This window comes from Electrona antarctica (assembly GCF_951216825.1).
Source record: "Electrona antarctica genome assembly, chromosome: 22".
NCBI lineage: Eukaryota > Metazoa > Chordata > Actinopteri > Myctophiformes > Myctophidae > Electrona > Electrona antarctica.
This window is the reverse complement of record NC_136805.1, coordinates 1,133,670-1,246,169: the sequence shown is the minus strand read 5'-3', so window position 1 is coordinate 1,246,169 and position 112,500 is coordinate 1,133,670. Positions and strand designations below refer to the sequence as shown.

Here is a 112,500-nt window from a genome sequence, read left to right as displayed (position 1 = left end):
GTGTGTGTGTGTGTGTGTGTGTGTGTGTGTGTGTGTGTGTGTGTGTGTTGTGTTTTAAACTTCTGAAGAAATGTGAACTGAACCCCTCCTAATTTGGTTACTCCAGATGGCTGAATGGTTATATAAGGTCACTTGTAATTTATCACATGCTAATGTATAACTAGCAGTAGCCATATCATCATCGTTGTTGGGGGGGGGGGGGGGGTCAATATTGCTTTGCTATTCAGATGTAATTCAGTCAGTATAAGTAGGCCTATTAGAACTGTGATTGATTGATCATGCGTCAGTTGGGAGTGCAGTCTAATTAGCAACTTTGTACAGCCGTGAGACTCTGACTTTGAAGCGCAAACATTATCCACAAACGACCCCCCACCCCTCAATGCTGCATAGAGAGTGAGAGAGAGAGAGACACTCTACTCTACTTACAAGTGTTTCACCGGATTTTACTGTTAAATAAATAAATAATTAGCCGTGACTGCGCACGTCTGTAGGAACCGATAGTTAGATCCGAAATGGCATTATGCCTACTGTAATGGGTGCCACGGAAAGTACAGACAACTCACCCCGCAATGTCAGAAAGTGAAGACAACTCACCGGGGTGAGTTGTCTGGACTTTCGGGGTGAGCTGTCCGTACTTTCTCGCCCAACTCGCCCCAGCGGAAAGTACAGACAACTCACCCCGACATGTCAGAAAGTGAAGACAACTCACCGGGGTGAGTTGTCCAGTATTCCTTCACACAGCAGGTAGGATATAGATGTTTAGTGATCATAGTCAGTAACTAATAACTATAGTTTTGGGTGACTGTAATTCTCTCTCTCTCTCTCTCTCTCTCTCTCCCTATTTTCCACGAATGTTGTAATGTAAAGTAAGTGGGATCAGTCATTGTGTGCAGATTTAAAAAAAATAGAAATATAAGTTAAACAACCACTCGGTCTTCCCGCCCAGGCTGGCCCAGATCATCACTTTATCTAACCAGGTCAATAATTAACCCTTTTATTGCCAGGTGCAAACTTGTGACTGCACCTTGTGTAAGTGTAACTACAGTTCAATCCAAGGCATTGAGTTAATAATTTATTTGATGTGAACGTCCAAAGAGTTCCACTTTAGTCTTTATACCTTATGGTAAAAAGGAGCACAACTTTAGCATTAGGGAACTATTGCTGCTCCTCCACTGCTACAGTAAGCCACTGTTTTGGTGGAATTCACATGTTTCAGTTTTCACTTGTATAGGACCATATTGATACGCTAGTGAAATCCAGGTGAATTATGACCGGGGGTCGTTTTACTTCCACAACCGGCTGACCTCATAGGCCTATAACTTCTGGATTAGATTAGATGGTTTATTGTCAGTGTATAATAAAACAATAAAACTCCACTCCACTCCTTTTACCCTAGAACACTAAACATATTGTTGTCACACCGTCACTAAACATGGACCATAGATTTACCCAATGTAAAATATTACATGAAAAGTACAGCAATACGTGGCAACTGTACTCTTCTTTAATATTTAATGATGACTTTTCACAAGAAAAGAATAATAGATATCATGGGGGTGGGCAAAATGATGAAAACATGCATATTATTTTTAAAATATGACGAATATAAACGAAATGGAGCTGGGAACTTCTCCTTTGCTTCACCCATTCCTGGGACATGTGAGAATGGTCCAGTAAAGAAACAAGAAAGAAAAAAGTCCATTGTGGGTCACACTATCACTAAACATGGGGGAAATTCACCCGAAAACAACAGGGATGTGAGCAGGGAAACAAACCTACCTTCTATGATGTCACTGAGCATCATGAAGGCACTGAAAGACCCGCCCACCTCAGACATCAGCAACATTATGATGTCACTGAGCATCATGAAGGCACTGAAAGACCCGCCCACCTCAGACATCAGCAACATTATGATGTCACTGAGCATCATGAAGGCACTGAAAGACCCGCCCACCTCAGACATCAGCAACATTATGATGTCACTGAGCATCATGAAGGCACTGAAAGACCCGCCCACCTCAGACATCAGCAACATTATGATGTCACTGAGCATCATGAAGGTACTGAAAGACCCGCCCACCTCAGACATCAGCAACATTATGATGTCACTGAGCATCATGAAGGCACTGAAAGACCCGCCCACCTCAGACATCAGCAACATTATGATGTCACTGAGCATCATGAAGGCACTGAAAGACCCACCCACCTCAGACATCAACAACATTATGAAAATTACAAAAATATAATATAAGTGTTCTAGGTTTTAGCAGCATAAAACATAAAATAATTAATACAAAGAGGGAAATTAGTTCACAATGTGACCAATCGTGACGAGGGACAGATTATTGTGCACATGTGTTGTATAGGAAAAAAAATACTCTGTGAAAAACGTATTTGCTCAAAAATGAGTTAATCACACCTATCTATGTCCATCAAGACTATCATTCAACTAAACGTCAAAACCAAAATTCCTGTATGAATATTTTCAGACGGTAGTGTTAGTCCCCCATAAAAATGCCTTGCAGAAACCTGCCAGGGCCCTGATTTAATTCATTAATTGATTCAGTTCAATATGTGGCTTCCCCAGAGTTAGTGAGCAACACGCTGCACCCCTAATTGCATGGTTTCCTCCACCATCAGTGTGTGACGTGTGCGTGCGTGCGTGCGTGCGAAATTTAACATGGACTCACCACCATGTGCTGCTTCAGCCATGACGTCACTCTGCTGGTCAGACACCCAGGAAAGATGAACTCAGACTGTTAGACTGAAAAGAGACAAAAGAAGGCAATTAACGAGGTCCAATCAGCAAAAGGTGAATTGCTCCAAGGTGAAAAAACATGTTCCAAGTCATTATAATTGGTCCTTATTAATGAGATGCACCATCGCCGGTACCTCTCTATAATCACACTTCCATCCTCTTGTCACGATCATCTGAGCCTCACTACGCGCTCGCTGACCTTAGATCAGAGCTGGGAATTACACAGCCTGGGGGCCACATACAGCCCTGTAGCTGACTGACCACAGCCTGGGGGCCACATACAGCCCTGTGGCTGACTGACCGTGGCCTGGGGGCCACATACAGCCCTGTAGCTGACTGACCGTGGCCTGGGGGCCACATACAGCCCTGTAGCTGACTGACCACAGCCTGGGGGCCACATACAGCCCTGTGGCTGACTGACCACAGCCTGGGGGCCACATACAGCCCTGTGGCTGACTGACCATGGCCTGGGGGCCACATACAGCCCTGTAGCTGACTCTGACCATGGCCTGGGGGCCACATACAGCCCTGTGGCTGACTGACCACAACCTGGGGGCCACATACAGCCCTGTGGCTGACTGACCGTGGCCTGGGGGCCACATACAGCCCTGTGGCTGACTGACCGTGGCCTGGGGGCCACATACAGCCCTGTGGCTGACTGACCACAGCCTGGGGGCCACATACAGCCCTGTGGCTGACTGACCGTGGCCTGGGGGCCACATACAGCCCTGAGGCTGACTGACCACGGCCTGGGGGCCACATACAGCCCTGTGGCTGACTGACCATGGCCTGGGGGCCACATACAGCCCTGTGGCTGACTGACCACAGCCTGGGGGCCACATACAGCCCTGTGGCTGACTGACCACAGCCTGGGGGCCACATACAGCCCTGTAGCTGACTCTGACCATGGCCTGGGGGCCACATACAGCCCTGTGGCTGACTGACCACAGCCTGGGGGCCACATACAGCCCTGTGGCTGACTGACCACAACCTGGGGGCCACATACAGCCCTGTGGCTGACTGACCACGGCCTGGGGGCCACATACAGCCCTGTGGCTGACTGACCACGGCCTGGGGGCCACATACAGCCCTGTGGCTGACTGACCACAGCCTGGGGGCCACATACAGCCCTGTGGCTGACTGACCGTGGCCTGGAGGCCACATACAGCCCTGTGGCTGACTGACCACGGCCTGGGGGCCACATACAGCCCTGTGGCTGACTGACCACGGCCTGGGGGCCACATACAGCCCTGTGGCTGACTGACCACAGCCTGGGGGCCACATACAGCCCTGTGTCTGACTGACCACGGCCTGGGGGCCACATACAGCCCTGTGGCTGACTGACCACAGCCTGGGGGCCACATACAGCCCTGTAGCTGACTCTGACCACGGCCCATCAAAGGTTACTTGGAAATTACAAAATAAAATGTACTTTGAAATGTTATACTTATGCGTGGACTAAAACTGCATTGCTTTTATTTTGAAGAATGTTTATTCACGTACACACATACAGCCCTGTAGCTGACTCTGACCATGGCCTGGGGGCCACATACAGCCCTGTGGCTGACTGACCACAGCCTGGGGGCCACATACAGCCCTGTGGCTGACTGACCACAACCTGGGGGCCACATACAGCCCTGTGGCTGACTGACCACGGCCTGGGGGCCACATACAGCCCTGTGGCTGACTGACCACGGCCTGGGGGCCACATACAGCCCTGTGGCTGACTGACCACAGCCTGGGGGCCACATACAGCCCTGTGGCTGACTGACCGTGGCCTGGAGGCCACATACAGCCCTGTGGCTGACTGACCACGGCCTGGGGGCCACATACAGCCCTGTGGCTGACTGACCACGGCCTGGGGGCCACATACAGCCCTGTGGCTGACTGACCACAGCCTGGGGGCCACATACAGCCCTGTGTCTGACTGACCACGGCCTGGGGGCCACATACAGCCCTGTGGCTGACTGACCACAGCCTGGGGGCCACATACAGCCCTGTAGCTGACTCTGACCACGGCCCATCAAAGGTTACTTGGAAATTACAAAATAAAATGTACTTTGAAATGTTATACTTATGCGTGGACTAAAACTGCATTGCTTTTATTTTGAAGAATGTTTATTCACGTATACTCTGGTGAATTGTGTGTGATTGACAACCTGTTACCTTCCTCGTCAACCCTCAATAATATCTGATCATGCCAAAAAAACAGAAAGTTGGATGCCGAATGCAGAGGTTTCAACACAATATGGACTACTGTATACTGTATACTGAAGTCAGAATAATAACAACATACAGTATACTCTTACCAGACAATGCCATTTACTGCTTTTTAAATTGAAATACATTTTATATTATGCAGAATTGAGTTCAGCCTTTTGGCCCGGCCCTACACAATATGTTCTGTTGCTCGTCTGGCCCCTTCGGAAAAATAATTATATATTATATTATATTATATTATATTATATTATATTATATTATATTATATTATATTATATTATATTATATTATATTATATTATATTAAAATTACATTAAAATTAAAATTAAAAAGTAAAATAATAATAATAAAAATTAATAATATTATATTATATTATTAGATAAGTACCTAAACCCTTCCTTAGATGATCACGCCGGCACCCCCAATGTCATTCGTGCACCTGACCTATCTGACCATTTCGCACTCTGCATCGTTTATGCTGTGCGTCGCATGCTACACATGTGTCGTGCCCAGGGGTCACCATCATGCTGGCTTGTGGACGACATTTTTGTCAAAATTGCATTTTTGCCATACAAATGAGCGGACAGTAATATCACCATAAACACATAACGAGCTATAGCTCTGAATGACCATAACAGGTCGGGGGTCCTTGCAAATAAAATAACCCTAACCCAAGAACCACTAGTACTAGACTTGGACTCCTAAAAATGTATGCCATATAGTGTCGTAGAAAATAAGAGTCATACATATTCTTGACATTCAGTAATTGGTCCTTATGATCAAAATAAGAACATTATAATGGTGTGTAAAACATAAAATACCGTCCGTGTACGGACATGTTGATGACCCCTGAACATGTTGATGACCCCTGGACATGTTGATGACCCCTGAACATGTTGATGACCCCTGGACCCCTGGACGTGCCCATAAACGACCATAAACAACAACCCTGAACCTAGTTCTGTCTAATGCTTGGTCTTTCCTAGTGAAAGCACATACAAAAACATCCAAAGGCTGATTCAAGTGCTGTACATCAAAGTTAAAAGAATTGAATAAAGAACAAACAACTCCAAAACCAAAGAAGCATCAAATATACTAAACCAACAAGAAGACAAATAGCTGAGGAAAAAACATAAATATATATATGAAATTGTGGGAGCACATCAAAAAGTGTCCCCAATCTTTTTCTTTTTTTTTGCGTTTTGAGTCTGCTTTTAAAAATATCCAAGGAGGGTGCAAATATCAATATCAAGCAGAAATGGTATAATCTTATGAGCATAGTGAAGACCAATTACATTTACATTAACTTACTTATGTTTAAAATAGCCAATTTAACCTTTAATGCGCTCAGATTGATTCCAGTCAGGATATAATTCAATCTAATTTATACATCGCTTTTTCCTATAGGCTAGCGCCCCAAATATTATTTGCCACTTCTCTTGGCCAGTTCACACTTCAGAGTCAAATCTCAATGTGGCTTTTACTGGATAAATAAAGAATAAATAAAACATTGATTATTTATGAGGTTCTGATGAGGCCCTGGTGAGCCGTAGCAGGTTCTGATGAGGCCCAGGTGAGCCGTAGCAGGTTCTGATGAGGCCCAGGTGAGCCGTAGCAGGTTCTGATGAGGCCCAGGTGAGCCGTAGCAGGTTCTGATGAGGCCCAGGTGAGCCGTAGCAGAGCCCGGCGTGCTCACAGCTCACAGCGACACCCTTTAGCTCAGGGTGACCAAAACAAGGTAGAACTACCACAAAGGCTGTGCAGTTTCACATGCCATGTTCCTGAACAATATTTAATTTCAATATTTTAAAATAAATCAGCCAGTCAGCTCAAACCTACAATGCAATATTTTGTTTTCAAGAGTTGCTGTGCAGTGTGCACAAACGTCGGTAGCATTATTACAAATTAAATACCAAAAACAAAAAATCCCCCTCTCAGGTACATATTTTAACTATTTTCAGCAATGGTATAATAATGAATTGGGTGATTTATTGGTAATACTTTTTTGGGTGGGTAGTAAAAAAAAAAGTGTGGGCACCCCTGCTTTAGCTACGACCCCTGGTAGCTCTGCTACTGCTCATTACCATCATCTTACAATAATAGTACAATTCACACTCATACAGTTTATGGTAAAATGTAACGCCATCAAATGTGTACAGCCTTACTAAATATATATTAAAGATAATGTAATACTAAATAAAACTAATGAAATAGTCAATGAATTTAACAACTTCTTTGTAAATGTTGGACCAAACTTAGCAAAAGAGATTGTGGAGCCGAGAGATACTACCAACTTAACTGAAAGAAATATCAGACAAAATCCATACTCTATATTTATTAGGCGTGTACATGAAAAAGAAATCATAGAAATAGTGAAAAAATTCCAAAATAAAAAATCAACAGACAACACAGATATTGATATGATGCTTGTCAAGGATATTATAAACACCATAGTAACACCACTCACATACATATGTAACCAATCCTTCCTAACCGGCATCTTCCCTAACAAAATGAAAACGGCAAAAGTCATTCCAATATTCAAAACCGGCGAAAAATCTCAATTCACAAATTATAGACCAATCTCTCTGCTCTCACAATTTTCCAAGATCCTAGAAAAGCTTTTTGTGGCCAGACTTGATAATTTTATAGATAAACATAACTTAATAAGTAACCATCAATATGGGTTCAGGGCAAACAGATCCACTTCAATGGCAGTCATAGATCTAGTCGAACAGATATCAAAAGCAGTAGATGACAAACAATATACAGTAGGGGTATTCATTGACCTCAGAAAGGCATTTGACACTATTCATCATGAACTACTATTAAAAAAATTGGAAAGATACGGTGTAAGAGGAACTGCAAACTCATGGTTAAAGAGCTACCTTGGCGACAGAACACAATTTGTACACATGAATGGAGTAGATTCTGAAGAGCAAAAAATCACATATGGAGTCCCACAGGGCTCTGTATTGGGTCCAAAGCTATTTATTATGTACATAAATGACGTCTGCGATGTATTGAAACAAATGAGCTGCGTCTTGTTTGCTGACGACACTAGTCTGTGCTGCTCAGGAAAACACCTGGATCAGCTCTTGGATACAGTACAAAATGAGCTTACAATATTGAAGAAATGGTTCGACATAAATAAATTGTCACTAAATCTAAATAAAACCAAATTCATGATTTTCAGTAATAGATCAATTAACAGAGAGGCTAAAATTATGATAAACAATGTGGAAATTGAACGAGTGTTTGAGAATAAATTCCTAGGTTTAATTATTGACAGTAAACTTAATTGGAAATCGCATATAAATAATGTAAGGACAAAATTATCTAAAACCATTGCTATAATGTATAAAGCTAAACCTATTCTAAACCAGAACTCGCTATATATGCTGTATTGCTCCCTCGTACTTCCATACATTAACTACTGTGTGGAGGTATGGGGGAACAACTACAAAACGACTATCCAGCCAATCTTTCTACTTAAAAAAAAAGCCATAAGAATTGTCACCCAATCTGATTATTTTGCACCAACCAACCCATTATTTATTCAATTAAACACCTTAAAACTCCAAGATATAGTAGATTTAAATACCGCAATAACAATGTACAAGGCACACAATCATCTGCTCCCGAGCTGTATCCAAGAGCTGTTCTGGCCTAGAGAGAGCCGCTACAACCTAAGGGGCACTGCCATATTCAAACAAACAAATGCAAGAATAAACACCAAAGAGAGGTGCATATCGGTCAGAGGGGTCAAGTTGTGGAATGGACTGGATGACGAACTAAAAAATTGTACTACAATAAATAAATTTAAAAAATTGTATAGATCAAAAACAATAGATATATATAGAACATTGATATGATGTCTTGTTTTGTTTTCTTGTTTTGTTTCGTTTTTGTTGTTTTTTTGTTGTTTTTGTTTTTTTTGTCTTGTTCCTGTTAACTGTTTTTTTCCTGTATGTCTTTGTTCTTGTTTTTGCTTTGTTTTTTTTGTTTTCTTGTTTTTTTTCTCCCTTCTGTTTGCTTTGTTGTATTATTTTACATATGAAAGTTAATTATTTGTTAGAAGGGTAGGCACAATAAGCTTAGGCTTCAGCCTACACCTTTTTGGTCAATATTTCTTTTTGCAAAAAAACACAAAGCAGGCACTGTATTGTTTTTAATGACCAAAATAAATAAATAAAAAATAAACCTTACTAGTGCGGCGGTTAAGCTCATCTATGGAAGGTATTGTGCATTTTATGACTAAAGCATGAAACTTTCTACAGTGTTTCTATATACTATGAAGTTTGTTTTCAGACGTGGAACCACTTCTGAGTTGATGTCTGTAACTTGTCAGAGGGCGTACACATATCGGGTTGTCAAAAACATGCATTTTTCCCTTTTTTGCAGGCACAAAGACAGTATATCAATAAGAAGAGTTCTGGAACCCACTAGTCATCATAACATTGCTTTAATAGGTTAAATCAACAGTAGAAGATATGTCAATTGGGTTTCATGGGTCATTAGGTCACACAAACACCTCACATAAACACAGACACAAAAATCGGATTTTCAACCATTTGTGTTCAATTGGATAGAGCATTTGACATCTCTTCTTAACATATCCTATTTGCAGTAAAGAGTGTCTACCATGCAATGGCATTATTAGAGAGGCCTAACAGTCTCCTGAGCATGAACAAAGGGCAGTACACTTGAGGGCAGACTTTTTGCACTTGCATCGCTTCGTGCACCCTTTCTTGCAACCACAATGTATCAGTTCATAACAGCTCTGTGAGGCTTCTGGAAGGGTGGTCCACAGTGGCTGCCATCCCAATTCTTCTTTCACCCAGCCCCAATCAGAAGGGCTTGGCAGCTGAGGGTCAGGTTCCAAGGCTTTGTACCAAACATTGGCCTGATAGGTGGCCCGTTTGATGTGTTGCTCTAGTGCAGCCTTCGTTGGTGGCATGTTCTCCGGAGCTCTGGTTTTCTGAGTGAAGAGCTGTTTCCTAGCTTCATTTACCTCTGTGGTTTCACTTGTCCTGTCATACATCAGTACGACAAAGCGCTCTAATCGTGACTTAGACAGCTCACTCAAATTACTCTGCATCTGCATGAGCTCATCGAAAGCATCAGTAACTTCAGGGAAAGCCTTCCAAGTCTGCCATGCTGTTTTCTTTCCTCTTCCAGCAAACGCTGAGACTGTGTCACATCCCGTGAGTGCGTGGAACAATGGTAGAGCAGCACAGGTACTTGGACCCAACTTGTTGGCTATTTGATGAACACCAATATACCTGAGGTTGGTTCCACTACCAAGAGCAATCCACATTTCCTCTGGCTTGATCGTCCTGAACCTTCTTGCAACCCTTCTGAACAGCATCTGACACATGCAGAAGCAAGCGTGTGTCTGCTTCCTCATGAGAACATGGGGTGAGATTTGTTATGTCACACTGGGCAGGAGTACAGAGCACCATTTTGCCATGGGTTGCGTAAACTTCTTTTCTCTCAGCCACTGCGATGGAAATGACTTGCTGAGAGAGGAATCCAAACAATTCTGTTTTGTTCTCATCAACACGCAGGAAGTCTTTCCAATGCTTTGGCAGTGCAGTGGTAGGCATCACCCGTCTCCTGATTCCCTTCCCTCTCTTCTGTCGGGTGGTTCCTTTCAGACTATCTGGGATATAGATATCCCAGACAATATCAAGACGCTTTGTTTTCTCAAGCTGGGATTTTACATATGGCACAAAGACACTATCTGCATAGTCCTGGAAGGTCTTTGCTGTACCAGGATTCAGCATCTGGACCACAGCTGCACCATCAAGGAACACAGCATCAACCACAGGAGCAGGTTGTGAGTCAGTGTCATCAATAATTATGCAGTGCAAGAGGTCTGCTTTTGTACCAAGCCGCATCTTCCCTCCTTGAGATAAAGATGGTGGTGCTTCCTGGTTTTCGTGGCTGAAGAACTGATCCAGATCGCCATCACGAGTTTGGCAAGCCACATACAGCCGTGAGTAGAGATGGCAGTCACGCTTCAGTGCTTCAAGTTGTATCTTCTGCTTTGACTGTGTTTTCACTGGTGGGCAGCTGAATAGAGGCAATTTGTTCTTGGGCAGGGGATCTGTGACTGACTTTGTTTGCTGCTCCAGGCGTTCTTGCACCAAGGGACTCCACTTTCCTTACTGTGTCTGCAACTAGTGAACTCATGATGTCTTTAGAGTCAAGCACAAGGAGATCCTGACTCTCTTCAAGAAATGGGTTCCCCATCTCTTCGATCACGGCTGTGAGGCATCGAACATGCTTTTTAAAGGTTTCTTGCACTGCTGGTTTCTGCTCGTGGTGACGATATTCACTTTCTGGGGTGCTTTTATTCTCAAAATCTGTAGTCATTCTGGCAATTTCTGGACCTGCCACCATCCAGCGATGCAGTGCCCCAGGATTCTCTGTCAGGCCAACTGCTCCACCAGATCCTTTGATGAGTGCGTTGTTCTGTTCGTGGCAGTGGTCAATTGCCATAGCGGAAAACTTGTGACTTGTTTTATGCACAACAAACTTTCCGGTACGGAACTCATCCAGGATGGCTGGATGTTTATCAGAGAGGACCATCATGTCACGGACATGCACTGATAGCCACCTGGAGTAGTGAGTGTGGTCCAGAGCAAACATCCAGGGTAGAAGCTGTGTGAGGGTTTCCACATAGAGCTCGAAGTTGCCCTCCCGCAGTGATCTGACGTACATGAGCATGAGAACCTCAAGTGATAGGGTTTTCAACCAGTAGTCAAAATGCACACTTTCCCTGACTCGCTGTATGCACCATTCCTCAAATGTCGGAGGGGCCGCTTCAGGTATGCAGTGCTGATTGTAGGCCTGGTGAAGTAGCATGTACAGGCTAGCAGCAGTAACTTGGTGTGCATGGCGAGTCTTGGTAATGTGCCTGGCATGGATGAAAGATTCTGCAGTGCCAGGGGTCGCAATATCAGCCTTTGTCCATCCACTTTCTTCAAGCCAGTCCCCTAAGACCTGCAATCACACACACATATGTACACATATGAGTAACTCAGTGTCTTCCGTTTCCAAAGCAGCTTGTCTAACATTGAAGTCCAACTGTTTTGTTGATGCCTCATGTAGCACTTTTCTGAGTTTTTCTTTTTTTTGAGAGCCTGCTAGCTTGTTGCAGAAGAAGCACACCCCGTCCTTAGTACAGACATGGCTGTCAGTAGACCGAGTCGGAAGTTTGGGTACTACAGACTGTTCCACCTCTTCTGACGACTTCCGCCGTCGCTGCAGTTTGGTTTGACTGTATCTTACTCGACAGGACTTGTGCCACTGTGCCCTGTTGGTCATCAATGTGGCTTCTATGCCATTCCCATCATCCAGCCTATCCAGGTCCAGCTCAGCGGGTATCTGTCCAAATTCTTGGAATTCAAGAAGATCCCTGGCCAATGACACATAACCAATACCTACTGGTGACTTGCTTGAGCGGGCAGGGCATTGCAAAGCTTCCTTTGTTTCCACTTGGCAGATAGCACAGAGTTCCCAGTTAGTGGGGCAATGCAGCTTCTTAGATGTAGAAGGCTGTGTTGGATCAATCAGGATATGGCGTTTTGACATGATGCAGACACAGTGTTGTAATTGTCTGAAGAGTGTAGTCCGCCTTGTCAGTAGCTAGCTGACACACATCCTGTAGTGCACATGGACATAATATATTGTAGATGTAAGTATATATTGATATTATTTTACACATGTATTTATGTTTTTAACATATTTAGGCCTAGTGAGAAAAATGTCATTGACACCTTATTTGGATGAATTAATGGTGAAGGCTAAACATTACACAATGGCTAGCTAGTTGTTAGCTATAGCTAGCTAGCTGTATTTCACTCATCATCAACAACATTCCATTAATCAACAGCTAGAAATAGTATTTGATCAATAAGAACATGACTCACATTCTCACCTGTCCATACATCAAAATGTCTCTTCTTCTCATGTGCACTCTTTTCAGGCTACTGTAAGTATATATTGGTATTATTGTACATATTTAGTGAGGGAAATGTCATTAACACCCTCTTTGGAGGAATTAATGGTGAAGATGTTGGAGGTTGATTTGCTAAACATTACACAATGGCTAGCTAGCTAGTTGTTAGCTAGATAGCTAGCTAGCTGTATTTCATTTAATAAATCATCAGCAACATTACACTCATCATCAACAACATTCCATTAATCAACAGCTAGAAATAGTATTTGATCAATAAGAACATAATTCTTACCTGTCCATACATCAAAATGTCTCTTCTTCTCATGTGCACTCCTTTCAGGCTACTGCCTTCTGCTGGTCTACTGCAGTAAAATCATGTTCCAAATGACAGCCATGACACACAAGGCCATGGCTGAGCAACTGGATGTGTTTATTAGAAGAAAACTGCCATTTTAACAAATATATATATTATTATAGTGGAGAATAATGGGACGAAAAGTGGAAATCTGCTATGCTGAGGTCAATGACCCCTCAAGGTCACCAGAGGTCAGTCAGAAAGTGGTTCCACGTCTGAAATCAAACCTTTAGGTGTGTAGATGATATTCTGAAAGTTTCATGCTTTAGTCATAAAATGCACAATAGGTTTGGTTAACTGCCGCACTATACCTGTCATGACTCCACGGTCCTTGTCTGTGTAGAGAATGTGTTGGAGTTGAACTGTAATCCGACCGACAGTATGCCTATGCTGCTACAATGTCTGCATGAATCTTGAACATAAAAGTTTTTTATACACGATAATAAAAGGATGAAGAGGTGAGTTTTAGCCTGGCAGGGTTGTCAAAACCACTCACAACGATAGCTGATCGTGCACGGAACATGCACTTGACATCATCAGTGGAAAATAGTAAGAAAATAATAGGGCCCAAACTACCCAACTCCTCCTCTCTCCCGCTCCTCCCCCTCCCTCCCCCATCCCCTCCCCTCTTCCCATTCCATCCAATCCAATCCACTTTATGTATAGAGCACATTTCAAACAACAGTGTTGAACAGGTTGGGTTGGGTGGGTTCATATGATCATATCTCATGGGTGTGATAGTAATGAACACTGTATGGACTGTGGACTCACCCACGCTCCAGTAAGGCCTGCACGTCATTAACTCCACATCCAGAGACAGACACGCTCCAGTAAGGCCTGCATGTCATTAACTCCACATCCAGAGACAGACACGCTCCAGTAAGGCCTGCACGTCATTAACTCCACATCCAGAGACAGACACGCTCCAGTAAGGCCTGCACGTCATTAACTCCACATCCAGAGACAGACACGCTCCAGTAAGGCCTGCATGTCATAAACTCCACATCCAGAGACAGACACGCTCCAGTAAGGCCTGCATATCATTAACTCCACATCCAGAGACAGACACGCTCCAGTAAGGCCTGCATGTCATTAACTCCACATCCAGAGACAGACACGCTCCAGTAAGGCCTGCATGTCATTAACTCCACATCCAGAGACAGACACGCTCCAGTAAGGCCTGCATGTCATTAACTCCACATCCAGAGACAGACACGCTCCAGTAAGGCCTGCACGTCATTAACTCCACATCCAGAGACAGACACGCTCCAGTAAGGCCTGCATGTCATTAACTCCACATCCAGAGACAGACACGCTCCAGTAAGGCCTGCATGTCATTAACTCCACATCCAGAGACAGACACGCTCCAGTAAGGCCTGCATGTCATTAACTCCACATCCAGAGACAGACACGCTCCAGTAAGGCCTGCATGTCATTAACTCCACATCCAGAGACAGACACGCTCCAGTAAGGCCTGCACGTCATTAACTCCACATCCAGAGACAGACACGCTCCAGTAAGGCCTGCATGTCATTAACTCCACATCCAGAGACAGACACGCTCCAGTAAGGCCTGCATGTCATTAACTCCACATCCAGAGACAGACACGCTCCAGTAAGGCCTGCACGTCATTAACTCCACATCCAGAGACAGACACGCTCCAGTAAGGCCTGCATGTCATTAACTCCACATCCAGAGACAGACACGCTCCAGTAAGGCCTGCATGTCATTAACTCCACATCCAGAGACAGACACGCTCCAGTAAGGCCTGCACGTCATTAACTCCACATCCAGAGACAGACACGCTCCAGTAAGGCCTGCATGTCATTAACTCCACATCCAGAGACAGACACGCTCCAGTAAGGCCTGCATGTCATTAACTCCACATCCAGAGACAGACACGCTCCAGTAAGGCCTGCATGTCATTAACTCCACATCCAGAGACAGACACGCTCCAGTAAGGCCTGCATGTCATTAACTCCACATCCAGAGACAGACACGCTCCAGTAAGGCCTGCATGTCATTAACTCCACATCCAGAGACAGACACGCTCCAGTAAGGCCTGCATGTCATTAACTCCACATCCAGAGACAGACACGCTCCAGTAAGGCCTGCATGTCATTAACTCCACATCCAGAGACAGACACGCTCCAGTAAGGCCTGCATGTCATTAACTCTACATCCAGAGACAGACACGCTCCAGTAAGGCCTGCACGTCATTAACTCCACATCCAGAGACAGACACGCTCCAGTAAGGCCTGCACGTCATTAACTCCACATCCAGAGACAGACACACTCCAGTAAGGCCTGCATGTCATTAACTCCACATCCAGAGACTGTCTCCCGTTTCACAGGTTAACTTCCTCCAGCTGAAAATAAAAATGAAAATAAAAATAAAAACCCCTGCATACAGGGGTGGACTGGCCACAGGGCGTACCGGGCATATTCCCGGTGGGCCACGACCGTAGGGGGCCGCTCAACTTATATGATATGATAAAAACAAAATAAAAAAATTGACAGGCAGGCAGGCCAATAGGCATGAGGCCACCGGGAAAGGTCCCGGTGGTCCCGGTGGTCCCGTTGGACCAGTCCGGGCCCGCTGCCATTCTGCCATCATGATAATTTCACTGCACCTGTATATCAGTGAGTGACAAATAAACACTCTTCTATCTTGAATCCTTTTGCCAGCATCATTCTTGTGAGAGCAACAAAGGGTTGTGTAGTTGTCTGTTGGTTGCGGTAGAGTTTCTGCTATCTGCGCGCTGGTTGTGGTGGGCCGGTCTGGGCCAAATTTGTGCGAAAATGACCTGGCTGAAGTTTTGGTCATATTTGGTCTTGAAACGGGCCTCCAGATCCCCAAGGCCGCCCCAGTGTGACAGGAAAGGGACACCCATACAACCCATACAACCTGCACTATGTGCACCCTATATTGATCTCAGTACCTACACAAATTAGATTTAATATCCCCAATCCCCCATTATTTATCTTCTGACAGCAAAAGCACAATTGTTGTTTGTACATTAGAAGTACATTTCAACTACTATATTTGATCGCAATGTTGCAATAAAAAAATCTAATATAGTGGAAACTGCATGGACAGTACACTGCCTACACCCCCCTTACATCATGGACTGCTTGTGTGTGTGTGTGTGTGTGTGTGTGTGTGTGTGTGTGTGTGTGTGTGTGTGTGTGTGTGTGTGTGTGTGTGTGTGTGTGTGTGTGTGTGTGTGTGTGTGTGTGTGTGTTCAAGGTTCAAGGTTCAAGGTTCAACTTTATTGTCAACAATACCAGTTACAGGGTAAAAGGCACGTGAAATTCATTGTGCGTTAAAAGACCATACAACAGCTACAGTCTAATAAAATAATAAAATAATCTGTATAAAGAACTAAGTGCAGGTTAAAACTAACATCTCTAAAGTACACAACTACTGAAAGTGCAAGATCACAGTTGCAAAAATGCAGAAGGCCTTAGACATATTGTCATATAGTCCGGGCCTTGTAGTGTTCAGTGTCTGTTCATGAGTCTGATGGCGGAGAAGAAGAACGTGTTCCATAGTCTCTGTGTGCGGCTGGCGAGGCTGAGGAACCGGTTGCCTGGCCGTGGCCGCCTAGATGGCTCAAACAGGCTGTTGCTGGGATGATGCACATCTTTAACGATCCGTTTCGCCTTGGCCACGCATCGGCTTTCGTATATTCCCTGGAGGGAGGGAAGCTCACCTCCAATGATACGCTGGGCTGCTTTCACTACCCAGTGTGGAGTGTGTGTGTGTGTGTGTGTGTGTGTGTGTGTGTGTGTGTGTGTGTGTGTGTGTGTGTGTGTACTTGTGAGAACAGGTATGTATTTATGTTATCAAAGGTTATCAACAGAGAGGATTGTGTTCACATCTCAATGCCTATATGCAGGCCAGGTGCTGGATGTCAAACATCAAGGAGGAGGAAGAACATCCACGAGAATTACTTTATTTTAAGGCAACACATTGCAACGTTTCGACCGACTAGGTCATATTTGCCTGATGAAGACCTAGTCGGTCGAAACGTTGCAATTTGTTGCCTTAAAATAAAGGAAGTCTCGGATATCTACAAACTGGTGTGCGGATGTTATTCCTCCTCGTTGATATCAAAATATCATGCAATTCAAATAACATTCAGAAACAATTAATCAATACCATAAATCACAGCAATAATATCACTAAAAAAACATGCCCAACCCATGGAAAATACAACACAAACTGTACACATTGCAAGTAAGAACAATAGAGCAATAGAGTCCAACATGATTAGAAATCTGAGTAGATATACGATGTGATTCTACCCTGAGAAAAACACATACAGCTCCTTCTCAAAAAGTTCATGTTCTCCCGTAATATAATTCAAAAAGTTAAACTTTTATATATTCTCAATTAATTGCGCGTAAAGTAAAGTATTTAAAACCTTTTTTCTTTTCATCTTGATGATTATGGCATACAGCTCGTGAAAATCTAAAAATCCTATCTCAAAATATTAGAATATTTTACGAGACCACTATAAAAAAGATTTGTTTTAATCCAGAAATGTCGACCATCTGAAAAGTTTAATGTATGCAGTCAATACTTGATCTGGGCTACTTTTGAACAAATTATTGGCATGGGGGTGATAAGCCTGTGGCACTGTTGAGGTGTTATGGAAGCCCAGGTTTTCTTTGATAACAGCTGTAAATTAATTTGTATTGTTGAGTCTCATGTCTCACACCTTCCTCTTGCCAATACAACCTAGATTCTCTGTGGGGTTCAGGTCAGGCCAGTTGGCTGGTCAGTTAAGCACAGTAATAACATGGTCAATACTATGAATATTTGAAATGGTCTGTATTTTTCTATAGATTCAATCCATCCTCTTGACACTTGGTACAGCAGAGCAATCTCTCTTGGATGCTGGACAAACAACCTGCAGCTTTTTCACCCAGGACAACACTCACACACACACGCGCGTGCATGTGTGTGTGTTGCTGTTGACTCTTGTTTTGTGCTACCTGTCGCCAAGTGTACCTGGGGGAATATGGGGGGGCTCTGTGTCTGCATGTCTACCTGCTGGGGGGGGCTCAATGTCTGTGTACCCCATGGGGGTCTCTGTAGGATCATGTATCCTACCTCTAGGGTACCTGGGGGTCTCTGTAGGATCAGTGTCTACCTCTAGGGTACCTGGGGGTCTCTGTAGGATCAGTGTCTACCTCTAGGGTACCTGGGGGTCTCTGTAGGATCAGTGTCTACCTCTAGGGTACCTGGGGGTCTCTGTAGGATCAGTGTCTACCTCTAGGGTACCTGGGGGTCTCTGTAGGATCAGTGTCTACCTCTAGGGTACCTTGGGGTCTCTGTAGGATCAGTGTCTACCTCTAGGGTACCTGGGGGTCTCTGTAGGATCAGTGTCTACCTCTAGGGTACCTTGGGGTCTCTGTAGGATCAGTGTCTACCTCTAGGGTACCTGGGGGTCTCTGTAGGATCAGTGTCTACCTCTAGGGTACCTGGGGGTCTCTGTAGGATCAGTGTCTACCTCTAGGGTACCTGGGGGTCTCTGTAGGATCAGTGTCTACCTCTAGGGTACCTGGGGGTCTCTGTAGGATCAGTGTCTACCTCTAGGGTACCTGGGGGTCTCTGTAGGATCAGTGTCTACCTCTAGGGTACCTGGGGGTCTCTGTAGGATCAGTGTCTACCTCTAGGGTACCTGGGGGTCTCTGTAGGATCAGTGTCTACCTCTAGGGTACCTGGGGGTCTCTGTAGGATCAGTGTCTACCTCTAGGGTACCTGGGGGTCTCTGTAGGATCATGTATCCTACCTCTAGGGTACCTGGGGGTCTCTGTAGGATCCTCTGTATAGGATAGAGGTAGGGACCTCTAGCAGAGCTCTGTAAAAGTGCATCCTAGGACGTGTAGCAACAGCAGAATCAGCTGTCGTTTGGTACTGGCAGAGACAAGCTAATAATACCCTGAGATAACGTTCTGTCAATGATTCACTGTACAGACCATAAGGCTGTGACAGGACTGGAGGAGAGAGGCTTTATCTGTTTACTTCTAATGAAAGCTACAAACGATGGAGCACACGCACACACGCGCACGCACCGCACTGCACGCACATGCACGCACGCACACTCGCACACACAATGAAAATGCTTTACATGCAGATGTAGAACAAGCAATACAAGTGGAAGGATGCGGTGGGGAAAGGAAAGGAATAGAGAAGGAAAAGTATATATTTAATGTACTCTTCTTGGACCTTCCACATCTTTTTTTTTTTTTGTTTCTTTTCTTTTCTTTTGTCTGCAGTAGGATCTGCTCTCATCAGGGAGAAAGTGACCGTCTGAAGAAGAGACTTCACCAAAACAACAAACGCAGAGATCTGAGTCTCTCTGCTGGCGTCTAGAACGTGAGATCACATTAACCTTTAACCTTAACGTGTTCATTGTTAGAATAGTTTTGTAGTTTTAACCTTAACGTGTTCATTGTTAGAATAGTTTTGTAGTTTTAACCTTAACGTGTTCATTGTTACAATAGTTTTGTAGTTTTAACCTTATCGTGTTCATTGTTAGAATAGTCTTGTTTATAAAAAAAAAGAAACGTAGTTGTGTCATTGTTATATTCAGTCAACTGTACACAAATCCATCTTCTGTTCCGTTCACAGGACACACCCAGAGCCTTATGATGAACGACACCAACTCCTCCACCCCCTTCACATCGTCAGCAGACCTACCGATTACTGCCCCCTCCATCAACTCCTCCACCCCCTTCACATCCTCAGCAGACCACACCGCTCTGGCCCTGCTGATCACTACCCACTCCATCAACCTCATCCTGGGTCTCCCGGTCAACAGCTACGTTCTGTGGCTGATACTGAGTGGCGCTGGTGGGACGATCGCCTCCGAGTTCTTCTACCTCAACCTGATCACCTCTGTGATCCTCTCTTCCCTGGCCTCCGCCTTCCACGCATGGGTCTTCACGCACAACTTTGTTTTCCAAAGGGTCAGCTACTTTACGTTTGTCGCTTTCTTCGCCCTCTCTCTCCCGTCGTTCCAGTGCTGCATCTGCGTGGAGCGCTACGTGGCGGTGGTGCGTCCGCTGGTGTTCCGAAGGTACCGACGTCTCCGGTACAAGGCGGCCTGCTGCTGCGCCGTCTGGCTGGCGGTGCTCGCGCTCAGCTCGCTCGTCTTCTGGTCGCAGGCGGTGGCGTGTTGCGTCTTCCTGGGCTTCTGCGTGGCGTGCCTTTCCGTGGTGTGTTTCTGCTGCCTCTCGGTCCTCAGGGCCCTGAAACGGCCTGGACCGGGAGAGGGACAGAGGGACAGGAGAAGTCAGCCTGGAGCGGGAGAGGGACAAAGGGACAGGAGAAGTCAGCCTGGACCGGGAGAGGGACAGGGGAACAGGAGACAGCCTGGACCGGGAGAGGGACAGAGGGACGGGGGACAGCCTGGAGCGGGAGAGGGACAGAGGGACGGGGGACAGCCGGGAGAGGGACAGAGGGACGGGGGACAGCCTGGACCGGGAGAGGGACAGAGGGACGGGGGACAGCCTGGACCAGGAGAGGGACAGAGGGACGGGGGACAGCCTGGACCGGGAGAAGGACAGAGGGACGGGGGACAGCCTGGACCGGGAAAGGGACAGAGGGACGGCGGGGAGGGAAACGACCTGAAGAGAAGAGCTTTCAGGATCATCGTGGTCAGCCTGGTGGTGATGTCGGTGACCATCGTGAGCTACGTTCCCAACGCTCTGTCTCAGCTGCTGAACGGCTCCATGCCGGCTCCCACGTACATCACGTACGCCATAGCCTTGCTGTTGGCGTTCGTCCATCCGTTGCTCTACATGCACAAAGCTGGGAAGCTGCCGCGCTGCTTCCAGATCCCATCTAAGTCTCCCATTCTGTCGGAGACGCGGATTTGAATAGCAGCCACCCCTGGCCTGACAGCGTGTTGCGTGTTCGAGTCCCGTTCATGACGACCTTTGCTGCGTGTCTCTCCCCTTCTCTCTCTTCCTCTTTCATGTCAGTCTTCTAACCCTAACCCTAACCCTAACCCACTGTAAATATCAATAAAGGCACAAAAGCCAAAAACATATAAAAAAATAAATAATAATAATAATTATTATTATTCTTCATTTTATTTAAAACAAAAAACAAATCTAAGAAATTACATGAAAAAATAATAATTAAGTTGTGAAAATAGCAGATCTACAAGCACACAACGCGTCGCTTCACACTGCGTTGTGTGCTTGTAGATCTGCTATTTTCACTAGTTCCAAAACGTATAATCTCCCTTCTTTGCAACCTGTAATGTTTGGGAGCCGCTGCATTAGACCAAATCAAACGCATATTAGACCATGTACAGTATAGCAACTGTTTATTAGACCCTAGCAACCACCGTTTATCCCTGCAACCACCTGTTTCACCCTAGCAAAGACAAATATATTATGAATGACCTGGCAAATAGGGAGTGGCACAGGACACAGAAATATATCTTGGGGTTTTTTATTTCCCAGGAAGTTGGTGGTCTGTATTTTCTTTTTGAGCTATATACAGGTTTAATGTTTGTTTAATAAACGCCATTGACAATGAAGGGAAAACGTACATAATTTTGTAACTCATTATGTCATATTGTCTCTTTATTGTTAATGGCATTTAATGTTTGTTTGCGCACCGTTTGTTTTACATCACCATATCAACATGAGTTAGACTTTAATATATTAGCGCCCCTCACTTCACACGGGTGTGATATTTTGTAAAAGTGAATGCAAAGGCCACACAGTTTGGCACATATGGCATGCATGTATAAAATATGTGGCCAGATTTGACTGAGGGACCTCCAGCTTTTCACCAGAGATTTATTCATTTTTTTATCCAAATGTCAGAGCTGAAATTGACATGTAAATATGAAATAAATGCTTAGCTAGGTGTAATGTTAGAGTCCACAGAAGACATGTAAATATGAAATAAATGCTTAGCTAGGTGTAATGTTAGAGTCCACAGAAGACATGTAAATATGAAATAAATGCTTAGCTAGGTGTAATGTTAGAGTCCACAGAAGTGAACCTTTCAAGCCTGTTTTCTCAACTCGCTGTTTCTCTGCAGACATTACTCTATAAGCCATATCTCCAAAACTGGTGGGTCAAACTGAACAACCAATATGAAAATTCACTGCAACAACAATGTGCTTTTTGATTGATTGATTGATTGATTGATTGAAGTATTTATTAACAGTTTTCAGAATTACAGTACATTTCAAGCACAACTCAATACAAAAACTGTTAACTGTGAGTGGACGACACCATAGCATTGTTCACAAGAGGGTCCACCGTTTTCAATTCATCATAACTTGCTTGCATGTGTATCTGAAATTAATTCAAATTATACAATTAAAGTAAAGCTTTTTTACCATCAAGATCTCTTCAAAGAATCTCCACAAACACAGGTTACTTCTTTCAGTGTAACCCTTGACCCCCAGAAAATGGCACTCTTAAAATGACAAGGCCACCTGGTGGATTTACATAGAACTGCAGGCATATTTGCCACTGGGCTACATGAATAGTGTCACTAGATATTGCACATCCATCCATCCATCTTCAACCGCTTATCCGTAGTAGGGTCACGGGGGAAACAGCTCCACCAGAGAGCTCCAGACTTCCCTCTCCAGAGCAACATTATAGTTCTTAAGCCTATATCGACTGGCCGTGGCGTTAAAGAGCCTGATTGATGTTGGTACAAAAGTGTTCTTGAATCATTTGGCTGGTTGCAAAAAGAGTGAAGTAAGTGGCCCTTTAAAGATGGAGTGCCATGATTCTTTGTATTTGTTTGTGTCTATCTGTGGAGTTAACATTACTCTAATAGGCCCCCAGGTAGTGGTTATAATATTCAAATGTCTTCCTTTGTATTTTTGGTTTCTTCCTGAAAGCTGAAAGCCTTTTCAAAAATAATGATTTGGCGATCACAGTTATCTGAAATTGACGGAACACAAAGCCTGTGTTTATGCATATATTAAGGCAACTTTAGTGAAATGTGGAGTCGTGATCTCTCTCTCTCTCTCTCTCTCTCTCTCTCTCTCTCTCTCTCTCTATCTCTCTCTCTCTCTCATACAGTAGATAGTTAATACATCACTCAATTACACAAACTATTAGTTAACCAACGTATTAACTGTATGCTATTGCATGAGGAATAGTTGCAAAGAGGAAATGTTGAGTCGACTAAACGAGACAGGGTTTGATATGACATCACTACTATGACACCAGTCATCTCCATATTTGGACAAACTTTCAACTGAAGGCGACCTCTAATGGCTTCCAGTATAGAATAAAGATATAATATTTAAAAAAATGTGGGGGGAAGAATGCGCTGCAAGCTTCTCGTGTCTTCATTTCTTTTTTTGAGTGGTGCAAACCACTCCAATAACCAGCTTTGTCTGTATCTGTGTATGTGTGTACCTGTACATGAGGCCACGTACAGGTTGAGCATGGTTGCTATGGTTAGTGTGTGACGTCACTGCACCACTCAGTTCACACGGGTGTGATTTTTTTAGGTTGCTCTGGCTCCACAATCACAATAGTTTGGGTGTGAAAGGAACATTAGCGGCATTATTATTACTTTTTAACCAGAAGTGAACATTTCGTTGTATATTTATCTCAGACTCTTTTACCACATTGAAACAAACTAAAGAACCGATGATTGCGATAAAATAAAATAAAATAAAATAAAATAAAATAAAATAAAATAAAATAAAATAAAATAAAATAAAATAAAATAAAATAAAATAAAATAAAATAAAATAAAATAAAATAAAATAAAATAAAATAAAATAAAATAAAATGAAATGAAATGAAATGAAATGAAATGAAATGAAATATAGCAAAAATAGCGACGCGTTTTGAGCTTGTAGATCGGCTATTTTTGCTGAGACAGCAATACCTCTGGAGTCAGGGACAAATTAGCCATTGGGCCAGTGGGGCCGTGGCCCAGGGGCCCTTGGCTCTCAGGGGCCCTTCATTGGCTGTTGATTTTGTTAAATTTAGGTTAAAAAGATGATAAAAACACAGAAAAACACGAAAATGTCGCGCGCATGCGTGCTATGGGGGCCCTTCAAATATTACCGGCCCAGGGGCCCTCATGGGGGTTAATCCGTCCCTGTCTGGAGTGTGTGTGGAACTACTGTATAGTGGCCCTTTGGAGTGGGTGTAGAACTATAGTGGCCCTTTGGAGTGGGTGTAGAACTATAGTGGCCCTTTGGAGTGGGTGTAGAACTATAGTGGCCCTTTGGAGTGGGTGTAGAACTATAGTGGCCCTTTGGAGTGGGTGTAGAACTATAGTGGCCCTTTGGAGTGGGTGTAGAACTATAGTGGCCCTCTCCATCGTCAAAGTTGCCCACCCCTGAACTAATACAACAAAATGTACTCTAGTATGGATGGATGCATTGTGGACCAGCCATAGTAAATATACTCTAGTATGGATGGATGCATTGTGGGCCAGCCATAGCAAATATACTCTAGTATGGATGGATGCATTGTGGACCAGCCATAGTAAATATACTCTAGTATGGATGGATGCATTGTGGACCAGCCATAGTAAATATACTCTAGTATGGATGGATGCATTGTGGACCAGCCAGAGTAAATATACTCTAGTATGGATGGATGCATTGTGGACCAGCCAGAGTAAATATACTCTAGTATGGATGGATGCATTGTGGGCCAGCCATAGTAAATATACTCTAGTATGGATGGATGCATTGTGGACCAGCCAGAGTAAATATACTCTAGTATGGATGGATGCATTGTGGACCAGCCAGAGTAAATATACTCTAGTATGGATGGATGCATTGTGGACCAGCCATAGTAAATATACTCTAGTATGGATGGATGCATTGTGGACCAAAAAGATTTGTTTTAATCCAGAAATGTCGACCATCTGAAAAGTTTAATGTATGCAGTCAATACTTGGTCTGGGCTACTTTTGAACAAATTATTGGCATGGGGGTGATAAGCCTGTGGCACTGTTGAGGTGTTATGGAAGCCCAGGTTTTCTTTGATAACAGCTGTAAATTAATTTGTATTGTTGAGTCTCATGTCTCACACCTTCCTCTTGCCAATACAACCTAGATTCTCTGTGGGGTTCAGGTCAGGCCAGTTGGCTGGTCAGTTAAGCACAGTAATAACATGGTCAATACTATGAATATTTGAAATGGTCTGTATTTTTCTATAGATTCAATCCATCCTCTTGACACTTGGTACAGCAGAGCAATCTCTCTTGGATGCTGGACAAACAACCTGCAGCTTTTTCACCCAGGACAACACTCACACACACACGCGCGTGCATGTGTGTGTGTTGCTGTTGACTCTTGTTTTGTGCTACCTGTCGCCAAGTGTACCTGGGGGAATATGGGGGGGCTCTGTGTCTGCATGTCTACCTGCTGGGGGGGGCTCAATGTCTGTGTACCCCATGGGGGTCTCTGTAGGATCATGTATCCTACCTCTAGGGTACCTGGGGGTCTCTGTAGGATCAGTGTCTACCTCTAGGGTACCTGGGGGTCTCTGTAGGATCAGTGTCTACCTCTAGGGTACCTGGGGGTCTCTGTAGGATCAGTGTCTACCTCTAGGGTACCTGGGGGTCTCTGTAGGATCAGTGTCTACCTCTAGGGTACCTGGGGGTCTCTGTAGGATCAGTGTCTACCTCTAGGGTACCTGGGGGTCTCTGTAGGATCAGTGTCTACCTCTAGGGTACCTTGGGGTCTCTGTAGGATCAGTGTCTACCTCTAGGGTACCTGGGGGTCTCTGTAGGATCAGTGTCTACCTCTAGGGTACCTTGGGGTCTCTGTAGGATCAGTGTCTACCTCTAGGGTACCTGGGGGTCTCTGTAGGATCAGTGTCTACCTCTAGGGTACCTGGGGGTCTCTGTAGGATCAGTGTCTACCTCTAGGGTACCTGGGGGTCTCTGTAGGATCAGTGTCTACCTCTAGGGTACCTGGGGGTCTCTGTAGGATCAGTGTCTACCTCTAGGGTACCTGGGGGTCTCTGTAGGATCAGTGTCTACCTCTAGGGTACCTGGGGGTCTCTGTAGGATCAGTGTCTACCTCTAGGGTACCTGGGGGTCTCTGTAGGATCAGTGTCTACCTCTAGGGTACCTGGGGGTCTCTGTAGGATCAGTGTCTACCTCTAGGGTACCTGGGGGTCTCTGTAGGATCATGTATCCTACCTCTAGGGTACCTGGGGGTCTCTGTAGGATCCTCTGTATAGGATAGAGGTAGGGACCTCTAGCAGAGCTCTGTAAAAGTGCATCCTAGGACGTGTAGCAACAGCAGAATCAGCTGTCGTTTGGTACTGGCAGAGACAAGCTAATAATACCCTGAGATAACGTTCTGTCAATGATTCACTGTACAGACCATAAGGCTGTGACAGGACTGGAGGAGAGAGGCTTTATCTGTTTACTTCTAATGAAAGCTACAAACGATGGAGCACACGCACACACGCGCACGCACCGCACTGCACGCACATGCACGCACGCACACTCGCACACACAATGAAAATGCTTTACATGCAGATGTAGAACAAGCAATACAAGTGGAAGGATGCGGTGGGGAAAGGAAAGGAATAGAGAAGGAAAAGTATATATTTAATGTACTCTTCTTGGACCTTCAAGTATATATTTAATGTACTCTTCTTGGACCTTCCACATCTTTTTTTTTTTTTGTTTCTTTTCTTTTCTTTTGTCTGCAGTAGGATCTGCTCTCATCAGGGAGAAAGTGACCGTCTGAAGAAGAGACTTCACCAAAACAACAAACGCAGAGATCTGAGTCTCTCTGCTGGCGTCTAGAACGTGAGATCACATTAACCTTTAACCTTAACGTGTTCATTGTTAGAATAGTTTTGTAGTTTTAACCTTAACGTGTTCATTGTTAGAATAGTTTTGTAGTTTTAACCTTAACGTGTTCATTGTTACAATAGTTTTGTAGTTTTAACCTTATCGTGTTCATTGTTAGAATAGTCTTGTTTATAAAAAAAAAGAAACGTAGTTGTGTCATTGTTATATTCAGTCAACTGTACACAAATCCATCTTCTGTTCCGTTCACAGGACACACCCAGAGCCTTATGATGAACGACACCAACTCCTCCACCCCCTTCACATCGTCAGCAGACCTACCGATTACTGCCCCCTCCATCAACTCCTCCACCCCCTTCACATCCTCAGCAGACCACACCGCTCTGGCCCTGCTGATCACTACCCACTCCATCAACCTCATCCTGGGTCTCCCGGTCAACAGCTACGTTCTGTGGCTGATACTGAGTGGCGCTGGTGGGACGATCGCCTCCGAGTTCTTCTACCTCAACCTGATCACCTCTGTGATCCTCTCTTCCCTGGCCTCCGCCTTCCACGCATGGGTCTTCACGCACAACTTTGTTTTCCAAAGGGTCAGCTACTTTACGTTTGTCGCTTTCTTCGCCCTCTCTCTCCCGTCGTTCCAGTGCTGCATCTGCGTGGAGCGCTACGTGGCGGTGGTGCGTCCGCTGGTGTTCCGAAGGTACCGACGTCTCCGGTACAAGGCGGCCTGCTGCTGCGCCGTCTGGCTGGCGGTGCTCGCGCTCAGCTCGCTCGTCTTCTGGTCGCAGGCGGTGGCGTGTTGCGTCTTCCTGGGCTTCTGCGTGGCGTGCCTTTCCGTGGTGTGTTTCTGCTGCCTCTCGGTCCTCAGGGCCCTGAAACGGCCTGGACCGGGAGAGGGACAGAGGGACAGGAGAAGTCAGCCTGGAGCGGGAGAGGGACAAAGGGACAGGAGAAGTCAGCCTGGACCGGGAGAGGGACAGGGGAACAGGAGACAGCCTGGACCGGGAGAGGGACAGAGGGACGGGGGACAGCCTGGAGCGGGAGAGGGACAGAGGGACGGGGGACAGCCGGGAGAGGGACAGAGGGACGGGGGACAGCCTGGACCGGGAGAGGGACAGAGGGACGGGGGACAGCCTGGACCAGGAGAGGGACAGAGGGACGGGGGACAGCCTGGACCGGGAGAAGGACAGAGGGACGGGGGACAGCCTGGACCGGGAAAGGGACAGAGGGACGGCGGGGAGGGAAACGACCTGAAGAGAAGAGCTTTCAGGATCATCGTGGTCAGCCTGGTGGTGATGTCGGTGACCATCGTGAGCTACGTTCCCAACGCTCTGTCTCAGCTGCTGAACGGCTCCATGCCGGCTCCCACGTACATCACGTACGCCATAGCCTTGCTGTTGGCGTTCGTCCATCCGTTGCTCTACATGCACAAAGCTGGGAAGCTGCCGCGCTGCTTCCAGATCCCATCTAAGTCTCCCATTCTGTCGGAGACGCGGATTTGAATAGCAGCCACCCCTGGCCTGACAGCGTGTTGCGTGTTCGAGTCCCGTTCATGACGACCTTTGCTGCGTGTCTCTCCCCTTCTCTCTCTTCCTCTTTCATGTCAGTCTTCTAACCCTAACCCTAACCCTAACCCACTGTAAATATCAATAAAGGCACAAAAGCCAAAAACATATAAAAAAATAAATAATAATAATAATTATTATTATTCTTCATTTTATTTAAAACAAAAAACAAATCTAAGAAATTACATGAAAAAATAATAATTAAGTTGTGAAAATAGCAGATCTACAAGCACACAACGCGTCGCTTCACACTGCGTTGTGTGCTTGTAGATCTGCTATTTTCACTAGTTCCAAAACGTATAATCTCCCTTCTTTGCAACCTGTAATGTTTGGGAGCCGCTGCATTAGACCAAATCAAACGCATATTAGACCATGTACAGTATAGCAACTGTTTATTAGACCCTAGCAACCACCGTTTATCCCTGCAACCACCTGTTTCACCCTAGCAAAGACAAATATATTATGAATGACCTGGCAAATAGGGAGTGGCACAGGACACAGAAATATATCTTGGGGTTTTTTATTTCCCAGGAAGTTGGTGGTCTGTATTTTCTTTTTGAGCTATATACAGGTTTAATGTTTGTTTAATAAACGCCATTGACAATGAAGGGAAAACGTACATAATTTTGTAACTCATTATGTCATATTGTCTCTTTATTGTTAATGGCATTTAATGTTTGTTTGCGCACCGTTTGTTTTACATCACCATATCAACATGAGTTAGACTTTAATATATTAGCGCCCCTCACTTCACACGGGTGTGATATTTTGTAAAAGTGAATGCAAAGGCCACACAGTTTGGCACATATGGCATGCATGTATAAAATATGTGGCCAGATTTGACTGAGGGACCTCCAGCTTTTCACCAGAGATTTATTCATTTTTTTATCCAAATGTCAGAGCTGAAATTGACATGTAAATATGAAATAAATGCTTAGCTAGGTGTAATGTTAGAGTCCACAGAAGACATGTAAATATGAAATAAATGCTTAGCTAGGTGTAATGTTAGAGTCCACAGAAGACATGTAAATATGAAATAAATGCTTAGCTAGGTGTAATGTTAGAGTCCACAGAAGTGAACCTTTCAAGCCTGTTTTCTCAACTCGCTGTTTCTCTGCAGACATTACTCTATAAGCCATATCTCCAAAACTGGTGGGTCAAACTGAACAACCAATATGAAAATTCACTGCAACAACAATGTGCTTTTTGATTGATTGATTGATTGATTGATTGAAGTATTTATTAACAGTTTTCAGAATTACAGTACATTTCAAGCACAACTCAATACAAAAACTGTTAACTGTGAGTGGACGACACCATAGCATTGTTCACAAGAGGGTCCACCGTTTTCAATTCATCATAACTTGCTTGCATGTGTATCTGAAATTAATTCAAATTATACAATTAAAGTAAAGCTTTTTTACCATCAAGATCTCTTCAAAGAATCTCCACAAACACAGGTTACTTCTTTCAGTGTAACCCTTGACCCCCAGAAAATGGCACTCTTAAAATGACAAGGCCACCTGGTGGATTTACATAGAACTGCAGGCATATTTGCCACTGGGCTACATGAATAGTGTCACTAGATATTGCACATCCATCCATCCATCTTCAACCGCTTATCCGTAGTAGGGTCACGGGGGAAACAGCTCCACCAGAGAGCTCCAGACTTCCCTCTCCAGAGCAACATTATAGTTCTTAAGCCTATATCGACTGGCCGTGGCGTTAAAGAGCCTGATTGATGTTGGTACAAAAGTGTTCTTGAATCATTTGGCTGGTTGCAAAAAGAGTGAAGTAAGTGGCCCTTTAAAGATGGAGTGCCATGATTCTTTGTATTTGTTTGTGTCTATCTGTGGAGTTAACATTACTCTAATAGGCCCCCAGGTAGTGGTTATAATATTCAAATGTCTTCCTTTGTATTTTTGGTTTCTTCCTGAAAGCTGAAAGCCTTTTCAAAAATAATGATTTGGCGATCACAGTTATCTGAAATTGACGGAACACAAAGCCTGTGTTTATGCATATATTAAGGCAACTTTAGTGAAATGTGGAGTCGTGATCTCTCTCTCTCTCTCTCTCTCTCTCTCTCTCTCTCTCTCTCTCTCTATCTCTCTCTCTCTCTCATACAGTAGATAGTTAATACATCACTCAATTACACAAACTATTAGTTAACCAACGTATTAACTGTATGCTATTGCATGAGGAATAGTTGCAAAGAGGAAATGTTGAGTCGACTAAACGAGACAGGGTTTGATATGACATCACTACTATGACACCAGTCATCTCCATATTTGGACAAACTTTCAACTGAAGGCGACCTCTAATGGCTTCCAGTATAGAATAAAGATATAATATTTAAAAAAATGTGGGGGGAAGAATGCGCTGCAAGCTTCTCGTGTCTTCATTTCTTTTTTTGAGTGGTGCAAACCACTCCAATAACCAGCTTTGTCTGTATCTGTGTATGTGTGTACCTGTACATGAGGCCACGTACAGGTTGAGCATGGTTGCTATGGTTAGTGTGTGACGTCACTGCACCACTCAGTTCACACGGGTGTGATTTTTTTAGGTTGCTCTGGCTCCACAATCACAATAGTTTGGGTGTGAAAGGAACATTAGCGGCATTATTATTACTTTTTAACCAGAAGTGAACATTTCGTTGTATATTTATCTCAGACTCTTTTACCACATTGAAACAAACTAAAGAACCGATGATTGCGTTAAAATAAAATAAAATAAAATAAAATAAAATAAAATAAAATAAAATAAAATAAAATAAAATAAAATAAAATAAAATAAAATAAAATAAAATAAAATAAAATAAAATAAAATAAAATAAAATAAAATAAAATAAAATAAAATAAAATAAAATAAAATAAAATAAAATAAAATAAAATAAAATAAAATAAAATAAAATAAAATGAAATGAAATGAAATGAAATGAAATGAAATGAAATGAAATATAGCAAAAATAGCGACGCGTTTTGAGCTTGTAGATCGGCTATTTTTGCTGAGACAGCAATACCTCTGGAGTCAGGGACAAATTAGCCATTGGGCCAGTGGGGCCGTGGCCCAGGGGCCCTTGGCTCTCAGGGGCCCTTCATTGGCTGTTGATTTTGTTAAATTTAGGTTAAAAAGATGATAAAAACACAGAAAAACACGAAAATGTCGCGCGCATGCGTGCTATGGGGGCCCTTCAAATATTACCGGCCCAGGGGCCCTCATGGGGGTTAATCCGTCCCTGTCTGGAGTGTGTGTGGAACTACTGTATAGTGGCCCTTTGGAGTGGGTGTAGAACTATAGTGGCCCTTTGGAGTGGGTGTAGAACTATAGTGGCCCTTTGGAGTGGGTGTAGAACTATAGTGGCCCTTTGGAGTGGGTGTAGAACTATAGTGGCCCTTTGGAGTGGGTGTAGAACTATAGTGGCCCTTTGGAGTGGGTGTAGAACTATAGTGGCCCTCTCCATCGTCAAAGTTGCCCACCCCTGAACTAATACAACAAAATGTACTCTAGTATGGATGGATGCATTGTGGACCAGCCATAGTAAATATACTCTAGTATGGATGGATGCATTGTGGGCCAGCCATAGTAAATATACTCTAGTATGGATGGATGCATTGTGGACCAGCCATAGTAAATATACTCTAGTATGGATGGATGCATTGTGGACCAGCCATAGTAAATATACTCTAGTATGGATGGATGCATTGTGGACCAGCCAGAGTAAATATACTCTAGTATGGATGGATGCATTGTGGACCAGCCAGAGTAAATATACTCTAGTATGGATGGATGCATTGTGGGCCAGCCATAGTAAATATACTCTAGTATGGATGGATGCATTGTGGACCAGCCAGAGTAAATATACTCTAGTATGGATGGATGCATTGTGGACCAGCCAGAGTAAATATACTCTAGTATGGATGGATGCATTGTGGACCAGCCATAGTAAATATACTCTAGTATGGATGGATGCATTGTGGACCAGCCAGAGTAAATATACTCTAGTATGGATGGATGCATTGTGGACCAGCCAGAGTAAATATACTCTAGTATGGATGGATGTATTGTGGGCCAGCCATAGTAAATATACTCTAGTATGGATGGATGTATTGTGGGCAAGCCAGAGTAGACTAGCCCTAATCAGCAGGAATGACTGACACCTGTCCATATCCAACCGCCTCACTTATATGCTCCAAAAAGAACAGATCTACAAGCTATCAACAGGTCGCATCGCCGTGCGTTGATAGCTTGTAGAGCTGTTGTTTTGAGCAGGCGACGCCCACGGGGGGTGGGGTATTTAGATGGCTCTTCAAAGCCCAGTAGAACACAGTGCTCTGCAGATGAAACAACATGACACGGAAACACAGCCAGAAGACGGACCGGAGCTCTGTTGCTGTTGCCCTCAGCCAGGACCACAGGATTCTGATGGAGACCAAATTTGCTCTTTTTATCCAGCAGGTTGAGAAAGAAGGTTTGAATTCAGTTTGTCTGTCCTCATAATGAGATGGTGGTCTGTACTATGCTTGTAGTTTTCTGAAAACTTAAAGGTTGCTACATCAGTGGTTCTCAAGCATCTTCACATCAAGGAAAGGATCCCAGAGCCAAATTAACCTGCAGTGGCCCTTGGCTCTGGGTTTTAGGCCTTGACAAGCTTGGGGCCCTTCAGCCCCCCAGGCTGGAGGGCCTTACAAGCTAGGGCTCCTGGGGCCCTTCAGCCCCCCAGGCTGGAGGGCCTTACAAGCTAGGGCTCCTGGGGCCCTTCAGCCCCCCAGGCTGGAGGGCCTTACAAGCTAGGGCTCCTGGGGCCCTTCAGCTCCCCAGGCTGGAGGGCCTTACAAGCTAGGGCTCCTGGGGCCCTTCAGCCCCCCAGGCTGGAGGGCCTTACAAGCTAGGGCTCCTGGGGCCCTTCAGCCCCCCAGGCTGGAGGGCCTTACAAGCTAGGGCTCCTGGGGCCCTTCAGCCCCCCAGGCTGGAGGGCCTTACAAGCTAGGGCTCCTGGGGCCCTTCAGCCCCCCAGGCTGGAGGGCCTTACAAGCTAGGGCTCCTGGGGCCCTTCAGCCCCCCAGGCTGGAGGGCCTTACAAGCTAGGGCTCCTGGGGCCCTTCAGCCCCCCAGGCTGGAGGGCCTTACAAGCTAGGGCTCCTGGGGCCCTTCAGCCCCCCAGGCTGGAGGGCCTTACAAGCTAGGGCTCCTGGGGCCCTTCAGCCCCCCAGGCTGGAGGGCCTTACAAGCTAGGGCTCCTGGGGCCCTTCAGCTCCCCAGGCTGGAGGGCCTTACAAGCTAGGGCTCCTGGGGCCCTTCAGCTCCCCAGGCTGGAGGTTCCTGCTTAAATTTAGGTGAAAAAGATCATGAACACAAACACCCTAAAAATGATTGTCTGACTCAGGGGCCCTCGTGCACGTTTCAGCTGTCCCTGAACCACTCCCAAAATGATGTATTTGAGATGGGGTTTTTTTTCACGACTTATCTGCCATTTATTGTAATAGCCAAGCATAGAATATAGGCCTATGGTTTAAATTACATTACGCTTTCCCGGGCTAAATGTAAGCTAGCTGTTTTGTGTCTTCTGTTTTCCCGCTCAGCACAACAGCGCATGGACGAGTTGGAGAGCCGGATGGAGACCAGCTTGGCCATGGTGGATAAATACTACCACATAGAGCTGATGAAGACGCCTCCTCCACTACAGAAGATGCAGCTCAGGGATTTAATGAATGGTGATTGATTACTACCTGCTGGAAGACTAATCAATATTTGATAGCCAATCAGCATGCTATGTCTTAACTCATTTATTTATTTTTCCTTGATTCACTTCAGGCCTGAGCGTGAAAGAGTTCTTCGACAGAGTTGAAACTGGTTGTTCATTTTCCAACCCAAGTGACGTCTCCATTGCGGTGAAGGTGAGTTGTACCTTTCAAACTATTCTAAAGGCACATTCCACTCATATTAGTTCCAAAATATTCTAACTTCGACTCAAACCTTCGCCTATTCTAACTTCTCATATTGCCTAGGCTACTGGACGCTAACTACGGTAATTCATGCTTTTATCTCGTTTCGATGTATTGTAACCGTTTACTCTGGCCTGTGTGTAACAGGGAGACCTGTCTCCACACAGAGTTCTGTGTCCACTCCCCAATTCCTCAAGTGGTCATTGATTATCCCCTCCCCCTATGAAGCCGGGTACTGGCTTTATAGTGGGGAGGGGATAATCAGTGACCACTTGAGTAATTGGGCGTGGACACAGAACTCTGTGGAGACAGGTCTCCCTGTTAAAAAAGCTATATCCGTCTCCAACTCGTTCAGAATTCAGCTGCCAGACTGCTAACCAACCCAAAAAGACCCCCCTTTTAGCCACGCTTCACTGGTTACCTGTTAGTTACAGAATTGATTTTACTTTTAAATCTGTGAATGGTCCCCAGTATGTCTCTGACATGCTGGCTCCCTATACGCCTACTCTCACTCAGGTCCTCAGACAAAGCCCAAAGGGTGGCTGCAGCTGGCTCCCTATACGCCTACTCTCACTCAGGTCCTCAGACAAAGCCCAAAGGGTGGCTCCCTATACGCCTACTCTCACTCAGGTCCTCAGACAAAGCCCAAAGGGTGGCTCCCTATACGCCTACTCTCACTCAGGTCCTCAGACAAAGCCCAAAGGGTGGCTCCCTATACGCCTACTCTCACTCAGGTCCTCAGACAAAGCCCAAAGGGTGGCTCCCTATACGCCTACTCTCACTCAGGTCCTCAGACAAAGCCCAAAGGGTGGCTCCCTATACGCCTACTCTCACTCAGGTCCTCAGACAAAGCCCAAAGGGTGGCTCCCTATACGCCTACTCTCACTCAGGTCCTCAGACAAAGCCCAAAGGGGCTGCAGGGCTGTTACAATCCGGGCTCCCAAGCTGTGGAACGCCCTACTTATTAATTTAAGACTTGCAAAATGTGTGTGATGTAATGTTTTAAATCCCTTCTGAAAACCCACCTTTACATAAAGGCCTTCTCTTAAATTCCTTTTGCATACTTTATTTTATTGCTTCAATGCCTTCATTTTATGCTTTTTTAAATTTACTGATATCTTGTTGTAGCTTTATGTTTGTTACCCTGTAGTTTTTATGATTTTTACCCTGTTCTGTAAGGCACTTTGTGACGATTTCTTGAAATGTGCTATAAAAATAAATTAAACGCTAGTTCTACTTTACAACTACACGAGCAAGCCCAGTTTTTCTGCGAAATCACTTTAGTTTGTAATATTCCTTGCTTTATAAAATGGTTTAAGTGACCCAAATAAAAGATGCTCACTACAAAATCCTAAGAAGGCAATATAGATTATTTTTTTTCTTTTCCATTTTCTTCAGAGCGATGCCGACTCATCCTTCGCCACGCCACCTCTGACCAGCTCTTCCCTTAGAAGAGGTGACATCATTTATTTTTTTCATCAAGTTCTTAGTTAACGTCAGTTTAGTATCTGAAACCATGACACCAGTTTAGTGTCTGAAACCATGTGCACCAGTTTAGTGTCTGAAACCATGTACACCAGTTTAGTGTCTGAAACCATGTGCACCAGTTTAGTGTCTGAAGCCATGTGCACCAGTTTAGTGTCTGAAACCATGACACCAGTTTAGTGTCTGAAACCATGTGCACCAGTTTAGTGTCTGAAACCATGTGTGACACAGAGGCGGTCACGGACACACAGCCAACTCAAGGTACGGCCACGGAGCCGTCTTGGGGACCCAACGCAGCTCCTCTAAGGAAAACAAACAAATTAACGGAGCTGAACGTGAATCCCCCCCACCGCCCACCCCTTTTTTTTTTTTTTTTTTTTTTTTTTTTTTTTTTCCTCACTGTATATGTTTCTTTTCCCTTTTTACCTCCTTTATGATGAATTCCTGTTCTGTCTATATAGAAGTGTCTATTTGTACGTCTCTAAATGTTTTTGATGATTTGAACATGGTGGACCCTATTGGAAACAAGTGTAATGCTTAATTGGGTCGTCCACTCACAGTTAACAGCCTTTGTATTGAGTTTGTGCTTGAAATGTACTGTAATTCTGCAAACTGTTAATAAATTATTCAATCAATCAAAAAAACACCAGTTTAGTGTCTGAAACCATGTGTGACACCAGTGGGATATAGCTTGTTCTAATCCAAACCGATGGTCTTTTGTTTGTTGCAGTCAAGAGCGCCGTGTCACGCCAGAAAGCAGAAGCTCCGACGACGACTAAGGCCTCCAAGGTAACGTGACGACTGCTGGTCAACTCCATAAATGTAGCTTATATAATGTATTCAAATAATTTCACTTAAACTATACGTTTTTTTTTTTAGTTCATAAGATTTTAAGGTTGAAATGCTAAGGCACTAGAGTTCACAGTTCGGCTTGTTGGCTGTTAATGTCAAATTAAATAAACGTACTGCCAATAATCTGTGTGTCCATAACATCTTAGGGTGGGAGACTGAGAGCCCTGGTCAACAGTCAGAGCACAGGCAGTCTGAGGTCATTGTATGTTTTATTTAACCAGTAAAAAAACCACATTGAGACTAAAGTCTCTCCTCTATAAACTACAACGTGGTGGCACTGAGTTCCTACTTTGCTTTCTGCAGGACTAAAACTCGCTCCTGTGTGGCCAAGCAGAGTGACCAGACACAACCCCATCTCAGGTTGGTTGGCGCCTCGCAGATCCAACGGCTGTGATTTCTACGTGAAACATCTTGTATGTCCATGACGTGTGTTGTTAACAGAACATTTGTAATGTCAGGTCCAGGTCTGTGTCTGCTGCCGGCGATCTGCAGCTGACCATGTGCTCTTCTCAGGGAAAGGTACGCCCTGGATATTCTGAACTCTGCTGTAGCCATTGATTGAAATATTAACAGTTTCCAGAATTGCAGTACACGACCCAATAAAGCATTACACTTGTTTACAAGAGGGTCCACCTTGTTCAATTCATCAAAACATTTAGAGACGTACAAATATAGACACTTCTATATAGCCAGAGAACAGGAATTCAATATAAAAAGGGAAAAGAAACATACAGTGAGGGGGATGTGTGTGTCTTTCAAGAATGAAGACACACTGGTAGAAAATGGACCTTGAGTGATCCCTGCTTCTATCTGAAACTTGTGTTGCAACACATTCTCTACTCTATTGTACATAATCTGTATACTGACGAGAACACATCAGACAGGCTGTTTGCCAATGAATACTTCTATGAATGGTATCGTGTGTGTGTAGTGTGGTTGATTTTATTTGTAATTGCTGTACCGTCTGCTCTGAACACAGAAGATCTTTCTGACGGAAGAGACTGTGGAGGACATGGACCTGAGTGAGCTGGATGCTGGAGCAGTGGAACAGATCCATAAAATGAAGGTAATATTAGTGAGCTGGATGCTGGGGCAGTGGAACAGATCCATAAAATGAAGGTAATATTAGTGAGCTGGATGCTGGGGCAGTGGAACAGATCCATAAAATGAAGGTAATATTAGTGAGCTGGATGCTGGGGCAGTGGAACAGATCCATAAAATGAAGGTAATATTGGTGTGCTGGAGCAGTGGAACAGATCCATAAAATGAAGGTACTATTCTAGCGATGCGTCATATTGAAGTATCTGCATTGTCTAATCGACCGACCGCAGCTATTAAACCCAAACCTTTTCATGTCAGAGACCCCCAAATTTACACTAGATTAGCCTGTGGACCCCCAACTGAAAAGATATGCCAGGGACCCCCATGAGAGAAGATATTTACGGCTCTAGCAGTGATTCTCAACCCGTTTAATTGCAAGGACCCCCGTTTGGCATGCATTAGTCCAGTGGGGTCCGGGGACCCCCAAGGGTCCTTGAGGGAGTTCTAGGGTACCCAGCTAAATGATAGTTTGGACCCTAATGGGTCTATTTGGTTCCAATTGCACACTCTCAGAGTTCCATTGCTTTTACAATATAAATTGAGTACCAGAGATAGAAATTACATTAAATGGGGGGTCTGTAATACGCATGTCAAACTGGGGGTCCTTGAAATGAAACGGTGTGTGTGTGTGAAATTAATCTGTTTGAACCGCTTCGCTCTGAATTTGACTTGGGGCAAAATTAGCTAAAAGGAAGGGTTACAAAACTTTGTTTGCCAGCTGCTGTGGACATTTTAAATAAGAAAATGGTTCACCTAATCCCCACTGTTCATGATCACTGTTGCTGCGTTTATGTGACTGCATTTTATACAGTAGTTTAATGCATCTGTGATTTATGTAATGTTTTATTGTTGTGTGTGCCAAAGACAATTTTTTTTTTTTGTAAATTGAATGGACAAAGTTCTCTTTATCGTTTCCTACAGCGTGTGATGGATTTCTTGGCATGGAAGATCAATCTGCCTAAGAAGTGACCTGCCCAGTATTCACTGACCTGCCCAGTATTCACTGACCTGCCCAGTATTCCAGCCACACGGATCACTTTCTTTTTTTTTAAGTATTAATTGATGAAAATAAATGTGTCATTTAAAACACGTCATTGTGTTTCTTTCTTTCAAGCTCATTTTGTGCATAATAGTCTTTATGTAATGGTTAAAGGAAGGAGGTTCAATAGAGCGTTGCAGTCCCGCCCCCTACCAGGGCCCAGGAAATGATTCTCCGTTCATTTTCCTCAGACATTTCAAAAAGTATTTATTTAAAGACCTTTTAAGCGTCGTACAAAGCCAACTCTTGTCGTGATAAATCATAACAAACACAAAATTTCGGGCTGAACAAATAATTAGAAGAAAACGGCAGGTTACAACACTTTGTGGTTTTTCTTCTTTGTAATTATTTGTTTGGCTCTATTGTGTTTGATTACTTGGGGTATTTATTGGCTGAGTGACTTGTCCATTCCAGGGTATTGATAGGCTCAGTGATTTGTCCATTCCAGGGTATTGATTGGCTGAGTGATTTGTCCATTCCTGGTATTTTAGCTGTTCTCAGAATCAGTGTCTACTAAATCTACAGTTATGTCGACTAATGTATTTTGTCGGGCCTTGATGCCGGCTGTTTTTACACTTGCTGAAAATAGCAGATCTCAACGTGTCGCGCTGTAGATCGGCTATTTTCAGCATGCAACCAAGAGTAAAATTACTTATACTGGATCCCTTGTCCACTAGTCCCTGACAGTCTAGTTTTGATTTGAATAAATTGTCCATATATTTAGAGGGTAGAAAAAGGGTAGTCTAACATTTTTCGTCAGTTTTAGTCGACAAAATCAACACTGTTCAGAATGAAATGTGAGCCAGTTGCCCACAATTACAAATGTAGAGTATTACCATTTAATAGACTAATCCATGGAGCGGTCGGTGCCCTGTGGGCCAGGTGTAGGCAATCAATACTGAGGTGTCAAGCTGCGCTTATAATGGTAATAAACCTGACCTCAGCTATGGCTGCGCCCAGCCCAGGACCGACCCCTCTGTGGATGTGAACTGGTGTGCATGCAGCGGACATTTTGGCAACACCGCCACTAGATGGAGACAACCACCAACACCTGAGAAGGCACTAGGCTAAAAGGAATTGTTTTCTCTGTACAAGACACTGATATCTAGATGATTAGATCTGCTGCAAATTGTGTCTCCATGCCAGTGGTTCTCCACCTGTGGGTTTTAGGGGGTCCCCAGATGGGTTTTAGGGGGTCCCCAGATGACAGTGAAGTGACAATTGAGGACTTTTAATTTAAAAGAGACCATTACTGCATCAAAAGAATCTATATTATTAAACTGGTCAAACATTGGCCAAATTTATATAAGAGGAAAAAACGTATGAAAATAGCGTTTCGCAACTCAAGGCGTTGTGCGCTTGTAGATCGGCTATTTTCACTATCTGTGGAATCAAGTAAACTAATGCCTCAACTCCTAAATTCCAACTCCTTGATTCTTTCTACACCTGTGAACTTGTGATGTGACACAAAGGTTGAAGACGAGTTGTAATAACTTTCATTTTAATTCGGTAAAATGTTTACAGTAAATATTAAAAAATGGACAGTAATGAAATGTAACTCAAATGGATCTAGTTGACAATTTTGTTTTGCCCACTTGAACATGAATTAATGAAAACACTGAGCCAGTCACACACATTGTGCTGACCAGTAGCTGGCCTAGTCACACACATTGTGCTGACCAGTAGCTGGCCTAGTCACACACATTGTGCTGACCAGTAGCTGGCAGAGTCACACACATTGTGCTGACCAGTAGCTGGCAGAGTCACACACATTGTGCTGACCAGTAGCTGGCCTAGTCACACACTTTGTGCTGACCAGTAGCTGGCCTAGTCACACACGTTGTGCTGACCAGTAGCTGGCCTAGTCACACACGTTGTGCTGACCAGTAGCTGGCCTAGTCACACACGTTGTGCTGACCAGTAGCTGGCCTAGTCACACACATTGTGCTGACCAGTAGCTGGCCTAGTCACACACGTTGTGCTGACCAGTAGCTGACCTAGTCTCACACATTGTGCTGACCAGTAGCTGGCCTAGTCACACACACATTGTGCTGACCAGTAGCTGGCCTAGTCACACACATTGTGCTGACCAGTAGCTGGTCTAGTCACACACATTGTGCTAACCAGTAGCTGGCCTAGTCACACACACATTGTGCTGACCAGTAGCTGGCCTAGTCACACACATTGTGCTGACCAGTAGCTGGTCTAGTCACACACATTGTGCTGACCAGTAGCTGGCCTAGTCACACACATTGTGCTGACCAGTAGCTGACCTAGTCACCCACATTGTGCTGACCAGTAGCTGGCCTAGTCACACACATTGTGCTGACCAGTAGCTGGCCTAGTCACACACATTGTGCTGACCAGTAGCTGGCCTAGTCACACACATTGTGCTGACCAGTAGCTGGCCTAGTCACACACATTGTGCTGACCAGTAGCTGGCCTAGTCTCACGTAGCCAGACAACTAATCCACAATCTACGAATGTTACAGTCTCTGGAACTACAGCTCCCCAAGTCAGAGTAAGGAAGCTGCCATTTCCGTTCAAATATATTTTAACATATCTTTTCATTTTTTTTCTATTTCTGTTAAGCAACATTATAATGCTTAGATGATTTAGATTCATATTAGGATAACTGTATGACGGAAGCATTTATATTTTACTCATGATCAGAGCTTCAGTTGCTCCAGACTGTATGACGGAAGCATTTATATTTTACTCGTGATCAGAGCTTCCGTTGCTCCAGACTGTATGACGGAAGCGTTTATATTTTACTCGTGATCAGAGCTTCCGTTGCTCCAGACTTTACTCATGATCAGAACTTCCGTTGCTCCAGACTGTATGACGGAAGCATTTATATTTTACTCATGATCAGAGCTTCCGTTGCTCCAGACCGTATGACGGAAGCATTTATATTTTAAAAAAGTGGTTCTTCGTATTTTGCGAAGAAAGCTATTGGGAAGCTTTTATTTTGCAGATTGGTCTCAGATTTGGCGGACTTTCCCCAACTAGTATAGAGCGCCGAAGTCCTGACGTCACTCGCTCGTCCCCTCGATTCCCCTGGTTCACGGAAGTAATTTCTCTATGGAGAATAACATGGGCTCATCTTAAAATCGTTTCATATAAGCGTTGTGGTCCAAAAATAAACAAGCTGTCTCAGTGTTATTGTCGGGGAGGTGTCTCTGTATCGTTATATTGTCGGGGAGGTGTCTCTGTATCGTTATATTGTCGGGGGGGTGTGTCTGTATCGTTATATTGTCGGGGGGGTGTGTCTGTATCGTTTGCGACAGTCAGTCACTCATATATGATAGTCTGTTTCTAGCGAAAATGTAACTAATTCAGTAGCAGTAACAATAGCGTTTTCTCTCAGTCAGTTGATTCTTCATATCCATATGAGTGAAACGGCCGGGATGACATGTTTATTTTTTTTTCCAGTTCTTATATGAGGCGATCTAAAACCCCCCCTATGGGGATTACAATGCAAATAAAAAGTACATGAACCGGTGGATTTGCGCCCTCTACCGATATTGTCATCAGACTTCGGTGCTCTATTACAGTGTTACGGTGAGTTCATGTGCTGCCCCCCAGTGGTCATGTGCTGCCCCCCAGTGGTCATGTGCTGCGCCCCGGTGGTCATGTGTTGCGCCCCGGCGGTCATGTGCTGCCCCCCGGCGGTCATGTGCTGCCCCCCGGCGGTCATGTGCTGCCCCCCGGCGGTCATGTGCTGCCCCCCGGCGGTCATGTGCTGCCCAGCGGAGCAGCAGCTCTCCCTGTGTTGTCTCTCCTTCATGTAGAGCGTGTCGTGATGCAGCGTGGCCTTCAGCGCCTCGTCCACCGTCAGGCCCAGGGTGACCTCCTTGAACACCCGACACTTGGACAGCTGGAGGACGTCACACAGGACAACAGTTAGTTAGTTCACATGCAGGAGACACTTGGACAGCTGGAGGACGTCACACAGGACAACAGTTAGTTAGTTCACATACAGGAGACACTTGGACAGCTGGAGGACGTCACACAGGACAACAGTTAGTTAGTTCACATGCAGGAGACACTTGGACAGCTGGAGGACGTCACACAGGACAACAGTTAGTTAGTTCACATGCAGGAGACACTTGGACAGCTGGAGGACGTCACACAGGACAACAGTTAGTTAGTTCACATACAGGAGACACTTGGACAGCTGGAGGACGTCACACAGGACAACAGTTAGTTAGTTCACATGCAGGAGACACTTGGACAGCTGGAGGACGTCACAGAGGACCACAGTTAGTTAGTTCACATGCAGGAGACACTTGGACAGCTGGAGGACGTCACAGAGGACAACAGTTAGTTAGTTCACATGCAGGAGACACTTGGACAGCTGGAGGACGTCACAGAGGACAACAGTTAGTTAGTTCACATGCAGGAGACACTTGGACAGCTGGAGGACGTCACACAGGACAACAGTTAGTTAGTTCACATGCAGGAGACACTTGGACAGCTGGAGGACGTCACAGAGGACAACAGTTAGTTAGTTCACATACAGGAGACACTTGGACAGCTGGAGGACGTCACACAGGACAACAGTTAGTTAGTTCACATACAGGAGACACTTGGACAGCTGGAGGACGTCACACAGGACAACAGTTAGTTAGTTCACATGCAGGAGACACTTGGACAGCTGGAGGACGTCACACAGGACAACAGTTAGTTAGTTCACATACAGGAGACACTTGGACAGCTGGAGGACGTCACACAGGACAACAGTTAGTTAGTTCACATACAGGAGACACTTGGACAGCTGGAGGACGTCACAGAGGACAACAGTTAGTTAGTTCACATACAGGAGACACTTGGACAGCTGGAGGACGTCACAGAGGACAACAGTTAGTTAGTTCACATACAGGAGACACTTGGACAGCTGGAGGACGTCACAGAGGACAACAGTTAGTTAGTTCACATACAGGAGACACTTGGACAGCTGGAGGACGTCACACAGGACAACAGTTAGTTAGTTCACATACAGGAGACACTTGGACAGCTGGAGGACGTCACACAGGACAACAGTTAGTTAGTTCACATGCAGGAGACACTTGGACAGCTGGAGGACGTCACACAGGACAACAGTTAGTTAGTTCACATGCAGGAGACACTTGGACAGCTGGAGGACGTCACAGAGGACAACAGTTAGTTAGTTCACATGCAGGAGACACTTGGACAGCTGGAGGACGTCACACAGGACCACAGTTAGTTAGTTCACATGCAGGAGACACTTGGACAGCTGGGGTACGATTTGAGAGTATGATTTCAATGTATGAGACCCGGGTACTCAGGAAGGGGAAAGCTATTACTAGGGACAATACACACCCGTTACACAGCCAATACCATCTTTGACCATCAGGGCGACATGGTACCTTCCCTACAGGCTAGGGCCTCAAGATCGTTTGTTCCCATAAGTATATGACTTATGAACAAGCAGGCCCGTCTCAGTTCTGTGCATAAAGTGTGATGTGATGCCTCTTGGAACTATGACTGATGGCCTTCTGTTGGCATTGTTTCTTTATTGTCAATGTACTGTGTGATCTGTTTGTTTGTATGTGTTTTCTGTATCCTGATGACTGCTGTGCACAAAACACATTTCCGAAAGGACAAATAAAGTGTATATATATATATATATATATAAGACATGGAGAACTGTTGGGCAGGGTCGTGCACACACAGACATCAAAGGGGGCTTCAGCTAGCCTGGCTAATAAGCCAGACTAATATCACACAACACTGTCGCGGTATATCAGTCTGGGCTGGCTCCACTTGGATTTCATTTCCCGGGGGGCGGGTTCCTCTTTGACGCAATTGGTCAGAGCTACTGTCAGTCAAAGGTCTCAAGCATTGAATGTCACTGTACCAAAGCCCGCCCATATTGCATACCGTGTCCCGATTGGTCCGACCTGTTCTCGGTTGTAGGAAAGAGGCGTGCTACTGAGCCTCGCCAGACCGTAATCCGCTGGTAGGCAACTTTTTTTTGCCAACGGCTGATTCGGTCTGGTTTATTAACCAGGCTAGGCTTCAGCACCTGCCCTTTTACCCGTCTGTAAAACAACTGCCCCTTTACCCGTCTGTAAAACAACTGCCCCTTTACCCGTCTGTAAAACAACTGCCCCTTTACCCGTCTGTAAAACAACTGCCCCTTTACCCGTCTGTAAAACAACTGCCCCTTTACCCGTCTGTAAAACAACTGCCCCTTTACCCGTCTGTAAAACAACTGCCCCTTTACCCGTCTGTAAAACAACTGCCCCTTTACCCGTCTGTAAAACAACTGCCCTCTCCAGACCACGGATGCAGCGTTTAACTACATGGTGAAAGAGATGTAAAATGCCCTCCTCTCCTTTCATGCCATGCTGGAAGGCAGCGTTCAGGAGAATTGCTTTTTTCCCCGAAGTCTCCTGAACTTGAACACGGTATTTTGTGAAATCCATGTCGTTACACCTGCATCTCCACTAGTTGAAGAGTGCTGGGTTGCGCCCTAAAAATAGCTGATTTGAATTAAATGGCTGAGCTTGTAGAGCTGCTATTTTTCAACAGCTAAAGTATAACATGATAATGTTTAAAACACCAAAAGGGAATGGGTTAACCTTCATAGCAGGACAGACAATGAATGGGTTAACCTTCACAGCAGGACAGACAATGTCGTCCTGTGTGTTTTATAATAATAATGAAGTGTTCATCCTTCTCATCGTTACCTCATGGAAGTGGAGCTTCTTAAACATGGCGATGCTCACTGGGTTGTCCAGACCGATCTTAGCCTCGAACTTCTGTATGCCCAGCCTGGTTATCCCTGAAGAATATACAGTACACATACCATTATGTACACTTATGATCCTAGATGATACATATTTCTATGTATTTGATGCATTGCCTTGTGTTTTCCTTGCTTACTGTAAATCACTCTGGATTAAGAGCGTTTAAATGTCTGCTTACCGTAACGCAGTGTGCTTACCGTAACGCAGTCTGCTTACCGTAACGCAGTGTGCTTACCGTAACGCAGTGTGCTTACCGTAACGCAGTGTGCTTACCGTAACGCAGTGTGCTTACCGTAACGCAGTGTGCTTACCGTAACGCAGTCTGCTTACCGTAACGCAGTGTGCTTACCGTAACGCAGTGTGCTTACCGTAACGCAGTGTGCTTACCGTAACGCATCATCATCAGTGTCACCTCCTTCCCCAGGCCTTGACCTCTGTAGCTGGGCTCTGTTAGAACAATAAAACAATACATTGACCTCTGTAGCTGGGCTCTGTTAGAACAAATACATTTACCTCTGTTAGAACAATAAAACAATACATTAACCTCTGTTAACATATTACCACCCAGGGGTATTAAGGACTATTAAATCTGAGCGCCCAGCGATGTACAGCAACAGAGCACATTTAGCGACGCACCAGCCAGGCGCTATCCCGTATGTAGCTGAAGTAGCTAGATGTAGCCAAAACACTCCCGAGGCGATCGACAACAACGCGAGGTAGTCAGGGGTAGTCGGAGGTCAAGCTCACCTGCGATCATGACCTCCAGCTCGGCCAGCGAGGGGTCAGCGGGGTCAGTCAGGAAGATGTTCACATCTCCCACCATGCACTGCTCTTCCTGTAGCGTCGGCTCCGCCCACCGCTGCTTGTCCAGGATGATGAAGGTCAACTCTGATTGGTGCACAGAAAAACAACAAGATGATGGTCAATTCTGATTGGTGCACAGACTAAACAAGATGATGAAAGTGCATTCTGATTGGTACACTGATGTGATGTGAAAACATAAAAATTCAATAAAGAATGCCTTAGATATAGACAGAGTTACGCAAACTGCGTTCACTTCATGGGGCTTCAGTCCAATGAAGGCTCTCCTACATAGACTTCTATTGAGAATGAGAACAACCAACTGGGACAAGTCCTGGACCGGAAGTAGGCGGGAATGCATTGGACTCAGGCAACAGCCCAGCTTCTATTGGGAATGGGGACAACGTCCACGTGCTACATCCGGCCGGGGAAACTCTCCCCTGTCAGGTGAAAAGAAGCAGCTTGGACTACTCATGCATATAAGGAAGCATGAGGTCAGTCCGCTGCACCACCACAGCACTGAGGGACGTTGATCTGGGCCTGCTCTGTGCGTGCGTGCGTGTGCGACGTGCGTGTGTGTGTGTGGGTGTGTGTGTGTCCTACTGTCATCGTCCTCTCTCCAGTCTCTCTGCATGTCATACTCCTGCTCCAGAGTCAGAGGTTCTGACGCCGTCAGCTTCTGCAGCTCTGCAGACTTCATCCATTCATGATACCTGCAGAGACACGCACTAAACTTTAGGGCCATGTCGCTAATGGAAATGACAACATGCAGATGTATGGACAAGTGAACTCTCACATGGCAAGTGTCTGGAAACAGCATGAAGTAAAGTAGAGAGATGTTTTGAGCTGAGCCTATTCTGTTTTCCGATTATTTCCCCCCCCTTTTTAAATTGATTATGCATGCGTGAAGCAGAGTGTTTTTATTGACATTTTCTGAATATTTCTTTATTCTGTGAAATTCAATAAAAAGACTAAACTGAGTTAATTGTCTGAGTTTGATTGCTGAAAGTAGGTCTGCATAATGTTGTGTAGTAATTACAGCTGCAGATATAGCAAATTTGCAGATAGAAATGTTTGCTTATATTTAGACAGGTATTTACTAGACAGGTAATATCCTCACTCAACAATTGAATTGTTCTTTCAAATGTTTTATTGGGGCTCCTTATTGCATATATATATATATATATATATATATATATATATATATATACATATATATATATATATATATATATATATATATATATATATATATATATATATATATACATGTCTTCTGTGGTCTCTAACATTACACCTAGCTACATGTTTAAGCATTTATTTCGTATTTACATGTCAATTTCAGCTCTGACATTTATTTCAGACATGCTTTAGTAGCCTATGTGAAGAGTCTGCCTGTGCTATTAACTCATTTTGGATAAAAAAATAAATTCAGTTTTTCTCCTTTGGTGAAAAGCTGGAGGCTACACGATGACAGGCTCTCAGTCAAATATGGTCACATACACATTATGATGTATACATGATGACACACACACACACAGCTGGGAATAATATTAATACTACTAATATTGATTCAAGAGACAACAGAGCAATCATATACTACACAAGCTGCAGACGCAATAAAAGGTATACAAAAAAAGCTATCAACGCGTCGCGGTGTTGTGTGGCCAAAGCGCGCACACACACGGAGAGCTAACGGTTTTATTCATTGTGTTTTAACGGTTATTATATGAATCCAACCTGGGCACGTGGTCTGCATTGTAAGGCACCAACACCACCTTCTCTCCCTCCAGCAGCGTGTTCTCATTGATCCTCATGGTGGAACTATTAGGACAGTACTTATTATTATAACGGTTAAAGGTTTAAAATATACAAACACATCGATATGTATTATTGCGTCTCCATTTCTGTTCGGCTCTGTTTTGGGGGCTACAGCAGGCAGTGTTGCCAGATATTGCGCGAGAGGAGTAAGAAATAAGCATCGAGGTCTATGAAAACAAATGTAAAATATAAATAGCAGCTATTTTCAACAAAACCAATATTGAGTGACAAAAATGTGGATTTAAAAAAAAAATATAGGCCTACCGGTATTTTGACGACACAACACTGGTATGGGGGGAACCCTGGCACAAACTACTATTAGATTTAGCCAGGGTCCATGGACAAATACATTAATGTGGGGGTGACAGGGGGTCCTTGATAAGATATGGACACGTGTGAGAATCACTGGTTTAAACGATATTAGGAAACAAGCCTAAATCAGCAACTATACTTTCGAAACAAGCCCCTCAACTACCAATATTTACAAGCGCCTTATCAGATAAAACAAGCCCAAAGTCGCTTATAATTAGCGGACATGGCAACACTGCTCCAGTTCACTTCCTGCTGCTCTATAGCCGCGACACACAGCGGGGAGAGGTCCCCATCTACTGGACGGGAGCAGAAAGGACATAATTATAATGCAGTCAGTGGTTTTCAACTCTTTTCATATCAAGGTGACAGCTAGGTGACAGGTCCATTATTTATTCAGCATTTGAGCCACGAACCACCACTTGATGACATTTAGCCTCTCAGACCCCGAACTTAACTACCAAAAACATTTTGTTGTCGGTGATAAGATTTTGTCCACAATTCAATTTACAATTTAGGCATTTAGCAGACGCTCTTAATCCAGAGCGACTTACATTAGGCAAGAACAAAAGCATGGGAATACATCACATATATAAAATGCATTTATCATGAAACATGCGTAAGCTAAGAACGTAACTAGAACATATCTATATAATGAAACTATACATATAAACTATACATATACTAACTATACTATGCTATACATATAAGTGCTATGACTACATACAATGCAATTATTGTGCTGTCTACATGACATGCTATAAGTCTGTTTCAAATGCTATCTAAGTCTAAATTCGAAGAGATAACAGGCAAACGTTGATCAAAATAACAATTGAGAGCGTAAAATGAAACCAAATGGAGCTATGGGTTAAAGATCTAGGGTCCATTTGGTTACCAACTCTCCATCATTTAGCTGGGGACCAGCTGGAACCCCCTCAAGGACCACTGGTATAATAAGTTATTTTATTATATGAAAGACGCATTTGATGAATAAATTAAATGATTCAAATACGTTTCTGATAATACTGTATTAAGGCCATTGAAAATTAGGCCTATATACACAAGTCAATTCATTTCAGATCAAGGTACCAAAAGTTAACTCTGAACTTGGTAGATCTGCTTTTAGCTTCTGTGGCCCTAATACTACATGGAATGACCTGCAAACGACATTAAAATTGACCACATTGGTACCCTGAGTCGTTTTAAAACCTTGGTGAGCACACAGACCCCCACGATATGTAACTGTTTTAAACCTTGGTGAGCACACAGACCCCCACAATATGTAACTGTTTTAAACCTTGGTGAGCACACAGACCCCCACGATATGTAACTGTTTTAAACCTTGGTGAGCACACAGACCCCCACGATATGTAACTGTTTTAAACCTTGGTGAGCAACACAGACCCCCACAATATGTAACTGTTTTAAACCTTGGTGAGCACACAGACCCCCACGATATGTAACTGTTTTAAACCTTGGTGAGCAACACAGACCCCCACAATATGTAACTGTTTTAAACCTTGGTGAGCACACAGACCCCCACAATATGTAACTGTTTTAAACCTTGGTGAGCAACACAGACCCCCACAATATGTAACTGTTTTAAACCTTGGTGAGCAACACAGACCCCCACAATATGTAACTGTTTTAAACCCTGGTGAGCAACACAGACCCCCACAATATGTAACTGTTTTAAACCTTGGTGAGCAACACAGACCCCCACGATATGTAACTGTTTTAAACCTTGGTGAGCAACACAGACCCCCACAATATGTAACTGTTTTAAACCTTGGTGAGCACACAGACCCCCACAATATGTAACTGTTTTAAACCTTGGTGAGCACACAGACCCCCACAATATGGAACTGTTTTAAACCTTGGTGAGCATACAGACCCCCACAATATGTAACTGTTTTAAACCTTGGTGAGCACACAGACCCCCACGATATGTAACTGTTTTAAACCTTGGTGAGCATACAGACCCCCACAATATGTAACTGTTTTAAACCTTGGTGAGCAACACAGACCCCCACAATATGGAACTGTTTTAAACCCCTGGTGAGCAACACAGACCCCCACAATATGTAACTGTTTTAAACCTTGGTGAGCAACACAGACCCCCACAATATGGAACTGTTTTAAACCCCTGGTGAGCAACACAGACCCCCACAATATGTAACTGTTTTAAACCTTGGTGAGCACACAGACCCCCACAATATGTAACTGTTTTAAACCTTGGTGAGCAACACAGACCCCCACAATATGTAACTGTTTTAAACCCTGGTGAGCAACACAGACCCCCACAATATGTAACTGTTTTAAACCCTGGTGAGCAACACAGACCCCCACAATATGTAACTGTTTTTAGATCGTTTTTAAATGTCTTTTTAATTGTAAACCTCTGTAATTCACATTGTATACCTTTTGTTTTTTCCTTTTCCTGATCTTCTTTTCTATATGATGTTGTATTACTCGACGAGAAATTAACAAAATAAACAAAACTTGAATGAATTAATGAATTATATTGACATTGTTTATTTCACCATACATGTATACAAATGATGAATTTGAATGTTGTCTCATTGCATTATTAAATATCTTTACTAAACGATTGATTATTTTTTGTGAGTGCTCTCCCATCTGTCTATGCATGCAGTTACTGTAAAAATAATGAACATACTTGCTTTCCGTTGTTATTTTATTGCTTGCACATGTAAGTCTTAAGTGACTGTAGACTCAACGTTATCCCTGTGTGGTACCGGCGGTACCCTAATATATAATATAATATGTTTCCTCCTCATTGTCTGCACCATGACCACAGTCCAGTTACCAAAACTCTGTCACAAACTCTGTCACATTTATTTATGATGAATTCCTGTTCTGTTCTTTGTCTATATAGAAGTGTCTATTTGTACGTCTCTAAATGTTTTGATGAATTGAACATGGTGGACCCTGTTGTAAACAAGTGTAATGCTTAATTGGGTCGTCCACTCACAGTTAACAGCCTTTGTATTGAGTTTGTGCTCGAAATGTACTGTAATTCTGCAAACTGTTAATAAATATTTCAATCAATCAATCAATCAAACATTATTCTGAAAGGCTGATATGTATATACTATATAGGATATAACTATCAGAGTAATGTAGTAAGAGAGTGGTGACACGCTTTGATCTCGCCACAAAGCGGATGCCTATGGGCGATAGTTCCAAACATTGCTCCTATGGCTGGAACTATCCCATTGAGACAAAGCGGGTGCCTATGGGCGATAGTTCCAAACATTGCTCCTATGGCTGGAACTATCCCATTGAGACAAAGCGGGTGCCTATGGGCGATAGTTCCAAACATTGCTCCTATGGCTGGAACTATCCCATTGAGACAAAGCGGGTGCCTATGGGCGATAGTTCCAAACATTGCTCCTATGGCTGGAACTATCCCATTGAGACAAAGCGGGTGCCTGTGGGCGATAGTTCCAAACATTGCTCCTATGGCTGGAACTATCCCATTGAGATAGAATGAGCACTTCCGCATTCCGTTGTTACAATGGGAGTCAACGGGAGTGTCATTACTCTCTTACTAGATTACTCTGATAATATACTGTATAGAGCGTCGCAGTCCCGCCCCCTTGCATGACGACGAGCGGCCCGGAAGATAATTTCCCATTCATTTTCCCCATAGACGTTATAGAAAGTCTTTATTTAAAGACCTGTAAGTCATTTTCCCCATAGACGTTATAGAAAGTCTTTATTTAAAGACCTGTAAGTCATTAGTCATAGACGTTATAGAAAGTCTTTATTTAAAGACCTGTAAGTCTTTAGTCATAGACGTTATAGAAAGTCTTTATTTAAAGACCTGTAAGTCTTTAGTCATAGACGTTATAGAAAGTCTTTATTTAAAGACCTGTAAGTCTTTAGTCATAGACGTTATAGAAAGTCTTTATTTAAAGACCTGTAAGTCATTTTCCCCATAGACGTTATAGAAAGTCTTTATTTAAAGACCTGTAAGTCATTTTCCCCATAGACGTTATAGAAAGTCTTTATTTAAAGACCTGTAAGTCTTTAGTCATAGACGTTATAGAAAGTCTTTATTTAAAGACCTGTAAGTCTTTAGTCATAGACGTTATAGAAAGTCTTTATTTAAAGACCTGTAAGTCTCGGTCGGACAAAGACAACTTGGATGCCTTTTCTCTTCTTTGTAAGGGCCGATTCATACTCCTATTTTAGAGCCGAATAAAAGTCGGTTCGGCTCTGTAGAGCCTACAATAGGCACGTTTACATGTCACGTTCTAATCGGGTTAAAACAAGGTTTTAAATACACCCGATTTAAAATATCCATGTATACACCTAAATAAACCCGATCAAGTCCGACCCGATTTAAATTCTAATCGGGTGCAGAGGGGTGGTCTAGACTTTTTTTAGACCCGATCAAGAGGACATTTCTTCCATGTATACACCTTAACCCGATTAGAATCTGATATGTTCTTTCTGCACATCAAATCGTCGGCAATTTCTGTTGCTTAACCTCCTTGTTTTTGGCAGTGCGATGAGGCGGTATTCCTCTCTCGTTCCCTCCCCCCTCTCTCTCTGCAAGCGCACGTGCGCGCACACACACGGAACTATTGCCGAAAATCTCCCATGCAAATAAAAAGTATAAATAAATAAAAGTGTTGCAGCCACTGAGATAATGGATGATGAGAATCACTCGTAGGCTACCTGAAGCTGCATGCGCTGCCCCCCCTGCCTCTGTGATCGCAGATCTGTTTCTGTTTGGCTGAAGAAAGTTGATATCCAATACTATGCCTACATGCCATTATGGTTTAAACTTGAAGCTGGTCAGTTTAGTGTGCTTCAAGTGAGTCAGAGTCGGACCAGCTCCGCTGCTTCAAGTCAGAGTTGGAACAGCTCCGCTGCAGCTACAGTAATTGATTTGACCTAGTTTCACGTCTTTTGCTAGTGATGTAATCAATTCATCATTTGGAACCACCTGCGTAAAATTCCACATTAGCCTATTTTACATTTTAAATGGCTTGCATGCCATGTAGCCTACTCTTAATATTTTTCATTGTATATAGATATTTAATATAATATTCTTTCCATTGCAACTATAGGGTAGGGTAAAATGTGAAAGCTGAATTAATAATAAATAGTATAAAGACGAGACGACTCAGACCATAAGGGTTATTAATTACTAGCCACAAAATAAACTGGAAATCAATCAACTCCGACGTCTGAAGGCTCTACCATTCAGTAGCCTACCATTGCTAAACAGACACAGTCCAAGTAGGCTAGTTGCATTCTCGACAGAGATGAGAGAGGAGAGATGGAACCCAGCCAGCACGCCCACTTGGGTCCCATGTGGTTTCAATGCGGGATACATGGGTACAAGTGGGAATGGGCTTGAACTGGGAACATGTAGTTCCAACATGGTCTACATGTGGGCTAACTTGCATGGGTTGGAAGTGGGCAAGCCTATATAGGTCCCACGTGGTCTACACAAGGGCTAACTGGCATGGGTTGGAAGTAGGCAAGCCCATATTGGTCCAACATGGTCTACATGTGGGCTAACTTGCATGGGTTGGAAGTGGGCAAGCCCATGTAGTTCCAACATGGTCTACATGTGGGCTAACTGGCATGGGTTGGAAGTGGGCAAGCCCATCTACAAGTAGGGCTGTAGCCTGTAGGCCTACACAAACAGCAGCGTTGTAACAGTAGGCCTATAGAGCGTCGCAGTCCCGCCCCCTACATGGCCCAGGAAATGATTCTCCGTTCATTTTCCTCATAGACATTTCAGAAAGTATTTATTTTATTTATTTACTTTTTGAAATGTCTATGGGAAAAATGCATTGGGATTCATTTCCTGGGCCATGGTAGGGGGCGGGACTGTGGCGCTCTATAGCCTATATAGGTATTAGGTAGGCCTACCATTACAATCCCTTTGTTCTTCTGCTCATCTTCTCCACTCATTTCCCCCATCAGAAAAGTTGAAGTCAAACTGTTCTGCTGCTTCATTAACGAAACAAATCCAAATACATCCAGTGGCGGCCTTATATATGTTTCAATCGTTTCAATTGAAACGGGCCTCGAGCATTGGGGGCCTCCCGATTAAAAAAACCCAAACAAAAAACAGTTCAGTGTGTGTAAAGGCGGGAGGGAAGAATGGGTAAAAGTGGGAAAACACATGTGGTGACCCATTTTATAGTAATAATAGGCCTATTAATAATAATATGGTTAGCTGTGTGTATAATAATAATAATGTATTATTGAGTGGTGCAGCCACTTAAGGAACGGCAATGTGTGTCCCTATGTCTGTCTGTCCGTTTAGGGTACCAACAGGTGACAAAGTGGCGCTGTCGAGCTTCACACCGTGCACAGGTGCATGATGGGAAGTTGAGATTTTTTTAGTGGAGTGTACTCTCAGCCTACTGTACTGTACTGTACTATACTTTTACATAATAGGTAGTTAAAACACCTTAGAAGCCCGGAACTATTTAATCCATTTCATCCAGGGTGCCCATCATTTGTAGCGCACGGACCACTTTTACCGGCGCACCGGAAGTTGGTGTGCATGTCTGTGTAGCAGCTAACAATAGCCACACCACTCTAGAGTCGTTCGACAACAACGGGAGGTCATAATAAATCTATCGCGACTAGCGACTGGACCGCGGAAGGCCGTCAAACACAGGATCTTTTTTCAGAATTAGACGGGATGATTATAGATCGGGAGTTATGATCGTTTTAAGATTTTCGTTTTCGTCAGCTAAACAGGCAGGGGAGATTTTCGATGACGTGGCACTTTTTGACACGTCATCGGATCGGGCAACAAGCGCTCCAAGGCTCTAGAGTGATGCGAACGGTTTTGTTTTCATTAATCTCCGTCCTGTTTATCAATCTCCGTGTTGGGCACTTGACCATGACCTTGAACTTGGACGGAGAACTCTGACTTGGACATCCAAGGTGTTAATCAACTAGTCGACTAGTAAACTAGGCAACTAGTAAAACTGACTAGAAGTGAATGCCCTACAGTACAATGTAGTACAGTATGAGTACAGTATAGTACAAGTAAGTACAGTACGACTACAGTACAAGTGCATTACAGTACGAGTACAGTACAGTACAATGTAGTAGGCTACAGTACAAGTACGGTATCAGTACAGTACAATGTAGTAGGCTACAGTACAAGTACAGTATTAGTACAGTACGAGTACAGAACGAGTACAGTACATCCAGTGGCGGCCTTATATATGTCTCAATCATTTCAATTGAATTTAAAAATTATGTAATTATTATTATTATTATTATTATTATTTGTAGTAGTAGTAGTATTGCATTGCATCACATCCTTCCAATCAGCCTAGTCAATTATTCATCCTCCTCCTGTACGTCCACTTACCACTAGTTGGCATCAGCTAATAATTGCTGCAGGTTTTTTTGTTTTTTTGATAATAATTATTCATTATTAAAATTATGACGTCATGAACGGGGCCTCCCGCGTGCACTCACTGCACTAGCAGCGCTGAGACACTGACAAAAAAAGAGGAAAAAAAACATTATTTTTTTTGGATAATAATTATTAATTATTAAAATTATGACGTCATGAACGGGGCCTCCCGATCTCTAAGGCCGCCCCTGAGTACATCACCACTCTGTTCAGATGGGTCTGATTTCATTATACAAACAGCAGCTAATCTGATTAAAAGTGGGCACATGTAAACACCTGATCGGATTGAACTTGCCCCATGTAAACACTTGATCCAAAACCTTCAATCGGGTTTATTTTAATCAGATTGGAAGAAAGGTGTCCATGTAAACGCACCTACTGTGTCATTTGAGGTTCGGGGGGGGGCGGGTACCGTCCTAAAGTTGGCTCTTCGGTGCTACTGAAAATTTCTGACGAGCCGAAATCATTTCGGCTCTACAGCGCCGAAACAGAGGTAAATCATTTCGGCTCTACAGCGCCGAAACAGAGGTAAATCATTTCGGCTCTACAGCGCCGAAACAGAACTACAGCGCCGAAACAGAACTACAGCGCCGAAACAGAACTACAGCGTCGAAACAGAGGTAAATCATTTCGGCTCTACAGCGTCGAAACAGAGGTAAATCATTTCGGCACTACAGCGTCGAAACAGAGGTAAATCATTTCGGCACTACAGCGTCGAAACAGAGGTAAATCATTTCGGCACTACAGCGCCGAAACAGAGGTAAATCATTTCGGCACTACAGCGTCGAAACAGAGGTAAATCATTTCGGCACTACAGCGTCGAAACAGAGGTAAATCATTTCGGCACTACAGCGTCGAAACAGAGGTAAATCATTTCGGCACTACAGTGCCGAAACAGAGGTAAAATAGGAGTATGAATCGGCCCTAATTATTTGTTCGGCCCCAAAAAATGGTGTTTATTCTCATGAGTTACTATCTGAGTTGTCTTTGTTGTTACTATCTGAGTTGTCTTTGTTGTTACTATCTGAGTTGTCTTTGTTGTTACTATCTGAGTTGTCTTTGTTGTTACTATCGGAGTTGTCTTTGTTGTTACTATCTGAGTTGTCTTTGTTGTTACTATCTGAGTTGTCTTTGTTGTTACTATCTGAGTTGTCTTTGTTGTTACTATCTGAGTTGTCTTTGTTGTTACTATCTGAGTTGTCTTTGTTGTTACTTTCTGAGTTGTCTTTGTTGTTACTATCTGAGTTGTCTTTGTTGTTACTATCTGAGTTGTCTTTGTTGTTACTATCTGAGTTGTCTTTGTCCGACGCTTAAAGGTCTTTAAATAAATACTTTCTGAAACGTCTATGGGGGGAAAAAAATGGGAAATTGTCTTCCGGTCCGCTCGTCGGGGGCGGGAATGTACTGTAATTGCTAGGCACAACAGGATTGTTGATCTATTAGTTATTAAGGAGATGAGTTCATGGGCTCCATCTTGCGCCACCATTATCCCTTATCCCTAAACTAATTGCCATTATTTACTATTTTAAAAAACCCTTTAAAATAGTTCAACTAGCCGATCTACATCGAGACTTGATTGTGAGCTTGTAGATCGGCTATTTGAACTATTTTAAAAGGTTTTTTAAAAGGTTTTTTAAAATAGTAAAAAAAAAAGTAAAATAGGGATATAGCCCCATGTGTTTCAGAATCTGTCAAAATGTATTAAGCACTCTGGTGTTTCAACTGCCATGTTCAAACTGCGCAACAATGAAAAGTATGCCTTTTCAGATGTCACAGCTACTGTATATACACCGTCCATATGTTGTTGTTGTTGTTGTTGTTGATGATGAGGACAGGAGAAGTGAGAATTAGGTTAGGTCAGGGTGGCTCAGGGGTAGAGTGGCCCAGAGTTAGTGTCGAAGTGTCCTTGAGCAAGACACTGAGCCTTGCATGGTTTCCTCCGCCATCGGTGTATGAATGTGTGTGTGAATGGGTGAATGTAATGCACTGTGTAAAGCGCCTTGGATAAAGGCGCTATATGAATGCACCATTTACCATTTAGGACCACAGTCTGGAAGGGTCAATCCTTATCAAGGTGTCTATGGAGTGACGTCACGTCATCACCACTAGGTCTGGAAAGGGGGCGTGGAAAGGGGGCGGGGAATGGCTGTGAGACAGGCCTATTGGTCGACTGGCCACATATGATGTGATGATTGGCTGTCGACTGGCCACATATGGAGACAATGCTTCCAGAATCGTGAAGCACTTCTTTTGAGTTTCCCATGTTTTAGAATCTAGTATTGTTCGTGTTCAAGAATTTCTTGTTAAATGTGAACGCAAATAAAGATTGTTATATATACACATGTGTTTCTTTGTTTGTTTGTGCGCGTGCAAACGTGTGTGTGTGTGTGTGTGTGTGTGTGTGTGTGTGTGTGTGTGTGTGTGTGTGTGTGTGCGTGCGTGCGTGCGTGCGTGCGAGCGTGTGTGTGTGCTAGGTGCTCCTCCTCAGCCTGTGCCAGTGGGTGAACAGCTGCTGGGGTGTGTTCATGGTGTCCATCCAGTGCTGTAACTGCTGACCTCTGGAGTACATGAAGGGACCCAGGACTACAACTCCCAGCATCCCTGGAGGCTCTGGAAGAAGAAGAAGAATTAGAACACCGTCACCTTCCTGTTGTAGGACTACAACTCCCAGCATCCCTGGAGGCTCTGGAAGAAGAAGAAGAATTAGAACACCGTCACCTTCCTGTTGTAGGACTACAACTCCCAGCATCCCTGGAGGCTCTGGAAGAAGAAGAATAATTAGAACACCGTCACCTTCCTGTTGTAGGACTACAACTCCCAGCATCCCTGGAGGCTCTGGAAGAAGAAGAAGAATTAGAACACCGTCACATTCCTGTTGTAGGACTACAACTCCCAGCATCCCTGGAGGCTCTGGAAGAAGAAGAAGAATTAGAACACCGTCACCTTCCTGTTGTAGGAATGACCAGGCGTGACCACAGAGCAATACTGTATTTTCCACGACAGAGCAAAGCCGGACGGTGCTGTCCTGAGTGTCCTCCTGGACGGTGTCCTCCTGGACGGTGCTGTCCTGAGTGTCCTCCTGGAATAGAGGCACAAAAGGGAGGCGCACCGCCTTGCGCGCGGCGGGGCGGTCCAAGTGTCCCTACGCGTGTTTCAGCCAATCGTGAGCCGTGTCTCGTGTCTCGCCTCCTACGCAAACAATTATGGCTCACAGTTGACCAGTATGACCTGTTGTTGACCTCTGACCTGTGTGCACGGGGTCAGGCTGCTGCAGCTCCACCCTCAGACAGGCGTCGTCCAGCTGCTGGGGGCGGAGTTTAAAGGTCACCTTGAGGTCGAAGGAGGGGTCAGTGGTAGTAGCCCCGCCCTCCACCACCGCGGAGCTCTGCTTGCTCTTCACCACCTGAGTGTGTATCTGCAGACACACGCGCACGCACACACCTGGGAGCAACGTGCACGCACACACGCACGCATTCACAATTCACACACACACACACAGAACCATAACTGTTAAACTAATTTACTAATTGTCCTATCCTTTCTTCAGAGGTGCAGAAGCACAAAGAAACACATTCACACCCACTTTCTCCTCAATATGTACATTTCATCTTCTGAATATAGTTATTATATTAGTCTTGCGTAGACACTAGGCAGACAACTATTACACAATCTCTGAATGTTATATACCACCTACAAAGCACTAAATAACCTGGCTCCCCCATACCTCTGTGACCTCCTCAAACGTCATGTCCCCTCCCGCTCCCTCAGGTCTGGTGATGCAAACCTCCTCGACGTCCCCAAAACCAAACTCCGTACGTGGGGGGACAGAGCTTTTGCCTTTGCTGCCCCAACCCTGTGGAATGCCCTCCCTAAGGCACTCAGAGATGCTCCCACCCTCCAAACTTTCAAAAGCGCCCTCCAGACCCACCTCTTCAACATTGCCTTCCCTAGCTAACCCTTTTCACTGCCTTTTTAATGTTCTTAGCTTTTAGTGTTTTTCCTTTTTTTTCTAATAAAGTTGTTTTTTATTTTGTCGTTACCTCTGTAAAGCCCCCCCCATGTAAAGCGTCTTTGGGTACTCAGAAAAGCGCTATATAAGTTTGAGATATTATTATATTATTATTATTATATAGAGTCTGGAACTACACCTCCCCAAATCCGAGCAAGGAAGCTGCCATTTCTGCTCACGAAAATATATTTTAGAATATCTTTACATTTTTATTTATGTCTTTTTTTCCATTTCTGCTAAACAGCAAGCTATATATGCTTAGATTATCTCGATATTATATTAGGATAAAGATGAAACGGAAGCGGGGGGGTAGGAGGCCTCACTTCCGCTTTATCACTTACTCGTGATCAGAGCTTCCGTTGCTCCAGACTGTATGACGGAAGCATTTATATTTTACTCGTGATCAGAGCTTCCGTTGCTCCAGACTGTATGACGGAAGCATTTATATTTTACTCATGATCAGAGCTTCCGTTGCTCCAGACTGTATGACGGAAGCATTTATATTTTACTCATGATCAGAGCTTCCGTTGCTCCAGACTGTATGACGGAAGCATTTATATTTTACTCATGATCAGAGCTTCTGTTGCTCCAGACTGTATGACGGAAGCATTTATATTTTACTCATGATCAGAGCTTCCGTTGCTCCAGACTGTATGACGGAAGCATTTATATTTTACTCATGATCAGAGCTTCCGTTGCTCCAGACTGTATGATGGAAGCATTTATATTTTACTCGTGATCAGAGCTTCCGTTGCTCCAGACTGTACGACGGAAGCATTTATATTTTACTCGTGATCAGAGCTTCCGTTGCTCCAGACTGTACGACGGAAGCATTTATATTTTACTCGTGATCAGAGCTTCCGTTGCTCCAGACTGTACGACGGAAGCATTTATATTTTACTCGTGATCAGAGCTTCCGTTGCTCCAGACTGTACGACGGAAGCATTTATATTTTACTCGTGATCAGAGCTTCCGTTGCTCCAGACTGTACGACGGAAGCATTTATATTTTACTCGTGATCAGAGCTTCCGTTGCTCCAGACTGTATGACGGAAGCATTTATATTTTACTCGTGATCAGAGCTTCCGTTGCTCCAGACTGTATGACGGAAGCATTTATATTTTACTCATGATCAGAGCTTCCGTTGCTCCAGACTGTATGACGGAAGCGTTTATATTTTACTCATGATCAGAGCTTCCGTCGCTCCAGACTGTATGACGGAAGCGTTTATATTTTACTCGTGATCAGAGCTTCCGTCGCTCCAGACTGTATGACGGAAGCATTTATATTTTACTCGTGATCAGAGCTTCCGTTGCTCCAGACTATATGACGGAAGCGTTTATATTTTACTCGTGATCAGAGCTTCCGTTGCTCCAGACTGTATGACGGAAGCATTTATATTTTACTCGTGATCAGAGCTTCCGTTGCTCCAGACTGTATGACGGAAGCATTTATATTTTACTCATGATCAGAGCTTCCGTTGCTCCAGACTGTATGACGGAAGCGTTTATATTTAACTCATGATCAGAGCTTCCGTTGCTCCAGACTGTATGACGGAAGCATTTATATTTTACTCGTGATCAGAGCTTCCGTTGCTCCAGACTGTATGACGGAAGCATTTATATTTTACTCGTGATCAGAGCTTCCGTTGCTCCAGACTGTATGACGGAAGCGTTTATATTTTAAATGTTTTTTTTTTTTGCGGCTTCCGCCTTTATTTTATATTCTTTAAAGAGGGACAGACAGTAGGCTGACAGGAAATGGGGAGAGAGATGGGGGAGTGACATGCAGTAAAGGCTGTCGGGATCGGGAGTCGAACCCACGGCACACTGCCAGACTGGATTACCAGCCAAGGTGCCTGGACCGCTGAGCCACGGCCCAGGCCGCGTTTATATTTTACTCATGATCAGAGCTTCCGTTTTTAAGGTTTTTAAGCCCGTTTTGAAAGACTCCATGGTCTGCGGTACTGTCAGGTCCATATAAGGACGGCTGGTCTGCGGTACTGTCAGGTCCATATAAGGACGGCTGGTCTGTGGTACTGTCAGGTCCATATAAGGACGGCTGGTCTGCGGTACTGTCAGGTCCATATAAGGACAGCTGGTCTGCGGTACTGTCAGGTCCATATAAGGACGGCTGGTCTGCGGTACTGTCAGGTCCATATAAGGACGGCTGGTCTGCGGTACTGTCAGGTCCATATAAGGACGGCTGGTCTGCGGTACTGTCAGGTCCATATAAGGACGGCTGGTCTGTGGTACTGTCAGGTCCATATAAGGACGGCTGGTCTGCGGTACTGTCAGGTCCATATAAGGACGGCTGGTCTGCGGTACTGTCAGGTCCATATAAGGACGGCTGGTCTGCGGTACTGTCAGGTCCATATAAGGACGGCTGGTCTGCGGTACTGTCAAGTCCATATAAGGACGGCTGGTCCACAGGCGCGCTGCTGCCCAGCAGAAGGAAGGCCTGGTCGGTGCCCCATGGAGTACATGGTTGGTATTTGGAACCTCCAGTAGGAATATATTTTCAGATCCGAGGGTGTGGGTGTTTTTTTGGAGGGTTGACGTAGGGTAGGTAGGGAGGGGCAGTTGTGAGTGATAGCGGGTGCCCCAGACCAACAAGTCAAAGGCACCGCTCACTTTATTTTTGCCGTTTCATGAATTTGTCAGATTTTTGAGGGGGCCCTCCTATACACAGGTTTAATGTTTGTCTTTAGTTTAAAGTTTGTTTAGTAAACGCATTGAAAATGAAGGGAAAATTGACGTCATAATGTGTCGTTTACTTCATATTGTCTCTTTATCGTTAATGGCGTTTAATGTTTGTGTTGGCATCGTTTGTTTTACATCACCATTACATCACCTAATCAACAGAGTTAGACTTTAATATATTAGCGCCCCTCACTTCACACGGGTGTGATTTTTATTATTTATATTTCCTTCTTTATCGTAGGCACGCTTTTATTATGCCGTCGTCTGTCGTGATGGCTGCCAGTTCCCACCTGATGTCGTGTGTGAAGTCCGACTGCTCCAGACGGTACTGAATAACTGCTAGCTTACATAATGTCTTGAGGCTAGGATTGAAGTCTAAGACATACAGGTCATCAGGGGTGTGGTCTCCTCCAAAGAGGAAGAAATCTCCTCCAAAGAGGGAGATACGATCTCCCACCATGCCGCAGCGCATCTTATACATTGGACCCGGTCCTTTCCCCTTGGGCTCAACCTTCTTCCAGGAGAAGGTCTCTGGACTGAATTTCCACACATCATTGAGGGTCTTATTGTTGAAGCCACCAAATATGTACAGCTCTCCATTGTAGGTAAAAGCTGAATGACACCAGCGTCCTCCTGGAAGAGGCTGTGCAGAAGGTGTGCTCAACCAGAGGTTGGTCTGTGTGTCAAACACTCTGATAGTGTCCCCAAATACAAACATATTTGTCCCGATGATGGTGGCAGAGTGAAGGTATGAAGCAGGAGGTGGAGTTCCTCTGGTGTTAATGAAAGACCAGACCATTGTGCTGGTGTCCAACTTGTACATGTCATTAGTGTATATATTCAGCTTGGTGAGTCCTCCATGGATAAATATGGCCTTCTCCAACACACAGGCTGAGTGGTCGTACCTCTCCTCTGGAACAGTGCCAGAAACCCTGGGTTTGAACCATCTGTAGGCGTCAACATCAAATGCATAAAGCACATTGCAGTAAGGCTTCCCTCCCCAGATGTAGACTGTAACTTCAACCAACACAGCTGTGTGGCCATAGCGCCTCACAGCTCCTCTTCCCCATGGCGGCGTCCCTGGGGTCAGCTTCCTCCAGCATAAAGACACTGTGTTGAAGACGTGAACATCACTGTCTCCTCCAAAGCAGTACAGCTTGTCCTGCAGCACCACAGCTGCATGGAGATGACCCTTTGCTCCTCTTTTCAGATGGAGGGTCCAGCGGATCATTCTAACGTCAGGTTGTTCTTGCTTCTCTGTCCCACAATGCAGTTCTGTCAACCACACGCTACCTCTTATATCTCTACAGTGGTACAAACGTCATGTGACGCCTCTGGCCAATCTGTGAAGCCGGTGTGTTGCGTCAGCCAGACATACAGTAGTCTATCTGTGTCCGTCACTCAGGGAAAAGGCTCCAGTGTTCAGTGTGACTCTGTGTGTCTATCATAGAGTAATAAAAGGATAGAGACCGAACCGGAGCGTTAGCCCCGCCTGCATTTGAAAGTTGCGAGAGGCAACAGTCTGGTCACGCGAGACTATTACTGTGTCTTAAAGCAGAAATAGCATGCATTTTAAAACTGTTTTTAATATTTAATATCATATTGTCCATGTCCCTCAAACTTATTTCTAATGGTTTCACCACTCTGATATAACCAGCCTTGTCATTTCTTTCTGGACTTTGAAAGCAGTTTTAGCTGCAATACCACAATGTCCTGAGGTGGTGGGGGTGCTGATATGCAGATTATTTAATATTTGAGTCATTATAATACTGATGCTAGATAAACCCAGGCTTGTTTCCATTCCATGCCAGCTTGGAAAATCAACAATGGCGGACATTGTAAACACAGTGGAAATGCAAATTTGGAACTGAAGACTGAAAAAGAGGTGGAATTATACAAAGTAGGGTGACATTGATGACATCATGATGAGGACAAAATCAGTTGAGCTGTTCTTGAGAGCAATTTCCATTAAAGCACCCATATTATAAGCCTGATTGTTCAAAATTGGTTATTTGTGGGGATAGAAAACACATATGGGAGCCCCAAAAACACAAAAGAAATTGAAAAAGTTGAATTTTATGTTATAGGTCCTTTAATTCAGGGGGTTCCCCCTACAAGGTGCAGGACTATAGGTAGGGTGGGTGAGGGCACCACCCTGCGGAGGGGAGGTGTAGGGTGGGTGAGGGAACCACCCTGTGGTGGGGAGGTGTAGGGTGGGTGAGGGGACCACCCTGTGGAGGTGTAGGGAGGGTGAGGGCACCACCCTGCGGAGGGGAGGTGTAGGGTGGGTGAGGGAACCACCCTGTGGTGGGGAGGTGTAGGGTGGGTGAGGGGACCACCCTGTGGAGGTGTAGGGAGGGTGAGGGCGCCACCCTGTGGAGGGGAGGTGTAGGGTGGGTGAGGGAACCACCCTGTGGAGGGGAGGTGTAGGGTGGGTGAGGGCGCCACCCTGTGGAGGGAGGTGTAGGGTGGGTGAGGGGACCACCCTGTGGAGGGGAGGTGTAGGGTGGGTGAGGGGACCACCCTGTGGAGGTGTAGGGTGGGTGAGGGGACCACCCTGTGGAGGGGAGGTGTAGGGTGGGTGAGGGAACCACCCTGTGGAGGGGAGGTGTAGGGTGGGTGAGGGGACCACCCTGTGGTGGGGAGGTGTAGGGTGGGTGAGGGGACCACCCTGTGGTGGGGAGGTGTAGGGTGGGTGAGGGGACCACCCTGTGGAGGGGAGGTGTAGGGTGGGTGAGGGAACCACCCTGTGGAGGGGAGGTGTAGGGTGGGTGAGGGCGCCACCCTGTGGAGGGAGGTGTAGGGTGGGTGAGGGGACCACCCTGTGGAGGGGAGGTGTAGGGTGGGTGAGGGGACCACCCTGTGGAGGGGAGGTGTAGGGTGGGTGAGGGCGCCACCCTGTGGAGGGAGGTGTAGGGTGGGTGAGGGGACCACCCTGTGGAGGGGAGGTGTAGGGTGGGTGAGGGGACCACCCTGTGGAGGGGAGGTGTAGGGTGGGTGAGGGAACCACCCTGTGGAGGGGAGGTGTAGGGTGGGTGAGGGGACCACCCTGTGGAGGGGAGGTGTAGGGTGGGTGAGGGCGCCACCCTGTGGAGGGGAGGTATAGGGTGGGTGAGGGCACCACCCTGCGGAGGGGAGGTATATGTTTACATGGATTGGTCTCTCACCTGCCTCTGTAAGCAGCTGCAGGCCGCGGGCCCTCAGTATGACCACCGTGAGGCGCTGCAGAGCTGGACTGTAGCTCAGGGATATCTGAACATCACCCAGCTCAGAGCACTGGGAGAGAGAGAGAGAGAGAGAGAGAGAGAGAGAGAGAGAGAGAGAGAGAGAGAGAGAGAGAGAGAGAGAGAAGGATCATGACTCTAAAACTGTACACTTTAAAAAGTTGTAGACATTTAGCAGACATTCTTTTCCAGATTGAATTACAAAGTAACACAACACAGTAGTCCCTATATTCAATAAACGACAGAGTAAGTAAAGGTAACTTCTGTAGCCTACCAGGTAAACATCTGACTGAATCTAAATATAATTCTTAGCATTTGTGTTCAAGTAAATCTCTCAAGACGGACCGTTTTAATTCCCCTGGATGTGTCCCACTGAGCAAAAGACGGCGTCTAAAAATGCGATAAAAAACGGCTAAAAGTGAAAGTTTTTTAGACGTTGATTAGCGGTTGTTTAACCGTCTATATATAGACCGTCTATATATAGACGTTTAAACAACCGCTAATCAACGTCTAATCTAAGAATAGACGTCTAAAAAACTTTCACTTTTAGCCGTTTTTTTAGACGAATATTAGACCAAAAAATGCTCAGTGGGGTGTTTTCAGACTATGGTGGAACATGGAGTGTGATTTGTATGTCCTGTTCATGATCCAGTTTTAGGTGATAAGGTGACCACCGAAAACTACAAGATGACGTCAAGCAGCGCAGCGATGGTATATCGCTTCACCGCTCACCCAAACACATCTCTCTGTTTTTACTAGAACTACAACATGACATCACTGAGCCTCGTGGTAAGAGACTCACCACTCACCCAAACACATCTCTCTGTTTTTACCAGAACTACAACATGACATCACTGAGCCGCGGTGGTAAGAGACTCACCGCTCGCCCAAACACATCTCTCTGTTTTTACTAGAACTACAACATGACATCACTGAGCCGCGGTGGTAAGAGACTCACCGCTCACCCAAACACATCTCTCTGTTTTTACTAGAACTACAACATGACATCACTGAGCCGCGGTGGTAAGAGACTCACCGCTCGCCCAAACACATCTCTCTGTTTTTACTAGAACTACAACATGACATCACTGAGCCGCGGTGGTAAGAGACTCACCGCTCGCCCAAACACATCTCTCTGTTTTTACTAGAACTACAACATGACATCACTGAGCCGCGGTGGTAAGAGACTCACCGCTCACCCCAAACACATCTCTCTGTTTTTACTAGAACTACAACATGACGTCACTGAGCCGCGGTGGTAAGAGACTCACCGCTCGCCCAAACACATCTCTCTGTTTTTACTAAAACTACAACATGACGTCACTGACCCGCGGTGGTAAGAGACTCACCGCTCACCCCAAACACATGTCTCTGTTTTTACTAAAACTACAACATGACGTCACTGAGCCGCGGTGGTAAGAGACTCACCGCTCGCCCAAACACATCTCTCTGTTTTTACTAGAACTACAACATGACATCACTGAGCCGCGGTGGTAAGAGACTCACCGCTCGCACAAACACATCTCTCTGTTTTTACTAGAACTACAACATGACATCACTGAGCCGCAGTGGTAAGAGACTCACCGCTCGCCCAAACACACCTCTCTGTTTTTACTAGAACTACAACATGACATCACTGAGCCGCGGTGGTAAGAGACTCACCGCTCGCCCAAACACACCTCTCTGTTTTTACTAGAACTACAACATGACATCACTGAGCCGCGGTGGTAAGAGACTCACCGCTCGCCCAAACACACCTCTCTGTTTTTACTAGAACTACAACATGACATCACTGAGCCGCGGTGGTAAGAGACTCACCGCTCACCCAAACACATCTCTCTGTTTTTACTAAGCAACGTTTTGGTGGTCACCTTATCGCATAAAACTGCAGTATGAAGGCCTTTGCTTTTTAGGTTTCATATTAAAAAATCACACCCGTGTGAACTGAGTGGTGCAAATCCCCCCCCCCCCCCCCCCTCTCTCATTAGCAGGCAACAGTGCAGCACTATTTCTCTCTCTCTGTTTCTGGCACAGCGCCACTTGTGGTACTCATTGGTACTGGTGCTCATTAACGTCACACACAAACATAGTCACACACAAACATAGGTGAAGACGGACATTGCTGTTCCTTGGAGTGGTTGCACCTCAAAAATGGCAAAAGTACAATAGTACATCTATGAAGCTGGAAACACGACGTGAGAGCTCGTGCGTGCGTGCGTGTGTGCGCGTACCTCCGGCTGCGTGTGCGTCTCCAGGTCCCTCCAGAGCACCCTGCCGGCGGGACACAGCGCCCCCTCCAGGGAGAAGCTGACCCTGCCCACCGCGTGGCGCTGACCCCCCCGATCCACGCTCTGCACACACACACTGAGGGTGCTGTGACACACCGACACACCCGACAACTGCACGCGCGCGCGCGCACACACACACACACACACACACACACACACACACACACACACACACACACACACACACACACACACACACACACACACACACACACACACACACACACACACACACACACACACACACACACACACACACACACGGTGCTGTGACCATGAGTGGCCTAAGATTAGCCGGCATGACAAAGAGCAAAGCCAAACAACTTGCCAAATACTGCTCTGTTTGGGCTGTTCTAGGCAGTTTGTCTGTGTGGAGGAGGAGGTGCCACGTGTATCCTTAAAGGGACACTTCACCCTTTTTGTAAAAAAAATGTTAATGACGTTTAGAAGATTTAGAACACTTTCCTGGGGGTCTTTATGTGTGTAATATGTGGCTTTAGATATTTTAGATTTTAGCAGTGAGCTAAAATATGGGAATTGTAGTCCAGAAAGGAAGTGAAGCTCACTGCTAAAATCTAAAATATCTAAAACCACATATTACACACATAAAGACCCCCAGAAACATATATTATTTTGCAAAAAGGGTGAAGTTTCCCTTTAAGTGAACATGAACTGTCAACCCCGTTATATTTGTTTCCTTGTCAAATGAATTTTTTTGTGGATTAAAATAAAGAACTAAAATGTGCGTGCGTGCGTGCGTGCGTGCGTGCGTGCGTGCGTGCGTGCGTGCGTGCGTGCGTGCGTGCGTGCGTGCTCACCTGGAAGAGGCAGCAGTGGTTGAACTCGGGGTCGGGCCCTGCGCCTCTGGCTCTGACCTGACGGGGGCGCCGCTGCTCGTCGTCGGGCAGCAGCCGCAGCTCGGCCGCCGTGGCGTTGCCGTGGAAACGCGGCGGCAGGTTGGCCAGGCGGAGCAGAGACACCAGCAGCTGGCCGGGGGCGTGGCGGTACTCCACCGCCAAGCAGAGCCGCGGCGTGGCCACGCCCCCCCCAGGGGGCGGGGCCGCCGCCGCCACCTCGTTAACACAGTACAGGCCCGACAGCACCGTGCCTATCGGGTACCAGCCTGGAGGGGGAGGGGGAGGGGGGGAGGGGGGATGGGTATCGTTTAGGCATGTAACGATTCACTCAACTCACCATACGATTCATATCACGATATGAGGTTCACGATACGATTTTTCACGATATTTAAAAGAAAAAGAAATTTCCCAGAAAAATTATCGATTTTTTTATTTTAATAAAATCGATTCATATCGTCGGGATTAATATATATATATATATATATATATATATATATATATATATATATATATAACGATATATATCGATATACGATATATCGTTACATAGTATCGTTAGGATGTTGATTCTGGTTCCGATTCTGCTTATACTTATCAATTCCCCATTTCGGTTCCATAAAAGGTAAAAAATAACTAAAATAGTTTAGATAACAAAAATATCTGAATGATATAAGCGTTAAATGAGACACTTTGTCGTGACAATAGATCACTATTGTCCCTGTAATGAATTCAACGTAAATAATTACAATGTATGAATGAATGAACCATTATAAAGCTTCACCTCCCAATGTATGAATGAATGAACCATTGTAAAGCTTCACCTCCCAATGTATGAATGAATGAACCATTATAAAGCTTCACCTCCCAATGAATGAATGAATGAACCATTATAAAGCTTCACCTCCCAATGTATGAATGAATGAACCATTATAAAGCTTCACCTCCCAATGTATGAATGAATGAACCATTATAAAGCTTCACCTCCCAATGTATGAATGAATGAACCATTATAAAGCTTCACCTCCCAATGTATGAATGAATGAACCATTATAAAGCTTCACCTCCCAATGTATGAATGAATGAACCATTATAAAGCTTCACCTCCCAATGTATGAATGAATGAACCATTGTAAAGCTTCACCTCCCAATGTATGAATGAATGAACCATTATAAAGCTTCACCTCCCAATGTATGAATGAATGAACCATTATAAAGCTTCACCTCCCAATGTATGAATGAATGAACCATTATAAAGCTTCACCTCCCAATGTATGAATGAATGAACCATTATAAAGCTTCACCTCCCAATGTATGAATGAATGAACCATTATAAAGCTTCACCTCCCAATGTATGAATGAATGAACCATTATAAAGCTTCACCTCCCAATGTATGAATGAATGAACCATTATAAAGCTTCACCTCCCAATGTATGAATGAATGAACCATTGTAAAGCTTCACCTCCCAATGTATGAATGAATGAACCATTATAAAGCTTCACCTCCCAATGTATGAATGAATGAACCATTATAAAGCTTCACCTCCCAATGTATGAATGAATGAACCATTATAAAGCTTCACCTCCCAATGTATGAATGAATGAACCATTATAAAGCTTCACCTCCCAATGTATGAATGAATGAACCATTATAAAGCTTCACCTCCCAATGTATGAATGAATGAACCATTATAAAGCTTCACCTCCCAATGTATGAATGAATGAACCATTATAAAGCTTCACCTCCCAATGTATGAATGAATGAACCATTATAAAGCTTCACCTCCCAATGTATGAATGAATGAACCATTGTAAAGCTTCACCTCCCAATGTATGAATGAATGAACCATTATAAAGCTTCACCTCCCAATGTATGAATGAATGAACCATTGTAAAGCTTCACCTCCCAATGTATGAATGAATGAACCATTATAAAGCTTCACCTCCCAATGTATGAATGAATGAACCATTGTAAAGCTTCACCTCCCAATGTATGAATGAATGAACCATTGTAAAGCTTCACCTCCCAATGTATGAATGAATGAACCATTTTAAGCTTCACCTCCCAATGTATGAATGAATGAACCATTGTAAAGCTTCACCTCCCAATGTATGAATGAATGAACCATTGTAAAGCTTCACCTCCCAATGTATGAATGAATGAACCATTATAAAACTTCACCTCCCAATGTATGAATGAATGAACCATTATAAAGCTTCACCTCCCAATGTATGAATGAATGAACCATTATAAAGCTTCACCTCCCAATGTATGAATGAATGAACCATTATAAAGCTTCACCTCCCAATGTATGAATGAATGAACCATTATAAAGCTTCACCTCCCAATGTATGAATGAATGAACCATTATAAAGCTTCACCTCCCAATGTATGAATGAATGAACCATTATAAAGCTTCACCTCCCAATGTATGAATGAATGAATAATTATAAAGCTTCACCTCCCAATGTATGAATGAATGAATCATTGTAAAGCTTCACCTCCCAATGTATGAATGAATGAACCATTATAAAGCTTCACCTCCCAATGTATGAATGAATGAACCATTATAAAGCTTCACCTCCCAATGTATGAATGAATGAACCATTATAAAGCTTCACCTCCCAATGTATGAATGAATGAACCATTATAAAGCTTCACCTCCCAATGTATGAATGAATGAACCATTATAAAGCTTCACCTCCCAATGTATGAATGAATGAATTATTATAAAGCTTCACCTCCCAATGTATGAATGAATGAATTATTATAAAGCTTCACCTCCCAATGTATGAATGAATGAATTATTATAAAGCTTCACCTCCCAATGTATGAATGAATGAACCATTATAAAGCTTCACCTCCCAATGTATGAATGAATGAATTATTATAAAGCTTCACCTCCCAATGTATGAATGAATGAACCATTATAAAGCTTCACCTCCCAATGTATGAATGAATGAACCATTATAAAGCTTCACCTCCCAATGTATGAATGAATGAACCATTATAAAGCTTCACCTCCCAATGTATGAATGAATGAACCATTATAAAGCTTCACCTCCCAATGTATGAATGAATGAACCATTATAAAGCTTCACCTCCCAATGTATGAATGAATGAATCATTGTAAAGCTTCACCTCCCAATGTATGAATGAATGAACCATTATAAAGCTTCACCTCCCAATGTATGAATGAATGAACCATTATAAAGCTTCACCTCCCAATGTATGAATGAATGAATCATTGTAAAGCTTCACCTCCCAATGTATGAATGAATGAACCATTATAAAGCTTCACCTCCCAATGTATGAATGAATGAACCATTATAAAGCTTCACCTCCCAATGTATGAATGAATGAACCATTATAAAGCTTCACCTCCCAATGTATGAATGAATGAACCATTATAAAGCTTCACCTCCCAATGTATGAATGAATGAACCATTGTAAAGCTTCACCTCCCAATGTATGAATGAATGAACCATTATAAAGCTTCACCTCCCAATGTATGAATGAATGAACCATTATAAAGCTTCACCTCCCAATGTATGAATGAATGAATTATTATAAAGCTTCACCTCCCAATGTATGAATGAATGAACCATTATAAAGCTTCACCTCCCAATGTATGAATGAATGAATTATTATAAAGCTTCACCTCCCAATGTATGAATGAATGAACCATTATAAAGCTTCACCTCCCAATGTATGAATGAATGAACCATTTGTAAAGCCCTTTGAGCACTTGGAAAAGCGCTATAAAAATGCAATTCATAATTTTAAACTAAACGCAATTGGCCCGTATAGTTTGGGGTGGGGAGGATATTGGTCAATGGAATTAGGAGTGTCACAGTCCCGCCCCCTTTCATGACGACGCTAGGCCCAGGAAATAATTCCCAATGCATTTTTCCTCATAGACATTTCAAAAAGTATTTATTTAAATACCTTTTAAGCGTCGTACAAAGCCAACTGGAGTCGTGACAAATCATGACAATAAACACAATATTTTGGACCAAACAAATAATTACAAAGAAGAAAAACTAGAAACAAAGTGTTGTAACCTGCCGTTTTCTTCTTCTTTCTAATTATTTGTTCGTCCCGAAAAATTGTGTTTGTTGTCATGATTTCTCACAACTCGAGTTGGCTTTGTACGAGGCTTAAAAGGTCTTTAAATAAATACTTTCTGAAATGTCTATGAGGAAAATGAAATGAACGGAGAATAATTTCCTGGGCCCTGGTGGTAGGGGGCGGGACTGCGACGCTCTATTGCATGTACTCCTACAGGCCAGGACAGGACAGGCATAAAAGTAAAAGAGTTGCAACATTCCCAGGTTATTCCACTCACTCCTCACAGACAGCGACCCCCGGTGGGCCAGGATGTCTCTGTAGCCTTCATCCTCCATCCCCTCCTCCGTCCCCTCCTCCGTCCCCTCCTCCTCCTCCTCCTCCTTCGGACCATCTTTTGGGCTGCCATGGTTACGTGGTTTAAAGCGTGGAGGCAGTGTGAACGGGACCTCGGTTGGCCTTTCATTACAGACACACACAGACAGACAGACAGTAAGACGCAGCACTCGCCCTAGCCTCCACGACCTTATACAGGCATAAATACAGACAGTAAGACGCAGCACTCGCCCTAGCCTCGACGACCTTATACAGACAGACAGACAGTAAGACGCAGCACTCGCCCTAGTAGCCTCGACGACCTTATACAGGCATAAATACAACAGACAGACAGTAAGACGCAGCACTCGCCCTAGCCTCCACGACCTTATACAGGCATAAATACAACACAGACAGACAGACAGTAAGACGCAGCACTCGCCCTAGCCTCGACGACCTTATACAGACAGTAAGACGCAGCACTCGCCCTAGCCTCAGGACGCAGCACTCGCCCTAGCCTCGACGACCTTATACAGGCATAACAGACAGTAAGACGCAGCACTCGCCCTAGCCTCGACGACCTTATACAGGCATAACAGACAGTAAGACGCAGCACTCGCCCTAGCCTCGACGACCTTATACAGACAGACAGACAGTAAGACGCAGCACTCGCCCTAGCCTCAGGACGCAGCACTCGCCCTAGCCTCGACGACCTTATACAGGCATAAATACAACAAAGGCTACAGTATGTCATTTAGATCAGTGGTTCCCAAAGTGGGGTCCGGGGACCCCCAGGGGTCCTTGAGGGAGTTCCAGGGGGTCCGGGGACCCCCAGGGGTCCCTGAGGGAGTTCCAGGGGGTCCGGGGACCCCCAGGGGTCCTTGAGGGAGTTCCAGGGGGACCGGGGACCCCCAGGGGTCCTTGAGGGAGTTCCAGGGGGTATGGGGACCCCCAGGGGTCCTTGAGGGAGTTCCAGGGGGTCCCCAGCTAAATGAGAGTTTGGAACCAGATGGACCCTTATGGGTTTGTAACTCTGAGAGTGTACAAATGACAGTTAGTACACACTCAGAGTTAAAATTAACATTGATTTTACAATAATAATAAATTGGGGGTCCCAAAGATAGAAAAGCCATTAAATGGGGGACCGTAGTCTAATGCATGTCAAACTGGGGGTCCTTGAAATTAAAATGGTTGAAAATCACTGCTAGAGCCGTTAAAATCTTCTCTTATGGGGGTCCTTGGCATATATTATTTTCTAATGGGAGTCCGCGGGCTAATTAGTGTCAATTTGGGGGTCCTTGACATGAAAAGGTTTGGGAACCAGCTGATTTAGATAGCATATATTATCTAGACGTAGCACTCTATTGTGTATACTCAATAGTTTCATAATTCATTGTACAGATATTCTATTGTTAGACGGATGGATCTGGTTCTTAGCCTATAGTTATGATTCATGATGACTATTTCTGTGTATTTGATGTATTACCATGTGTTGTTGTTCTTGATTACTGTAAATCGCTGACTGTCTGATAAATGCCTAAATTGTGAATTGTAAAAAAAAGTCCCCCATTCGGACCCTCAGGGGGTCCCCGGACCAGTGAATGATGGATGGTTGCTGCTCACCTGTTGCACGGCACTGGAGAAACCAGGAGCACCGGAGCAGTGCATTCTGGGAATGCAGGGGCCACTGTGTAGGTAGAGGTCAGCTCCTGGTACCACAAATATCATTTACAAGTTAGTAATTAGCAGACTGTTGAAGTCTAGTCAACAAGTTAGTAATTAGCAGACTGTTGAAGTCTAGTCAACAAGTTAGTAATTAGCAGACTGTTGAAGTCTAGTCAACAAGTTAGTAATTAGCAGACTGTTGAAGTCTAGTCAACAAGTTCGTAATTAGCAGACTGTTGAAGTCTAGTCAACAAGTTAGTAATTAGCAGACTGTTGAAGTCTAGTCAACAAGTTAGTAATTAGCAGACTGTTGAAGTCTAGTCAACAAGTTAGTAATTAGCAGACTGTTGAAGTCTAGTCAACAAGTTCGTAATTAGCAGACTGTTGAAGTCTAGTCAACAAGTTAGTAATTAGCAGACTGTTGAAGTCTAGTCAACAAGTTCGTAATTAGCAGACTGTTGAAGTCTAGTCAACAAGTTAGTAATTAGCAGACTGTTGAAGTCTAGTCAACAAACGCGTTAATAATCCCTAGAAGTGGTTGTGGTTCTTGAATGTTTTTGGCTTAGGTACCCATTATTGTCCATGACCTCTGCATCCAAGCACCCCTTTAGCCCAACTAACTACAATGGAAAATATTGACATCTGCAACGCACTACTCTACTCATCGGGATCCCCAGCAAGAGCCTCCAGAGGCTCCAGTACATTCAAAACAGCGCAGCTAGGATCCTGATGAGAGTGTGAAAATATGATCATATTACACCCACCCTCCTCCGTTCTCTCCACTGGCTCCCCGTCGCCTTCAGGACTGACTACAAGATCTCAAAGGCTCATACATACACACCAGTGCATCTACGGAAATGCAGCAGTTGCAGGTTGGTGCCTTGCATTGTTTCTTCCGCCATCGGTGTATGAATTAAGGTGTGTGTGCGTGTGTGCGACGTGCGTGCGTGCGGACAAGGATACAAGGCATACCTGGTAGTGTGAGCGCTCTCTCCTCCTCCTCCTCGTACACAGACAGTAGGACAGAATCCCCAAGAACAGCACCAAGATGACACCCACTGACACGCCCACGGCCAGCAGTACCGTCTGGTCTGGAAACAACATTAATTAAAGAAAAGTGTCAAAGAGAACAAAGAGCAAAACATGGATGAATGAGTCAGCCTTTTCCTGCCTACCTGCCATGGAGAGAAACGTCTTTTAGTTTAGTCAGCAGGTTCACAAGAAACCAGATAAGAGAGAACAAACAAAGTGTAACAGAACCGTTAACAGCCTCTGTTAAGCTTTCCTCTCTCTCAGCATTGGTGCAGCAGACATGCTATAGTAGAGGTCCTTCCTTACAGAGAGAGACAAACGCTGTTCTGTGACCAAGTTGTACACGCATTAAAACCCTGTACGCTGGTCTCCTAAGACATTAAAACCCTGTACTCATGGTCTCCTAAGACATTAAAACCCTGTACGCTGGTCTCCTAAGACATTAAAACCCTGTACTCATGGTCTCCTAAGACATTAAAACCCTGTACTCATGGTCTCCTGTGACATTAAAACCCTGTACTCATGGTCTCCTAAGACATTAAAACCCTGTACTCATGGTCTCCAGGCTGACACAAAGCAGTAGAACTCCTGTACTGTGATGTTGTGCCAGCGTTGTTCTGCTTCAGACTGAGCTATACAGCTCGGACGGACGGACGGACGGACGGCAGGTCACAGCTGCACCATTCTCACCACTTTAGTTCACAGTTTCACACACACTGATATCAGGTCTTGTTTTGGTGGCTGCTGCTGCTGCATGCGCTCATTCATTCATTATCATCATCATCACACAACCCTGTTCTGAGTCCTGACACATTTCTTTGACCTTCCCCAACCTGTGGGGGCCGACCGGGGGTCAGGCCCACTGGTGGGTTAGTTTCGAATTGCAGCCGTCCATATAGGTGCCCTTTGAGAGCGGTTTTGAAGGAGTCAAGGGATTCACATGTCTTAATGACTGTTGGTAGGGCGTTCCACATTTTGGGTATAGGGCCATGACAAATTTAAGTTGTTGATTAATTTGTCAAACTAATAATTGCGATTCACGATGGAATTGTGTTTCTGCTATTTCAATTTCTGCTATTTCTGAAAATAAAAATCCACATGGAAACGATTGACGATCGGTTGCATTAGTTAGTTAGTTCCCACACGTCGTACGGTCTAAATGGGTGTGAGATTTATAGATTTTGGGGCATAAATAATATATATACTTTATATGACATGAGCAGCTTTTAATCCAGAATTGGTCAATGTCACCATGGGCCACATTATACTGTACACTGTACTAAACAAATGAACAAACTTTACAAAAACGGACTTTCAGTAAAGGGCACATTGCTGTCCAGAGGGCCAAAGGGAAGGTGCTCTAGCCCCACTTAGTGTCTTATCTGTGCACGGCCCTGAATCAAAGCAACCGTATTTTAACTGCAGTGACCACTACATTTTGTAGTGAATGATTGAAAACCAGGACATTTTAGTGTTGATATGATGATATCTCCTGTCCTGAATTAGTACTTTATTGTCAGTTCGCACTGAAATGTGTCTTGCGGCCTAGCGGCCTTGTATGCAACACATAAACACACATTTGACACGACACAAAAACAGAAATAAAAATACAGTAGAGACATAAGGGCACAGAGCAATGCTTGAGATATTTATCGGGACACTCGGCATGAGCTCAATGCAGAGTCAAAGTGAATGTGGCGTTCACTGTAGCTGCTAATCCTCCCCCCCCCCACACACACACACACACCTCACATACACGCTGTGCACGCGCGCCACGCAAAAGCGGCCACACACACACATTGCTCAGAGAGTGGATAACAGCTAATGAGATCATCACTAATCCTTCAAGCTAAAGGTAGAGTAAAAGGAACACACACGCGCACACACACACACACACACACACACACACACACACACACACACACACACACACACACACACACACACACACACACGTAGGCTACACTGTACACTTTTGAGGTATTTTATTTTATTTTACTTGAGTATTCCCACTACAATTATTTGACAGCGTGTAGTTAGTAGTTACTTCATAGATTTAGATTAGTATTTCAAAACCTACACGTTGACCACTTAAACCCCATGTTATTAGTAGACTACTTGGGGGGGGGGGGGGGGGGGGGGACTAGGTTCTAAGCTCACAGCATGTCACGTTGTGATGCATTGAGAGCTTGTAAATCTGCTATCTTTGGAAAAACCATTGACACGTTTTGAACAAACTGAGTACTTTTACTTTGGCACTGTGAGTATATTTTGAGGCTAATACTTTTGTTCTTTTACACAAAGTTAAATAGTGAATACAGGTCTTTTACTCGGAGTATTGTTATAATATCGTGGTATATTTTTTTACTTTAAAAAAACATAAATCAGTTCTTCCACCACTGCACACAGATATATGTGACCGTTTCTGACCGAGGATAAAATATATAATATTTTTTATTTTCATTTGTTTTGTCCATGTCATATGAAAGCAGGAAATCATAGCTTCAAATTGACATATTGTTTGTTCAGTTTGGCCCACCAGTTTTGGACTATGTGTGCAATTAACTCATTTTGGATTTAAAAATAAAATAAAAAATAGTCTTGCCGCCATGACTGTCTCTGTATCAAATGTCTAGGCTACACACAAGTCACTGTCTGGGGCACCGTTTGCACGTCAACGTCAAAGATGAGGTGATCACGCTCAACGTCCGAGAGAGAGCAGAGCTCTCGGAAACAAGCTGATCTTCTTAAGACGCGAGGGATTGAAGAGGGGAGAGCGAGACAGAGAGAGAGAGAGAGAGAGAGAGAGAGAGAGAGAGAGAGAGAGAGAGAGACGTAATTTAGTTCCAACTGGTTTCTGGAACATGAATCAGGATTCAGGACAAGACGAGGAACAAAGCACAGACAGGTAAGGCTTTACAGAGAGTTCATGTTCAGTCTATGATTCCTGTACCGACTACAGACCTGAACACAGGCTAGTGTTGGGCTTCAGTCACCACGACAGACGGTGCTCTGATCCCAGGTCAGTTTGGGTTAGAGGTAGAGAAAGGGACGTGGCAGAGGTTTGACACACAGTGGTCTGATCCCAGGTCAGTTTGGGTTAGAGGTAGAGAAAGGGACGTGGCTGTAGAGTTTGACACACAGTGGTCTGATCCCAGGTCAGTTTGGGACTAGAGAAAGGGACGTGGTAGAGGTTTGACACACAGTGGTCTGATCCCAGGTCAGTTTGGGTTAGAGGTAGAGAAAGGGACGTGGCTGTAGAGTTTGACACACAGTGGTCTGATCCCAGGTCAGTTTGGGTTAGAGGTAGAGAAAGGGACGTGGTAGAGGTTTGACACACAGTGGTCTGATCCCAGGTCAGTTTGGGACTAGAGAAAGGGACGTGGTAGAGGTTTGACACACAGTGGTCTGATCCCAGGTCAGTTTGGGTTAGAGGTAGAGAAAGGGACGTGGCAGAGGTTTGACACACAGTGGTCTGATCCCAGGTCAGTTTGGGTTAGAGGTAGAGAAAGGGACATGGTAGAGGTTTGACACACAGTAGTCTGATCCCAGGTCAGTTTGGGTTAGAGGTAGAGAAAGGGACGTGGTAGAGGTTTGACACACAGTGGTCTGATCCCAGGTCAGTTTGGGTTAGAGGTAGAGAAAGGGACATGGTAGAGGTTTGACACACAGTGGTCTGATCCCAGGTCAGTTTTGGTTAGAGGTAGAGAAAGGGACGTGGCAGAGGTTTGACACACAGTGGTCTGATCCCAGGTCAGTTTGGGTTAGAGGTAGAGAAAGGGACGTGGCTGTAGAGGTTTGAGCTTAATGACGGCGGGACATTGTGTGACCTCAGTGTCTGCCACAGCAAAGTCCTGACTGTTAATCTCACTCAGACAGAGAGAGAGAGAGAGAGAGAGAGAGGGAGAGAGACAGAGAGAGAGAGAGAGAGAGAGAGAGAGGGAGAGAGACAGAGAGAGAGAGAGAGAGAGAGAGAGGAGAGAGAGAGAGAGAGAGAGAGAGAGAACAATGTTGCCCTCAGTATAATTAAACAGCACACATGTCATGTGTTAAAGTGATTTGTGGCTTCTGATCGATTGACTGATTGATTGACTATACGTTATGTGTAAACAGCAAAGAGATATCTATTTTAAATGACCAAAAAAATAAACTTGACCTCGAGGTACAGTATGACATCCAGGCTAAAAAGGATAATAAAAAAGTCCATTGTGGTCCTATAAATATATTCAGATCATCAACGGAGCATAGATTATGGCAACCTTTGAAAATTCACTCAAATTCATTTAACTTTGTGTAATCTGACCTAACTGAAATTCATAGGCTGAAGGGAGTTATAGAAAAATAGAAGTAAAGAAACTTTCTCTTTGAGTTATACAAAAATCACACCCATGTGAACTGAGTGGTGCAACTCCGTGTGGGGGTCCCCGGAACTTCCAGACCCACAGGAATGCGCCCAGGGTGCCAGCCCCGTCCAAAACGGTCGAGAAATGACAGAGTTACTACATGTGTGGGGGAATTAGCAGACATATCTCTATCTATCTCTCTCTCTCTCTCTCTCTCTCTGTAATTAGCAGGCAACAGTGCAACACTATCTCTCTCTCTCTGTTTCTAGCACAACAGCGCCACTTTTGCCCCTACTGGTACTCTAAACATAGGGACACGTGGACACGTGCATGGACATAGGGACATTGCTGTTCCTTGGAGTGGTTGCACCACTCAAAAAAAGGTAAACATTTCCCTTTTACTTTCCTTTGCAGGTGATCAGGTGTGGTTACCATGGCGACGCCCTGGCGCCCTGCCTCATCCTCCAGGCACGGCCGGAGCGGAGGCCGCATCACTTCCTCCCTGGAAGGCGGGACGCACCACATCACTTCCTCCTCCCTTGAAGGCGGAACGCAGAGCATCACTTCCTCCCTGGAAGGCGGGACGCACCGCATCACTTCCTCCCTGGAAGGCGGGGTGCAGCGCATCACTTCCTCCCTGGAAGGCGGGACGCACCGCATCACTTCCTCCCTGGAAGGCGGGGTGCAGCGCATCACTTCCTCCTCCCTGGAAGGCGGGATGGAGTGCGAGGAGGGGGAGAGGTTGGACGACGGCGATCGGTCACCCATCTTCTCGCCCATCTTCTCGCTGTCCAAGAGCTCCATGGCCGTGGAGCTGGCGGGCACGCAGCCGCCGCACGTGAAGCGCGACCCGGCGTGGGCGACGGCTCTGGACCTGAGGCGAAGCAGCAGCGACAGCACGCACTGCCAAAACCGCCCTCCACCCAGCCCCGCCCCCTCGCCACCCAGCGCCACACTCCACTCCCAAAACACCCCTCCACCCCGCCCCGCCCCCTCGCCACCCAGCGCCACGCTGCACTCCCAAAACACCCCCTCGCCCAGCACACGGTTTCCCTTCCCGGCCGGGTCCCCCACAACCCCACTGAGGACTGCCAGAAACCCACTGTGGTCCCGCAAAACCCCACACCCACTGTGGTCCCCCACAAACCCACTGTGGTCCCCAAAAACCCCACCCAGGTCCCCCACAACCTCAAACCCCCTGTGGTCACCCAAAACCCCAAACCCACTGTGGTCTCCCACAAACCCACCGTGGTCCCCCAGAACCCCACCCAGGTCCCCCACAACCTCAAACCCCCTGTGGTCCCCCTCAAACCCACCGTGGTCCCCCAGAACCCCACCCAGGTCCCCCACAACCTCAAACCCCCTGTGGTCCCCCTCAAACCCACCGTGGTCCCCCAGAACCCCACCCAGGTCCCCCACAACCTCAAACCCCCTGTGGTCCCCCTCAAACCCACCGTGGTCCCCCAGAACCCCACCCAGGTCCCCCACAACCTCAAACCCCCTGTGGTCACCCAAAACCCCAAACCCACTGTGGTCCCCCACAAACCCACCGTGGTCCCCCAGAACCCCACCCAGGTCCCCCACAACCCCACCGGGGTCTCCCAAAACCCCACCCAGGTCTCCCACAACCCCACTAACCTCAAAGCCCCTGTGGTCACCCAAAACCAGATTTTTACATTTCGTTTTCAGGTCGCCGCCCCCGTTCTTACCCTCGCCCCTGGCGTCACCGGCGCACCGCCGGGCCCGCCACCAGGAGGACGCACGTGAGCCCTCCTCGTGCTGCACACCCCCACCTCCAGAGGGCGACGCCACCTCACCCTGGGCCCTGCCACCCCCTCCCTCACCCTGCCAGACTCCCCCAGCCTCACTCCTGATGATGCTGCTCCCAGCACCACCACCCTCGGACCCAAACACCCCTGGACGTCCACAGCTCCCAAACACCCCTGGACGTCCACAGCTCCCGAGTCCAGGAAGCGACCAAACACACATCCTTCGCTCTCCCCTGCCTTCCGTCAGCCCCACCACCCCCATCTCTCCCTCTGACACCACCCCCATCTCTTCCTCCATTACACTGGAGGAGGGAGGTGCATTTGAGCGGGTTTTACCAGAGTCTCAATGCCTTGCTCAAGGGCTGCAGGACCTGGCTGGAAGACCTGGAAGCACGGTGTCCACGGGTGGCGAGGGTGAGAACGCTGCAGGCGTTCAGAGGTCGACGTCACCCGACCCCTCAGCGGAGAAAGGGGCCTCAGTCTCCCCATACCGCGCTCACATCAGGTCGCCCATGGTCACGTTCCTGAGCGACTCGCGCTTGGACGGCTACTGCCGGGGAAACGCCACCAACCACCAATCGGGGACAGGGGTTCTTCCGAGCCCGAAGGAGTCGTCGCCGGGACCTGGACCTCAGAGGAGTCTTTTGGCGGCGAGACACGAGTGGGGCGGGATGTCGGAGGGAGGGAAGATGACGTCGCAGCCGCAGCTGGCAGACGGGGCTGCGCAGACGGACTACACGGCGGGCGCCTGGTGCATCGCCGGTTCCTTCTACTCCGAGGCCAGCCTGGGATCACCGCCCGGATCCAGGCTGAGCCTTCACTGCCCCGTGCTAGACTCCACCTACAACCTGGTGTCTCCGTCCTCCAGCATGTTCCCCGTCAACGGCCAGGACCAGGAGGACGAGGACGATGGGAGCGAGGAGTCGCTATGGGAGGTCAGCTCTCCCCGGGTCAGGGGGAGGAGGAGGTCCTGCCTGAGGGGAGAGGAGCGGAGCAGGAGGGGCAGCATGAAGCAGGTTAGTTAGTGAGTTATTTAGTTAAACAGTTAGATGTTAGCCCATCAACTTAAACGGGAAGCAGCCAAGAATTACATTTCTGAAATAAACACCGGTCCAGACTCCACATCCTGCAACCCAAAGACTATAAATGACCAGTTCAAACTATTCTACTCTAACTTATACTGTTCTGAATCAGAGGTTGACTCAACTTAGATAATTAGAAAAAACTCCCTCGACAGGCCTATTTCGGTGTCTGACATAATTGAGGCAATCAATACAATGCAAAGCGGGAAGGCTCCTGGAGCAGATGGTCTCCCAACTGACTTTTACAAAACATTTGGTGTTAAACTAGCCCCGGCTAAAGTCAATGTATGAGGAAGCATTTGAAGAAGGCTAAAAATGACCTCGCTCTCTCTCCGAGGCTACCATTTTGGTTATACTGAAAAAGGACAAGAACCCCCTGGACTGTGGGTCCTATAGACCAATCAGCCTTCTTTGTTCAGATTATAAAATAGTCACAAAAATATTAGCGCACCGGCTGGAAAAAATAATACCCACTATCATCGATCAGGACCAAACAGGTTTTATAGTGGGGCGCCAATCCTTCTTTAACTTGAGGCGACTATTGAACATCATGTATGCACCCAACCCAGACCTGGAACCGGAAGTTATTGCCGAAAAAGCGTTTGACACAATTGAATGGAGACACTTTTAGCCTTGGAAAGGTTCGGGTTTGGACAAACCTTCCTTAAATGGATTAAAATTATTTATACAGATCCGATGGCCTCTGTACGTACAGATGGCATTACCTCTGATTACTTTCCCCTCCATAGGGAAAACCGGCAGGGATGCTGTTTGTCCCCATACTTGTTTGATCTTGTGGTTGAAATTCTAGCTATAGCTGTCAGAGCCCACCAGGGAATTAACAGGCTTGGAACTAACCACAAAATCTGGCTCTATGCGGACGATGTGCTTCTGCCTAACCTTCTGGACCTCTTAGAGAGGTTCGGTAAATTATCCGGCTATAAACTAAACCTCTCCAAAAGCCTACTATTCCCAGTCAATAACCTAGCAAAACTTGATAGCTATAACCAGTTTCCATTTAAATTAGAACGTGAATCCTTTAGGCATAAAGGTTACTAGCTCATTCAAAGCACTTTACAGCCAGAACTTCAAACCCCTTCTGGATACCACAAAGAGCGACTTGGAACGCTGGTCAAAACTCCCATTCTCTCTAGCAGGCCGTATAAATTCAATAAAAATGTATATACTACCCAGATTCTCATATTTATTCCAAATGATCCCCATGTATCTTCCAAAATCATTCTTTATCCAGCTTGATCGTATAATATCCACCTTCATCTGGAATAAATCCTCTTCTCGGATAAAAAAAAAGCCAGCCTTGAAAGATCCAAGGCAGAGGGTGGATTAGGCCTTCCTAATTTCATGTTTTATGAACACCTTTCATACAAAAACAGAGGACCACTCTGGTCAAACATGGAACTGAAATCTAGTCTTCCTGCATAGATGCTCTACATCCATCCCTTGTCTCGTATGTTTTAGGTGCAGTGGGACGAGGACGGGATGACGTGGGACGTGTACGGAGCCGGCCTGGACCCCGGGGAGCTGAGCACGGCCATCCAGAGACACCTGGACCTCCAGAACAGCAAGGACACCCACAGCCCCGGGGAGCTGAGACACCTGGACCTCCAGAACAGCAAGGACACCCACAGCCCCATGGAGCTGAGACACCTGGACCTCCAGAACAGCAAGGACACGGACACCCACAGCCCCGTGGAGCTGAGACACCTGGACATCCAGAACAGCAAGGACACGGACACCCACAGCCCCGTGGAGCTGAGACACCTGGACATCCAGAACAGCAAGGACACGGACACCCACAGCCCCATGGAGCTGAGACACCTGGACATCCAGAACAGCAAGGACACGGACACCCACAGCCCCATGGAGCTGAGACACCTGGACCTCCAGAACAGCAAGGACAACCACAGCCCCGGGGAGCAGAGGAGGAAGAAGAAGGCCCACAGGAAGCCCGGCGTGGTCAAGCAGATCGTCGCCAAGGTGGCCAGAATCCCGGCGGTGATGGTCGACGCTGGAACCTCCACGGTGGAGGAAGCTACCGCGGGGAAGACGGAGCGCGAGACGGAGGGACGGCCACAGGGGGAGAAGGAGGGACAGCCACAGGGGGAGAAGGAGGAGGGAAAGGCAGAGAGGCAGCCCGTGAGAGAGGGAGGTAAAGGGGCCGAAGGAGGAGCAGGAAGAGAGACGTGTGGACGCCACGATGGCGAGGGGGACGCGGCAGACTCGGCAGGGAAAGAACGCGGCGGCGAAGGAGAGAACCAGGAAGCGTACGGACTCGACGAGGGGGTCGTTGAGACGCAGCGGAAGACGTCTTTCCGCCGCGGGAGCGGACGCAGCGGCAGGACGAAGAGCGTCATGAAGTCGTTAACGAAACCCGGGTGGTGTGGGATGTCCCGAAAACAACACGACTGAACCTAGATAGAAGGCCCTGCATGGGTGCTGTGGGACCCTAGAAGGCCCTGTATGGGTGCTGTGGGACCCTAGAAGGCCCTGTATGGGTGCTGTGGGACCCTAGAAGGCCCTGTATGGGTGCTGTGGGACCCTATAAGCCCCTGTATGGGTGGTGGGATCTACAGGTGATCCGATCAGGTTGTTTGGGACCCGATCACCGATTGTTTTTAAAAAAAAATATATATTTCCATCCCTTTTTTTTGACTAAATGTTTGACTGTAAATCATCATTAGGCAGATTTTCTTTTTTTTAAATATTTAGATTTGTATTATCATGAGAACGACGGTTTCCATTTTCACACTGGTGGACGGGTTTCTGAACTGCCCCACAGCCCTCCTATGAGACACAGACAGGTTTCTGAACTGCCCACAGCCCTCCTATGAGACACAGACAGGTTTCTGAACTGCCCCACAGCCCTCCTATGAGACACAGACAGGTATCTGAACTGCCCACAGCCCTCCTATGAGACACAGACTGGTTTCTGAACTGCCCACAGGCCTCATATGAGACACAGACAGGTTTCTGAACTGCCCACAGCCCTCCTATGAGACACAGACAGCTTTCAGAACTGCCCACAGCCCTCCTATGAGACACAGACTGGTTTCTGACACAGCCCTCCTATGAGACACAGACAGGTTTCTGAACTGCCCACAGCCCTCCTATGAGACAGACAGGTTCCTGAACTGCCCACAGCCCTCCTATGAGACACAGACAGGTTTCTGAACTACCCACAGCCCTCCTATGAGACACAGACTGGTTTCTGAACTGCCCACTGCCCTCCTATGAGACACAGACAGGTTTCTGAACTGCCCACAGCCGAGACACAGACAGGTTTCTGAACTGCCCACAGCCCTCCTACGAGACACAGACTGGTTTCTGAACTGCCCACTGCCCTCCTATGAGACAGACAGGTTTCTGAACTGCCCACAGCCCTCCTATGAGACACAGACAGGTTTCTGAACTGCCCACAGCCCTCCTATGAGACACAGACAGGTTTCTGAACTGCCCACAGCCCTCCTATGAGACAGACAGGTTTCTGAACTGCCCACAGCCCTCCTATGAGACACAGACAGGTTTATGAACCTTGAAAATCCTGAATATATCCTAATCTTTCTGCATCTCTCTGAAGCAGTTCCTCATCTTGTTACGTGTGCAAGCAGAGCGCGCAAGTGTTGTGGTCGTGCTGGTACGAATGCACGTGTATGCTTGGTAGGTATTGATGGTGACGTAAAAAATGGTCACATAAAAGATGGTCACATAAAAAAGACCACAGTATAGTACTTTCAACTTTCAACTTACATACATGTATACATACATACGTTACCTGTTACCCAACCAATATTGAAACATATCGTAGTCACCATTGACAGCCAGTTATATAACCCGACTTTAGTATTTGATTTCAATGTTTTACAGAGAGGCTGAGATTTGAAAGTTCGTAGCGGTCGACAGTACTTGCATGCTCTGCTTGCGCACTAGTAGGCCATTTATGGCCTACTAGTGTGCAAGTAGGCACTCGACAGAGTGCAGTTCTTGTTACCACTGTCATTAGGCCTGTAACGGGCATGTCATTGTAACATTATGAAAAAGGCTTTAATTGTTCGACATTCCGTCCGTTTACATTCTCTCCAAAAAGTGTAAAGTGAACCAGTGAATTATTGAGTCAATGTGGACTCGACTTCATTGCGTGGTCAACTGGTCATAGTCGATGGACTGAACAAACATGCTATGGTTCTTTGGTCATAGTTAATGGACTGAACAAACATGCTATGGTTCTTTGGTCATAGTCGATGGACTGAACAAACATGCTATGGTTCTTTGGTCATAGTTAATGGACTGAACAAACATGCTATGGTTCTTTGGTCATAGTCGATGGACTGAACAAACATGCTATGGTTCTTCAACATGTGTTTCTTTTTCATGTTAAACACATGCTCAAATCACCAGCGGTCAAGTTCAGGTCGGATCAAGAGTTCGTTTTTTTACGCTGTAAAACCAAAACATATTGTTGTGGTCCGTCCGTTCGTGTACTTTACACAATGGGGACACCGTTTACAAAGGAACACGCAATGTAACAACACGCAGTTCAAAGCATTTTGTTTTAAGATGAATAAACCATTGTCATTTCATTCACGTGCTTATTTGCTCCAAAAACAGGACACATCAGGCAACCCGCTCTCACTCACAGACCCCGCTCCCCGCTCCGTTCCCCTCTCTCTCTCTCTGCCCCTCTCTCTCTGTCTCTCTCTGCCTCTCTCTCCCAATTCAATTCAAATTCCAAGGAGCTTTATTGGCATGAGAGAACGTACGTTTTACATTGCCAAAGCAAAAGTGGAACAAGATAAAACAATGTATGTACACATCAATATTGAATATAAATAGGAATAAAATAAAAGGCATAAACACAGCTGTGTTACATTCACACTTTGCGTAATACCTATATCGTGAAACTATAAAAAGATTGTGCATTTTCATCATTTATACATCCATACAGGAGACGTTAGCATTATGCTCTCTCTCTCTCTCTCTGGACCAACAGAGAGCGTAAAGTCGAGTAAGGTGTAAACTTGTTGAACCAGGGAGTGAGGGAGGGAGGGAGGGAGGGAGTGAGGGAGGGAGGGAGGTGGTATGATGGTATGATGCATTCAGCCAGCCCAGAGGTACAGATGAGCGGGCACATTCTCTCTCATTCACTGGCCTAACTAGCTGCTTCCACTGAACTCACTTATTGTTGTCATATTTCACTGTTTAGGGACAACAAACAACATGGAGGCGTGCGTGTGTGTCTCTGTGTGTGTGTGTGTGTCCCATCAATGGAAGTACAAAACGTAAGAAAGGGTTTGTCCTAAAGAGTCCACGACTTTTGTCCACTACTTTTGTCGACTAATAGTCATAGGAATTTATCCACTAATCTGGTTGATTTAAACAACGAGTGTGTTTGCTGTGTAAAGATCAGCCTTATAAGGGTTGGTGAGGTGGAAAACATAAGGTTCTCATGTTGATTTCAAATTAATGGACTCCGGCTGTTGGAAATGATACACAAAAACACTAATTATTGGTCGACTGAGACCAAACTGACCGATTAATCAATGAATAGACCATGAGGGGACAGCTATACGTTCACTCCAGGATGGGCAAAGTAACACTGAGTACAGGTCCTGACGTCACTCGCTGATCCCCTGGCTCGCAGAGGTCCTGACGTCACTCGCTGATCCCCTGGCTCGCAGAGGTCCTGACGTCACTCGCTGATCCCCTGGTCCTGACGTCACTCGCTGATCCCCTGTGGCTCGCAGAGGGTTTTCTCTATATGTAGAATAACTTGGGCTCATCTTAAAGTTGTTTACGATAGTCAGTCACTCATATTTGATGCAGTCTGTTTCTAGCGAAAATGGAACTAATTCTGCAGCAGCCGCAGTAATATAACAGTAATATAACAGTAATATAACAGTAATATAACAGTAATATAACATTATCATATTTCTGTCCGTCAGTGGATTCTTCATATCCATACGAGTCAAACCACGTCGGGGATCATGTGTTTATTCTTTTAAACACGGTTCTTATTTGACGCAATATTTTTAAAAAAAAGAGTCTATGGGAATTCAGAATGGGAGGAATACAAGCCTGGTAGGATGTGTAAATTACAACAGACTTCAGTGCTCTACGGCTACGCCACTACACTCAGTTAAGTGCGTGCGTGCGTGCGTGCGTGCGTGTGTGCGTGCGTGCGTGCGTGCGTGCGTGTGTGCGTGCGTGCACATGTCCATTTGCAGTGATCATGTATGTACTGTGTCTGTTCTATATGTACATGTGTGAAAGTGCTGATGAAACCTCCAGAAGCCACTCTCTCTCTCTGTGTCTCTCTATGTCTCTCTCTCTCTATCTCTCTCCCTCGCTGTAACACTGGTAACTCCACCAAACCCACCAGGAGAACAATCCAGCTCTGGGCCTTTGTTGTGACACAACCCCGTGGCGGGGGTGTTGTTGTCGTTCTTTGTGTGTGCGTTTGTGAGGCTTGCCCGGTATAAATAGCGAGCGGCGGCGTGCGGCTCGGTTATTCCGTGGAAGACGATGTCACCTCCCGGTCGCCCACCGCTCGTCCCGCGGGGACCGCTGCTGCTCCTGCTGCTGGCCGTAGCGGCCTCCCAGCCTGCCGCCTCATACACCCTGACCCCTGGCCTCAAGCCCCAACACAAGGTCCTACACCTGGGTGAGTAACACCGCATACACCCCCTGACCCCTCAAGCCCCAACACAAGGTTTTTTTTTAGACAGGAAATGGGGAGAGAGATGGGGGGCTAAGGCCGTCGGGATCGGGAGTCGAACCCGCAGCACAGTCAGGCTGGTTCAGCAGCCTAGGTGATCAGACGGTTGAGCTAACAGACCTATCTTTAATATATATATGTATATGTGTGTTCTCTCCATATAGACTGGCCCAAGGACTGTTTAACATATATCTGTATATGTATGTTCTCTCCATAGACTGGCCCAAGGACTGTGGCAGACCTATCTTTAACATGTGTTCTCTCCATAGACTGGCCCAAGGACTGTTTAACATATATCTTTAACATGTGTTCTCTCCATAGACTGGCCCAAGGACTGTTTAACATATATCTGTATATGTATGTTCTCTCCATAGACTGGCCCAAGGACTGTGGCAGACCTATCTTTAACATGTGTTCTCTCCATAGACTGGCCCAAGGACTGTTTAACATATATCTTTAACATGTGTTCTCTCCATAGACTGGCCCAAGGACTGTGGCAGACCTATCTTTAACATGTGTTCTCTCCATAGACTGGCCCAAGGACTGTTTAACATATATCTTTAACATGTGTTCTCTCCATAGACTGGCCCAAGGACTGTTTAACATATATCTTTAACATGTGTTCTCTCCATAGACTGGCCCAAGGACTGTGGCAGACCCCACTTTAAGCCCAGCATGGTTGAGAGGATCGTCTCTGGAAATGAAGCCAGGCCTCACTCCTGGCCGTGGCAGGTCTCTCTACAGGTACAGTAACAGTACTGGAGAAGATGTGTTATATTAACGGCAGAGTAAACACACAGTGAAGCGCTGGAATCATGAGATTCTCAGAAGATGTGATATCAACTTAAATCTACAGTGTTTAGTCCCAAGGTGTATTGTTGACCAGCAGGCTGCGCTGTTGCTCTCCCCTCAGGTTCGTCCCAGAGGCAGTAAACACTACATTCACGTGTGTGGAGGAACTCTGATCCACAAGAACTGGGTCCTCACTGCTGCTCACTGCTTCCAGAAGTAAGACCATTTAGTAGCGCACACAGTCGTCACTGCTGCTCACTGCTTCTAGAAGTAAGACCATTTAGTAGCACACACAGTCCTCACTGCTGCTCACTGCTTCCAGAAGTAAGACCATTTAGTAACGCACACAGTCCTCACTGCTGCTCACTGCTTCCAGAAGTAAGACCATTTAGTAGCGCACACAGTCCTCACTGCTGCTCACTGCTTCCAGAAGTAAGACCATTTAGTAGCGCACACAGTCCTCACTGCTGCTCACTGCTTCCAGAAGTAACCATTGACATTTTAGGATGTTCATTTAATAAATATAAAGCTATAAAGTTACACTGAGTAGCGCAAAAGTCCCTGGCACGAATTTATTTTAAAAATAAAAAAAGGTAAATGGCGCATTGCGCCTTTACCGTCGCTAGGCATACGAACAAGAGGCACAGACGCGTAGCGCAAAACGCAGAAAAGGACAACAAAATGTGCCAGAAAGTGCCAAGCGAATCCTCCTAAGAATTTTCTCTGCCGCTTAATAACGAGCTCCCGTGTGTGCGTCCTCGAGTTGCATGCGTGCTGCTGCTGCGGAGCCCCTTAGCGGCAACATTATGGACAAATCAAAGTTATCAAACGGCGAAAGTAGCCGATCTGCATGAGGAAACGCAGCGCTGTCGTCTTACTTAAGTGAAAACTGAGTACCTTTCTCTCCACGTCTCAGGGGTAAAGCGGAGGACGCAGGCAGCTGGAGGATCGTGGTGGGGAAACATCAGCTGAAGCGCTCCGAGACGGCCGAGCGGACGTTCCCCGTGAAGCGCATCTACCGCCACGAGCACTTCCGCTACCCCACGCACAGCGAGCTGGACTACGACATCGCCCTGGTCAAGGCCGCCACGGACATCGTGCCCACCAACCACATCCGCTACGCCTGCCTGCCGCGCAAGCAGACCAGCCTCAAGCCGGGACACTACTGTTGGGTCACTGGCTGGGGCGATACCAGGGGTGAGTTAGTACTGCTGGGTCACTGGCTGGGGCGATACCAGGGGTGAGTTAGTACTGCTGGGTCACTGGCTGGGGCGATACCAGGGGTGAGTTAGTACTGCTGGGTCACTGGCTGGTGCGATACCAGGGGTGAGTTAGTACTGTTGGGTCACTGGCTGGGGCGATACCAGGGGTGAGTTAGTACTGCTGGGTCACTGGCTGGGGCGGAGAACGTGTCCCTGGCTGAGACTGAACAGAATAATGTGTATATATTGTTGTCCAGGTGGGAAGGAGAACGTGTCCCTGGCCGAGGCTCTTAACAGAATAATGTGTATTGTTGTCTAGGTGGGAAGGAGAACGTGTCCCTGGCCGAGGCTCTGAACAGAATAATGTGTATATATTGTTGTCCAGGTGGGAAGGAGAACGTGTCCCTGGCCGAGGCTCTGAACAGAATAATGTGTATATATTGTTGTCCAGGTGGGAAGGAGAACGTGTCCCTGGCCGAGGCTCTGAACAGAATAATGTGTATATATTGTTGTCCAGGTGGGAAGGAGAACGTGTCCCTGGCTGAGGCTCTGAACAGAATAATTTGTATATATTGTTGTCCAGGTGGGAAGGAGAACGTGTCCCTGGCCGAGGCTCTGAACAGAATAATGTGTATATATTGTTGTCCAGGTGGGAAGGAGAACGTGTCCCTGGCCGAGGCTCTGAACAGAATAATGTGTATATATTGTTGTCCAGGTGGGAAGGAGAACGTGTCCCTGGCCGAGGCTCTGAACCAGGCCCGTCTGCCCATCATCGACTACAAGACGTGTAAGCAGAAGAAGTTCTGGGGCGACCGCGTCCGAGACTCCATGATCTGTGCCGGCTTCAGAGACACCTCTGGCCCACCGGCCGCCTGCCAGGTAACTGTTAATAACTACTATTAGAAACAGAAGATGTGGGGGGCACGGTGGCACAGTCGGTAGTGCTGCAGCCTCACAGTGATGTGGGGGGCACGGTGGCACAGTCGGTAGTGCTGCAGCCTCACAGTGATGTGGGGGGCATGGTGGCACAGTCGGTAGTGCTGCAGCCTCACAGTGATGTGGGGGGCACGGTGGCACAGTCGGTAGTGCTGCCGCCTCACAGTGATGTGGGGGGCACGGTGGCACAGTCGGTAGTGCTGCAGCCTCACAGTGATGTGGGGGGCACGGTGGCACAGTCGGTAGTGCTGCAGCCTCAGTGATGTGGGGGGCACGGTGGCACAGTCCGTAGTGCTGCAGCCTCAGTGATGTGGGGGGCACGGTGGCACAGTCGGTAGTGCTGCAGCCTCACAGTGATGTGGGGGGCACGGTGGCACAGTCGGTAGTGCTGCAGCCTCACAGTGATGTGGGGGGCACGGTGGCACAGTCGGTAGTGCTGCCGCCTCACAGTGATGTGGGGGGCACGGTGGCACAGTCCGTAGTGCTGCCGCCTCACAGTGATGTGGGGGGCACGGTGGCACAGTCCGTAGTGCTGCAGCCTCACAGTGATGTGGGGGGCACGGTGGCACAGTCGGTAGTGCTGCAGCCTCACAGTGATGTGGGGGGCACGGTGGCACAGTCGGTAGTGCTGCCGCCTCACAGTGATGTGGGGGGCACGGTGGCACAGTCCGTAGTGCTGCAGCCTCACAGTGATGTGGGGGGCACGGTGGCACAGTCGGTAGTGCTGCAGCCTCACAGTGATGTGGGGGGCACGGTGGCACAGTCGGTAGTGCTGCAGCCTCACAGTGATGTGGGGGGCACGGTGGCACAGTCCGTAGTGCTGCAGCCTCACAGTGATGTGGGGGGCACGGTGGCACAGTCGGTAGTGCTGCAGCCTCACAGTGATGTGGGGGGCACGGTGGCACAGTCGGTAGTGCTGCCGCCTCACAGTGATGTGGGGGGCACGGTGGCACAGTCGGTAGTGCTGCCACCTCAGTGATGTGGGGGGCACGGTGGCACAGTCGGTAGTGCTGCAGCCTCACAGTGATGTGGGGGGCACGGTGGCACAGTCCGTAGTGCTGCAGCCTCAGTGATGTGGGGGGCACGGTGGCACAGTCGGTAGTGCTGCCGCCTCACAGCTACACTGTATATAACTTAAGGTCCTGGATTCGATTCCCGCTGGGAATGCTGTGGGCGTGTTCTCTCCTCCCAAAACAAAACAGCAGATCTACAATCCCCACAACACGTTGCAGTGTGAGGGTACAAACTATTGGTCCGACTGCCATTAGACCGACACCCTACCCCAAAACCCTAACGGTCCGACTGCCATTAGACCGACACCCTACCCCAAAACCCTAACGGTCCGACTGCCATTAGACCGACACCCTACCCAAAACCCTAACGGTCCGACTGCCATTAGACCGACACCCTACCCAAAACCCTAACGGTCCGACTGCCATTAGACCGACACCCTACCCAAAACCCTAACGGTCCGACTGCCATTAGACCGACACCCTACCCAAAACCCTAACGGTCCGACTGCCATTAGACCGACACCCTACCCAAAACCCTAACGGTCCGACTGCCATTAGACCGACACCCTACCCAAAACCCTAACATAACCCTAACCGCAAGCACGGCGCAACACATGTCGGACCAAATGCATGTCAGGAGGGACGAGTGATGTCGGACCTTTGGTGCGTGGGATCTGCGTGTGCATCCCGTGGGATCTGTGTGTGCATCCCTTTGGTGCGTGGGATCTGCGTGTGCATCCCGCAGTGTGACACGTTGTGTGACTGAGAGATTTGGTGTAGAGGGAGAAAGAAAGGAGGGAACCAAGTACAGAGCCTTGGGGGACTACAGTATGAATGGGCTAGGGTTAGACTGAGTATTTATATAATAGTAAAATACCCGTAACACATTGTACTAAATAGTACACAAGTGAAATTCTGTTATGGATAGATGAGTGAATTAAATCTAAGAGTTATGGACAGATGAGTGAATGAATTATAAGTGTTATAAATAGAGGAGTGAATGAAGTACATTATTTTTTTTTTGCATGGTGTACATTCCCCTCACCTCCTCCATGTTCTCTCCAGGGTGATTGGGGTTAGGGTTAGGGTGGTGTTGCATGGTGTACATTCCCCTCACCTCCTCCATGTTCTCTCCAGGGTGATTGGGGTTAGGGTTAGGGTGGTGTTGCATGGTGTACATTCCCCTCACCTCCTCCATGTTCTCTCCAGGGTGATTGGGGTTAGGGTTAGGGTGGTGTTGCATGGTGTACATTCCCCTCACCTCCTCCATGTTCTCTCCAGGGTGATTGGGGTTAGGGTTAGGGTGGTGTTGCATGGTGTACATTCCCCTCACCTCCTCTTCCATGTTCTCTCCAGGGTGATTCGGGAGGTCCTCTGCTGTGCCAGCAGGACCAGGACCGCTGGGAGGTCCACGGGGTGGTGAGCTTCGGGCCCATCGGCTGCACGGTGGAGAACAAGCCCAGCGTGTTCACCCGCACCGGAACCTACATCCCCTGGATCGAGGCCACTCGCATCAGAGACTTCTTCCTGCACTGAGCGTCAGGGCAAACTACGCCACCCTGTGGCCAGCATGAGAACTCTCTCTCGCTCTGTTCCAGTTGATGGATTCCTCATTATTAGCAGTGGTGGAAAACAAAAGTGCTCCTATTGTATTACTTTAGTAAAAAGTAGCAGCAATACCACAATATATACAAATACTCTGTTACAAGTACAAGGCCTGTATTCAAAGATATAACCAATACTTTTGTTAAAGTACTAAAGTATTGGCAGGAAAACATCTACCAACATCTTTTGAAAGTAGAGCAGCTCTAAAAGCAACGCCAAGCTTGTAGATTGGGCTATTTTTTGTTTAGCCAAAGTATAAAATAGGGTTAAGGTACATTTTGTAATAATTAATAATACAACGCTACAAAGTAACTTATAGTAACTACAGCTGTCAAAGAATCGTAATGGAGTAATACATGTTTTTTAAAAGCACAGCGTACTTTCGCCTTTTGAGATGTAGTGGCGTAGAAGCATATAAATGATAAAAGTATCACAAATGGAAATACTAAAGTAAAAGCAACTCAACATTAAATAAAAGTACTTCCACCACTGCTTGCTGAGTAGCATTTAGCTAGCTGTAGCGTTTAGCTAGCTGTTTGGAGACAGATAGATGACGTGGTGAATGTCCCTCCTTTTCCATTACACTTTGTACATTTAGGGCTCCATTTTCATCCACGCTAAACCCCTTATCCCTAAACTATTTGCCTTTTTTTTAGTTTTTTACCATTTTGAAAAACATTTTTGAATAGCTCAACTAGCCAATCTACATTGACACGTTGTGAGCTTGTAGACTGGCCATTTTAACTATTCGAAAATGTTTTGCAAAATGGTAAAAAAAAAAAAAAAAAGGCAAAGAAGTTCAGGGATAAGAGGTTTAGAAGTTTAGGGATAAGGAGTTTAGTGGTGACAAAAATGGAGCCAACAGGCTCTTCCATGACACTTTCAACAGGCTTTAATACAGCATTATCAGTCACATTATCTGTAAATACGTCTCTGATGTGCAATAGACTGTAAGTTATTGTGTTGTTAAATTGTTTAGAATAGATTATGTGGTATATATAATATATAGCGTGTACTAATACTACTAGGGCTGGGCCATAATTATGACTCCACTATCACAATGTTTTACACTTTTAGCTCAATGTCTGAACTCTTTTATTTTAATTAGCAGATCAATTCTGTCACGTTTTTCTTTCTTTTTTTTCTGCGCCACCATTATGCAACAAAGAATATAATGTAAGGCTAATTGGTTAATCAGTAGTTGATTATAAAATAAAATCATACTTTTTCATTTTTTTCCCCAGGATAAAACCTGCTTCTTAATTATTGGATAAACCCTACATAAATATAATTAAGTGGGTTTTTATTTCCCAGCCCTATGTACCTCTACGGCGGTCCCACACAGTAACACACTACACTACAGTCAAATCCTGAGTACACAACGCATTGTGACAAAATGCCATTTAGAATCCTTGGTGCTATACAGCATCAACTATGATTGTGAGCAAAGAACTGCATTTTTTATTTTCATCGTAACTCGGGGTGTGCAAAATGGACCCAAATAGGTCCATTTGGTTCCATTCATACGCTCTTTGAGTTGCATCAACTCTGAGGATTTGACTGTGTTGTGGTCGACGTGGATCGTCGTCCTTCTCGAACACACTTTTTTCAGACTGACTGATCTACCCGTCTACATTCTGTGCAATAAAACCTTTAAAGCAAAACTCACAGTTACGTTTTTCCCATGGTTTTATTTTATATTTTATTATGTATATTAGTATTATGTCTACTAATAATAGAGCACCAAAGTCTGACGTCATTTAGGCATCCTGCCTGCCTGGGTCACGTTTCTTTTTCTCATCCTCCATTCTGAATTCCCTTAGACGTGTTTGATATCCTGGAACTTTGTCAACCGACGGCGAGAAAACACTAACGTTACCGCCGTCGAATTAATACAATTCCCGCCAGAAACAGACTATCAAATATGAGGACTCACTATTGTAAACGATACAGAGCCACCTCTGATACAGAGCCACCTCCGATACAGAGCCACCTCCGATACAGAGCCACCTCCGATACAGAGCCACCTCCCTGACAACGATACAGAGCCACCTCCCTGACAACGATACAGAGCCACCTCCCTGACAACGATACAGAGCCACCTCCCTGACAAGTCACAATATGAGGACTCACTATTGTAAACGATACAGAGCCACCTCCCTGACAACGATACAGAGCCACCTCCCTGACAACGATACAGAGCCACCTCCCTGACAACCCTAACGATACAGAGCCACCTCCCTGACAACCCTAACGATACAGAGCCACCTCCCTGACAACGATACAGAGCCACCTCCCTGACAACGATACAGAGCCACCTCCCTGACAACGATACAGAGCCACCTCCCTGACAACGATACAGAGCCACCTCCCTGACAACGATACAGAGCCACCTCCCTGACAACGATACAGAGCCACCTCCCTGACAACCCTAACCCTAACGATACAGAGCCACCTCCCTGACAACGATACAGAGCCACCTCCCTGACAAGTCACAATATGAGGACTCACTATTGTAAACGATACAGAGCCACCTCCCTGACAAGTCACAATATGAGGACTCACTATTGTAAACGATACAGAGCCACCTCCCTGACAAGTCACAATATGAGGACTCACTATTGTAAACGATACAGAGCCACCTCCCTGACAAGTCACAATATGAGGACTCACTATTGTAAACGATACAGAGCCACCTCCCTGACAAGTCACAATATGAGGACTCACTATTGTAAACGATACAGAGCCACCTCCCTGACAAGTCACAATATGAGGACTCACTATTGTAAACGATACAGAGCCACCTCCCTGACAAGTCACAATATGAGGACTCACTATTGTAAACGATACAGAGCCACCTCCCTGACAAGTCACAATATGAGGACTCACTATTGTAAACGATACAGAGCCACCTCCCTGACAAGTCACAATATGAGGACTCACTATTGTAAACGATACAGAGCCACCTCCCTGACAAGTCACAATATGAGGACTCACTATTGTAAACGATACAGAGCCACCTCCCTGACAAGTCACAATATGAGGACTCACTATTGTAAACGATACAGAGCCACCTCCCTGACAACGATACAGAGCCACCTCCCTGACAACGATACAGAGCCACCTCCCTGACAACGATACAGAGCCACCTCCCTGACAACGATACAGAGCCACCTCCCTGACAAGTCACAATATCGCTTTGTTTGTTTATTTATTTTTGGACCACAATTCTCACATGAGACGGTTCTAAGATGAGCCAACGTTATTCTCCATAGAGAAAGGACTTCCGTGACCCGCCGGGGGGGGGATGAGCAAGTGACGTCAGGACTTCGGTACTCTACAACAAAGGGTCCAGCGTTTTCACAGAACACAACGCGCACTTCCAGTACAGTTCAAGAAGACTCACACACAGGAAAATAAACCAGCACTCGCTGTGAATACAGTCGCAATAAATACAAAATGATTAGAACAGAGCTTGAATGTTAAGGCCGTTTGCCATTGTGGGCGTCGCGGCCCGAGACCCAGGAGGATTCTGCTACGGGACAGGAGGATTTGGAGGGGGGGGCGAACACAGACCAATGTACGCGTCTCAACATTTTGGTGTTCAGCGAAGTAAGAACTTCTCTGAAGTGATTTCGATAACGAAACAAAACAAACAAACAAACAAACAAAAAGATCCACTACTTCGATAAACTCTTTTGTAGGTCGGTCCTCATATGAGATCGACAACGAAGGGAGAAGAAATTCCAAGTTGAATTTTTTAGTCCATTTCTTTCACAATTCTTTCAGTTTTCAGTCATTTCCCCTGCTTCCCAGAAAGCTCCTAACCTTAACACCAGGGACCCACCCGGTGGTGAATGGGGGAATGGAGGGGGAGGGGAGGGTTGGGTGACAGGACCAGCTCCATGTCCAGTGCACAGCGTTTGACCAGTCCGTGCCGTCGCCGCGCTGTGGTTAAAAGCCGTGCACTCTCTCTCTCTCTCACTCTGATGGCGGGCAGGGGGAGGACAAGGAGGGAGCTCTGTCCGTATTTTGGCCCTGTGTCTGTGTCCGATGCGTGGGGGGAGTTCAGTACAGCCTGGAGGACGGGCTGGAGCCTCCGATGTGTTCCCAGTTGTTGTAGAGGGCGTAGGCGCCGGACATGGCCAAGCCCACCAGACCTCCGCGCGCTACGCCTCGAAGACCACCTGAAACACAACACAACACGACAATAAACAACCATACACCTGTGAGAAACATCGCTACCAGGCCCCCGCACGCTACGCCTCGAAAACCACGCGAGGACAGAGACACAACGACAACCATTCCAGCAGGGGGCAGTATAACCTACTTGTAGATTTGAACAGCATCCCAGTGAGCGTTCCAGCAGCCACGGTGTTAATGTCGTCCTCCGCTCCTCTGGCCTTCTCTATCGCCACCCCAAAGATGCTGTACAGCAACGCTGGAACAGGAAGTGACATCATCACATATGCTGCACACAGTTGAGGCCTATTCAGGCGCGTATATCTATTCTACGTCTGAGCATCGACATGGTAACGCCCCCCTGCCTCTGATTGGCCTACCATAGACATGGTAACGCCCCCCTGCCTCTGATTGGCCTACCGACACTGAGCATAGACATGGTAACGCCCCCCTGCCTCTGATTGGCCTACCGACACTGCCCGTCCTGCCTGTCCTCCGAGATGCAAGGGTTCTCCGTGGTGGGAAATAATACAAGTACAAGAGAATGGCAACACGCGACAGTAAATTGTAACTTTATTTTTTTGTAGAAGAGGCAAACTAATATTGTTTGTGCCATTTGCTTTGATTGAACACCTATGTACTATCAGGCCCGGTTCTTCCTACAGGCCGACGAAGCGGCGGCTTCGAGCGCCATGGGGGAGGGGCGCCACAAAAAAAAAACTTTAACTATTTATTTATTTTTTTACTCTGTCCCAACTCTGTCTGCCCAGTGTCCCCCCAGTGCCCCCCCAGTGCCTCCCCAGTGCCTCCCCAGTACCTCCCCAGTGTCTCCCCAGTGCCAGTATCCCGCCAGTGCCTCCACAGAGCCTCCCCAGTGTCCCCACAGTGCCTCCCCAGTGTCTCCTCAATTTTTGGGACAGAGTAAAAAAAAAAAAAAAAACTTTTTTTATTTTTTGAGGGGGGGGGGGGGGGGGGGGGGTACTATGATTTGATGGACGTTACCATGTCTATGCTCGGACGTAGAAACGATATACGCTATTCAGGCGGGGGAGCGACTGACGTGCCTCGTGATTCATTTTCAACGAGGTGTGGCATAATCAAATATACAGTGAGTACAGTAACACTGCACTGGACCAGTGTGTTCAGAAACAAGCTAGGTTTAAGCAGCTGTTGGCATGTTCTCTTTTTTTATAATCATTTAAAGTCATATTGTACAACTTTATTTTTTACAATAACCATTCCACATTCCACCATTCCAAACGCCTATAATGTATTAACCCATTCTGTACGGGAACCCCTTTTGGTGTTTTAAGCATTATGTTATACTTTAGCTATTGAAAAATAGCAGATCTACAAGCTCATAGCGCGGCACCGAGTGCCGCACTACGACCTTGTAGATCTGCTATTTTTGTGTCACAAATCTTTGAATATATATTCTTTCAGAGCGAACGTTTTTAACTCATATCTGTGGTTCTGGGGCGGTCCCTGGAACTACATATTTTCAGATGGGGGTCTGCGGCCAAATACAGATAATTCTGGGGCTCCTTGACATGGAAAAAGTTGAGCAGCACTGATAATAGAAACATAGGTTTTTCAGAAAACCTGCTGAAGAGCTTACCCACAGAGCCCAGGGTGTTGGCCCATGATGCTCCCTGCCTCGTCACCATGTTCAGAATCCTGTTGGAGGAAGAGGAGGGTTAGTAGAAGTTAACTTATCTAACTAACAGAATCCTGTCATCCTCACTGTATGTTACTAGGTTTGGACCAGTATAAAGTCATTAATACTTAATGTACGTTGCCAGGTTTGGACCAGTAAGGTCATACTTACTGTACATTGCGAGGTTTGGACCAGGACATGTCTCTGGTTTCCTTCAGTCCCATCCTCAGGCCGTTCAGCGTCCCAAACGTTGCCCCTAAAGACACCAGGAACACAACTTTAAACATCCTTCTATGTTACATTCATATTTCAATACGTTTATTTTAATATGGAGTGAACTCCAAGACAGAAACATGCTCGTTTCAAGCTCACAACGCGTTGCAACGCAACACGTTGTGAGCTTGTCGACCTGCTATTTTTTAGCAAAAGCTCTGTAATATTAATAATGGTGTCTCACCAGTAATACAACAGCCTCCCATAGTAAATAATAATATAAATATTAATAATGTCTCACCAGTGATACAACAGCCTCCAGTAGTAAATAATAATGTAAATATTATTAATAATGTCTCACCAGTGATACAACAGCCTCCAGTAGTAAATAATAATGTAAATATTAATAATAATGTCTCACCAGTGATACAACAGCCTCCAGTAGTAAATAATAATGTAAATATTAATAATAATGTCTCACCAGTGATACAACAGCCTCCGATGGTAAAGAAGGCCAGTTCGAAGCGTCCTCTAGTCTTATTGGCTCCCGTAGGCAGGATGAACTCGTCGTTGTCCTAGAAACACAAAACACCACAACTGTTCATTCACTGATATATACACACCACAGCACATTACAACTGTTCATTCACTGATATATACACACCACAGCACATTACTACTGTTCATTCAGTCATATGGCACAGTGGCAGCGGTGGCCGAACGGATTGCGGAGCGGTCTTGATACCGGAAGGTCGCCAGTTCGAATCAGCAGTCCGACACGTTAAAATTACCACCGCTGAAGTGCCCTTGAACAAGGCATTGAACCACTACGATGAAATGTTCTATGAGCAGGGCCTGGCTGGAAACAAGATCTTGAGATTAGCCCAGATACCCTGGGTAAATATAGTAATCATTTCATATATACACAGGACATTACAACTGTTCATTCACTGATATATACACATTACAACTGATATATACACACCACAGCACATTACAACTGTTCATTCACTGATATATACACACCACAGCACATTACAACTGTTCATTTAGTCATATATAATACTCAGATTCATTGCTTATACAAGAATATGTCTAAGAAAGGAGACATGCTCTTCTGGACCAAAAAGTCTGGAATCAGTCGGTCTACTCTGTACTCTTCTCTCACCTGCTAAACACAAAAAACTAAGCTTCAGACCTCCCAAAACAAACTGATTTGACTACTTAATTGATGGGCCTAAAGCCCTGGTTCCACCTAACACACTCTGCTAGTCTGGGACGGCTCAGGGTAGAAGACAGGATGGTTCCACCTAACACACTCTGCTAGTCTGGGACGGCTCAGGGTAGAAGACAGGATGGTTCCACCTAACACACTCTGCTAGTCTGGGACGGCTCAGGGTAGAAGACAGGATGGTTCCACCTAACACACTCTGCTAGTCTGGGGCGGCTCAGGGTAGAACACAGGACCCCTGGTTCCACCTAACACACTCTGCTAGTCTGGGACGGCTCAGGGTAGAAGACAGGATGGTTCCACCTAACACACTCTGCTAGTCTGGGGCGGCTCAGGGTAGAAGACAGGATGGTTCCACCTAACACACTCTGCTAGTCTGGGGTGGCTCAGGGTCGAAGACAGGATTAAGGAATTCAAAATGGGATTGGTATTTAGTTTAAGATAGCCAGAGGGTCAGTTACGGCCTCAATGCCATCAATACCGTCAAAATCATACCTGACTAACTACCTCCCCAAAGTGAGTGACGCCCACAGCCACAACACTAGAGGGAGCGACAACATTAGATCTGGTACCACCTAGGAATGTGTAAAAGTGTCCAAAATGAAAATCGATTACTAGCCTGTAAACCTGCGGCTCTCTGAATCCACAGACATACCTTTTTAGCATTGCTTTTAATTAGGTCATATCATTATCCTTGTTTTAGGTATTTGTAATGTTTTCCAATGTTTTCTTTTTCCTTCTTTGTTTTTTCCATTTCCCTTTAATTTCTTTTATATTTGTAAATCTGTGAAGCACATTGGGTTGCACTTGCTGTATGAAATGTGCTATACAAATAAAGTTTTGATTGATTGATTGATTGATAGAATTCAATATTAACAATTAATTGATTAATCAGGCCGTTCCCAAGCCACCCAGGCATAGAATAAACAAGGGACAATTGTCATTCTTCTGCTCTGCCAACAAAATGTGGAACGACCTAACAGACCTTTAAAATAGATATATAGATAGATAGATAGATAGATAGATAGATAGATAGATAGATAGATAGATAGATAGATAGATAGATAGATAGATATGTTCTAGTTACGTTCTTAGCTTACGCATGTTTCATGATAAATGCATTTTATATATGTGATGTATTCCCATGCTTTTGTTCTTGCCTAATGTAAGTCGCTCTGGATTAAGAGCATCTGCTAAATGCCTAAATTGTAAATTGTAAAATATTGGATCACTGGTTTCTTTTAAAAACAGACCTGAAAAAGACCTCAATATTATTGACAGGTGTTATTTGGACTCATTTAGTGCTTTCCTTTTAGCCTGCCCTAAAATGTCTGGCATTTACATTTCTGACTAATAAAAGTATTGAATACAAAATAAAAATAAAGCAGCCATGACTGACGACTCACCTGTACCAGGTAGCGAGGGTCCACGTTGAGATACGGTGACAGAGGACTCATCCCAGTCACTGAAATGACAATTATTACACATGGGAGTCAATTATCAGTACAGGAACAGGACACCTCCCACGGACACGGTTAAGGCTCCACTTTTAGGTGAAAAGGTGACCACCGTTTTCGGTGATCACCTCTTCTTCATTATGCCTATTCATGGTCCAGTTTTCGGTGAAGAGGTGATCACCCAAAACATGACGTCACTGAGCCGCCGTGGACAGCACTCACACAACACATCTCTCTGTTTTTACTAAAACTACAATGTATGTAGTATGTATGTATGTACTGTATGCATGTATGTATGTATGTATGTATGTATGTATGTATGTATGTATGTATGTATGTATGTATGTATGTATATGTTGCCACTGCCACTATACTATCCCTGTCAGAATATGTGCCCCTTCCAAGTTAACCGAGGATTCAAACCAAACACTTGTTGTTTTGAAATATAATAACTGTAATACAAACAATGTTTAAATATCACAACAAATCATTAAATAAAATCTAATATTAGCTAGAGATCATCAGCTAGAGAAATACTGTTTGGATAATCGAACGGTGAGACAGACAGACAGACAGACAGACAGACAGACAGACAGACAGACAGACAGACAGACAGACAGATAGAGACAGACAGACAGCCATACAGACAGACACAGACAGATAGAGACAGACAGACAGACAGACAGACAGACAGACAGACAGAGACATACAGACAGATAGAGACAGACAGACAGACAGACAGACAGACAGACAGAGCCTATAATATTATAGTCATAATAAGTGTACTGGGTCGGAGGGCAACACATTCTGACGGAACACCATGTACAGACTAACTGTAACCTCCCATTAGCATCATGTTAGCATCGTTTAGCACAGACTGTAAAGATGTATACTTACATGGAACCCCAGCCAGTTCTGAGTGGGAGTATTCTGGAGCACTGCCTCCGAACAGGTTCCCCAGGCCGGACTTGAAGCCCCCGGACCCCCCGGCGGACCCCCCTGGTGGGCTGTTGTCCATGGTGACTGTCTGAACTGTCAGTGAACCCTGCTAGCTGACGTTAGCAACCTAGCTAACACAGTGATGCAATCACACACACACACACACACACACAGGGAAACAACCGATGTTGATCAGTTGGTCGATGATCGATAATCAATATGATATTTGAGGCTGTGATGTAATGATCCTGTTCTAAACTGTAGTTAAATGTTAGGCTGCTTCCATCATCATACCTCTGACCTCCAGAAAACACGCTCTGTCGTAAAGCATTACGCATAGCAACCACCGGTGTCGTGCAACACTTTTTCTTTCTTCCAGGAAATAAAACGTCTGGGTTTCCGAGGCTATGCAACACTTTACGACAGTGATAATTCTCGTCCCAACTCTTTCACTTCAATGAATAAGGGAACCGCAGTTATTTATGCAATTTTTTTTAAGTCTCTGGAACGCTGCGCAGTAAAAGTCCTCAGTGTTTATTTAACTCTGAGGGTCCATTTGGTTACCTGTTGGTGTTGCTGTTGACGCTCAACGCTCTCATAACTTCTTACCTGTAAATGAATCATTCACACCTAGTGGACGTTGAAAATGCTACGGAGAGACGCTATGCTTCCAGAGCCCGGATAGCTCAGTCGGTAGAGCATCAGACTTTTAATCTGAGGGTCCAGGGTTCAAGTCCCTGTTCGGGCGGAACATTTTTCAAGGAAAACACTGACCGAATTGACAGAAATCCTACATTCCGCTGGGTGAAGAAGTAGGAGAAATGTGCAAATGTAACACTGAGTGATGTTTGAGTTTGTTGTGACAGACTTTAATGTATATACGGTATGCATAGTTTATTTGTATAGATATTCCACTGTTACGTTCTTAGCTTACGCATGTTTCATGATAACTACTTGTTATGTATGTGATGAATTGCCATGCTTTTGTTGTTCTTGCTTAATGTAGATCGCTCTGGAATAAGAGCGTCTGCTAAATGCCTAAATTGTAAATTGACAGAGAAAGCATGTCCATTAAAAAACTAATCAGACTTGGTGAGGACAGTGTTCCACTTTAGTTCATCATCATTATTAACAAAACTAAAGTTTATTTAAAAAAAAAAGTGAGTTTGTTGTCATTATAGTCTAATTAGTAGTCTATAAGTTGTGTTAAATTCGAAGAAAAATAATAATATACTGCAACTTTTAGCACCGTGAGCTGGAATCGAACCCCCGTCTCCAACTCAGCAGAGCAGGGAGGCAACAAACTAGGGATAAAATCTTGCCCTTGGAGGAGCATTGGGAGCAAAGTTACAGCCGGTACACCTGGTCTTTTGCAGGGTCATTATGTATTACACTACCCCTCCAGTGCGGCAGTGCCTCACGCAAAGGCACGCTCCAACGCTCATCGCACCGCTGCCACCAATGTAACGTTTAGCACCTTGAGCTGGAATCCTACCCCCGTCTCCAACTCAGCAGACCTGCCAGGCAACAAGCCAACACGCCAAGAGACCTCATCCTGGAATGCCTGCATGCTCTGCTCAGTTGGAGATCCGGGTTCGATTCCAGCTCAAGTCAGGGTGCTAAAAGTTAAATTCGGGGTTCGACTCCAGCAAAACAGCCAATCCAGATATTATAACTATTATTAAACCTCCATGGATGGATGGGTTAGGGTTATCCACCCCCTTTTTCGTCACGTTTTTTTTATATGGTTATCCATCCAGGATGGATTAAACCTGCGACAGGCAGGTTTAATACGAACGAACCATGTACAACCCAGATTCGGCACAAACAAGGGACTAAATTATTTTCGCTCCTATGCCACCAAAATGTGGAACGCCCTACCAACTGTCATTAAGACATGCGAATCCCTTGACTCCTTCAAAACCGCTCTCAAAGGGCACCTACGGATGGCTGCAATTCGAAACTGGCCCCCGTAAAATCTGAATCCCCCCCCCCCCCCCCCCCTTTTTCCCCTCACTGTATATATTTCTTTTCCCTTTTTACCTCCTTTATGATGAATTCCTGTTCTGTCTATAGAAGTGTCTATTTGTACGTCTCTAAATGTTTTGATGATTTGAACATGGTGGACCCTATTGGAAACAAGTGTAATGCTTAATTGGGTCGTCCACTCACAGTTAACAGCCTTTGTATTGAGTTTGTGCTTGAAATGTACTGTAATTCTGCAAACTGTTAATAAATTCTTCAATCAATCAATCAATCAATAAGTGGACACTTCATTACTAGTAGTAATTACTAATTAGACACTTTCAGCCACCAGAAAGCTAAGTAGCAGCTGGAATATACCTAATTAATTAATACTGACTCACTGACACAGATATTATCTCCCTGTTTTTGTGTGAAACTAAAATAAGGACGAAAAAAAAACATCTGTCTGTATTAAAGTACCAAATAGCTTAGAATCAAACAAACTGCAAGGCTTGCATTGGCACTGTCCCTGGCCTCTTTAGGTGATATGGCCCCCTGGTGGCTGATAAATACAATGTCCAGGTGCGCTCCTCTCAGAGCCCGGATAGCTCAGTCGGTAGAGCATCAGACTTTTAATCTGAGGGTCCAGGGTTCAAGTCCCTGTTCGGGCGGATGACTTTTAACAATGGAAAGTTTGAAAACTCCTGCAAACAATGTGCAAAACAAACCACCGTGGCAAGAAGGACAAGGAGTTGTTGCGACAAGAAAATGATGAAATAGTCAACTACCAAACTCTCACAGGACGGCAGACACACTGACTGTAGGCTACTCTCTACTTTTTATTTGTTAGTACATTTGTCTCAGAGGTTTTCTACACAGAGACATCTACTGCCATTAGCCATTTGTTCCAAAAGCTTGAGCTAATATAACTGCTTCGCACAATTCTTGAGGATTTTAGTAACTGTAAATGCTAGTTTTGACCATCATCAGGTTAAAATAGCAGCAGTGTCAGAGATACCATACCGAAAGTGCAGCTCTCTGTAGTGTTGGATTCCATTTTTAATTTGTACAAACAATGATTATACTCTTCATTGTTGTTTGGTTTGTTTCTCTTTTTGATTTGTTAATGCAAGTATAAAGTTTAAACGTGTTTTCTCATGCCAATAAAGTCCCTTTGAGTTGAATTGAATCAACTTTTGATGAATTGAACATGGTGGACCCTCTTGTAAACAAGTGTAATGCTTAATTGGGTCGTCCACTCACAGTTAACAGCCTTTGTATTGAGTTTGTGCTTGAAATGTACTGTAATTCTGCAAACTGTTAATAAATATTTCAATCAATCAACTAATAAAATACAATGAATTATTAGCCTACATAATAATTCACATCCAAAAGGTAACTGGTGGGATATCATTAAATAAGCACCATATATATCTAGGCTAAAACTCCTTTTTTGTGCGTGTCATTTATCCTGGCGTCGGTTAATTTAATATCAGTATCTTGCTATTTATTTTTATTTTCATACTTCTCACCTTGTCTGAAAACTTCACACAGAGGGAGCTTATGTAGAAAAAAGAATGTCACTCCATTTTTACCACGCACAAAGACAATGAATGTAATGTTACTTCTGTGATAAATTCAATCGAGTCAGGGACAAATTACATTGCTGGAAGTTGAAGATGAGTTGAAGTGAGAATGGTGTGGCTGCAGTTCTCTGGTAGTCCACCGGGTGGCAGCAAAGAGCTGGTTGGCGCAGTGGAAGGAGTCATCATTAGATGGTTAAAAGCAACAGGAGGATTATAGCAGTGGTTCCCAAAGTGGGGTCCGGGGACCCCTAGGGGTCCTTGAGGGAGTTCCAGGGGGTCCCCAGCTAAATGATAGTTAGGAACCAAATGGACCCTTATGGGTCTGTAACTCAGAGACTTGGTTCCATTTGTACAGTCTCTGAATAAATGTTAATTTAACTCTGAGAGTGTAGAAATAGAACCACATTTTGGTTCCATGTCTACACTCTCAGAGTTAAATTAACATTGATTTTACAATATAAATTGGGGTCTCAGAGATAGAAATGCCATTACATGGGGGTCCGTATAGCCTAATGCATGTAAAACTGGGGGTCCTTGAAATTAAACTGATTGATAATCACTGCTAGAGTCGTAAAAACTCAAACAATACACAGACCTCAAAACAATTCACAGGACTAAATGCTGTCTCAGTGGTTCTCAGGACTAAATGCTGTCTCAGTGGTTCTCAGGACTAAATGCTGTCTCAGTGGTTCTCAGGACTAAATGCTGTCTCAGTGGTTCTCAGGACTAAATGCTGTCTCAGTGGTTCTCAGGACTAAATGCTGTCTCAGTGGTTCTCAGGACTAAATGCTGTCTCAGTGATTCACAGGACTAAATGCTGTCTCAGTGGTTCTCAGGACTAAATGCTGTCTCAGTGGTTCTCAGGACTAAATGCTGTCTCAGTGGTTCTCAGGACTAAATGCTGTCTCAGTGGTTCTCAGAGGACTAAATGCTGTCTCAGTGGTTCTCAGAGGACTAAATGCTGTCTCAGTGGTTCTCAGAGGACTAAATGCTGTCTCAGTGGTTCTCAGGACTAAATGCTGTCTCAGTGGTTCTCAGGACTAAATGCTGTCTCAGTGGTTCTCAGAGGACTAAATGCTGTCTCAGTGGTTCTCAGAGGACTAAATGCTGTCTCAGTGGTTCTCAGAGGACTAAATGCTGTCTCAGTGGTTCTCAAAGGACTAAATGCTGTCTCAGTGGTTCTCAGGACTAAATGCTGTCTCAGTGGTTCTCAGAGGACTAAATGCTGTCTCAGTGGTTCTCAAAGGACTAAATGCTGTCTCAGTGGTTCTCAGGACTAAATGCTGTCTCAGTGGTTCTCAAAGGACTAAATGCTGTCTCAGTGGTTCTCAGGACTAAATGCTGTCTCAGTGGTTCTCAGGACTAAATGCTGTCTCAGTGGTTCTCAGGACTAAATGCTGTCTCAGTGGTTCTTAGGACTAAATGCTGTCTCAGTGGTTCTCAGAGGACTAAATGCTGTCTCAGTGGTTCTCAGAGGACTAAATGCTGTCTCAGTGGTTCTCAGGACTAAATGCTGTCTCAGTGGTTCTCAGAGGACTAAATGCTGTCTCAGTGGTTCTCAGGACTAAATGCTGTCTCAGTGGTTCTCAGGACTAAATGCTGTCTCAGTGGTTCTCAGGACTAAATGCTGTCTCAGTGGTTCTCAGGACTAAATGCTGTCTCAGTGGTTCTCAGAGGACTAAATGCTGTCTCAGTGGTTCTCAGGACTAAATGCTGTCTCAGTGGTTCTCAGGACTAAATGCTGTCTCAGTGGTTCTCAGGACTAAATGCTGTCTCAGTGGTTCTCAGAGGACTAAATGCTGTCTCAGTGGTTCTCAGGACTAAATGCTGTCTCAGTGGTTCTCAGGACTAAATGCTGTCTCAGTGGTTCTCAGGACTAAATGCTGTCTCAGTGGTTCTCAGAGGACTAAATGCTGTCTCAGTGGTTCTCAGGACTAAATGCTGTCTCAGTGGTTCTCAGGACTAAATGCTGTCTCAGTGGTTCTCAGGACTAAATGCTGTCTCAGTGGTTCTCAGAGGACTAAATGCTGTCTCAGTGGTTCTCAGGACTAAATGCTGTCTCAGTGGTTCTCAGGACTAAATGCTGTCTCAGTGGTTCTCAGGACTAAATGCTGTCTCAGTGGTTCTCAGGACTAAATGCTGTCTCAGTGGTTCTCAAAGTGGGGGAACCTCAAGGTTCCTTGATGGGCTTCTAATGGGCCTCCATGTTGACCATGCATGTATGACCTGGACTATGACCTGGACTATGACCTGGACTATGTATGACCTGGACTATGACCTGGACTATGTATGACCTGGACTATGTATGACCTGGACTATGACCTGGACTATGACCTGGACAATGACCTGGACTATGACCTGGACTATGACCTGGACTATGACCTGGACTATGTATGACCTGGACTATGACCTGGACTATGACCTGGACTATGACCTGGACTATGTATGACCTGGACTATGTATGACCTGGACTATGACCTGGACTATGACCTGGACTGACCTGGACTATGACCTGGACTCTGTAAAGTGCCTTGGATAAAGGCGCTATATAAATGCACCATTTACTATGACCTGGACTATGACCTGGACAATGACCTGGACTATGACCTGGACTATGACCTGGACTATGACCTGGACTATGTATGACCTGGACTATGACCTGGACTATGTATGACCTGGACTATGACCTGGACTATTTATGACCTGGACTATGAGCTGGACTATGTATGACCTGGACTATGAGCTGGACTATGTATGACCTGGACTATGACCTGGACTATGACCTGGACTATGTATGACCTGGACTATGACCTGGACTATTTATGACCTGGACTATGAGCTGGACTATGTATGACCTGGACTATGACCTGGACTATGACCTGGACTATGACCTGGACTATGTATGACCTGGACCTGCATGTATGACCTGGACTATGACCTGGACTATGTATGACCTGGACTATGACCTGGACTATAACCTGGACTATGTATGACCTGGACCTGCATGTATGACCTGGACTATGACCTGGACTATGTATGACCTGGACTATGACCTGGACTATGTATGACCTGGACTATGACCTGGACTATGTATGACCTGGACTATGACCTGGACTATGTATGACCTGGACCTGCATGTATGACCTGGACTATGACCTGGACTATGACCTGGACTATGACCTGGACTATGACCTGGACAATGACCTGGACTATGACCTGGACTATGACCTGGACTATGACCTGGACTATGTATGACCTGGACTATGACCTGGACTATGACCTGGACTATGACCTGGACTATGACCTGGACTATGACCTGGACTATGACCTGGACTATGTATGACCTGGACTATGACCTGGACTATGACCTGGACTATGCTGCTGACTGGGGGAATTT

General features: G+C 45.4%; 5 protein-coding genes across 9 annotated transcripts; 2 read left to right on the top strand and 3 right to left on the bottom strand.

Annotated features, from left to right (window-relative positions):
• The first annotated feature begins 32,986 nt into the window (after positions 1 to 32,986).
• On the top strand, positions 32,987 to 39,146 carry LOC306915164 (borealin-2-like). The gene is made up of 10 exons (XM_079492416.1): positions 32,987 to 33,145; positions 34,257 to 34,388; positions 34,489 to 34,571; positions 36,018 to 36,075; positions 36,835 to 36,893; positions 37,103 to 37,152; positions 37,260 to 37,316; positions 37,415 to 37,475; positions 37,936 to 38,022; positions 38,979 to 39,146. Exons 1-10 carry the CDS (start codon positions 33,025 to 33,027, stop codon positions 39,024 to 39,026), a joined length of 756 nt encoding a protein of 251 aa, XP_079348542.1. The 5' UTR covers positions 32,987 to 33,024; the 3' UTR covers positions 39,027 to 39,146.
• A 1,428-nt stretch (positions 39,147 to 40,574) lies between these two features.
• nat9 (N-acetyltransferase 9) lies at positions 40,575 to 48,894 on the bottom strand. Of its 2 annotated transcripts, XM_079492415.1 has the most exons (7): positions 48,762 to 48,894; positions 48,417 to 48,500; positions 47,280 to 47,389; positions 46,623 to 46,763; positions 46,263 to 46,322; positions 45,816 to 45,910; positions 40,575 to 42,976 (listed from the first exon to the last, which is right to left on the bottom strand). In XM_079492415.1, the coding sequence occupies exons 2-7, from the start codon at positions 48,491 to 48,493 to the stop codon at positions 42,656 to 42,658; spliced, it is 804 nt and encodes a 267-aa protein (XP_079348541.1). In that variant the 5' UTR covers positions 48,494 to 48,500; positions 48,762 to 48,894; the 3' UTR covers positions 40,575 to 42,655. The 2 variants fall into 2 exon arrangements, with proteins under 2 accessions (XP_079348541.1, XP_079348540.1); XM_079492414.1 differs by lacking the exon at positions 48,762 to 48,894 and having other exon boundaries at positions 48,417 to 48,618.
• Positions 48,895 to 58,710: 9,816 nt separating this feature from the next.
• On the bottom strand, positions 58,711 to 76,548 carry syt15 (synaptotagmin XV; the record flags this gene model as incomplete). Its single annotated transcript, XM_079493614.1, has 10 exons — positions 58,711 to 58,850; positions 59,487 to 59,655; positions 65,252 to 65,361; positions 66,118 to 66,226; positions 68,406 to 68,573; positions 69,281 to 69,585; positions 73,667 to 73,845; positions 75,325 to 75,410; positions 76,339 to 76,457; positions 76,542 to 76,548. The coding sequence occupies 10 exons, from the start codon at positions 76,546 to 76,548 to the stop codon at positions 58,711 to 58,713; spliced, it is 1,392 nt and encodes a 463-aa protein (XP_079349740.1).
• Positions 76,549 to 90,132: 13,584 nt separating this feature from the next.
• On the top strand, positions 90,133 to 95,851 carry LOC306915942 (chymotrypsin-like elastase family member 2A; the record flags this gene model as incomplete). The annotated part of the gene is made up of 6 exons (XM_079493613.1): positions 90,133 to 90,271; positions 90,960 to 91,069; positions 91,239 to 91,333; positions 92,034 to 92,314; positions 93,035 to 93,198; positions 95,625 to 95,851. The coding sequence occupies 6 exons, from the start codon at positions 90,133 to 90,135 to the stop codon at positions 95,802 to 95,804; spliced, it is 969 nt and encodes a 322-aa protein (XP_079349739.1). The 3' UTR covers positions 95,805 to 95,851.
• A 2,964-nt stretch (positions 95,852 to 98,815) lies between these two features.
• Positions 98,816 to 105,961, bottom strand: timm23a (translocase of inner mitochondrial membrane 23 homolog a (yeast)). 4 transcript variants are annotated; one of them, XR_013788769.1, is made up of 8 exons: positions 105,511 to 105,899; positions 104,563 to 104,621; positions 102,407 to 102,500; positions 101,884 to 101,968; positions 101,674 to 101,732; positions 100,204 to 100,314; positions 99,048 to 100,060; positions 98,816 to 98,947 (listed from the first exon to the last, which is right to left on the bottom strand). XR_013788769.1 is itself a non-coding variant. In XM_079492418.1 (8 exons), the coding sequence occupies exons 2-8, from the start codon at positions 105,629 to 105,631 to the stop codon at positions 99,942 to 99,944; spliced, it is 648 nt and encodes a 215-aa protein (XP_079348544.1). In that variant the 5' UTR covers positions 105,632 to 105,679; positions 105,847 to 105,961; the 3' UTR covers positions 99,055 to 99,941. The 4 variants fall into 4 exon arrangements, 2 of the variants coding, with proteins under 2 accessions (XP_079348544.1, XP_079348543.1); XR_013788770.1 differs by having other exon boundaries at positions 98,894 to 98,951; positions 98,998 to 100,060; XM_079492418.1 differs by lacking the exon at positions 98,816 to 98,947 and having other exon boundaries at positions 99,055 to 100,060; positions 105,511 to 105,679; positions 105,847 to 105,961.
• Positions 105,962 to 112,500: the final 6,539 nt, after the last annotated feature.

What these genes read in the sequence shown, in the direction of transcription:
- timm23a (XM_079492418.1), bottom strand. Translation starts at nt 105,631, where the DNA reads ATGGACAACAGCCCACCAGGGGGGTCCGCCGGGGGGTCCGGGGGCTTC. An exon ending in ACCCTCGCTACCTGGTACAG is followed by an intron (nt 102,501 to 104,562) that starts GTGAGTCGTCAG and finishes TTGTGTTTCTAG; the next exon opens with GACAACGACGAGTTCATCCT. An exon ending in CAACACCCTGGGCTCTGTGG is followed by an intron (nt 100,315 to 101,673) that starts GTAAGCTCTTCA and finishes TTCCTGTTCCAG; the next exon opens with CGTTGCTGTACAGCATCTTT.
- LOC306915164 (XM_079492416.1), top strand. Translation starts at nt 33,025, where the DNA reads ATGACACGGAAACACAGCCAGAAGACGGACCGGAGCTCTGTTGCTGTT. An exon ending in CGACGACTAAGGCCTCCAAG is followed by an intron (nt 36,894 to 37,102) that starts GTAACGTGACGA and finishes ATAACATCTTAG; the next exon opens with GGTGGGAGACTGAGAGCCCT. An exon ending in CAGACACAACCCCATCTCAG is followed by an intron (nt 37,317 to 37,414) that starts GTTGGTTGGCGC and finishes TTGTAATGTCAG; the next exon opens with GTCCAGGTCTGTGTCTGCTG.
- nat9 (XM_079492415.1), bottom strand. Translation starts at nt 48,493, where the DNA reads ATGAGGATCAATGAGAACACGCTGCTGGAGGGAGAGAAGGTGGTGTTG. An exon ending in GCTGGAGGTCATGATCGCAG is followed by an intron (nt 46,323 to 46,622) that starts GTGAGCTTGACC and finishes TTGTTCTAACAG; the next exon opens with AGCCCAGCTACAGAGGTCAA. An exon ending in AGAAGCTCCACTTCCATGAG is followed by an intron (nt 42,977 to 45,815) that starts GTAACGATGAGA and finishes GACGTCCTCCAG; the next exon opens with CTGTCCAAGTGTCGGGTGTT.